The following is a 129792-nucleotide window of genomic DNA, read 5'->3' on the forward strand; positions in this document are numbered from 1 at the left end:
GGGAGAAGGGACAGAAAGGGGGTCTTTGGACCCCGTAGACAGGAAGGTTTGCCTTGTGCTCAGCTGTGGGGAGCCCTAATTAACGCTCCTCTCCCCTCCCGCTGATTCTGCAGAGCCCTGTCACCATCAGGGCATGGGGACATGGGACATGGAGGGGGAGGGGGCACTAGGCCGAGGTAGGACCAACTAGCGGTAACTTTGTGGCTGGCCAGGAACTGGGCCGAGATTTCACTTAACGGACTTGATTTGGGGAAATTAAAAATAAGAAAGAATGGAAAAGAAGGAAAAAGGCATTATCCTGAAAGGCAGCGGGAGAGAAAATGGCTGCCAGGATCTTGAGGACCTCAAGTTTGCTCCCGCTTAGGAAAGGTTGTACCCGAGTCACAAAATGCTCCCCGCTGCCCCGCAGCCCCTTCCGAGAGGCAGCGCCTCTGCCTTTGCTAAAGCAGCCTTGCCTGCAGATAAGTGGGTCCAGGGCTTGCAGGGAGGGGGCCCAAGAACCCGGCTGTGCCGTGGCCGCCCTGGGTCTCGGGTCCACCTCGCCTCTGGAACACAGGCTGTACCTCCGAGCTTTGGGCTTCCTACTCCCACTGCGCATGAGCTGGTATGCCTCAAAGGTATGGAATTCACAGGTGGCTGGGCCCCAAGCCCTAAACTCAGAATCAACATTTATGCCCAAATTGGTATGTTTTTGGAAAAAAAAAAATTGTTTTCTATTTCTTTTCAAATTTCTCTCCTTGCCCGGAATTTAGGGGCTGGTGGCACATTTCTGCCTGCCTCATGTGGACGTAGTATTACTGCTTGTTAACTTGGCAATCTACTTGGCCATGTGTTACTCTCCAGTGACTTCCAGTTTTCGTCCATGAAATCTGCTCTGAGAAATGTTGAGGGTCACATCTCTTAGCTTTCCCAATTCTTTGATTTATTCTGCAGAGAATACTTCAGGATGGAAATATCATGTCACTATGATATGTAAAATTGGTTTGAAACGGGTTTTGTTTCACTTCCTGTGTCCTGTCCAGCAAGTGGGTAATCTTTAGAGAGTCCTGTGCTTGAGCTAAACTTAAATTTTATTGAACACACAAAAAATGTTTTTCTCTATTTCTTGAGCTAACATGCATGTTTCACAGGCTTGATAAAATTGCACAGTATTGCAGATTTTATGTTTGTGGATTCAAGACTTTGGAAATGCTGATCCATACGTGTGACTTTCTAATTGGGGGGATATCATATGTGTTTTAAACATATCGAATGTATAATGCATACATGCTTTTCGTTTTCTTAGATTAATTGTAGATTAAATTCAACCACAAAACAAACCATGCAGAGATTAAAGAAGAATTCTTTATATGCCTGGTTCATGCATCAAAAAAATAAGTAAGTGATAAGATTCAAATTTACTGAATTTTAAGCATAATTCTCAGCCTTGGTTAACAGAATGGGGAATACATGTGTATCTTCTTTCATAATAAATGTAAGCTGTATGCAAATGAAATGAGCAAACTCAAAATTTAAAGACTTTGTTTTATGCCTGTAATTTCCTTACATACCACAGGTTAGGCAGTATGTCAGTAATAGCATGCATGTGCCAGTCGTGGTCCCTTTAAACTTGTCCTTTAGCAGTGGCTGGTTGCCCTAATGGAGGATGTTCTGTCCATGGGTGGTGACCATTTTCCAGGGATGGCCACTACAAGGGCTTCAGTTGTCACATCTCCGTCAACACCTGAAGTGTTGCTAATTACCACAGTGAAGGTCACAAATGCATTTTTATTAGTGAGATTAGTGGTTTACAAATCGGCATGATGGATATTAGAAATACAAAAATATTCAAGATCTGTGAACTGGTGAAAATAAATAATAGTACCTATCTCAAGGAATGTAATGAGGACCAATTGAAGTAGTATTTGTGAAGCATCAGCACAATGCCTGGCCCTTAGTAAAGACCATTTAAATGTTTGTAAGGTGAAAGATCACTTTGTGATATTTCTTTAATTTTGGAAAATTTATCCTTATTTTTTTTCAGCTTTTTCTTTTCCATTTTTTTCTCATTTATTCTCAGATGTCTATAATCCAGATGTTAGATATGATTTTATGCTCCATATCAATTGGCTTTTCTTTTGTATGTTCTCCCTCTATATTCTTTTTTTTTTTAATATAAATTTATTTTTGTCTGTGTTGGGTCTTCGTTGCTGCACGTGGGCTTTCTCTAGTTGTGGCAACCAGGGGCTACTCTTTGTTGCGTTGTGTGGGCTTCTCATTGCGGTGGCTTCTCTTGTTGTGGAGCACAGGCTCTAGGCACGTGGGCTTCAGTAGTTGTGGCACGCGGGCTCAGTAGTTGTGGCTCGTGGGCTCTAGAGTGCAGGCTCAGTAGTTGTGGCACAGAGGCTTAGTTGCTCTGCAGCATGTGGGATATTCCTGGACCAGGGCTTGACCCGTGTCCCCTGCATTGGCAGGCGGATTCTTAACCACTGCGCCACCAGGGAAGCTCTCTCTATTCTTTTCTACTATTTTCTGGGAGAGTTTCTCAATCTCATCTTCCAACTCTAATTTGCTTTTCACATGTACCCAAACTACTCTTTATCCCATGAATGGATTCTTTATTTCAACAATTATACATTTACACTTAAGATTTCCTCTTGGGTTTTTTTCTTATGGTTTATTATTCTCATTTCATGTTACTAACATCTTCTCATGTATCATTAATTGTGCTTCTCATGTGTATTTAAAAATCTTACTACAGTAATCAAAACAGATGGTACTGACACAAAAACAGAAATATAGATCAGTGGAACAGGATAGAAAGCCCAGAGATAAACCCACACACCTATGGTCACCTAATCTATGACAAAGGAGGCAAGGATATACAATGGAACACAGACAGCCTCTTCAATAAGTGGTGCTGGGAAAACTGGACAGCTACATGTAAAAAAATGAAATTAGAATACTCCCTAACACCATACACAAAAAAACCTCAAAATGGATTAGAGACCTAAATGTAAGGCCAGGCACTATAAAACTCTTAGAGGAAAACATAGGAAGAACACACTTTGACATAAATCACAGCAAGATCCTTTTTGACCCACCTTCTAAAGTAATGAGCATAAAAACAAAAATAAACAAATGGGACCTAAGGAAACTTAAAAGCTTTTGCACAGCAAAGAAAACCATAAACAGAACAAAAAGAACCCTCAGAATGGGAGAAAATACTTGCAAATGAAGCAAACAACAAAGGATTAATCTCCAAAATATACAAGCGACTCATGAAGCTCAATATCAAAAACAAACAAACAACCCAATCCAAAAATGGGCAGAAGACCTAAACAGACATTTCTCTAAAGAAGACATACAGATGTTTTGTTCATCTCTGTTTGTTTGTTCTTTAATTCTTCTAGGTCTTTGTTAAACATTTCTTGCATCTTCTCAATCTTTGCCTCCATTCTTTTTCCGAGGTCCTGGATCATCTTCACTATCATTATTCTGAATTCTTTTTCTGGAAGGTTGCCTATCTCCACTTCATTTAGTTGTTTCGCTGGGTTTTATCTTGTTCCTTCATCTGGTACATAGTCCTCTGCCTTTTCATTTTGTCTATCTTTCTGTGAATGTGGTTTTCATCCCCCAGGCTGCAGGACTGTAGTTCTTCTTGCTTCTGCTGTCTGCCTTCTAGTGGATGAGGCTATCTAAGAGGCTTGTGCAAGCTTCCTAATGGGAGGAACTGGTGGTGGGTAGAGCTCAGTAAAACTTTACTCTGCTTGTCTGCTGATGGGTGGGGCTGAGTTCCCTCCCTGTTGATTCTTTGGCCTGAGGTGATCCAGCACTGGAGGCTACAGGCTCTTTGGTGGGGCTAATGGTGGGCTCCAGGAGAGCTCATGCTAAGGAGTACTTCCCAGAACTTCTGCTACCAGTGTCCTTGTCCCCGCAGTGAGCCACAGCCACCCCCTGCCTCTGCAGGAGACCCTCCAACACTAGCAGGTAGGTCTGGTTCAGTCTCCTATGGGGTCACTGCTCCTTCCCATGGGTCCCGATGTGCACACTACTTTGTGTATGCCCTCCAAGAGTGGAGTCTCTGTTTCCCTCAGTCCTGTCGAAGTCCTGCAAACAAATCCCACTAGCCTTCAAAGTCTGATTCTCTAGGAATTCCTCCTCCCATTGCCAGACCCCCAGGTTTGGAAGCCTGACGTGGGGCTCAGAACCTTCACTCCATTGGGTGGACTTCTGTGGTATAAGTGTTCTCCAGTTTGTGAGTCACCCACCCAGCAGTTACGGGATTTAATTTTATTGTGATTGCACCCCTCCTACTGTCTCATTGTGGCTTCTCCTTTGTCTTTGGATGTGGGGTATCATTTTTGGTGAATTCCAGTGTCTTCCTGTGGATGATTGTTCAGCAGTTAGTTGTGATTCCAGTGTTCTCGCAAGAGGGAGTCATTTTGTTTACTTTTGATTCAGTGATTAGTTAGGAATCGACATTTCTCTAAAGAAGACATAGATAGCCAAGAGGCACATGAAAAACTGCTCAACATCACTAATTATTAGAGAAATGCAAATCAAAACCACAGTGAGGTATCACACTGGTCAGAATGGCCATCATCAAAAAATCTACAAACGATAAATGCTGGAGAGGGTGTGGAGAAAAGGGAACACCCTTGCACTGTTGGTGGGAATGTAAATTGATACAGCCACTATGCAGAACAGTATGGAGATTCCTTAAAAAACTAAAAATAGAACTACCATATGACCCAGCAATTCCACTACTGGGCATATACCCAGAGAAAACCATAATTCAAAAAAACACATGCACCCCAATGTTCATTGCAGCACTATTTATAATAGCCAGGATATGGAAGCAACCTAAATGTCCATCAGCAGAGGAATGGATCAAGAAGATGTGGAACATATATGCAGTGGAATATTACTCAGCCATGAAAAGGAATGAAATTGGGTCATTTGTAGAGACATAGATGGACCTAGAGACTGTCATACAGATTGAAGTAAGTCAGAAGGAGAAAAACAAATATTGTACATTAATGCATACATGTGGAATCTGAAAAAATTGGTGTAGACGATCTTATTACAAAGCAGAAATAGAGACACAGACATAGAGAACAAATGTATGGATACCAAGGGGGAAAGCGGGGGTGGGATGAATTGGGAGATTAGATTGACATATATACACTATTGATACTCTGTATAAAGAAGATAACTAACAAGAACCTACTGTATAGCCCTGGGAACTCTACTCAGTGCTCTGTGGTGACCTAAAGGAGAAGGAAATCCAAAAAAGAGGGGCTATATGTATACATATAGCTGATTCACTTTGCTGTACAGTAGAAACTAACACAATATTGTAAAGCAACCATACTCCAATAAAAATTTTTTTTAATTAGAAAAAAAAAATCTTAGTCATTGTGTTGCAATGGTTCTGCTTCAGATGGTATATGATGTTCAGTTTGTTGTATTTTTCAGGAGTCGTACTCCTCAGGTATCTATTTTGACTTGTGAGTTCACATTCCTTGTGCCCATTGGCCCCTCTGTCTGGTAACTTGTATTAGGAAAGAGCTGAAGGTTGGGGACCGTCTCAGCATAATTATTAATAGCGCATTCTTGTCACTTTCAAAAGTATCCTGGCTTGGATGACGTATTATAATGTCACTCTTGTTGAAAGCTAAGATCCAGGGTGTGTTTTCCTCAGTAAGTTTAACGTGAGTGGAGGTGATGAGCCTGGGCACAGAGAGTCTCAGGAACCATGAAACACTGTGACCAGGCAAATCCTCTGATCAGGGTATGTCACCTTTCAGCTCCTGGGCAAGGCAGCATTGGGGGAGGCAGTCACCCTAGGTTGTCACCTGGGGCTTTGGAGGTGGGGCGTGGATGAGTGAAGGCCCAAGGATTGCTCTTCAGCCCTTTCCTGTTTTCATCAGCTAACCTAATTCTACCCTAATTTTATCCTAACTACATCTGGGTAGTTGCTACTGGGTTCTACTGAGGAGACAGTTATTGTCTCCAGGCAACTCAAGGGAAAGGCAAGAACCGAACTTAAAATTTCCCCTCCCACTGAGTCCCTCCAGGCTGCCCTTGGCAGCCCTTTTCCTCAGTCTGTCCACCAGTTAAGGGTGGACTCTTTAGAGTCTTCCAGTTTTGTGTTATTTCTTGGAATCCATACTTCCATTCGTCTTTTATAGTTTTGGGAGGAAGGCTATTTCTCACCTTGGATAGGAACCCAAGATTTCCCAGGGAATTACTCTGAGAATCTTGAAGTGTTTTTGAAATTTAAAATATGTATCAGTTTATATTGTTTTCCTGTACTGATTTTTTGAGGCATAACATTTGATGAAGAAGGCAGGCTGCCTAAAAACCAATAATACTTGTGAAATGGTGAATATTCAGCATGATCTTATGAAGTTGACGGATGCAAAGTGCATTTTTATGTGTCTTATTTTACAGATGAGGAAATTGAGTTGTAGAGAGATTAAATTATCCAAGCCAGTGATCTGGTGGTGGGAAGTCTTGGTTTTAGATAATATAACCAAATATCTTTTTGAAATAAATTCAGAGAAAAATAAAAAGGAATCATTCTAAACATGCTCTACTTCTAGTTCAGAAAAAAAATTTTAAATATTATATAGGCCATCCTTGATCTACCTGCCTGTTTCTTCTCTACTGAGTGATGACCAGTGACTAGTCCTTGGCGTTGGAATATTCGTTGTTCTGGCATTTTCTTTTTTTTTTTTTTTCCTGTAACCCTTCATTAGTTATTCCCTGGATCCACCTCCTCATCCCTATACTCTCGGCTCTCTCATGTTTCCCAAATTGATTCCAGAGTGTGTGCATGGTTGGCAAAATGGGGAAGGAGAAAGGAGGTTTAATAATGAATGCTACACCTCCTTTGCTTCTTTCCCTTGCTTTCCAGTGGATTCACAAACACACGCACAGCCCAGAGGCCGTCTCAGAGAGCCCAGTGCTGTACTCTGAAACTGTTTGTTTCGTTTTTTCCATATTCATGATTTTACTTTTCATGTCTTGAAATTCTATCGGGAAAAAGAAACTAATTGCCTTCCAAACTGTCTGACGTATTTTTTGTATGATTTTTACTCTTTGGCAGAGTTATGGATGCCTCTTTAGGCTCCTCTGACAACGTTGACAAGGGGTGAGTTGACTGATGTGGGTGGTGAAAGGTATTGGGAGCGCTGACTGCAAAGGGAGGTCTCTTTCCATAAGAGACTGGAAGCTTCTATAGGTAACTTTCTTTTGGGGTCTAGATGGAAAAAAGAAGAGGTCATAAGTGGGAGAATCCTTACTCATAGTCTCTTTGTGACCTTTAGTAACTAGTAGCCAAAACTCTTAGGAAACTGTCAGAATGTCTGTGTGTGTCTCTGCTAGCATGGGCCAGGAAAGGAGGAAGGATGGGGCAGAAAAGAGCAGCCCTACTCCATCTCAGCTCTGGCCCTCACCCTCCAGAGCTCTGCTACCATCTAAAGCTGGTGTCCCAACTGTAAACCCACCATCATATTGGAGAGAGCCCCTGCCTCGGGCTTGTTGTTCTTTGAACCAAACTGAGGAACAGCAAAGGAGTACATGGTACAAGAAAAGTAGGGCTGCAGGGGAGGGAAGGGTAATCAGGAAGTTAGAAGGGGCTGGAAGTTTGTAGATCTACAGGCTGAAGTTGAATTTTGAAGTAAATGCAACCTCAGTGCAGTTACACATGAGAGTTAGGTGTAGAAATCAAGAATTGTACTTTTCTGGATTTGTCAGTCTTTTTGGACAGGCCTAAGGTCTTCATTACAACTAATAAAGCCTTATTTCTTGGGAAAATTGAAATACTGACTGCCAAATAAGTAACTTCCACGTAGAGTTTTAGAGTTCAACCAGTTTACAAATTGAAGACTACTTGTAACTAACTAACTCTATGAAGTCATTTGGAGTTTGATCGTGTGTTTTTAATTCCTTAGAAATGACGCACATGAATTGACATCAGGAATCTATGACGGAGCCACCTATGAAAGGTGAGGTATATATTGAGGGGTGGGGGGCCAGGGGAAGTGAAGTGGAGAAATTTAGTCTCGGGATTATCCATGGCAATGCAGAATTTTCTGGACAATGATCTACAATTCTTTCTAAAAACATAGGAATTGCAGTGAGTTGTTATGTTTACTATATTTTTTAGATTCAAGGAATCCTTATTCAGATAAATTCATTATATCACTATTCCATATAGAATATCACTAATGATAAATTTCTGCATACTAGTGAAGTAAAATAGAACAATTCTTGAGGGTCGATGATGGTAATAAAGATGTTAACTTTGGTAATTCATATGAATAAGTCAGTGTGAAGTTTGAAAGGAGGGAACTGTTGGTGGATCTCTTATCATTGGGAAGATAGGGTTTATACTGACGCATGAAGAAAAGGGAAAACTATGGAAAGTAAAGATATAGTGGCACTGAACAGCGCCTTCAATCAACTGGACCTAATTGACATTTATAGAAGAGCTGATTTAACAAGAGCGGAATATATATCCTTCTCAAGCTCACGTGAAACATTCACCGTATAGATCACATTCTGGGACATAAAACACACCTTAGCAAATTTAAAAGAATAGGAATCATACAAAATTTGCTGTCAGACCACAATGGAGTTAAACTAGAAGTCAGTAACAGAAAGGTAGCTTGGAAGTCCCCAAATACTTGAAGGTTAAATGGTGTACTTCTCAATAACACATGGGTCAAAGTAGAAGTCTCAAGAGAAATTTTAAAGTCTTTTGAACTAAATGAAAATGGAAATACAAACTATCAAAATTTGTAGGATGCAGCAAAAGCAGTGCTTAGAGGGAAATTTACAGCCTTGAATGCATATATTAAAGAAAGATCTAAAATCAATAAGCTTCCAGCTTAGGAAACAAAAGGGAAAAAAGACCAATATAAACCTAAAAAAAGCAGAAGAAAAGAGATAATAAAGGAGCCGAAATCAATGAAATTGAAGGCAAGAAAACAATAGAGAAAATCAACAAAGCCAAAAGCTTGTTCTTTGAAAAGATCAATAAAATTGATATCTCTTTGGCCAGGCTAACAGGAACAAGAGACAGAAGACACAAATTGCTAATGTCAGAAATGAAATGGGGGTTATCATGACTGATCATATGGACATTGAAGGGATAATAAAGGAATATTATGAACAACTCCAAGCCCACAAAGTTGATAGCTTACATGAAATGGAGTAATGCTTTAAAAGATACTACCAAAACTCATACAAGGAGGAATAGATCATCTGAATAGACCTGTATCTGTTAAAGAAATGGAATCAATAATTAAACTTTCCAAAACAGACGCTAGGCCTAGATGGTTTCACTGGTCAATGGTCAACGTTCCACCAAACATTTAAGGAAGAAATGATGTCAATTTTCTAAACTGTTCCAGAGAATAAAAGCAGAGAGAACACTTCCTAACTCATTCTCTGAAGTCAGCATTACCATAAACAAGACAAAAACGTTACAAAAAAATAAATAAAAGCACAGAACATGGAGGCAAACATTCCAAACAAAATATTGGCAAATTGAATCCTACAATGTATGTAAAAAATTATTTACCCAGACCAAGTGGGATTTATCTCAGATAGGCAAGGCCAATTCAATATTTGAAAATTGGTCAGTGTAATCCATCACATCCACAGGCTAAAGAAGAAAAATTGATGCAGAAAAAGCATTTGGCAAAATCTAACACTCATTCATGATTTAAAAAAAAACTCTTGGCAAACTAGGAATAGAGGGCAACGTTCTCAACTTGATAAAGAACAGCCATAAAACCCCTACAGCTAGCATCATACTTGATGGTGAGAAACTTGAAGCTTTTCTGCGAAGACCAGGTACAAGGCAAGGATGTCCCCCCAATATCACTCCTTTTCAACATCATACTGTAAATCCTAAGAAGGATTATAGTAATGAGCAATGAGAAGGAAATAAAAGTATGCAGATTGGAATGGAAACAATTAAATGTCTTTGTTCACAGATGACATGATTGTCTATGAAGAAAATCCAAAAGAATCAATAAAAAAAACAAAAACTTCTGGGCCTAATAAGCTTATGTCCTGTAACCTTGTATAATTGCTTAATATACAAAAGCTGATCACTTTCCCATGCACCAATAATGAACAAGAGGAATTTGAAATTAGAAGGACAACACCATTTAAATTAGGACCCCCCAAATAGATTTATACCTAAGTATTTATCCAACAAAATGTACAAGATCTATATGAGGAAAACTAAAAAATTCTTATGAATAAAATTAATGAACTAAATAAATGGCGGAGACTTTGTGTTGATGTGTAGGAAGCCTCAATATTGTAAAGATGTTGATTCTTTCAAATTGTAGATTCAATGCAATCTGAATCAAAATCCCAGAAAGTTATTTTTGGGATATTGGCAAACTGATTCTAAAGTTTATATGGGAAGGCAAAGGACCCAGAATAGCCAACACACTATTGAGGGAGAGTAAAGTCAGAGGACTGACAATACCCAACTTAAGTCTTAGTGTAAAGCTACAGTAATCAAGACATGTGGTGATGGTTAAAGAATAAACAAATAGATCAAAGGAATAGAATAGGGAGCCCAGAAACTGGCCAACACAAATATAGACAACTGGTCTTGATGAAGGAGCAAAGGTACGACAGTAGAGAAAGGATAGTTTTTCAACAAATCATGCTGGAACAACTGGACATCCACATGCAAAAAATAAGCTAGACACAGATCTTACATGCTTCACAAAAATTAAATCATATCACAGACCTAAACATAAAATGCAAATCTCTAAAACTCCTAGAAGGTAACACAGGAGAAAAGCTGGATGACCTTTAGTAATGACTTTTAGATACAACACCAAAATCAAGATTACGAAAGAAAAAAAGTGATAACTTGAACTTCATTTGGATTTAAAACTTCTGCTTTGTGAAAGACCTTGTTAAGAGAATGAGAAGACAAGTCAGCCACAGCCTAGTAGAAATTATTTGCAAAAGACACATCTGATAAAGGACTGCTATCCAAATTAAACAAAGAACTCTTAAAACTCATCAGGAAATGAATTATCCAATTTAAAAAAATGGGCAAAAGATTTGAACAGACACCTCACCAAAGAAAATACACAGGTGGCAAATAAGCATATGAGAAGATGCTCGACATCACATGTCACTCAGGAATTGCAAATTAAAACAAATTTCGTTGCATGCCTCTTAAAATGGTCAAAATCTGGGATACTGACCACACCAAATGATGGTCAGGTTGTGGAGCAACAGGAAATTTCATGCATTGCTGGTGGCAATGCAAAATGGTGTAGCCACTTTGGAAGGCAGTTTGGCAATTTCTTACAAAGCAAAATATAGTCTTGCCATATGATTCAGAAATTATGCGTTGGAAACTTTTGTCTACACAAAAACCTGCACACAAATATTTTAGCAGCTTTACTGATAATTGCCAAAAACTGGAAGCAACCAAGATGTCATAGATGAATAGAAAAACAAACTGATAGCTATATATAATGGAAAATTATTCCACAATTAAAAGAAATGAGCTATCAAGCCATACAGAGAAACAGAGGAACCTTAAATGCATAAGTGCTAAGTGAAAGAAATCAGTCTGAAAAGACTACATACTATGTGATTCCAACTATATGACACTGTGTCAAAGGTAAAACTATAGAGACAGTAAAAATATCAGGAGTCGGGATTGGGGGGGCAGAGGGATGAATAGGCAGAGCACAAGAGATGTTTAGGGCAGTGCAACAATTCAGTATGATGCTGTAATGGTGGATACATGGCATTATGCATTTGGCAAAATCAGTAGACCTGTACAACACAAAGGGTGAACACCAGTTTCAACTATGGACATTAGTTAACAATAACGGATCAATATTGGTTCATCGGTTGTAACAGATGTACCAGACGAATGCAAGATATTAATAATAGGAGAAACTGTTAGGGAGAAGGAGGTATATGGAACTCTCTATTTCCTGCTTAATTTTTCTATAAACCTAAACTTGGGGACTTCCCAGGTGGCGCAGTGGTTAAGAATCTGCCTGCCAACGCAGGGGACATGGGTTCGAGCCCTGGTCAGGGAAGATCCCACATGCCGCGGAGCAACATAGCCCGTGCGCCACAGCTACTGAGCCTGCGCTCTAGAGCCCGCGAGCCACAACTACTGAGCCCACGTGCCACAACTACTGAAGCCTGCGTGCCTAGAGCCTGTGCTCTGCAACAAGGAAGCCACTGCAACGAGAAGCCCACGCAGGACAACGAAGAGTAACCCCTTCTCATCACAACTAGAGAAAGCCCGCGCAGCAATGAAGACCCAACGCAGCCAAAAATAAAATAAAATAAATAAATTTATTAAAAAAAAAAAACAAAAAAAAAAACCTAAACTTGTTCTAAAAAATAAATTATTTAAAAAAATTTACAACCACAAAGGAATATCACCTCATGCCTGTTAGAATGGCATTGTTGGGCTTCCCTAGTGGTGCATTGGTTAAGAATCTGCCTGCCAATGCAGGGGACACAGGTTCAAGCCCTGGTCCAGGAAGATCCCACATGCTGTGGAGCAACTAAGCCCATGCGCCACAACTACTGAGCCTGCGCTCTAGAGCCCGTGAGCCACAACTACTGAGCCCGTGTGCCACAACTACTGAAGCCCACATGCCTAGGGCCCGTGCTCCTCAACAAGAGAAGCCACTGCAATGAGAAGCCCGTGCACCGCAACGAAGAGTAGCCCCCGCTTGCCGCAACTAGCGAAAACCTTCGTGCAGCAACAAAGACCCAATGCAGCCAAAAAAATAAATATAAATAAAATAAATTTAAAAATATGTATGTATAGAATGGCATTGTCAGAAAGATAAAAAATAACAAGTGTTGACAAGGATGTGGAGAAAAGGGAACTGTTGTGCACTGTTGGTAGGAATGTAAATTGTTACAGCCACTATGAAAAACACTATGGAAATTTCTCAAAAAATTAAAAATAGAATTGTCATATGATCCAGCAATTCCACTTCTGGGTATTTATCTGAAGAAAATGAAAACACTAACTTGAAAAGACATTTGCACCCCCCGTGTTCATTGCATTATTTACAGTAGCCAAGACATGGCAACAACGTGTCTGTTGACCAATGAATGGATAAAGAAGTTGTGGTATATATGTATACAATGGAACATATTCAGCCATAAAAAAAAGAATGAAATCTTGCTATTTGCAACAGCATGGGTAGAACTTGTGGACATTTACGCTAAGTGAAATAAGTTAGAGAAAGATAAATATCATATGATCTCACTTGTATGTGGAATCTTAAAAGAAAAAAAGCTCATAAATAAGAGAAAAGATTGGTGGTTTCCAGAAATGGGGGGTGAGGGCTGTGTAGGGGGTGGGTGAAATGGGTGAGGGAAGTCAAAATGTACAAACTTCCAGTTATAAAATAAGTCACCAGGCAGCATGGTGACTATAGTGAATAATACTAATAATACTGTACGAGGGATGGTACCTGCAACTACAGTTGAATTTGAAATAATTGCAAACACAAAAACCAGTTACACCTTGGGATTAGGTTCAGAAGTAAAGAAATGTTTTAAAATCTTGATCCATTAAGGATTCTTTTACAGGCCGAGGAATTTCATTGCCACCATGTAAAGCCGCATTTCTAGGGTAAAATGAAATACTTATTTCCAAATAACCAAATTACACATGAATTTGTAATTTTCAATTCATAATTGAAAATTTGTTTATCTCTCTACAACTTAGCTAATTTGAATGAAAAAAGTAAGTCTATGAAATCACATGATGTTTCTGTACATTTTAATCCTTAAGCTATGAGCAGAATGAATTGATATCTGTAACCAAAAAGGAAGCCATCACTGAAAGGTGAGATTATATACAGATAGATAGATAAGTAAAGATGCACACACAGAGATATTTAATACTAAGTTTCTTGTATGCTTTTTCTAAAATGTTGGCATGTTCTGTATGTAACATTCTTTTTTTGATCTAGTTGGATAAAAGAGAAACAGATCAGAAGAGGGAGACTTACTCCCATCTGAGTGACTGGTAGCCAAAACTCTTAGAAACCTGTCAGATAGCCTGTGTGAGACTCTGCTAGAATGGGCTGTATTAGTTTGCTAGGGCTGCTGTAACAAAATATCGCAAATTGAGTGGTTTAAACAACAAAAATTTGTCTCAATCCTCAAGGCTAGAAGTTGGTATCAGGATGTTGGCAGGGTTGGTTTCTTCTGAGAGCTGTGAGGAAGAATCTCTTCCATGCCTCTCTCCTAGCTTCTGGCGGCTGCTGTCAGTCGCTCCAATCTCTGCCTTCATCTTCACATGGCATTCTTTCCTTTTGTATAAGGACATCAGTCATATTGGATTAGGAACCCACCCTAACCAGTATGACCACATCTTGACTAATTACTTCTGCAACAATGCTACTTTCAATAAGGTCACATTCTGAGTTAAAGGGGATAAGACTTCAACATATGAATTTTGGTGGGACAGTATTCAGCCTACAATGTGGGACAAATGAGGAGAGATTCGTATTTGGAAACAAGGGGAAGGCTAGCAGTGGCCTGGGAATAGATGAGCCCTCAGCAGAAGAGAATGGGGCTAACAGACCCTAGATCTGTCCCACACCCTCCAGAGCTCTGCCACTACGTAAGGGTCCTCAAACCGAAACCCATGATGGCGGTGGAAGTGGATGGAGCCATCACTGCCTCAGGCCTGCAGTTGTTGACCCTGTGTGAGGGGCAGGAAAGGTGACCAGGAGGGGTGAAAATAAGGAAGTGATGGAACTTGAGAGTCAGGAATTTAGATGCAGTAAGAGGGATGCGTACCTACAGACTGAAGTTAAATTGAAATAAATGCCATCACAAAAGGCTGTGCCCATTCGGATTAAAGGAATAGAAAAGAACTTGAGGCATTACTATTTTCACAGGCCTAAGATATCAATTAGTGCCTTGTAAAGTCTCATGTTTAATGAAAATGACATACCAGGTTCAATTTAGTGTTATATACATGAGTTTTTTAAAGATCAAGTTCATAAGTATATAGTAATTGTAGCCATTTAAATGACAAAAATCAAGTCAGTCAATTACATGTGATGTCTGACCATGTACCTCTTAAACTCTTTAACCCATACCTGAATGAATTGATTGATATCAGAAACATGAGGAAGCAACCAGCAAAATATGAGATATAAAAGAATAAAGAGATATATATAATTAATATACATATGCATATACATATTTCTATCAACACAAACACACACATGCTCACACACAGACAGACAACACAAAGAGAGAGAGATTGAAATTTGTGAAATTTACTCTAAGGAGCATTCATGGCAATAAGAGTGTGTTTGACACTGTTTCTAAGTCGAGTCACAGTAGGATCTGTAGGTAACTCTATCTGCTGTGGGTCCAGTTGGAAAAAAGAGGAGCAAGTCATAAAAGGGATGCTTCTTTCTCTAAGTGTGCTACCACTACTTACAGGCCTAAGATAATCATTACCACCTTATATAAGGCCTCATTTCTAGTAAAAATGACATAGCAGGCTCAGTTTTGTGATATATACATGAATTTTTAAAGGTCAACCAGTTCAAAAGTTGTAGAGTAACTGTAGCTATTTGAATGAAAAAAACTAAGTCTAGAATTCCGTGTGGTGTGTGAACCATGTATCTTCTCAATCTTTTAGCACTGCCCTGAATGAATTGACATCAGAAACCTATAAGGATGGCAACAATGAAATGTAAGATATAAATGAATATTAAAGATAAATATGTTTTATATGTACATGTATACACATATATTTATATACTCTTATCAATATGAATACACAAACACATATATAAACATAAATACCATGGAAGAAAAAGAGGTGCAATTTTCAAATTCATTCTTAGGAGTATCCATGACAATACAGTGTCTTTGACATTGTTATTAAATCTTCTCACTGTAACACCTGTTAGTAACTTTCTATCTTTTTTGGGTCTAGTTGGATAAAAGAGGAACAGGTCGTAAGAGGAATCCTTCCTCCGCCTAATAACTACCAGCCAATTCCTGAGTCATGAACTTTTCTGATAGGTCAAAAACATTTATTACAAATGTATATAGAATCATTTCTGGGAAAAATGAGATATCAGATTCCAAATAACTGATTTACATGTGAATTTTCTAAGAGCCAGGCAGTTTATAAGTTCAAGGGTAATTATAGCCAACCTGAACTAAAAAAGTAAAAGTCTAGAAGTCTTGTGGTATCTTATTTTGTCTGTTTTTAATCCTTTAGCACTGCCCCGAGTGAATGGACAGCAGCGTCCTCTGAAGGACTCTCCAAGGCAAAGTGAGCTATGATGAATAAATATGTATGTAATATGTACACACACACATATGTGCATAATATACATATACAGAGAGATTGAGATTTGGATGGTCACCTTTAGGAACAGCCATGGGAATACAGAATTCCCTCGATACTGTTTCTAAAGCCCTCTCATGGTAAGGTTCTATATGTAACATTCTTTGTCTTTTGAACTGAGGTAGAAAAAGGATGAACAGGCCATAAAGGAGGTCTTTTTAATCCTAGCATTTGTCACCTTTGGTTGCTGTGAGTGACACTCTGCTAAGCTGGGTAAGGGAGGAGAGAAACTTTTTTGGAGCAAGGAGGAATTGGCTGTGGGCAGGGAGCAGAGGGGACTTCAGCCAAAGGATGGAGCTCGTAGAACCCAGATCATCCATGACCCTCCAGAGCTTTTCACCATGTGAAGCTGGTACCACAAACCCTCATCACATGGAGGGGCCCTGACTCAGGCCTGCAGTTACTCTACAGTGTCTGAGGGCCAGGAAAGACAACCATGATAGGGTGGGAGTCCGAGGATGATGAAGGGACTTGAGAAGCAGGCAATTATGTGGGGGAAGAGGGATGTATACTTGCAAATTGAAGTTGAACTTGAAATGAATGCCACGCCAGAAGGCTGCTCTATGTTAGGTCAGATTCAGTAGTAAAGAACTGTACTTAACTCGTGAGTCATTAACTTTTTTTTTCTTTTTTTTTAAATTTAATTTAATTAATTTTTTTATACAACAGGTTCCTATTAGTCATCCATTTTATACACATCAGTGTATACATGTCAATCCCAATCGCCCAATTCATCACACCACCACCCACCCCCCCGGCCGCTTTACCCCCTTGGTGTCCATACGTTTGTTCTCTACATCTGTGTCTCTATTTCTGCCCCGCAAACTGGTTCATCTGTACCATTTTTCTAGGTTCCACATATATGCGTTAATATACGATATTTGTTCTTCTCTTTCTGACTTACTTCACTCTGTATGACAGTCTCTAGATCCATCCACATCTCTACAAATGACCCAATTTCGTTCCTTTTTATGGCTGAGTAATATTCCAATTCCATACTCATTGTGGCTGAGTATATCATGCCACAACTTCTTTATCCATTCGTCTGTCAATGGGCATTTAGGTTGCTTCCATGACCTGGCTATTGTAAATAGCACAGCAATGAACATTGGGGTGCATGTGTCTTTTTGAATTATGGTTTTCTCTGGGTATATGCCCAGTAGTGGGATTGCTGGGTCGTATGGTAGTTCTATTTTTAGTTTTTTAAGGAACTTCCATACTGTTCTCCATAGTGGCTCTATCAATTTACATTCCCACCAACAGTGCAAGAGGGTTCCCTTTTCTCCACACCCTCTCCAGCATTTGTTATTTGTAGATTTTCTGATGATGCCCATTCTAACTGGTATGAGGTGGTACCTCATTGTAGTTTTGATTTGCATTTCTCTAATAATTAGTGATGTTGAGCAGCTTTTCATGTGCTTCTTGGCCATCTGTATGTCCTCTTTGGAGAAATGTCTATTTAGGTCTTCTGCCCATTTTTGGATTGGGTTGTTTGTTTTTTTAGTATTGAGCTGCATGAGCTGTTAATATATTTTGGAGATTAATCCTTTTTCCATTGATTCATTTGCAAATATTTTTTCCCATTCTGAGGGTTGTCTTTTCGTCTTGTTTGTAGTTTCCTTTGCTTTGCAAAAGATTTTAAGTTTCGTTAGGTCCCATTTGTTTATTTCTGTTTTTATTTCCATTACTCGAGAAGGTGGATCAAAAAAGGTCTTGCTGTGATTTATGTCAAAGAGTGTTCTTCCTATGTTTTCCTCTGAGAGTTTTATAGTGTCTGGTCTTACATTTAGGTCTTGAATCCATTTGGAGTTTATTTTTGTGTATGGTGTTAGGGAGTGTTCTAATTTCATTCTTTTACATGTCGCTGTCCAGTTTTTCTAGCACCACTCATTGAAGAGACTGTCTTTTCTCCATTGTATATCCTTGCCTCCTTTGTCATAGATTAGTTGACCATAGGTGCGTGGGTTTATCTCTGGGCTGTCTATCCTGTTCCACTGATCTACATTTCTGTTTTTGTACCAGTACCATATTGTCTTGATTACTGTAGCTTTGTAGTATAGTCTGAAGTCAGGGAGTTTGATTCCTCCAGCTCCGTTTTTTTCCCTCAAGACTGCTTTGGCTATTCGGGGACTTTTGTGTCTCCATACAAATTTTAAGATTTTTTTGTTCTAGTTCTGTAAAAAATGCCATTGGTAATTTGATAGGGATTGCATTGAATCTGTAGATTGCTTTGGGTAGTATAGTCATTTTCACAATATTCATTCTTCCAATCCAAGAACATGGTATATCTCTCCATCTGTTGGTATCATCTTTAATTTCTTTCAACATTGTCTTATAGTTTTCTGCATACAGGTCTTTTGTCTCCCTAGGTAGGTTTATTCCTAGGTATTCTATTCTTTTTGTTGCAGTGGTAAATGGGAGTGTTTCCTTAATTTCTCTTTCAGATTTTTCATCATTAGTGTATAGGAATGCAAGAGATTTCTGTGTATTAATTTTGTGTCCTGCCACTTTGCCAAATTCATTGATTAGCTCTAGCAGTTTTCTGGTGGCATCTTTAGAATTCTCTATGTATAGTATCATGTCATCTGCAAACAGTGACAGTTTTACTTCTTCTTTTCCAATTTGGATTCCTTTTATTTCTTTTTCTTCTCTGATGGCCGTGGCTAGGACTTCCAAAACTATGTTGAATTATAGTGGCGAGAGTGGACATCCTTGTCTTGTTCCTGATCTGAGAGGAAATGCTTTCAGTTTTTCACCATTGAGCATGATGTTTGCTGTGGGTTTGTCATATATGACCCTTATTATGTTGAGGTAGGGTCCCTCTATGCCCACTTTCTGGAGAGTTTTTATCATAAATGGGTGTTGAATTTTGTCAAAAGCTTTTTCTGCATCTATTGAGGTGATCATATGGTTTTTATTCTTCAATTTGTTAATATGGTGTATCACATTGATTTGCGTATATTGAAGAATCCTTGCATCGCTGGGATAAATCCCACTTGATCATGGTGTATGATCCTTTTAATGTGTTGTTGGATTCTGTTTGCTAGTATTTTGTTGAGGATTTTTGCGTCTATTCATCAGTGATATTGGTCTGTAATTTTTTTCTTTTGTAGTATCTTTGTTTGGGTTTGCTATCAGCATGATGGTGGCCTCGTAGTATGAGTTTGGGAGTGTTCCTTCCTCTTCAGTTTTTTGGAAGAGTTTGAGAAGGATGGGTGTTAGCTCTTCTCTAAATGTTTGATAGACTTCACCTGTGAAGCCATCTGGTCCTAGACTTTTGTTTGTTGGAATATTTTAAATCACAGTTTCAATTTCATTACTTGTGATTGGTCTGTTCATGTTTCCTGTTTCTTCCTGGTTCAGTCTTGGAAGGTTATACCTTTCTAAGATTTTGTCCATTTCTTCCAGGTTGTCCATTTTATTGGCATAGAGTTGCTTGTAGTAGTCTCTTAGGATGCTTTGTATTTCTGCGGTGTCTATTGTAACTTCTCCTTTTTCATTTCTAATTTTATTGATTTGAGTCCTCTCCCTCTTTTTCTTGATGAGTCTGGCTAATGGTTTATCAATTTTGTTTATCTTCTCAAAGAACCAGTTTTTAGTTTTATTGATCTTTGCTATTGTTTTCTTTGTTTCTATTTCATTTATTTCTGCTCTGATCTTTATGATTTCTTTCCTTCTGCTAACTTTGGGTTTTGTTTGTTCTTCTTTCTCTAGTTCCTTTAGGTGTAAGCTTAGATTGTTTAGTTGAGATTTTTCTTGTTTCTTGAGGTAGGCTTGTATAGCTATAAACTTCCCTCTTAGAACTGCTTTTGCTGCATCCCATAGGTTTTGGATTGTCATGTTTTCATTGTCATTTGTCTCTAGGTATTTTTTTATTTCCTCTTTGATTTCTGCAGTGATCTCTTGGTTATTTAGTAACGAATTGTTTAGCCTCCATGTGTTTGTGCTTTTTATGTTTTTTCCCCATAATTAATTTCTAATCTCATAGCATTGTGGTCAGAAAAGATGCTTGATATGATTTCAATTTTCTTAAATTTACTGAGGCTTGATTTGTGACCCAAGATGTGATCTATCCTGGAGATGTTCCATGTGCACTTGAGAAGAAAGTGTAATCTGCTGTTTTTGGATGGAATGTCCTATAAATATCAATTAAATCTGTCTGGTGTATTGTGTCATTTAAAGCTTGTATTTCCTTGCTAATTTTCTGTTTGGATAATCTGTCCATTGGTGTAAGTGAGGTGTTAAGGTCCCCCACTATTATTGTGTTACTGTCGATTTTCTCTTTTATAGCTGTTAGCAGTTGCCTTATGTATTGAGGTGCTCCTATGTTGGGTGCATATATATTTGTAATTGTTATATCCTCCTCTTGGATTGATCCCTTGATCATTATGTAGTGTCCTTCCTTGTCTCTTGTAACATTCTTTATTTTAAAGTCTATTTTATCTGATATGAGTATTGCTACTCCAGCTTTCTTTTGATTTCCATTTGCATGGAATATCTTTTTCCATCCCCTCACTTTCAGTCTGAATGTGTCCCTAGGTCTGAAGTGGTTCTCTTGTAGATAGCATATATATGGGTCTTGTTTTTGTATCCATTCAGCGAGCCTGTGTCTTTTGGTTGGAGCATTTAATCCATTCACACTTAAGGGAATTATCGATATGTATGTTCCTATTACCATTTTCTTAGTTGTTTTGGATTTGTTTTTGTAGGTCCTTTTCTTCTCTTGTGTTTCCCACTTAGAGAAGTTCCTTTAGCATTTGTTGTAGAGCTGGTTTGCTGGTGCTGAATTTTCTTAGCTTTTGCTTGTCTGTAAAGCTTTGGATTTCTCCATCGAATCTGAATGATATCCTTGCTGGGTAGAGTAATCTTGGTTGTAGTTTCTTCCCTTTCATCACTTTAAGTATATCATGCCACTTCCTTCTGGCTTGTAGAGTTTCTGCTGAGAATCAGCTATTAACCTTATGGGAGTTCCCTTGTATGTTATTTGTCATTTTTCCCTTGCTGCTTTCAATAAATCTTGTTTGTCTTTAATTTTTGCCAATTTGATTACTGTGTGTCTTGGCGTGTTTCTCCTTGGGTTTATCCTGTATGGGACTCTCTGCGCTTCCTGAACTTGGGTGGCTATTTCCTTTCCCATGTTAGGGAAGTTTTCGACTATAATCTCTTCAAATATTTTCTCTGGTCCTTTCTCTCTCTCTTCTCCTTCTGGGACCCCTATAATGCGAATGTTGTTGTGTTTAATGTTGTCCCAGAGGTCTCTTAGGCTGTCTTCATTTCTTTTCATTCTTTTTTCTTTATTCTGTTCCGCAGCAGTGAATTCCACCATTCTGTCTTCCAGGTCACTTATCCATTGTTCTGCCTCAGTTATTCTGCTATTGATTCCTTCTAGTGTAGTTTTCATTTCAGTTATTGTGTTGTTCATCTCTGTTTGTTTCTTGTTTAATTCTTCTAGATCTTTGTTAAACATTTCTTGCATCTTCTCGATCTTTGCCTCCATTCTTTTTCCGAGGTCCTGGATCATCTTCACTATCATTATTCTGAATTCTTTTTCTGGAAGGCTGCCTATCTCCACTTCATTTAGTTGTTTTTCTGGGGTTTTATCTTGTTCCTTCATCTGGTACATAGTCCTCTGCCTTTTCATTTTGTCTATCTTTCTGTGAATGTGGTTTTTGTCCACAGGCTGCAGTATTGTCGTTCTTCTTACTTCTGCTGTCTGCCCTCTGGTGGATGAGGTTATCTAAGAGGCTTGTGCAAGTTTCCTGATGGGAGGGACTGGTGGTAGGTAAAGCTGGCTTTTGCTTTCTGGGCAGAGCTCAGTAAAACTTTAATCCACTTGTCTGCTGATGGGTGGGGCTGGGTTCCCTCCCTGTTGGTTGTTTGGCCTCAGGCGACCCAACACTGGAGCCTGCCGGGGCTCTTTGATGGGGCTAATGGCAGACTCTGGGAGGGCTCACACCAAGGGGTGCTTCCCAGAACTTCTGCTGCCAGTGTCCTTGTCCTCACGGTGACACACAGCCACCCCCTGCCTCTGCAGGAGACCATCCAACACTAGCAGGTAGGTCTGGTTCAGTCTCCTATGGGGTCACTGCTCCTTCCCCTGGGTCCTGATGAGCACACTACTTTGTGTGTGCCCTCCAGGAGTGGAGTCTCTGTTTCCCCCAGTCCTGTCAACGTCCTGCAATCAAATCCCGCTAGCCTTCAAAGTCTGATTCTCTAGGAATTCCTCCTCCCGTTGCCAGACACTCAGTTTGGGAAGCCTGAGGTGGGGCTCAGAACCTTCACTCCAGTGGGAGGACTTCTGCAGTATACGTGTTCTCCAGTTTGTGAGTCACCCACCCAGCAGTTATGGGATTTCATTTTGTTGTGATTGCACCCCTCCTACCGTCTCATTGTGGCTTCTCCTTTGTCTTTGGATGTGGGGTATCATTTTTGGTGAGTTCCAGTGTCTTCCTGTCGATGATTGTTCAGCAGTTAGTTGTTGATTCTGGTGTTCTCACAAGAGGGAGTGAGAGCACGTCCTTCTACTCCACCATCTTGAACCAATCTTGAGTCATTAACTTTTTTGGTGGGTCAAAAATATTCATTACAATGTATGTAGAATCATTTCTAGGAAAAATGAGATATCAGGTTCCAGATAACTGATTTACATGTGAATTTCCTAAGAGCCAACCAGTTTATAAGCTTAAGCGTAATTGTAGCAGGGAATTCTCTGGCGGTCCAGTGGTTAGGACAGCACGCTGTCACTGTTGAGGGCCCAGGTTCAATCCCTGTTCGGGGAACTAAGATCCCACAGGATGTGCAGTGCAGCCAAAAAAAAAAAAAAAAAGAGTAATTATAGCTAATTTGAACTAAAAATGTAAAAGTCTAGAAGTCATGTAGTATCTTACTATGTCTATTTTTAATACCGTAGCACTGCCCTGAGTGAATTGGCAGGAGGATTCTTCATGGCAAAGTAAGATATGATAAATAAATACGTGTATAATATGTACACATGTACAAACATACATACATAACATACATATTCAGAGAGATTGAGATTTGGGATGTTCACCCTTAGGAGCACCCACGGGAATATAGAGTTCCCTTGATACTGTTTCTAACATCCTCTCATGGTAAGATTCTATGTGGAATAGTTTTTGTCTTATGAATTGAGGTAGAAAAAGAGGCACGAGACATAGAGGGAGTCTTCTTACTCCCAGTCTTGACTCTCAGTTACTAGCAGCCAAACTCTCGGGAAACTGTCAGATTGCCTGTGTATGAGACTCTCCTGGAGTGGGTGTGGGGAAGATGAAAGCCGTCTGGAGCAAGGAGAATAATAATAAATTGTATCAGCTACCATGTGAGGCCGATAACCCAAATCCAGCCCCATGTTCACGTCAGATGGAGCTCCTGACTCAGGCCTGTAGTTACTTGACCCTATGTCAGGGGCAGGAAAGACGAGCATGCTTCCTATGGAGCACAGATGTGGTCAGGAAGTTAGATTGGTCAAGAAAGTTGGGTACCTACAACCTGAAGTTGAATTTGAAATAAATTCCACCCCAAAAGGTTGTTACACATTGGATCAGATTCAGTAGTAAAGAACTGTACTTCAATCTTGAGTCATTACCTTTTTGACAAGTGTAAGATATTCATCACAAATACATAAAGCCTCATTTCTGGGGAAAATGACCTACCAGGTTTCAAGCAATCGATTTACATGTCAGTTTTTCAAGGGTCATCTAGTTTATAAGTGAAAGCATTAATTTAAACTAATTTGAACCAGAAAGTTTAACTGAGAAAATTATAGGGTGTCTGACTCTGTGCCTTTTTAATCCTTTAGCACTGCTTTGAGTGAATTGACAACAGGAAGACCTGCTTTGAGTGAATTGACAACAGGAAGACCAACAGGACCCACCACTAATACGTGAGATAGAAATAAAGATAGAGAGATGTCAACAAAAAAATATATATGTATATAAATGCAGAGAGAGAGAGCATGCGAGAGTGAGAGAAACAGAGAGAGGAAAGGGGAGAGAGGTTGATTATATTTGGGAGGCTCATTTTTAGGAGTATTCATGACATAAGTGTCTTTGACATTGTTTCTAAATCTTTTTACTGTAGCCTATGTAAGTATGTTTCTTTCTTTCTTTCTTTTGTATCTAGTTGGATAGAACAGAAACAGGGCATAAGAGGGATGCTTCTAACTCATCTGTTTATCACTCTTAGATGCAGCTGAAACCCTTGGGGAAACTATCCAAATGCTTGTGTATGAGGCGCTACTAAAATGGGCCAAGAAAGGAGAGAAACTTATTTTGCAAGGAGAAAGTTGTACTCCTGAAGGGGTTCAGGAGTCAAGAAATGTCTATAAACTTGATTCATGACTTCCCCCCCCCCCCAAGACTAAGATTTTCATTACAAATGTATAAAGCCTCACTTACAGGGGAAAATGAAATACCAGGTTTTAAATAACTGATTAGAATGTTATTTTTAGGACAACTAGGTTATAAATTGTAGAGCAATTGTAGCTAATGTGCATTTAAAAATAAGTCTAGGGAGATGTGAAGTCTTACCATGTGCATTTATAATCCTTTAGCTATGACCAGAGCCAGGTGGAAAAAGTAACTTGTGTTGAACCCTTCGATGAAAGGTGAGATATAAATATATATAGATAGTGTAAGGGGGGATATTGAGATTTGTGAAATTTATTCTGGGGAGCATCTACCGCAATACAGAGTTTCTCTGACACTTTATCTAAGGGTTTTGTTTGTTTGTTTTTTTGTTTTGCCAGCCTCAATATGTTACTTTCTTTCTTTTTTGGATCTATTTGGGGGGGAAAAAAAGAACAGGTTATAAAAGGGAGTGTTCTTACCCCTAGTCTGTTTGTTACGCTTAGTTAGGAGCAGCCACTATCTGATACTTTCCCTTAGGAAAGTATCAGATTGCCCATGCATGGGCCAAGAGAGGACAGAATCATATTAGGAGTTAGGAGAAGGTCTCAGTGGCTAGAGAGCAGAGGGGAACCCCCAGCAGAAAAAAATGGATCTGATAGACCCTGGATGTGTCCCTCACTTTCCAGAGCTCTGCCACCATGTGAGGCTGGTGCCCCAAACCCAAACCCACCATCACATTGGAGGGAGACCCTGCCTTGTCTTGACCCTGTCTGAAGGGCAGGAAAGACATCTATGATTCGTGAAGGGTTACTAGGTGGTGTAGGGACTTGAGAAGGCAGAAAATTATAGGGCAAGTGAGATGAGTACATACAAACTCAAGCTGAATTTGAAGTAAATTTAATCACAAAATGGTGTTACACTTGGGGATTAGGTTCAGGAGTAAAGAAATGTACATAAATTTGATTACGTTTTCCCACAGGACTAAGATTTTTATTACCAATATATAAAGTTCATTTCTACAGAAAAATTAAATACCAGGTTTTAAATAACTGATTAGAATGTTATTTTTAGGGCAACTAAATTATAAATTGCAGAGTAATTATAGCTAAATTGCATTTAAAAATAAATCTTTAAGACACATGGAGTCTTACTATGTACATTTTAATCCTTTAGCCCTGACTCATGTGAATTGAGAGGCAGAGATGAAAGGTGAGATATAAATATAGAAAGAGGGGAAAAGGGAGGCTATTAAGATTTGTGAAATCCAATTAGTTATGGAGTCCTTGTCTCAGGCAGTTATTTGAAACCTATTCAAGGAGAAAACAAGATATCCATAATATGTGAAAAGTAGGTGGTGCAGGGACCCAGGTTCCAAATAACTAATTGATATAATTTTTTTAGAGTTCAACCAGTTTATAAGTTCTAGAGCAAGTGTATCCAATTTCAGCCAAAAAAAGTGAAGTCATTTCGTGCTATGTACATTTTTAATCCTTCACAATGGCCCAAATAAATTGACATCAAAGGTCTTTGACTACTCTGATATATCTTGCCTTTTAATTATGGTGCCTTCCAAGGCTGCTGATATAATTTACTTGCATCAGTGCTATCTATATATTATTAATCTCTATCTTTATAGAAAGAGTGAGACAGAGAGAGAGAAGCAGACACAGAGACAGAGACATAGGGAGAAACACAGAGAGAGAAAGATTTGCAAAATTCAGTCTTGGAAGTATCCATAGGAATACAGAGTTTTCTAGACAATGATTCTAAATTTTTTTCTGTAAGATTGAGTCATCCAGTGAGCTGAGTCATGGTTCCTTTAGATTTAAGGAATTCTTTTTCTTCAAATAAGTTTTTCCCATCACTCTTCCATGTAGCAAATCTCTAATGATATATTTTTGCATTTGTTGGCGGTTAAAGTATGATGGAACAGCTGTCCAAGATAGATGATGGTGATGAAGACATTGACTTCCTCAATTCACATTAGTAAGTCAGTTTGAAGTTCGGAGGGAGGGAGCTGTTGATGGATTTCTTATCTTTTAGAAGATGGGGCTCATGCTGAGGTGAAAAAAAAGAGCTATGGAAAGATAGCAAAATGTTTGGGAGGGAGGGTATACAATGATTCTATTTGAATTTGCATGTAAGTACCATACTTGAAAAAATATTTCCACATATTCACAAGTAAATGTTCTTCTAGTTTGAAAATATGAAAATATCCTTAGTAGAGACTAATTTTATTACAAAGTTTCTTTCTAAACAGAGGATTGCAGAATGCTGCTTGCTCTTCACTTGTGTTCCTTTCTCATTTTTCTTGGATATGTTCTGATTCCTAGTTTTGTTGATTTTGTCTATGAGCAAATGGGACTGAGAGCAAAAGCAAACATGTTTTGCTGATTAAAGACCTCTTAATGTCCATTGGGATTTTATTAATTTTGACTTGTTTCTGAGTAAACTCACGAGAGTACTTCCTATTGCACTGATCTGAAGGCATTTTTACCTGTACTCAATGACAGGGACACGATACATTCTTAAAATCACACACGTCTGACTCTCCCTCCACCAAACTACTATGTATAAAATAAGCATCAAGGATATATTGTACAGCACAGGGAAATATAGCTATTATTTTGTAATAACTTTAAATAGAATATAGTCTATAAAATTATTGAATCACTATGTTGTACACCCAAAACTAATATAATATTGTAAATCAATTGTACTTCAAAAAAAATCCCACGTGTCTGGACTGCAGAATTATTCATGCAATTTTTCTTCTGCTACTCTCTTGGCCAGTTACTTAACCATTCACCAACTTGAATTAACGTTGGGGAGTGAGTATTGCTAAAGAGGCAATGAACTGGTTACTGTTGTAATCTGTTGGTGTCTAGACAAAAACAACATGAAAAATAAAGGGGCGACTAATGAATACAAATAGTTCTTCAAATTACCCATGAATTTCCATTTTCTGTTTTTTCATCAAGGGCCATCAATGAAGAGTTCACTCTGCTACTTAATTAAATGATATGTCTGCATATTAACTATATATTTTCTGCAATGAGGCTGCCCAGGGCGGGGGCAAAATTTGAATAGACTGAGCAAGGCAAGCATTTCCTTCTTCTTACAAACAAAAAGTGTTAGTTTAGTTTTGTTTTTTAAATTCCAAATGCTTATGGTATAGATTTGGGTGGCATTTCAATAGTCCCTGTGTGAGAGACACTGGTGTTTCAGACCAGGGGATGGTATTAGATTTGGATATTAGATTTGGAGTAAGACCTGGAATCAGTGCTTGGCTTTGGCATCTAATATGCACTGGACACTTGGCAAAATACTAAAATACTTTAAATTTTAGGTCTTTTATCTGTAAACTGGTAATAATGCTATCTACAATATCTATCTACTGGGTGCTGGGTGTAGTATAATAGAAAACTAAAAATAAATGTGGAGTAATATGTACACACATATTATTCAGTGTGATTTTAAAACTAAAGCACCATAAATAAATTTTATACTTAAAACCAAAAATAAAGCAACAAAATTTCACTATTAGGAAAATCAGAAAATACAAACAAGCAATAAATCCTCCCATTAATAGGCATTCCTAATGTTTAATAGATGCCCTTCAAGGTTCTTTAGGCTTATACATTTTTTGTTTATGGATATGGTATCATACATTGTTTTAAAAATAACCTTATTACTTAGTGACATATCATGACTATATTTCCATGCATTTACATTTGCATTTACAACATTATATATTTTTTAATTTCAGATTTTTTATTGTTGCCTGAAGTTCTGCCTATATTTGACTTTATTGATTTTTAAATTTGCAACATTCCTTTTGACAGCTGTATAATATTTCATGGTATAGATGTTTAAATTGTCATTCATTTAAATTGTCAGATATTTCTGGACATTCAAGCTGTGACTTATTACAAAAAATGATGAATAACTTTGAGACCAAACCTCTGTATATTTTATTTCTTTATAATAAAAATTCTCAGAGGTGTAAATTCTGTGTCAAAAGGAAAGTTTGTGAGGCTATTGATTTTGATACTTTCCACACCAAGATGTAGTGTACATTTCTTCCCCTTTCATGCTAGCCATTGCTCATCTTTTCAATGTTAGTAAATATGTTTGTTCTAATGCACATTTGACATTGTTTTTGTTTATACTTTTTTCCATAGAACTTGTATTTCATTGTTTGCAAACTACCTTTGCCCGTTTAAAATTGGGGTGTTTATCACTGCCACTGGATAGAAAAGTTAAATATATCCATTTTATATCATAGATAGGGCAAGTATTTTTTCCCAGGTTGCCTAGCTTTTCACTATATAGAAGCTTATAATCCTCATACAGTTGAGCACATCTGTCCTTTTCTCTATGATTTATGCCTTTAGTGTCAGAAAGTCTTTCTCTACCTAAGATTTTAATATATTCACTAAAATTCATCTATGTTTTGAATATATTTTCTACATTTAAATAAAACATCTGCCCAGGATTTATTTTGTATTAAGGTATAAAATGTAGGAGTCTACTTTTCTCCCAGGTGACTACTTAGTTTTCCCAGCATCAAAGTTGCATCCCCCTCCATTGTCCTTACCCTAATTTAATGATCCTTATTGCATTTATCACCTTATAACTTACTATCTTATTTACTTATTTGTTATATTTATGATCTGCATGAGACAGAATTTAAACATCATGACGGAAGAAAATTTTGTCCATTTTTTTAACTGCTGTATCTCCAGTGCCTCAAACAGTGCCATGGCACATAGTAGGCACTCAGTGAGTTTGGTTGAATGAATGAACCCATTATTGACAACATTTATATCTTGTTCAAAGATTTTAAAATCCATCTCTATTATGTTATGAGTCTTTATACACTGGGTCTTTCCAGAATCTATTTTATTTAATCATTTTTCTAGCCTTTTGATTTCAGCATGCTTTTCACCCATTATGATATAATTTATAGTGAACTAAAACATTTTTTAAAAACATAAGTTCCATCCTTTTCCTCTTCCCCTTTTGTTTTTGTAGTCTCAAATTACCCGTTTTTGTTTAGTGAGTTTGTTACCAAACTATAGACAGCTATAGTTATTTTTCTGCTTTCTTTTTTTCTCTCCCTTTAACCTTTATACTATAATAAAGTATTTAAAAACCTATCTTGGTAAAGAGTGGCAATTTTCTGGTTCTATTTATCACCTTGCTCAAAGTTTTGTGTATTTTTGTCCTTTTGTTTCTGATAGAAGAGTCATTGCAAGAAAATCATTGGAAGAAAACATTCAGTCTCACCATTAAGATTGATATCAGCCATAAGTTTTTTTGTTTGTTTGTTTGGTTTGGGGAGGCGTAAATGCCCCTTGTCAGGTTAAGGAAGTTCCCTTTTTTCCTAGTTCACTGAAAGTTTTTATCATAAATGGAAGTTAAATTTTGTTTAAAAAATTTTTTGCCTCTATTGAGATTATCATATGTTTTATTTTCCTTAGTTTATTGACATGGAGAATTACATTATTTTTAGAATGTTGAACCATCCTTGAATTCCTGGAACAAACACCAAGTGGTCATAAATTTAAAATATATATATACTGCTGGATTCAATTTATTAATGTTTTGTTAAGGATTTTTGTATCTATATTTATGAGGGGTATTGGTAATTTTCTTGTCAGGTAATGTCTTTACTGGTTTTGGTATCAGGGTAATGCTAATCTGCTAAAATGAGTTTGGAAGTAGTCCCTATTCTTCTGTTTTATGGAAGAGTTTGTTTAGATTTATATCTTCCTTGACGAATTAAGTAGAATTCTCCAGTGAAGTCACTTGGGCTTGGACTTTTTTGTTGTTGCTGGAAAGTTTTAAACTACAAGTTCAATTTCTCTACAAGATATATTACCTTTTAAACTATTCAGGTTATCTATTTTTTCTTGAGCACATTTTAGTAGTTTGTGTCTTTCAAACAATATCTCCATTTAATCTACGTTGTCATATGTGGTACCTTTAAAATTTCTGTAGTGATAAAATGCAATTAAATATCTTGTATATTAGTACTCTCCCACTTCACTGGTTTTATTAAATCGTGGTCAGAAAATGTAGTCTGAATAATTTTTATATTTTAGAGTACCATTAAAGTTTTTTTATCTTCTTGTAGGATAAATTTCTTTTAAAATTTCATAGAAATGCTTTAAATAGGTTTTCTCTGCACAATAGAAACTATATATATATATATATATATATATATACAGTTTTTAAATATATATATATATTTAAAAATGGACAGTATTTGACCAGGGACACTCAGATCTTATCCTTGCTACCAACACCCTACTCCAAAGGGTAGTATATCCCTGAGGACCAAGCCGGGCAAAGGACACTCCTAGGTACTTTGGAGGTTTCTCTCTAAGTCCCAGTAGAGAATCCTAATGAGCGAACTTAGGTTGGACTCAGATCTAAAGCCTGACTCTGCTCTCTTCAACCTGAGTTTAATCTAGGAATATAGCCTTGTCTGTTGTGGATAGTTTGGTGGGGGGGACCCAGAGCCCTGGAGTGAGAGTAGGAAAACCAAAGAATCATCCCAGTGCCTTTAGTGCTTTGAGTATGACCACATGCCTCCCTCCACCATCTGTGCAGAGAAATAAGTGTCCAATGGGAAAGATAGGACCTGCCCCCAATGCAGATCCCACCGCTGTTCAATGTGGTCTTAATAGTATCTTATAGAGTCTACCTTCTATCAGTATAAAATAAGTCTTGGTCATAGTTAATATTTTTGCTTTGAATTCAACTTTGGTATTAATATTACAGCTTTTAATGTTTTGAGATTTAACATTTGCATCTGATATCTTTGTCCATCTCTTTATTTTCAAACTATCATTTTAATTTAGTTTTTGTTCTTGTATACAGCATATAATACATTTAGTTTTTAAACTTATCTAAAAGTATTTGTCAGTATTTGATATGAGAATAACGTGTTTGTATTTATTATCCTTTCAGGTATGTTCGGTTTTATTTGCTATCATTTTACTTTGTTTTCTGTATTAAACACTTCCTTGATATTTTTTCTTTAAATTTTTTTAACATTATGCTATTAGTTGATTTGTTTTTATTCAAGTTTTAATAATATGAAAGTTATAAACCTATTTTTAGAAAACATAATTGTACCTTTGTTTCTCCATCAATATCCAGTTTAAAACTGGACTTGTACCTGGGAAGATAGAAATGCAACATGCTTTTACTTCTCTCTTCTGAGAAACCTAAATTAATGTGGAAAAAACCTGCAAATTTAAATCCATACTATTATCGAGAATTCTGTTATTTATCTTTGCTTTTAGAATCATTTGTTTACATTTCCACGCGCTACATTAACAGTGATGATTTGGACTTAGTTCTGAATTTTTATGATTTTATTTCTTGACACCTTTTCTCTGTAAGCCATCTTCCTTATTCTTGCCTTCTTCATTTTTATTCCTTGCTCAGTTGGCTCAAGCACTTCTCTGAGTAATCATTTTTAGGAAGGTTACATGGTCGCACTGGGTGTTGGAGAGTGTACGTCTGTTGCTCCCAAATATGAATAGTACTTTTTCTAAATGTATAATTATTGAGTTACTGTCCTTTCCCAGCAAACTCCACACACATTGTTTGAAGCTGCATTTATATAGCACACTCTTTGTTAAAAAAAATCTCAATTCTATATTTACTTGGGGTAGTTTTGGGAGGCACTGAAAGTGATAGTAGAGCCTAAAGCCACCCCAAGCCATCCCTTTGTGCCCCAGTGATTCTATCGGGCATGGTTCTGTAAGTTCACTTTGTCAAGTAAGTTCTGATTTGTTGTAACATTTCTTTGCTACCCAGAGATCTGATAATCTGTCTGGGATCAGAAAGGGCTTGTATTAAGAGAATGGCAACCTCAGGGGGAGGTTCACCTCTTTTGGCCAATCAGTTCCCCATCCACATCAACCTTTGCTCGCTAAGCCTGGGCAGAGGTAGTGGGTGCAGATGGAGAAGGGAGAAATTAGAGGGGGTGGGGAGATCTTATAGCTCAGCTTAGCCCAACAGTATCCATCTGTGGCCCGTTCCATTTGGCAGTGCCCCAGTTCTATTCGGCATCTATCCTCCCTCTTCTCCAGTCTTGGGCACAGTCTGTGAGCATTGCTTTGGGATCAAATCCCACTTGGGGTGGAATTTGGATCACGTGTTGGAGGCTTCAGCAGGGCCAGAAATTGCTCCTCAATGACTACCTTGTCTCCAGCCATAGGGTAAAATAAGGCACAACTGCTGGCGCTATAAAACCGTCTCCTCCTACTACTAATGGAAGGAGCCCAGCCTCCAGGGTGTATCTCCTTTGAAATGTATCTTACTAACATTCCTCACCCCCAAAGTGCGCTTCCCACTCCAGCTGTGAGTCTCATTAATGTTTAACTGTCTTATTCATGGGGTGACTTGTTTCAAGAAATGAATATTACAAGACAAGAGCTTCCCTGAAGTCCCTTATTCTATTGTTGTAGAACAGGTTTGGCCATAGTTTGATGACTTGCCCAGGACCCCACAGCTCACTCATGGGAGAGCTGGAACACACATCTCTTCTACCATTCCCTTCTGTCTCCACGCTCTGTTGCTTTAGTTGATGACCCCAAGCTTAATCTTACCATTAAGTTGGGATTAGGGCTTTACAGTCAAGGGAAAGGTTAGTGTTTTTTTCACATATATTCTACATAGGAAAGAAAAAAAAAAAAGAGGTGAAATTTTTACAGTTATTAGTAAAAAGCATTTTGTTAGGCAACTTCTGGAGACTTTAAAAATTATGTTTATAAAGGCCTTTGTTGGTTAAATTCATACTATATGTTAGGAAAAATCTGATACACTTGAAAGCTCTGAAGTTTTATTTTTACTTCTTTTTGCAGCAGCAAGATTAAGAGAATTGTGTACTTGATTGTATCATCCTTCACTTTCAGGTATGTGAGACTCTAGAAAAGGAGGTAATTAAGTATGTATTACATTTAATATCAATATTTTTTAATGGCAAAGGATCTGGGAGGGAAAAAAAAGCATTTCCACTGTCAGTATGTCGCTAAATAACCTTTGTGCCCCATTTAATGCAATCTAATTTATCTTGGAATTTTAATTGAAGCTGAACATTAAGAATTGCAAAGAAATGGCATGTACCAAGTCTAATAGCAACATATTAACATGTTTTTTCCTACCTGTAAAAGTAAAAATAATGAAACATGCATTTCAAAATTCTATAGTTATAAGGAAAGTGTTTTAGTAAATACCTTATTCACCTAGAATTACTCCTTAATTCTGGAAACATTTTACTTAGATCTTTCTTCTCTACATGATAGTAAGATTTCATACTATGTTACAGATTCACACAATGTACTTGCTTCCTTTTAAATTGATAATATTTTAATTTGCATTGCAATTGTGGAAAAGTGCTTTAAGATTAATTTATCTTCATAGATTATACAAATAGTATAATCAACTTATAGAGAATGTGTTTAGCATATATAGGAAAAAGGCTTAGGATTTACTTTAGAGTTCAATTATGTATGTATTCACGGAATTAAATTCCTTCTTACGTGCCCAGAACTGTGCCAGAACCATCCATGTAATCTTATATTTGTTGATAATCTCACTGATAAGAAGCTTTACTGGTCAAAGTAGTCTTTTAAGGGCTTATGTTAGTCATGCTTTCACTTGGTTTTTATTACTAAATTCTTTAAAAATATCAAGATTAATGAGGTTTAATTTATTGTGGGAAATTGATAGAAGACCCTTCTAAAATTCTTAAATTTTAAGAAGAGTTTACAAGTGGAAACATGTAATTTTAATGTAGTTTGCCTATTCTGTCTTGGAGTGTTGGTCTGATGTGTCTTAATATAAAACGGCATGATATCATGAAGTGGTTTAGTGGGAAATTTATTTCCCTAACAACTGCTTCTATTGGGTGAAAGCAGGGTAATTTATGTTCAGATTCTAAGAGCAGTTCTTCCTACCACTGAACAGTTTAACCCAAAATAATGACATTTTGATATCAGATCATTGGGCTGAAGTTAGTCTACCTATAGGGGTGAAAACCACTTTATCCTTATTTGGTTTATTTATTTGTTTGTTGTAGAATATTTGGAATTTTGCTGATCTTTGTGGATGTGTCCCTCATCATTACAGACATAGTTGTCTCTGATAGCACGATGTATATTCCTTTGGAATATCGTTCAGTTTCTTTAGCTATTGCTTTATTTTTTTTCATGGATGTTTTTCTTCGAGTATTTATAGAAGGGTAAGTTTGATTAATTTTTTAAAAGCACATAGAACTATTTCGTACTGCTATGAGAAGCATCCCAAGTAATTACCAGGTCAACCCAACTAAATATGCCCCTCTTTATCAAAATAATTCTCCTCGAAGGCATACTCCACAAGAGAAACAACAATCCAAATCCCAATTTCTATCAGATTGAGCTTTAATATTACTATTGCAACTGGCACTCTAGTCTCCAAACCATGTATTCTAGATGGTTCCTTCAACAGGTAAAGCTTAAAGAGTTTGCAAAATGGGGCCAGGCAGCTAATATGTCTACATGCACATTATTAAGAGGAATATGTATGTGAAGTATAAATATTGATATTTTTATTGAGTTCAATGTAAATAAAAGCTGACAGTATATTAAATACTAGATAATAGATCATAAGCAAACCCTACCTCAGTTAAAATAAAAATTTGTGGTACTTCCCTGGTGGTCCAATGGTTAGGACTCCATGCCTCCACTGCAGGGGGCGTGGGTTCGATCCCTGGTCGGGGAACTAAGATCCTGCAAGCTGCACGGCCAAAAAATTTTTTTAAAAATGAGAAATTTAAAAATAAATGAACAAAAACTTGTGTTAAGCTCTATGGGAGAGCTGAATCCCATCAGGGAGGCTTAGTAGTGAGGCAGCAGCTGATTTTCTTGGCTGCAGGCTCCCCGAGAAGGTGGGTGGAGGGAGCTGGAGCCTTGGAGCTGGACTGCTGTGGAGTCAGGGACTAAATTCCGCAGCCTCACTTCATCCAGAGCATTTCGGAACATGCTTGTCTCCTTCCTGGCTGAATCTCTGTCCTCATGCCTCTGAGCTAAGGACAGTTGCCCACTCCCAGGTTAGTCAGAGCCTATAGGGGCTACCCCAGGATTAGAAGAAGCTTTCCCCGGAGCCCCAGTGCCCATGGCTGAAGGAGCTAGTGTTGAGGAGGAGGTGCCGGGGCTGGAAGTTCAGCTTTGCACAGAGGAGGCCACACCAGGTCACTGGGATTCCACTGTGGGTGGAAAACCAGGTGATGAGTTTGCAGGCCAAAGTAGTGGACCCGTCTTGCTGTCACAAGCTCCTTTCATGCACTTCTCACAGCCCGTTTCTCTAGGGCTGTGACATGTTCAGCTTCCATTGTCTGATAGCATGGCTCACCATCCCCTCTCTCTCTCCCACCTGTATGAAGGCAATGCTTGCCTCTTGTTCAATGGTTTGGTTATACCTCTTACTATACTTATGGTTATACTTGCCATATTGATGCTTTTGTCCTATATAAGTATAAAATGAATATGAATATTTTTTTCCTTAATCTAGTCTAGTAAGTGCACTTTAAATCATTCATCAAAGCAGAATTCCTTTTTAAAAAAAATATTTATTTATTTTGGCTGCGCTGGTTCTTAGTTGCGGCATGCAGACTCTTAGTTGCAGCATGCAAGCGGGATGTAGTTCCCCGACCAGGGATCTAACCCGGGCTCCCTACATCGGGAGCGCAGAGTCTTACCCTCTGGACCACCAGGGAAATCCCAAACCAGAAATCTTAAGGGGGATGAGTCAAATAATTTGTGCTCTTAAAATATCCCTATCTCTTCTTTGGGGAAGCATAAACTTATATATTTTTTTGTTTTTTATTACAGGGTACGACCGTATTTTTCTGATATAGTTAACTCCTTAGATGCTGCCATTATTGTGGTGACTCTACTGGTCAATATCGCTTATATTTTCTATGACTTTAAGGTTCTTAAAGATTTCCCCGAGTAAGAAACATATGCTTCCCTTCTCTTAAAGTTTTTCTTTCTTAAAAAATACTTTGTGGCTTTCATTCTGTGTAATCTTTTAAACTCTGAATGTGCTAATTCTGTGCTAAATAAGCTGCTTGAAAATGAAACGTTGAGATAAATTTCCACATATCCGGAAACTAAAGGATGGTGGTGTTTAGGGACCAGTGAAGGGTGTCCACACTGAGTACCTTTAGTTGAATGAAGAAGATGGTGCCCCCAAAGAAGAAACTGGGGACTTGCCTCTTGTCCTAACTTGAACTTCTCTACATTTTGAAATTCCCACTAAATTCCCACTTGCGCTTCAACCACAAATTTCTTACACGTGAAATTCCTGGGTTTTTCCTATAACCAAGAGAGTACTGGTTTGAGTTGATGAAAAATTTGAGTGACTCCAATGATGATTCTCTAAAAAGGAACAAATGGAAGAGAAAACGAGGTGACATGGGTAGAAACACAGAGGTAGAATTTTTGCAGTATAGTTAACGTGATGAAAGCTGAGGCAAAGTTAGTACTGTTAGGGATCAAACAAAAATGTGTATGAGAGACCGATGGCTTTTTTTCTTTCTCCTCCTCTTTCTACTGTGGCAGTGAGAAAAAGAAGAGCAGAAGTGTTCTAGGATGTAGCTGTTGGGTGGCTCACTAGGCTTATTCCTTAGTCAGATAGCTTGCCGCTTCCTGCACTCCAGCTTCTCAGGACTTTCACTCAGGTCCCAACAAAACTTGATGTGATAAGCTTTTGGAGTTTTTGAAAATAACCAAAACCAGTATGGTCTTCAGACAGGCAACCTCAGCATCACCGAAGAGCTTGTCAGAAATACAAGAAGAAAAACACCTCAGGGCCCACTCTAGACCTACTGAATCAGTATGCACACTCAAGCTAGAGAAGCAGTAGCCCAAACCATCAGTTCTTTGCCATCATGTTTCTTCCTGATGGTAGGAGACACACTTGGGAAGTAATTCATCTGCTACCTGCCTGATGTGTGTTCACAGCTCTAGTGAACCCCTGTTACTCACAGGAGTAACAGAGGGGAATAAGAATTCTGTTTTGATGGGAAAAAGATTGAAAAATGCTTGTCTTAAACCACAGAAGTTAAATCCACAAATTCTGAGAGTCTACCATATGACTTTTTCTTTAAACCAGAGTTTCTCAACACCAGCACTACTGATATTTTGGACCAGATAGATTTTTAGTAAGGGAGCTGTCCTGTGCATCGGTTCTGAGTAGCATCCCTGGCCTCTACCCACTAGATGCAAGTAGCAGCCCCTCACCGGCAGTTGTGACAACCAAAAATGTCCCTGGACATTGCCAAATATGCCCGGGGTGGGTGGGGTGGGTGGGAGGCTTGGGCCAGGGGGGCATGTGCAAAATTGCCCCTGGTTAAGAACCACTGCTCTAAACTTAGTCCATACTGACAAAATCCTCTGTTTCTAAAGCAAAAATGAATCTTTTAAATTTATTGTTAGATTGACAATTATTTTACGACCTCTACGACTTATCATTCTGATAAGACTTTTTCATCTGGCTCATCAAAAAAGACATCTTGAAATGCTGACCAGGAGGATGGTAAGTGGGCAAAATATGTTTGATTCAGAAAAAATGTTTGTGTTTCAGGAAATACTGGCAAGGGTTGTAGATATCTATATATTGTTCTTTTTTTATGTTGATTTATGTTTTACAAATGAATGACTGTTTTAAACCCTCAGGTTTCAGGAAACAAACGGCGATACACGAAGGATGGATTTGACTTAGACCTCACTTACGTTACAGGTTTGTGAAGTTTATCTCTTGATTTGCCTATATTAACATCACATTTTTCTTGTGTGTGAGTAAGTAATTATATGCTAATTTTGTTCTTTTCCTGTCTGAGGCATGTTCTTTCAAAGCATTTTTTATCCATGAAGACATATGCCACTATGATATTGTGACATATTTGGAATTTAACCCTGAAAATGGAAAAATCTTAATTTTCATCTCAATTCAGGGCTACTTGCTTATAGTATAGGAAGTTGAATGGATTTTCAGCTGACTCCATTTGTTTGGTTTAGAATTTATTGAGTTCTAGTAGTTATCCTTGGTCCCAAGGATTTCAGAGAGACCTGTTCTCTTCCTAGAACCCTAGAGATGAGGTCATTGCTTTGTTGGTCTCGGGTTTCTGAGTCAGGGGAACACTGGAAAGCATCCTAGGAGTTCCCAACATTGCTGGAGCCCAGATCTCTCATTTTTCTTTGGTGTTTAAATAAGAAATAAATTCCCACCACAGGGGGCCCTCCAGACAAAAGTCAACGCAAATCTGTTGCATAAGGCTGGAACCAGTTGAGACTTGGGAACACTGAATGTAATGGTCAAAATAGTGGATACTTTAATATCCAGTATTGGATATTAAATACTGGATTAGTTAGCTAACTAGGGTTAGTTAGGGTTAGGGTTAGGGTTAGGGTTAGTTTTTTTCCTGTCAGTCTCAATCCTGAAAGTTCTTTTCTATGAAAACAGTCTGATTAGATGTAAGTCGAGTTCTCATATATTGTTTCACATCTATAACATTTGTTAATAGTGACTGTTTTGACTTCCAGAGCGTATTATTGCCATGTCATTCCCATCTTCTGGAAAGCAGTCTTTCTATAGGAATCCCATTAAGGTAAGAGTTTTTATCTAACAATTGCTCACATTTCTCAGTAAACATAGACTCTGGAATTGTACGATAATGTTGGCCCAGAGATGACAGTGTTCTCCTAAAAATTTACTCCTTCAGGTAAAAAATTATCATGGATTGCTGTCAATTAGCTTTCGCTCTGTGATGAATCACCCGCAAACTTAAATGACTTATAACAGCAAACATTTACTTTGCTCGTGATAATGTGGTTTGTGAATTTGAGTTGGGCTTAACTGATCAGGGACACGCTTAACTAATTTCAGCAGAGCTAACTCATGCATCTGTGGGCAGCAACTGGGCATCTGAGGGTTGGCTAGTATAAAATGGCATTGCTGGATGGCTCCAAGTGATGTCTCATTCTGTAACAGCCTAGCTCAGGCTTGTTCACATAAGGCAGTGGCAAGGACCTCACTAGCATCAAGCAAAAGAATGCAGAGGCCCTGGCTTTCAACTAGTATAATGTGGCTTCTACCTCATTCTATTGGACAAGCAAACTACAAACCCAGTTCAGATTCAAGCAGACAACAGATGCCATCTCTGGAAGGCAGGAATTGTGGTGAATTGTGGCTGTTTTTTATGGTCTATCATAGGGAAGAAGATTGACAATTCTTTAACTAAAATGTGTATTCTTAGATTGAGATCCTAAATTACAGTGGATACATACTGCTTTAGGTTCCGTAGATTAAATAAAGTTCAAACATCAAATGATGCTTACTATGAAATGCCAGTTAAAAGTCATTGTTTAAGAAGTTTGCATATGTGTGCGGGTGTGTATATATTAGTGCAATTTACAGTATTTGTTCTATCTCAATAAAACTAATTATGTATGTATATGTGTGTATGTCTATATATAAGTATGTGTATATATAATTATACTTTGAGGCATAAAAATTACTGTAAATTGCGCTAATCTCATGTATATCTTGATAAAATTATATATAGGTATATATACAGCCAACACCCCTATCAAAATATAGAACATTTCTTGCTTTTTTTTCAGTCAATACCCCAACACACTGGAGGTAATTACTATTCTCACTTGTGTCACAACAGATTAGTTCTACTTTTTCTTGAATTTCACATAAATGGAATCAGACTACATCTTCTGTGACCAGCTTTTTATGCTTAAAATGAATACTGTGGGATTTATCCAATATTGTTGGGTGTACAGTAGTTCTTTCTAAATAGTATAAAATAATATTTATTGCTTCTAGAATACTGATTGAAAGCTCAAGCATTCAGTTTACTTACAGAAATTACACAATTATACATTGCTTCACAAAGGCAGCAAACACATTACACTCTAAAAAGTCTACTTTACAGAAAATTAAAAATTCTAAATATCAAAAGGTACATCTGAAGAAACAAGTATAAATTTGGCAGCCAGTAATTTTGACAGGAAGTTGTACAGCTTGCATGACTTTAATCTGTGAATATGACCTTCAGTCATTTAGCTCAAGTTCATCATTAATTTATTAATTTTTCCAGTATAATTGTGTTTCATACCATTGACATTTGCATACTCTAGAATATGTTAGAAAGAAATGTGTAGTATTCACAAATGTTCAGAAAAGCAAGCAAAAGTTCTGTGAATCTGCCCAGTTCTTCTGAGATGGTCTCACATCAGCTTCATAAGCGTATTCAATCCTACAAAATAGTAAGCTAATGTTTGAACACAATTTCCAAGATAAAGCACATTTTCTCACAAATAGTGAAGTCTTTTTCTCAAGCACCACAAAAGTATACAAAAGAATTTTAGTTTGAACAGATGTCTCAGAACGTGTTTAACCTGATATTTCAACAGACTTAAAGTTTCCATGGTTTCACAAGGACCAGATTTTTAATTACTTAGAGGAGAAAGAAACGGCCTTGAAAGATGTGGACTCGATCATTACCAATAGAAAAAGTATCCAATGCATATCTTATAGAAACAGAAAAATGGAACATTTCCCCTCTCAGAATAATGTGTATATAATTATATGTAATATATATTATATATACTATACTATATAGCATATATTAGATAACGTATAGTTGTGCATGTAATTATATAATATATAATACATTTCCCTCTTAAAATAGTGTATATTTAAATAAAATGTATATTATAGTATATATTAAATATATATTAATATATAATGTATAATATATAAAATTAGTATATAGTAAATGTAATATATATCATGTTATATATAACTGCATATAAATTTTATATAGTATAACTATATATTATTCTATTTATAAATATATATTACATATATATCTATCTCTTATAGAAACAGAAAAATATAACATTTCCACCTTAGAATAATACATGTATACTTATATATAATATATATTATACAGAATAATATATAATTACATGTATAAATTATATATTATATGTATATGTCTTATATAACATGAAAATATATTATTCCATTTATAAATATATAAACTCATCTCTTATAGAAACAGAAAAATATAACATTTCCCCCTTTATAATAATATATTATATTTATATATAATATGTTATATATAATTATATAATGTATAAATTATATAACTATATATTACATATCATATAATTATATAACAATAATATATAAGTATGCATATATTATGAATATATTAACATCATAAATATATAATACTATAAGTATATAGATATGTAACTTATATAAATTTATAATTTATATATTATATAATATAATTTATATTTTGTATGAATGGTATGTAAATTACAATTTATATGTCATTTATACAGTGTATAATTCTGTTATATATATTATTTGTTTATAATGTTATATATGTTATTTATTTTATATTATATGATATGTATTATATTACGTATGTTATGTCATATAACATATATAACATATTATAAAATATGTTACACATAAATATACATATATTATTCTAAGGGAGCAAATTTTTAATTTTTCTGTTTCTGTAAAAGATGAACATATATGTAATTTCTATTTATAAATATAAATAACTACCATGAAACCCTTTAATTCATATGGTAAATGTTGAAACTATGACCAAAATATGAAAACTGCCAGAGCTGTTAGAAAAAGACTAGAAGCCTTTTCACATATGTATAATCTAAGCATGATACGCTCCAAAAAAAAAAAAGAATTGTAATTATTACCTTCCAGTTTGAAAACTTTAATTCTAAATTAAAAAAAAAATCTATACACAAACCACTGATTTAACCAGATCCTCCCCCGCCCCTCCAAAAAGTGTTTAGTAAGCAGGACCCAGAAGAGCTGATATTCACAGTTCCTAAAAGAACAAATCTTTCAGGGTTTATCCCATGAAGTACTTTATTTTACAGCCTTCTTCTCGTGCAAAACTAAAGGTCCATTTGATTACACAGAAATTTCATACAGTGTAAAACTAGAGCTGAGTGTGAAATACTGCATGTAAGTATTTCTAAATAGTCTTGTTCCATCAGTTCATCAGTGACTTCTGTGGCTTTATAGTCATTTTCTGTGGAAGATTCTGAGAGAATCTCTCCAGTTCTACTGGAATTGGAGCCTCCTAATTCTTCTGTTTCATGGCAGTTGGAATCCTGCTTGCAGGGCCTCTGTTTTCACTATCTTCAGAATGTAAATCTCTCTCATCCTGAGACAGATGAGATTCCTCTATTTGATTATTTTCCACAGAATTCTCTTCATTTATAGTTAAGGCATCATCAGATTCTTTCTCTTGAATTTTTTTTTTCTGGAATCATTTCTGTTGTTAAAGACACTTTTCCTCTTCATCCTCTTCTCTTTGTCTTTATTCTTAGATGAAGCTGGTTCTTCTGTTTCTTCTGTCATAACTGAAGAAATGTGACTAGAAGTTGTTTGGTCATCTCTGACTTCACCTTCTTTGTCAAACTTGAGTTTTTTAACCTCGTGTCCCTCAGCTCCCAGAGCATATTCATTTGGATGTTTATTTTCTATACGGCTCACTGAGGAACTCCTGATCCAGATGTCAGAGTCACTGTGAATTTTGTCCTCATCATGCTGTAAGTTTGTAAAGACTCTTTGCTCACTGTGCTCTGAGGCAAACCATTCCTTCCTTCCTTCCTTCCTTCCTTCCTTCCTTCCTTCCTTCCTTCCTTCCTTCCTTCCTTCCTTCCTTCCTCCCTCCCTCCCTCCCTCCCTCCCTCCCTCCCTCCCTCCCTCCCTTCCTCCCTCCCTCCCTCCCTTCCTTCCTTCCTCCCTTCTTTTCTTCCTTCCTTCCTTCCTTGTTCTCTCCCTTCCTCCCTCTCTCCCTCCCCCCCCCCCATTCTCTCTCTCTCTTTCTTATTGTATAAGTTGCAGGAGTACAGCATTAAAATTCAACATCTGTATACACTACAAAGTGATCACCAGCACAAGTCTAGCTGCCGTCTATCACCATACAGTTGACCCTCTACCTATTTCAGCCACACCCCAAACCCCTTCCCCTCTGGTAACCAGTAATCTGTTCTCTGTATCTGTGTTTGGTTTTGTTCGCTTTTGTTTGTTCATTTATTTTTTTAGATTTCACATATGAGTGAAATTGTATGGTGTTTGTCTTTCTCTGCCTGACAATTTCACTTAGCATAATACTCTCAAGGTCCATCCATGTTGTTGCAAATGGCAAGACTTCATTCTTTTATGGTTGAGTAGTATTCATTGTGTGTGTGTGTGTGCGTGCATGTGTGTGCACGCGTATTTATCACATCTTTATCTGTTCATTCATCAGTGGACATTTGGGTTGTTTCCATATCTTGGCTGTTGTTAATAATGCTGCAGTGAATATAGGGGTGCATATATCTTTTGGAATTATAGTGTTTTTTTGTGTTCTTTGGCTAAATACCCAGAAGTGGAATAGCTGGGATCATATGGTAGTTCTAGTCTTAATTTTGGGGGTAATCTCCATGCTGTTTTCCATAGTGGCTGCTCCAATTTACAGTCCCACCAACAGTGTTTGAGGGTTCCCTTTTCTCCACATCCTCTCCAACATTTGTTATTTCTTACCTTTTTGATAATAGCCATTCTAATAGGCGTGAAGTGATATCTTACTGTGGTTTTGATGTGCATTTTTCCCTAATGATTAGTGATGCTGAACATCTTGTGTCCATTGGCCATCTGTATATCTTCTTTGGAAAGTTATCTATTCAGGTCCTCTACCCATTTTTTAATTGGGTTGTTTTTTTTGTTTTTAAGTTGTATAGTTCATGTATTTTGGATATTAACCCCTTATTGGATATATAAATTGCAAATATTTTCGCCCATTCACTAGGTTGCCTTTTTGTTTTGATCCTGGTTTTTATCACCATGCAGAAGCTTTTTAGTTTGATGTAGTCCCATTTGTTTACATTGGCTTTTGTTTCCCTTGCCTTTGGAGTCAGATCCACAAAAACATCGCTAAGACCAACGTCAGTGAAATTGCCAGCTATGTTTTCTTCTAGGAATTTTATGTTTTCACATCTTACATTCAAGTCTTTAATCCTTTTTGAGTTAATTTTTGTGTATGGAGTGACATAGTGGTATAGTTTCATTCTTTTGCATGTGGCTGTCCAGTTTTCCCAACACCATATATTAAAGAGACTATCCTTTCTGTATGTTCTTTGCTCCTTTATCATAAATTAATTATCCATATATGTGTGGGTTTTTTTCTGGGCCCTCAATTCTGTTCCATTGATCTATGTGTTTGTTTTTGTGCCCGTACCCTACTGTTCTGATGATTTCAGCTTTGTATCAATAGTATAGTTTAAAATCAGGAAGCATGATAACTCCAGCTTTGTTCTTCTTTCTGAAGGTTGGCTATTCAGGATCTTTTGTGGTTCCATACAAATTTTAGAACAAATTACAATTTTCTTAAAGCTTGTTGACCACCTAACTTCCTTCTCTGGTAGCTTTAAACAATGTGTATTTACAGTAGAGGCTAATCAGAGTAGTCATCACAACGTTTGTGGGCTATTTGAAAACTATCAGTGGGTTAGACATGACTTGGAATGTATGTACCTTTTTATTCCCTGAATCTCCCCTAAAAGGGTGCTAAGTGACGGACCAGTGAATAAAAGGGTGATAATCATTTTAGGTTAGTCCTAGGAAAAGGCTTATGTTGGTGCCATGTGGAATATGTAAGGTATGTGTCCATCTTTTTTAGGAAGTTGTACGGTTCCTGGATACCAAGCATCAAAACCACTACCGAGTCTACAATCTCTGCAGTATGTACATGACTCGATATTTTGCTACTATAGATAGAAAACAGGTCACTCACTGCATGTAAGAAGATGATTCAGTTTTTACATTTCATTTAACCATAGGTATTTGGTGGTGGCGGGAAGTGAGTTTTAAAAAGTCTCCATCTTGTGCTGGCTCTATTTGGTAGGAAAAGAAAGTGCAACAGCACACAGTGCCCTGTGAGGTAGGCAGGAGGCTGGGGGCAGAGCCATTTTAGGAGAGTCAGGTCTAGTGGTAGTAAGTTTTGGAAAATATTTGTTTTTTCCTGCCAGCTTGTGTTTTGAAGACAATTCAACAAATGCACGCTCTAACCCACTAGGAATGAGGTGTGAGGAGAAGACCAGGGCCCTGCATGGGAAAAAACCCCAAAACCCTATAGCAAACAAATTATAGCCCAGCTGACCCTCTTCCTGTATATTAAATGGACATTTTCAGGAGGCAAGTATTTTGGTTGGCCGCATTGGCTTCTGCTCTGTGTAACCTTCCGATAACGTAGAGAGTAGCCTGCTAGAAAAGTACAAGTAAGGCCTATTAAACCAAAATAACTTGGGCTTATGTTACTCAAGATGGACAAAACACTGCTCTACTTTTATGTTTGAGACCCTTACGTTTCTTTTAGAGCAGCAGGAGACAGACAGAAAGCTCCTTTTAAAGGTAGAGGAGGAATTTCTAATAGAAAAGTATAACTTACTTACACCTTGACCGTTTACTGTGTTTATCAGGGTTAGAGATATGACCCGTGCATCATTTATTTCAGGTGAAAGAGCTTATGATGCTAAGTACTTCCATGATAGGGTCTGTCGATACATGATTGACGATCACAATGTCCCCTCTTTGAGGTAAGTTTGATGCCAAGCTGGCTGTCAGAAGAGGGCTAAATACACAGGGCTTGATTTTGGGGGAAGTATTTTCATTCAACTAAAAATCTTTCACTTGGAATCAGTGAGATGGTGGCGTTCTCCAAGGAAGTAAAAGAGTGGATGGCTCAAGACGAGGAAAACGTCGCAGTGATTCACTGTAAGGGGGGCAAAGGTAAAAAACGTTTTTCTTTTTCTTTCTCTTTTTCTAAAGAAATTTGAAAAATATATATATATATATATATATATATTTTTTTTTTTTTTTTAATAAATTTATTTTGTTTATTTATTTTTGGCTGTGCTGGGTCTTCGTTGCTGCGCGCGGGCTTTCTCTAGTTGCGGTGAGCGGGGGCTACTCTTCATTGCAGTGTGCGGGCTTCTCATTGCGGTGGCTTCTCTCGTTGTGGAGCACGGGCTCTAGGCACGCGGGCTTCAGTAGTTGCGGCATGCGGGCTCAGTAGTTGTGGCTCACGGGCTCTAGAGCACAGGCTCAGTAGTTGTGGCGCACGGGCTTAGGTGCTCCGCGGCATGTGGGATCTTCCCGGACCAGGGATCGAACCCGTGTCCCCTGCCTTGGCAGGCGGATTCTCAACCACTGCGCCACCAGGGAAGCCCTGAAAAATATATTAAAGTACACCAACAAGATACATTCTGCTATTAACCAGTATTAATCATTATTAACATTTCTTAATATTAGCTTCAAAACTGGAGGAAGGGAAGGAAAGAGAGAGGAAGGGGGGAGGAAATGAAGAAAGAGTAAAGAAGAGAAGAAAGCAGGAATAGAAGAACTGAGGAAGCTTAAGTGTGTTTTCCGTTGTTTATTGACTATTTGGGTTTCTTCATTTTTGATTTGCCAAAATATGTCAAAATACAAACACTGTTTAACTTTAGAAACCATCAGAGCACTTTTCATTTTATTTAAGGTGGTTCTTAAACTTTGTGAAGACCTTTTAAAGTTAAGAGTGTCAACAGCAATGCCATTTCAAAGACCAAAAATTATACTGGAATTTTATAGTGTAATGATACATAGAGGTTGATTTTGGTGGGGGGAAAATGGGGGTGGTGGGAAAGCCAGTTGTAAATTCAACCAATTTAACTTGAGTCAGATCTTCTCTCATTCAGATTTAGGCTTTTAATAATCATCTAGGCATATTTCACAATTTTTGACAAATAAGGAATTATGGTTTCATTGGGCTGTGAAACAGTTTTTTATGTTAAATTCCAGGAAAACACACTTTAAAACTGCCTTCTGTAATTAAGTAGAATAAAGTTTTAGTCTTATTTGAAAAGTAGTTTCAAGCTCATTAGTTAGTAGGCAAGTTCTATCTTTAGTTCCACAGGTCGAAATATTCTGTATGTATGGCAATTTACAATATTGTGCCTAAATGAAGAATACAGAGGTTGAACCATATGGAATTGCCTTTCTTTGGACCATCTTTTACTTTAAAAAAAGGCCATTTAATATGGCTCAACCAAAATATTATAATCTAAGAGCTGGCTTTAGTTTTCTTTTAATCAGGTTAATTCCCTGCTTAAAGGAAAACCTTCATTTCAAATTTAATTTTTTTTTCTGAGAGCAGACTTACGTTATTCTGTGTTCATGTGTGTTTCATTGATTTTCCTCTAGGATTGTTTAGAAGGCTAGTATTCAGTTGGTCTGTACCAGAGCAGCTCCTTTTTTCAAGTTTTCATTCATCTTGGTTTTGCTTCTTTTTGTTGGTTGATGCCTGCGCATTACCAGTAATATCATGATAGCCCAAATATTTTGTTATTGATTTATAGGACTTCTTTAAATAATCTGGGTGCTAATTTTTTGTTAGCAATTTATATTGCAAATATCTTCTTCCACTGTGTTGTCTTTTAAATTTGATTATGATTTATTTTGTCATATAGAAGTTTTTAATTTTTAATGTAGTGAAGTTTATCAATCTTTTGTGTGTGCGTGGTTCGTGCATTTTGGTCACGTTTAAGAAATCCACCCATACACTGAGGTGGTGAAGATATTCTCCTTATAAAATAGTAAAGTTTCGCTTTTTTTTTTTTTTAAAGATTCTGTGATTTTTTTTTTTTTAAAGATTGATTGATTGATTGATTGATTGCTATGTTGGGTCTTCGTTTCTGTGCTAGGGCTTTCTCTAGTTGCGGCAAGCGGGGGCCACTCTTCATCGCGGTGTGCGGGCCTCCCACTATCGCGGCCTCTCTTGTTGCGGAGCACAGGCTCCAGACGCGCAGGCTCAGTAGTTGTGGCTCACGGGCCCAGCTGCTCTGCGGCATGTGGGATCCTCCCAGACCAGGGCGCGAACCCGTGTCCCCTGCACTAGCAGGCAGATTCTCAACCACTGCGCCACCAGGGAAGCCCAAAAGTTTCGCTTTTTACATTTAGGTCTTTAATCTAATTGGAATTTGGGGAGGGAGATTTTTTTTGCATATGGATAGACAATTGTCCTAAAACCATCTATGACATGCTCATGTAGTCCCCATCAACTTGTAGTCCCTTCTCAGTCATACACCAAGTTTCCATACCTATTTGGGACTGTCTGTGAATTTTCTATACCACACTATTGTAATTTTTATAGCTTTATAATACATCTTGATAAAGACAGAAATCTCTTGACTCTTCTTACATTTAATTTTAGAATTATTTTATCAAGTTCTACAAGAAAATATATTTGGGATTTTTATTGGAACTGCATTGAATCTATAGATTAATTAAGAAGCATTGAGAACTTTGCAATATTGAACTGTACATGAATAGTTTTCTATTTATTTGAATCATCTGATCTTTCAATAATATTTTATACTTCTCTTCATGATGGTCTTGTATATCTTTTGTTAAATTCATCCCAAGACATATTGCTACTGCAAAAGGAAGCTTTTTTCTATTACATTTGGATTGGTTCCAATTTTTACTATTATAATGCTGCTATGAAATACATTTTTCTTGTTGCACATGTGCCCACATTTCTGTTGAGTGTAGACCTTGGACTAAAATTGTTTTGTCTTAGGATAATGAATCTCAAGCTTTAATAGATGATGTCATCTGTTTTCCAAAACAGTTAATTTACACTCCACTGGCATTGCATGAAAGTTCCAAGTGTTCCATGTCCTTACCAACACTTGGATTTCTCAGTCATTTTATTTTTAGCTATTGGGTGGGTGTGTAGTTGTATCTCATTATGGCTTTCATTTGCATTTCTATGGTTACTAATAAGATTGAGAACGTTTTCATAGGTTTATTATGATATCCTTGGATATTCTTTTTTTGTGAAGTATCCGTTTAATTTCCTTGTCTATTTTTATCCTGGATTGTTTGTTTTTTTCCAATTGACTTGTAGGAATTCATTATATATTCTCAATTTTAACCCTGTTGTTTGTTATATGTATTATACAGTATTACAAGATACCTTTTCTGCTCTGTGATTTGCCATTTCTCTCTGAGTATCTTTTGGTTAACAGCACTTCTTTTCTAACATAGTCAGTGTACATTGTTCTTTCTCTTCTTAAGGTTAGTGTTCTGTGTCCTAATTAAGAAATTTTTCCCTGAGTTTAAAAAGACATAGTCCTATATTATCTTATATAAGTTTTATTTCGTTTGGAATTGATTTATGTGTGTGGTGTGAGGAAGGGATCAAGTTTTATCATTTTCCATATGGCTGTCTAATTGTTTCAGCACACTGATTTCATTTCCTTGCTGTTCTGCAGGACATGGGTCTGTTTCTGAACTTTCTAATCTGTTCATTGCTTTTTCATCTATCTGTGTGCTAGTAGCACAACTCTCTTACTTGCCTTAGCTTTCTAGTAAGTCCTGATTTCCTTTCAAGGGAGTCCACTCATCTTGTTCTTCACAATTGTTTGGGTTTTTTAGGCCATCTACATTTCCGTATACATTTTGGAATCAGCTAGTCAAGTTACACACACACACACACACACACACACACACACACACAGAGCATACAGCCCTGATGGAACTTTGGAATTTCATTGAAGCTGTAGATAGAGGGGAATTGAAATCTTTACAATACTGAGTTTTCCAATCCATGAATGGAAATATCCACTCATGTAGTTAAGTCTTCTTCAGTCTCTCTTTATAATGCCTTTTCATTTTCTGCATAGAAAGCTTGTATATGTGTGGTTAGATTTATTCCTAGATATTTGATATTTTGATACTATTATAAATTATATCCCTTGGAAATTTTTATGTCCTAAATGTATTTTTGTTGATGCTCTAAATGCAGTTGATTTTACTAACCTTGAAATCTGCAAACTTAACTAAATTCTTTCATCAATTCTATTAACTTGTCTGTAAATTCTTTTGGATTTTATGGCACATGATTATATCGTATGAAATAATGAACTAAATTTTTCCTTTTCAATCCTTTTTTTCCCTAGCACTGGCTAGAACCTTTGGTACAGTGTTGAATTATACATGATGATCGCAGGAATCCTTGTTCTCCTGCTCTCAAAGGAAAAGCTTTCAGCATTTCATCAATTACTTTAGGGTGTGTGTGTGTGTGTGTGTGTGTGTGTGTGTGTGTGTTAGATATTCTTTATCAGATTAAGACATTCCTTTAATTTGCTAAGAGTTTTTATAATGAATGAATGTTGAATTTTATCGGAAGCTTTTTCTGTGTCTTTAAAATAATATGATTTCTTACCTTTATTCTATTAATCTGGTTGATTACATTGATTATAAAGTAGTAAACTAACCTTGAATTCCTGGAATAAACACAATTTTGTTGTGCTGTATTATTTTTTAATAAATTGCTGGATTCTGTTTGCTAATATTTTCTTAAGGATTTTTGTATCTATGCCATGAGTAAGAGTGGCTATAGTTTTCAAATTTTGGCTTCATAAACCAAAATTAAGTTGTATTTTTTTTTTTAAAGTCTCTGGATGAGTTTGTATAAGTTGACATTTTTTTTCCTTACATGTAAGGTAGTTTTAGGGGTTAGCCTATAGATTTACTTGGACTTTTCTAGTCTGCAAATAATGAGAGTTTGTTTCTTCTGTTTTTATCCCTATACATTTTGTTTCTTTTTCTTATCTTACAATACTGGCTAAGCCATGTAGTAAATAGAAGCAGTGAATAGTGGACATTTTGTTTAGTTCCTGGCTTTAAGAGGAATGTTATCATCATTTCATCATTAATATGATATACCTGGTAGGTATTTTGGTAGATTCCTTTCGTCATAGTTAAAAACTTAAAAGCTTTGTCCAGGGGCTTCCCTGGTGGCGCAGTGGTTGAGAATCTGCCTGCCAATGCAGGGGACGCGGGTTCGAGCCCTGGTCCGGGAAGATCCCACATGCCACGGAGCAACTCGGCCCGTGAGCCACAATTACTGAGCCTGCGCGTCTGGAGCCTGTGCTCGGCAATGAGAGGCCGCGATAGTGAGAGGCCCGCGCACCGCGATGAAGAGTGGCCCCCACACCGCGATGAAGAGTGGCCCCCGCTTGCCACAACTAGAGAAAGCCCTCGCACAGAAACGAAGACCCAACACAGCCATACATACATACATACATACATACATAAAAAGAATGTAAGCAGACAAGAATCTCATTAAAAATATTAAAAAAAAAAAAAAAGTTACTTAAACAACTCTTCAATCCCCACTGCCTTAATTACAAAAGGGCTCAGTGATGGATTTGATTCTGATTTTAAAAAAAAAAAAAAAAAAAAAAAAAAACCTTTGTCCAATAGCAAAAGTTTAGTGAATGAATATAGGTTTATGTTTTAAGTTAAAATACTGAAGACAAGTGTAAATCATTTTAATGATTCCTTGCATACCTGACTTGACTGGATGAGAGGGCATCTCTTTGTCTGTGGTTGTGCTTATCCACAGCCACCAGGACATGAATCTGCAAGTTTTTTTTCAAATGGGAATATATAAGGGCTGTAAAGACTCAGAGATGTCCTCCAGAATTGAAATGTTAACCATCCATGCTAGAGAGCTAGAGAGCTAGATTGTTAATGGTCAGTAGCCTCTGATAAGCTTTTACTTACCAGAGCACAGGGCGGTACAAAGTCCTCTTCGGAAGTACTTGGCTTAGAATATTGTTTTTCAAACTATGGGTTGCAAAATAAATTTAGTGGTTCATTTTTTCAAAAGGATAGAATAGAAAATAGAGTGCATCTTAAGGTAAAAGGATAAGTTTGGAATTACATAAAATAAGTTCAGCATATACTGGCTAAGACAAAAGCTACAGATCATTGTAGAAAGAATAGATGCAATGTACTTTTTAACTCACATTTTGTATGGCAGGACAAAAATATAAATTGGAAAAAAAAACATGAGACTTTGAGGATAAAATGACATGAAATCAAGGATTTGCTTTAACATGCTGGTGGGGGGGCTGGGGCGCGTGTAGAGAGGGGGAGGGAAAGAAGGATGAGGGAAGAGAAAGAAGAAACAAGTATAACAATATGATAATTATCGAATCCTGGGAACAGGTATATGGGGGCTCATTATTCTGTTCTTTCTACTTTAATATATGTCTTGTAACACACAAAAACTCTAACTAAAATGGAAGGAATAATAGGTATGGCAAATGCTAGGTGGTGTTTTGGGTTCTGTCCACATTTTATCTTTTATAGTTTCTTTTATTTACATTAGTAGGAAAACAGGGTGTGTAATTAGCTCTTAATTGGTAGGTATCTCTTTAGCTTTAGAGTCCTAGAGCAGAGCTCATTGCCTCTGCCTGTTACTGCAGTCTCCAGGGGTCATGATTCAAGAACAACATACACATGCACATTCATGCACACAATTAGCACAGAACTCCAGGTAGAACCTCAGAGCCAGTAGTGTAAGGGCTTTGTCTATCTCTGAATTGAAATATTTTGAACCAGCACTTTCAGAGTGGAAGAAAATCAATCCAAAATGAACTCTAAATACTTCTGAGAGTAGTTTTATACCAAGTATTGCCATGAGCAATGGTTCATGAACTAACTTCTTTTCTAGGAAGAACTGGAACTATGATCTGTGCCTACCTTCTTGCCAGTGAAATATTTGCAACCGCAGAGGTATGAAAGATGCTCCTACCAACGCTGTCTTAGGCTGATTCAATTTGCTAGCTCTGAAACCCCACTGGCGGGATGTTAACATGATTCCTGAGTCATGGTACTTAATGGAGTTGTGATTGGAGAGGTGATTATTAGAAAGCCTGGTTTGGATACTTTCTCATTTAACTGGCACTAGTTAGTTAGTAACTGACCTCAGGGCCTCTTCCTTTGGGCCGGGATGAGGGTGAGGTCAGTGAGACGCTCACCTTGGACACGAAATTTAAGGGAATGCCAAAAATCTCAGTAATTAAGATAAATAATCTTCTAGTGCAGCATTTAAAAAATCTAAGTTAATGCCAAAAAATCCATCGTGGATACAATATGAATATTTTAAATAAAGACAGGACACAATAGAGTCCAGATTAATGTGAAATAAGTAAGGTCAAGTTGTGAAAGTGCAAAAAAACCTCAGCAATACAGAAGCTTGACTTGCCTCCCCCAGACCCAGAACTGCTCTGACATAATCCCACCAGCTCCAGGCCTTCCTCCTTTCTCACGAGAATAAGAAGAAGATGGGTTAGGGAAATTTTCTAAAGGACCTTGAACATCCTTGCAAGTGCTAGGTAGGTAAAAGGCATCGTTTTCCAACTCAGAACAAAGTCTCTCCTGGACGTTGTCTTTGCACATCTGTGGGGCCTGTGCCCTCTAGAAATTTCTGAGAAGACAGGATGGGCTGTTGCTATGTCTAAAGCAGGGTTCCCACTCTTTTCCTGCCATGATCTTGATGAAAAGTCACCTCTTACAGGGCACGCTTCCAGCAGCTCTGCTTCTCTCTCAGCCTGCAGCCCAGATAAGAGAAGCTGGGGGTTATGATCTGGGCCCAGCACCCTGATTCCACTGTCGTCTTTATTTCAAATTTGAGACACACAGGTTAGGAAGATGGATGCTCTAGGACAGTGTTTTTCACACTATGCATCACAGTTTATCAGTGAGTTGTGAAATCAACTTATTGGGTTGTCACTCGCATTTTTTAAATAAAATGGAATCGATTAGAATAGGAAATATCAAAAGGTAAGTATTGTTTGTGAAACTTTTGTTTCAGTTCTGTGTGTGTGTGAGAGAGAGAGTGCATGTGTATGTGTGTGTGTGTATCTCCCAGGTTTATGAATGTGGATTGTAGCTTTAAAAATAAAAAGTTTGAGGGACTTCTCTGGAGGTCCAGTGGTTAGGACTCCACGCTTTCACTGCCGAGGGTTGAGTCCCTGGTCAGGGAACTAAGATCCCATAAGCCGCGTGGCGTGGCCAAAATAAGTAAATAAATAAATACAAAGTTTGAAAGCTGTTGGTCTGGAGCCCTAGACAGAGCCAGAGGCCGGTGCTCAGGCCTGCGCTGTCTCTGACTGGCTGCATGCATCTCCATGGCAGGTCACTTGGTTTTCTTTTGGTCCTCATCTTCTCCGTTTTTAAAATAGAAAAATAGGAAGAAGGACCAGATTATCTCTAAAGTCTTCCAGCTCTAAAATTGCCTGTCTTTTTGAATCTTTGAGTGAGAGTAGGCCTGGATGTGGCTTTGTTAATTCTGGTATTTCGGGTATAGCCTCTGCCCAAAGACTGCTGACTTAAGGAAATCATGTGCCCTTAGAAACTTCAGAATGCCTTATACAGGAAAGGGACGTGCAGATGACCCATGATTGGACTCTTCCCTTTTTTATAGGACAGCCTTTATTATTTTGGAGAACGACGAACAGATAAATCCACCAGCAGTAAATTTCAGGGAATAGAAACTCCTTCTCAGGTAAGTGTTCTTTCTTTAAAAGGGGTCACTGTGGGTAATTAGGTTAAGATTGGCATCTACTACCTGGTTTCATTTTAGACTCTCCTCCTTGGGTGATTCCTTAGGTCATCTTCTCCTTGGGTGATCTTCTCCTTGGGTGCCCCGTGACAGGCCTTGACCCCTTCCAGAGGCCAGGAGCCCTGACTCAGGTGTTGCTTGGCTTTGCAAGCACTGAGTTCTCCCCAGAGCACCCTGCTTTCCATTTTAATTGGTTATTGTTTACAGAGTTCAGGAGTTGATTCCCTTCCCAAGGTAGGAAGGTCCAATTCCTAAGGTTTCAGACCCCTGAAGCTTATCTGAAGTCACTAGCCTTTTATTTCCATGTAAAGAGGAACTGAGTCTTTCACAAACTCCTATTAGGGCAATTCAGCCCTTGTAGAACATTGTGTGTGTGTGCACGCATGGGCACGCACATGTGCACATGTGTAAGGGAGAGAGACAGTGACAGAAAAAGAGACAGAGTCGGTGGGAGGGGGGCTGCACTTCAAAAGAGAAAGGAAAGGGAACAGTAACATTTTTCAAAAACCTATTTTATACTAGACACTATTATACTTTTACATATATTGTCTCATTTAATACTCAGACAACCCATGTGACCCATATGTTATTACCTTATATTTTTTTCCTTTTAAAACGTTTTATCATGGACTTTTTCATAAAAAGTCAAGACAGTCATATAGTAAATTCCCTTATATTCATCACACTGCTTCAGCAATCATTTTGTCACGTGGCCAACCATTCATTCCCTCCCCACTCTACACACACACACACACACACACACACACGCTTCACTCTCACACTAAACTTGGATTATTTTGAAGGAAATCCCAGACATCAGATCGTCTTATCCCCTAAGCGTTTTAGTATGACATCTAACATAAAGACTCTAAAAAAAAACCAAAAACCTTAAAACCATTGACATATCTAACAATATTATACCTTAATAGTATCAAATGTCTAGTCCTCATTTAAATTTCCATAATTATCTTAAAATCTTTTTAAAACTTAGCTTGTTTCAATCAGGATCCAAACAAGGGCACACATTTCATTTGGCTGCTATGTCTCCTTGTCTCTTTTAGTTTATAGGTTTCCCACCTCTCTTTTTTTTTTTCCTTGTAAATTGTTTATTGCAGAAACCAGGACGTTTATCCTATAGAGTTTACAACGTTCTAGACTTTGTTGAATCCTGCTAAGGGTTTTGCATTCATTATCTAATATAATATTCTCAATAACTCAATGAGTGGGCACCATTATGATTCCCATTTTATAGACTGGGAAATCGAGGTTCAGGGAAACTAACTTTTTGAAGTAAGAACTCAAATCCAGATCTTTCAGACTCCAAAGCCTATTATTTCCCATCCTGTGTACAGCTGCTCATCTGGATTGCCTTTTCTATACGGCCCCTCAAACCCAAGTGAGAGATGGTTGGGAATTCTTAAGTAGATGTGGATGTGGCCATGAAGGAGAGTTTTCTTTGAGTGAAGTGATGAAAACTGATACCCTTGGCCTAGTTAGCAGAACACTGTAACTGCTGGCTCTAGACATTTCATTTGGGATCAAAGAGCTCAGCCTTATCCATTCATACTTTTCTGCCAAACTCAAGCAACACAAGAAAAAAAAAAAAAGATAGCCATAGGCTATAAGTAATACATCAACTTATTGAAGCCCAGCTCGAATCATGCCATTTCACGCTCAAAATCCATAATGGCTTCTGACTGCCAATGGCAACACATATGTTTTAACCTGGCACTCCCAATCTAGATTTGATTTTTCCAACCTCTTCTTCCACTGTGTGCATTCACACGCTTTAACGCGTTTGGACCGTTTGCCGTTTCCCAGCCTGCTTATACTTTACACCCACGTGCTCACGAGGGCCCCTTGTCCTGGAGTCCCTTTGCCCTCCCAGCCTGAAGTAGTCTCCTGCTTTTTCAGGAGTTCTTATAGCCCTTTGTGTTCCTTTTAGGGACTAAGTTGCCTTACATTATTTTCCAGCTATTCGAAGTCGTTTCTTCTCTACCCTTTTTGCAGGCCCATGCCTTGCCCATCTTTCCACCCTGGCAGCCCAAAGTGCCTCATATAGTATCTCCTTTGTCTGTAGTGAGTGCTTACTAAATATATGTTGGTTTTATTAACTTCTGCTACATGCGCCTGTTGTTTTGGGCTGTAGGGGAAAGAAGACTGAGAGCAAAAGCAGCTACAGGGCCGTGGTAGGTTACAAGCCTTCAGTGGAAGGTCAAGAATCTGGTGGCAGGAGCCAAGGGGACGTTAGATGTAGCTCCTTCAGGCACATCTTCCCTTCCCCATTTCCTCTGCAGTTACGTGCAGTGTCTCTAACTTACTCCAGGACTGGCACACCCTAGGCTGCAGCTGAGTCTCCTCTGATTCACTGGGCTAGCAGTGCAGGGACCCGGCCTCAGGCTTGAGGGCTGTGTTGGCGAGGCCCCAGGACAGAGTTCCCTGTGTGTGCGGCAGTAATTCTCAGACACCATCCCCTCCTGACCCTGCAGTGTGGCCATTCAATGCACTGCATACATTTCATCCACCCCTGAGTTAAGAGCTTGACTGGTCCTTTCCAATGCAGAGGATGGTGGTTAATTTTATTAACACTTCCCAACGGGTGGGGAAGAGTCTATGAACTTTTCAGTCCGGTTGATTCTGTACCAGAACTCTTCTTAACTTCTAGAAGAAAGGAGAGCCCTCGTGAACGGCTTGCCACAGGAGATGGGACTAGGCTAAGAGAATCCCCAGGCTTCCTTGCAGAAATGGAGCTGGGGAAATGGGAAGTGGAGAGATGCTCACTGGCTGGGACTAGAGAAGAATGTGAATGTGCTGCTGGCCTATGGAGCTCTCCCCCTGAGCTTTTACATCTTCCCTTCTCTCATGCCAAGGAGGCTACTCCTCCCCAAAGCACAGACCTTCCTTTAACTCAGCCACAATGAAGCTTCTACCCCAGACCGACCTCTCCCACATTTGCAGTTAATGGCATCTTGCTGTGATGTTGTCCTAGCTGTTCTGTTGGCTCTGGTTAGTTGCTCTCTCTGCCCCAGCAGCCTCTAAGCAACACCTGGCTCCTTTCCTGTTCCTTCCCTGTTGCTCTTCATTCAATATTTTTTTCTAAGGTAGATATTTAGTCATGAGGCAACAAATGCCTAGTTACATAATGGCACCCAATCAATGTTTCCTTCATCAATTGTTTTCCTTAAAAAAATCAGGACTTTTTTACCTCCACTTAAATCGAGACTTCTGTTGTTTTGCAGAACAGATTTGTTGAATATTTTGCAATGGTGAAAAATACCTACAACTTGACTCTTCCTCCAATGAAAAAACTCACGATTAAAAATATCGTTATTTATTCAATTCACGGTAAGTGCTTTATGTATAATTGGAGAATTGGCAGGAGGGGCAATGTTCTTACTATTCGGGAGGGTTTTCTCATGGTTATATACAGAGACGGTCCCAATGCATAGCCGTCTTTTTGTGTAGCCTCAGGTATAAACCCCTCCCCCTGGAATTGCCCATCAGCCCAGCGCTGCTGTGGCCACATTACCGCTGCTTAGGTGTCCTCTCCTTTCCTTTCCCATCACCAATTTGGGGGGCTCCATCCCCCCTTCCCTTTCTCCTGTCGTCATTGCTGCTCTGGCCTCAGCCCAGGGTGTCCTTTTCAGAGTAGAACCTCTGAGATTAAAGGGAGGAAGGTCCCATGAGACCTGGAGACCACTTCTTTCTCACGCCCATCTCTGGTTCAGGGTTTCTCTTGGGAGCTGCATCCCTGTATCATTTTCTCTCCTACTCCTCTCAGAAACCTTTTTCTTTTTTCTTATCTCCTGGTCTCTCCCTTTCCCCGCCCTCCTCCCCCATAGCCCCCTCTCCCCCATAGCCCCCTCTCCCCCAGCAACTCCATCAGGATGTCTTAAATACCCGAACAGCAAATGAATTTTGTTGCCACAAATTCTTTTTGCAAATGACTGCTGAGAACTGCTTTGGGCCAGGCCCCCTGCTCGTGTTTCTTTGCCCTTCAGGAGCCCCTGAGTGTAAGCAGAGGAGAGGAAGGTACACAGATGAAGAGCTGACCACAGTGTTGGACAGCTTCCTAGGGGAACAGCACTTGGGTCTTCCCTGCCTGAACCTACAGATCACAAAAAAGGGGTGGGAGAAACCTGGCCTCTGGGGGGGCTCTCTCAGCCCCCTGGCTGTTACCAGTTCTTACCAAGAGTAAAAGTCCTTATAAACTTCAAAAGAGCTGACGATGCCTGCTTCAGGAGTGTAAGGAGAGAGAGGGGACCTGCTATCGCCCCGAGAGGCAGAGATATTGGTCAGATCGTCCACCTCTGGAACTTGAAAGAAAAGGAAGGAGGGGAGAGGAATGGGCCTCAAGGCCCTGTCTTTATTTCTCTGTCGCCCGCCTAGCTTCCCTGTACAGCTCACCCTCAGGGAGGTGGAAACAGGGACCCCTCAGTGTGGAGGGGATGGGGCCTCACTCACTGCCAGAGGTGCAGCACGAGGCGGTGCTGAGTGCTGGGCCTCTCCCGGGCCCGGCTGCGGGGCGAGGGCGCTGGCGTCCACCCCGACAGCCCATTGTTTTTAACCCTCTGGGGAGTCACACAAAATAAGATCTAAACATGTATTTTTTAACGCTTCATCCAATTATTCAGAAATAAGAGCACCCTTTAGAATATATGTAAACACTGCAGAGTCAAAAAAAAATTACAATTGTTAGTTAAAATATAAAATGCTTTCTCCAAATTATTTACATATTTCTCCCTTCTTCTCCACACGCCCGCATGGCCGCCACTTCTCGGCAGGGGTGAGGAATTGTGAAAGTTACCATGAGCAGATTGCATGGGTTTCTGGCTTCTGGAAACGAACTTCAGCCCAGCAGCATGGTTTCTGTGGGAGATTTTGGTCTAGATTTCCAAACAAGCGTTGTGCAGGCAGACCCTGGAAACACAGCCCGTTCCAGCAGGAGGCTGCCTGTGTGTATAAAGGAGCAACTGTTTGTGAGGAGGCTTTGTGGGCTGCAGAGTTCTCTGTGAGGTCCATTCTCACTGTGATGTGTGTGTGTCACGTATGAGGGACGGGGCTGGAGTGGAGCCTCGCTCAGAACGCCACCTGCCTTCAGACGGCCCCAGGGCAGAGCCAGGCTTGTCCGGCAGCTGGTGGGTGGGAAGGGACAGCAGTGCCTTGCTCCCCATCCTTTCCTGCAGAAAGTGTGGTGTGAGAGGCAACCCAGGTGGCTGCTGGAGCAGTGTCTTCCTCTAGGAAACTGAAACTCAGCTCTAAAACCAAGTTGGTGGTGTGAGAGCCTGTTTCGTACCTGAGTGTATCCTCTCCCTCAGGGTCCTCTTGGTTAACAGTGGGAATCCAGGCATCCCTCGTTTTATTGCTCTTGGCTTTACTACGCTTCACAGATGTTGCACTTGTTCAAAAAATTAAAGGTTTGTGACAATTCTGAGTTGTCAGATGATGGTGAGCAATTTTTTTTTTTTTAGCAATGTGGCAATCAAGTTTTTTTATTTAATGGTTTGTGTTAGAATTTTATGTATCTATTTATTGGCTGCATTGGGTTTTCGTTGCTGCTCGCAGGCTTTCTCTAGTTGCTACTCTTTGTTGCTGTGCGCGGGCTTCTCATTGCAGTGGCTTCTCTTGCTGCGGAGCACGGGCTCTAGGTGTGCAGGCTCAGTAGTTGTGGCGGATGGGCTTAGTTGCTCCGTGGCATGTGGGATCTTCCTGGGCCAGGGGTCAAACTCGTGTCCCCTGCATTGGCAGGTGGATTCTTAACCACTGCGCCACCAGGGAAGTCCCGATCAAGTATTTTTTAATGAAGGTATGTACATTGTTTTTTTTAGACATAATGCTATTGCACACTAAATAGACTACAGTATAGTGTAAACATAACTTTTTATGTGCACTGGGAAACCAAAAAAGTTCGTGTGACTCACTTTATTGCGATATTTGCTGTATTGCAGTGGCATGGAACTGAACCCACAGTATCTCCGAGGTAACCCTATAACAGTATCTATACAAACCTCTGTATTAAACTATTCCAAACAGGCAAATAGGCATTCAGTCTGAGGGAGTTTTGATGCATTTCTCTAACATGAACGATGAGAATAGGAATAGTTTCTCAAACTTCTAAGCTTAAAAATGGTTTTAATAAGTTCTAGCATTTCATATATTGTCCCAGTCTGATATCATATCCTAAGACTGTGACTTCTCTCTTCATATTTTGAATTTTACTTAATCTCTGTGGAGATATTGTTTAGTTAAAACTGTAAAGTGCAGATGTAGAGAACAGAGGAACTAACACAAATTTATAAGTACTGCAGGTGAAAACTGGTGGAGAGTTTTATGGGTTTGGTTTCCTCGTCTCAGGCTAACGTAAAATAGAGGATTTTAAAAGTCTAATTTGAGATCCCTCATAAAGGCTTCCAGACAGAAAGTTGTGCCCTTTGCAGCTGTTCTTACGGTGTGGGCCTCGGCTGGCAGAGCCAACTTACGAAGGCCTGCCTGGTACGCTAAAATTCTTGCTGCACCCACGTAAATAAGCAGGCCAAACCCAATGACAGCAGCCTTCTTTTGGAATAAGAATTATCCCCTTTGAGGGAGATCAAGGTGGTGGAGTAGGAGGGCGCTGAGCTTACCTCCCCCACGAACACATCAAAAATACAACTACTTGTGGAGCTACCTGGAGGCTGGCAGAAAGGCCCTTCTACGGCCAAGGCTGTAAAGAAAAATCCACATGGAGGCTGGTAGGAAGGGAGGAGAAGTGATCTGGTCGAGACCTGCACCCTTGGTGGGGGACCCAGACGTGGAGGGGGGTGTCATGGGCTTGGGGAGCCTCCCTGGGGAGCAAGGGGTTTGAGCCACACATTTGGCACTCCAGCCCTGGGGTCTGACACCAGGAGGATGAGTCCCCTTAGCTGCTTTGAAAGCCAGTGGGGCTCATGGGAGGCTGTAAAACACTGAGACCTCACTCAGAGAGTGGTTGCTTATACCCCCGTCCTGGCAGACGCTGCAGCCTGAGAACTCGGACCAGGGAGAAAGCAGCCTTGGCCGGTGCTCGGTCACTGCCCACATGGAGCAGGAGTGAAACTACGCCAGGGCAGGGACTGACATTGCCAGCAGGAAAGAAAGCAGCTCGGTAGTGAGGCACCAACCCCTCCGGCCCTGACCCAGCCTGACCACCACCAAGGGTGCACAGTGGGGAAAATGTAAAACCAGCACAGAAGTGCAGCCCCAAACCCTTGAGCCCCTGCTGCATCCCAAACCAAGGTGGAGACTGCCGTCTTTCTCACACACACGGTCGCACCTGGCTCTGGCTCTAGCCCCTCCATCTCCAGCCCCGCTTCCCACCAAGGTGGTGGCTGCCACCGCACCCCAGGGGCAGATGGGACCTGTGCTCACTTCTCCCACCAAAGCCACTGAACATACGCAGAGCGCATAGTCCTACACAAGGGCACGCCTTCAAGACTGGGATGGGTGACTGATTCACTTAATTTCACAGAGACAGAGGAAGGTAAACAAAATGAGAAGACAAAGGAGTATGTTTCAAATGAAAGAACAGCAACGAAAAAAAAAACCCCTAAAGAATAATCTTCCTTTGAGATTATGATCACAACAGACTGTCAGGAAAAAGTGTGATGGATTCTGAAATGGGCAGTATCTTCTCTAGGCCCACCTCCAGGGTTACCTTCACCTCTCATGGTCTTTAAGCTATTTTACAACTCTAAGCTGTAGAAAACTGATAATAATGCAAATAATTTTTGTACATAAAAATGCAAATTAGCTGTGTCTAGCAGAATGCAACTGATTATTGACCTGTTTTGTATTTATTTGTAAATTCATTTCATCATTCCTTATCTGCCCATAAATGCGCAGTACTTTGAAACAGCTGTAGCATTTTACTGGTTCCTTAGTAATAAGTTAAAATTTTTGACGTGTTAAAAAATGCATGTACGGGACGGTGCTATGGCATGCAACAATTTCTGTAAAACAAAAGGAGAATATATTTGTTCATGTGTATATACATATATAAAACCTCTGGGAGAATATATATTCATATTTGACTATACATGCATAAAGAACTAGAAACTAGTAATAGGGGTTATCTGTTTGGGGCTGGAGAACTAAACAGGTGGGAGATAGGGAAAATGGAGACTTTTCACTTCATGCCTTTTATACCTTTTATTTATTTTTTTTAAAAGATTTTTTATTTTATTTATTTATTTATTTATTTTATGGCTGTGTTGGGTCTTCATTTCTGTGCGAGGGCTTTCTCTAGTTGCGGCAAGTGGGGGCCACTCTTCATCGTGGTGCGCGGGCCTCTCACTATCGTGGCCTCTCTTGTTGCGGAGCACAGGCTCCAGACGCGCAGGCTCAGTAATTGTGGCTCACGGGCCTAGTTGCTCCGCGGCATGTGGGATCTTCCCAGACCAGGGCTCGAACCCGTGTCCCCTGCACTGGCAGGCAGATTCTCAACCACTGCGCCACCAGGGAAGCCCCCTTTTATTTTTAAATCATGCAAATATACTTAAATTATTTTTAAAAATTTTAAATTGTGTGGGAATTAATTTAAGCTCATAAAGCAATGCCCTTTTCCTGTCATGTGATAAGTGTTCGACTTCGTTTAGCTCTACATTTCACTGACTTCTGGTTGACATCAGTAGAAAGAAGTTCTGCAGGTGGATGGGACAGAGGGAACTGAGGCAAAGAAACCATGATTCCTCACGACAAATTAATTGTGTTAGAACAAAATTAAATGAACACAAAACAAACTTAATATAACAATTAAGAATGATGGATATATGACTTTATTAGAATATTTGTTTTAGTTCTGTACCTTTAGTTCTGTGCATATTTAAGTGAAATATGCAGGGTGGAAAGGAAAGCCGGAAAAATTAATTGGAGGCTTGAGAAACCAGCCCTTTGATGAAATGCTTAAGTAAGTGGGTCAATTAAATTGAAAAAAAAGGGGGGGAAAGAAACCATTTGTCTGTAAATATATGCTGAACATAGCAGGAACGTTTGGATACAGCTATCCTATATTTTCCATAAACTGGATTTAAACTAGGGCAAGAGGAATTTAGACTATTTATTATTAAGAAACATCACAATTAGAAGTCTGAAGAAAGCAACACATCAACAAGAAAGGTTGCACGTCCCCTTCCCTAATTTTTTTTTTTCTATGAAGGTGAAGCGATGAGATTCTAAATCTTAGAAGCTGAACCATGTCTTTTTTTTTTTTTTCTCCAGCCTTATAAATTCTGCTTTAGGGGACAGAACTGAACTTGAAGCCTTGTCTTTCAAAAACAAAATCCATGCAAGAGCCAAATGATTCAATATTGACACATTGTTAGCTGGGATAATTTTTTCTCTTTTTAATCCGTATTGTTAATTGGTGAGACATTTTGATCTTTGCTCTAACCAGCCTAACTTTTTAATTTCATTCAGGTGTTGGAAAAGGCAATGGAAATGATCTAAAAGTACAAATAATAATGCAACGAAAGCCCGTCTTTTTCTGTTCTGCTTCCAAAAACTGTGGGGTAAGAGAAAGCATGGAAACTGAAAATTCTAGTGTTTGTTTTAAATCTCAGTGTCAAATCAGCATGTTGCCCTCCCCACACCATCACTCACCACGGGGAGAGGCTGTGTTGCTTTCTGGTTGCCATCCAACTTGGTGTCCCTGGGTTTGGATTTGAGTCAAGAGTTAAATTTATTGTTCAAAGTAGTTTTCAGGGGAAATAGTTTTCCAGAATAAATTTTCAGTTCAGAGTGGTGCTTTGCCTTTCACTTTTCCACAAATGCCAAGCATGTTCCCAGGAATCTATCAGAGTTTTAAATTCATGTATCTGGTCACTTTTAGCCATATTCTCTTCTTCTTGGTCATTTTTATTATATGGCACTGATTCTGAAATTATAATGTGCATGAAAATCACCTAGAGACTGATAAAGATGCAGATTCCTAAGTTATACCCCCAAAGTGTGATTCAGGAAATCTGGAAAGGGGCCCAGGAATCTCTAGACTTAGCAATGTCTCAAGTGATTCTAACTCAGATATCCTGTGGGACTGCACTGTGAAAAACAATGCAGTGGTGTATGGATTGGGGAGGAATCTCTTTGGGACCAAACAGTCAGTTTTCTTAAATGCTGAAGAAATGGTTAACACTACAAACCTTTCCTGGAGCAACAGGAAAGCTTCCTTCATGGGTGTAAGAAATACAAACTTTTAAGATTCTTTCTCAGGCTTTGGTCTCTAGTTCTCCTATTACCTCTCCTCTTCCTTCTTTTTACTCCCCTGACCCCCCAGGAGGGGGCACTCCCCCCAGGCCTCATCCCTGGCTTTCTGTTCTTATCTCCACACATACTCTATTCTTAGTTCTGCACATCCATTCCCCTACTTTAAACTATAATATCTTCTTTCATTCACTTGACACATATTTATGAGCCCCATACACGTGGTAGACACAGGAGCTGCAATGTGGGCATTCTTTTTACCCCAGCAATTCAAAGACAGTTGTCAATCCAAATTTATCCAATGAACTTTTCATCTGCTTCTGCAAATGGCACCGGCATTCTCTTACTCAGGCTTTCAAATTTGGTATCATCTTTGATTCTCTCTTTGCCCGTGGCCCCCTAAATCCAGTTAGTCACCAGTTCCTGCTAATGATACCACTGGAATCTCTCTTCACTCGCTCCCTTCCTGTCTGTTCCCATTGCCACTACCTGGTCCAGGACCTCATTTGCTCACGCCTAGACTTCTACAATGGTCTCCTTACCTTTTCTTTCTCCTTATACAGGGCAGTATACAGGGTCCTGCAATATGCATCCTGAAATACTGCTCTCATTGTAAAAAGCTGTAGCTAGAGCAGAAGACACACTGTGTACCCACGGTCAAAGCTAGTTAATATCTTTGGCTCAATATTCTTTTTTTTTCTGGCTGTGAGGCATGCGGGATCTTAGTTTCCCAACCAGGGATTGAACCCGTGCCCCCTGCAGTGGAAGTGTGGAGTCTTAACCACTGGACTGCCAGGGAAGTCCTTTTGGCTCAGTATTCTTATCTGTAAAATAAAGGTTACATCTCAAGTGTTGTGAGGATTGAATTAGATAATATATATGAAGTTGCTTTGTGAGTTATACATCACTAAATAAATGTTAGATGTGATAATTACCAGGCCAACTTTATCACCTAGGAAATCCTCCACTATAATCTTCAACAACTTCATTCTTATTTTCCTGGGTCTTGAATTCTCAAGATATAGCCCTATCATACCTGAGCTTATTCGCATTAGTAACATGGCCTGCTGTCTCCATGCTAGGTAGACTGGGTCCCCTGTGGCCCTTGGAACACAACACTCTAATTTCTGCTTCCTGTTTTTGCTGGTCTTTCCCCTCCTCCAGCCCTGCCCTGCCAGTCCCCTGTCTGAACTGGATTCTCTTTACAGAGCTCCTCTTTTTTAAAAATTGAAGTATAATTGACATACAATATTATATTAGTTTCAGGTGTACAACATAGTGATTTGACATTTATATACATTATGAGATGATCACCGTAAGTTTAGTTACCATCTGTCACCATTTAAAGTTATTACAACATTATTGACTATATTCCCTAGTCTGTATATTACATCCCCATGACTTTATTTATTTTATAACTGGAAGTTTGTGCCTCTTAATCCCCTTCACCTATTTCACCCATCCTCCTATCCCCTGTCAACCACTAGTTTGTTCTTTGTATCTATGAGTCTGCTTCTGTTTTGTTATGTTCATTTGTTTTTTAGATTCTACATGTAAGTGAAATCATGCAGTATTTGTCTTTCCTTGACTTAATTCACTTAGCATAATACCTTCTAAGTCCACCCATGTTGTCACAAATGAAAGATTTCATTCTTGTTATGGATAATATTCATATATACATACATGTGCATATATATACCTCACATTTTCTTTATTGATGGACTTAGGTTGCTTCCATATCTTGGCTATTGTAAATAATGCTACAGTGAACATAGGGGTGCATATATCTTTTCGAATTAGTGTTGTTGTTGTTTTTTTTTTTTTTGGATAAATACCCAGAAGTGGAATTGTTCAATCATGTGGTAGTTCTATTTTTAATTTTTTGGGGAACCTCCATACTGTTTTCCACAGTGGCTGCACCAATTTACATTCCCACCAACAGTGAAAGAGGGTTTCTTTTTTTCCACACCTTCACCAACGTTATTTTTTGTCCTTTTGATAATAGTTATTCTGACCGGTATGAGGTGATGTTCTGGTTTTGAATTGCATTTCCCTGATGATTAGTAATGTTGAGCATTTTTTCATGTGCCTGTTGGCCGTCTGTATGTCGTCTTTAGAAAAATGTCTGTTCTAGGTCCTCTGCCCATTTTTCAATTGGATTGTTTCTTTTTTTGATGTTTCTTTTTTAAGTTGTATGAGTTATTTTTATATTCTGGATATTAACGTCTGTTGGATACATAATTTACAAGTATCTTCTCCCATTCAATAGATTATCTTTCCATTTTATTGCAGGGTTCCTTCACTGTGCAAACGCATTTTAGTTTGATGTAGTCCCACTTGTTTATTTTTGCTTTGGTTGTCCTTGCCTGAGGAGATGGATCCATAAAGGTATCGTTAAGATCAAAGTCAAAGAGCTGACTGCCTATGCTTTCTTCTAGAAGTTTTATGGTTTCAGGTCTTACATTCAAATTTTTAATCCATTTTAACTTTATTGTCATATATGGTATAAGGTAGTGGTCCAGATTCATTCTTTTGCATGTAACTGTCCAGTTTTTCCAACACTGCTTATTGAAGAGACTGTCTTTTCCACTTTGTATATTTTTGTTTTCTCTGTTGTAGATTAACTGACCGTAAGTGTGTGGATTTATTTCTGGCCTCTCTATTCTGTTCCATTGATCTATGTATCTGTTTTTGTTCCAGTAACATACTGTTTTGAATACTATAACTCTGTGATATAGTTTGATGTCAGAAAAACTGATACCTCCAGTTTTGTTCTTTTAAAGATTACTTTGGCTATTTGGGGTCTTTTGTGGTTCCACACAAATTTTAGGATTCTAGTTCTGTGAAAAATGCTATTGGTATTTTGATAGGGATTACATTGAATTTGTATATTGCTTTGGGTACTAGCATGGACATTTTAACAATATGAATTCTTCCAATCTATGAGCACAGTATACCTTTCCATTTAATTGTGTCACATTTACGTCTTTCATCGATGTCTTATAGTTTTCAGAGTGCAGGTCTTTCACTTCCTTGGTTAAACTTATTCCTAAGTATTTTATTCTTTTTGATGCAATTTTTAAAAAATATTTATTTATTTATTTGGCTGTGTTGGGTCTTCGTTTCTGTGCGAGGGCTTTCTCTAGTTGCAGTGAGCAGGGGCCGCTCTTCATCGCGGTGCACGGCCTTTCACTGTCGCAGCCTCTCTTGTTGCGGGGCACAGGCTCCAGATGCGCAGGCTCAGTAGTTGTGGCTCACGGGCTTAGTTGCTCCGCGGCATGTGGGATCTTCCCCTTCCCAGGGCTTGAACCTGTGTCCCCTGCATTAGCAGGCAGATTCTCAACCACTGCGCCACCCGGGAAGCCCTTGGTGCAATTTTAAATGGGAGTTTCTTAATTTATATTTCTGATAGTTCATTATTAGTGTATTGAAATGCAACAGATTTCTATACATTAATTTTGTATCCTGCAACTTCACTGAATTCATTTATTTGAATAGTTTTTTGGTGGAGTCTTTAGCCTTTCCTATATGTAGTACCATGCCATCAGCAAATAGTGACAGTTTTACTTCTTCCTTTCCAATTTAGATGTGTTTTATTTCTTTTTACTGTCTAATTGCTGGGGCTAGGACTTCTAATACTTGGTTGAATAAAAGCAGCAAGAGTAGGCATCCTTGTCTTGTTCCTGATCTTAAGGAAAAGCTTTCAACTTTTCAAAACTGAGTATGATATTAGCTGTGGGCTTATTACATATGGTCTTTTTATCTTGTTGAGGTACGTTCCCTCTATACCCAGTTTGCTGGGAGTTTTTTTTTTTTTTAATTATAAATGGGTGTTAAATTTTGTCAAATGCTTTTTCTGCATCTATGGAGATGATCATGATTTTTATCCTTTGTTAACATGGTGTATCACATTAATTTCACTTGCAGATGTTGAACCATCTTTGCATTCCCAAAATAAATTCCACTTGGTGTGGTGTATGATTCTTTTAACGTATTGTTGAATTTGGTTTGTTAATGTTTCACTGAAGATTTTTGCATCTATGTTCATCCAGGATATTGGCCTGTAATTTTCTTTTTTTGCAGTGTCTTTGTCTGGTTTTGGTATCAAGGTAATGCTGGCCTCATGGAATGAGTCTGGAATATTTTGATGAAGGATAGGTATTTACTCTTCTTTAAATGTTTGGTAGAATTCACCTGTGAACCTGTCTGGTCCTGGACTTTTGTTTATTGGGAGTTTTTTGATTACTGATTCAATGTCATTATTAGAAATCTACCTATTTGGATTTTCTATTTCTTCCTGATTGTTTTGGAAGATTGTGTGTTTCTAGGAGTTTATCTGTTTCTCCTAGGTTTTCCAATTTGTTGCTGTAGTTTCATATGATCCTTTGTATTTCTATGGTATCAGTTGTAACTTCTCTTTCATTTCTGATTTTATTTATTTGGGCCCTCTCCCTTTTTTTTCTTGATGAGTCTGGATAAAGGTTTGTCAGTTTTGTTTATCTTTTTAAAGAACCAGTTCTTAGTTTAATTGATCTTTTCTATTTTTTAAAAATCTCTATTTCTGTTCTGATCTTCACGATTTTTTCCATTCTACTAACTTTGGACTTTGTTCTTTTTCTACTTCCTTTAGGGCTAAGGTTGGATTGAGATTTTACTTGTTCCTTGAGTTTGGTCTGTATTGCTATGAACTTGCTTTTTAGAACTCCTTTTGCTGTGTCCCAGAGATTTTGGAATGTTGTGTTTCCATTTTTATTTGTCTTAAGGTATTTTTAAAGTTTTCTCTTTGATTTCTTCAGTGACCCATTGGATTGTTTAGTCTCCATGTGTTTGTGCGTGTTTGTTTTCTAGTTTTCTTCTTATAGTCAATTTCAAGTTTGGTACTGTTGTGGTCAGAAAAGATGCTTGGTATGATTTTAATCTTAACTTTATTTAGACTTGTTTTGTGGCCTAACATGTGATCTATGCTGAAGAGTGTTCCATGTACACTTAAAAAGAATGTATATTCTGCTGTTTGGGGGTAGAATTTTTTTATATATCTATTAAGTTCATTTGGTCTAACGTGTCATTTAAAGCCAGTTTCCTTATTGATTTTCTGCATGGATGATCTGTTCATCGCTGTAAGTGGGGTGTTAAAGTCCATACTATTATTGTATTACTGTCAATTTCTCTTTTATGTCTTTTAATATTAGCTTTACCTATTTAGGTATGCCTATGTTGAGTGCATAAATATCTACAAGTGTTATATACTCTTATTGGATTGAACTCTTTATCATTATGTAATGCTTTTTTTTTTTTTTTTGGTCTCTTGTTACAGCCTTTTTTTTTTTTTTAATACATTTATTTTATTTATTTATTTTTGGCTGCATTGGGTCTTCATTGCTGTGCATGGCTTTTCTCTAGTTGCAGCGAGTGGGGGCTACTCTTTGTTGCGGTGCACGGGCTTCTCATTGTGGTGGCTTCTCTTGTTGCAGAGCACAGGCTCTAGGCACGTGGGCTTCAGTAGTTGTGGCACGTGGGATCAGTAGTTGTGGCTTGCAGGCTCAGTAGTTGTGGCTTGTGGGCTCTAGAGCGCAGGATCAGTAGTTGTGCATGGGCTTAGCTGCTCCATGGCATGTGCGATCTTCCCAGACCAGGGCTCGAACCCGTGTCCCCTGCATTGGCAGGCAGATTCTTAACCACTGTGCCACCAGGGAACTCCCACAGCCTTTGTTTTTAAAAATTGGTTTTATTTTGGGGGATTTTTAAAATTGAATTATAGTTGATGGACAATATTATATAAGTTACAGATGTACAACATAGTGATTCACAATTTTTAAAGGTTATACTTCATTCACAGTTATTATAAAATATTGGCTATATTTCCTGCATTATACAATATATCCTTGTAGCTTATTTATTTTATACATAATTTGTACCTCTTAGTCCCCTACCCCTATCTTGCCCTCCCCCCTTCCATCTCCCCACTGGCAACCACTTGTTTGTTTTATATCTGTGAGTCTGTTTCTTTTGTTATATTCCCTAGTTTGTTTTATTTTTTATATTCCACATATAAAGGATATCATACAGTATTTGTCTTACTCTGACTTATTTCACTTAGCATAATACCCTCAAAGTCCATCCATGTTGTTGCAAATAGCAAATTGTTCTTTTTAATGGCTGAGTAGTATTCCACTGTGTGATATATATGTGTGTGTATATATATATATATATATAATATATGTTTATATATCACACAGTGGAATACTACTCATGCCACATCTTCTTTATCCATTCATCTGTTGATGGACATTTAGGTTGCTTCCATATCTTGGCAATGGTAAATAATGCTGCTGTAAACATTGGAGTGCATGTATCTTTTTGAATTAGTGGGGTTTTTTTCTGTATACATACCCAGGAGTGGATTGCTTGGTCACATGATAGTTCTATTTTTTGGTTTTTTGAGAAGCCTCCATACTGTTTGCCACAGTCACTGCACCAATTTACTTTCCCACCAACAGTGTATGAAGGGTCCCTTTTCTCCACATCCTTGCCAACATTGGTTGTCTTTTTTTTTTTTTTAATCTTTATTGGAGTATAATTGCTTCACAATACTGTTAGTTTCTGTTGCACAACAAAGCAAATCAGCCATATGCATACACGTCCCCATATCCCCTCCCTCTTGAGCCTCCCTCCCATCCTCCCTATCCCACCCCTCTAGGTCATTGCAAAGTACCGAGCCGATCTCCCTGTGCTATGCTGCTCCTTCCCACCAGCCAACTATTTTACATTCACTAGTGTATATATGTCGATGCTACTCTCACTTCACCCCAGCTTTGCCCTCCCACCCCATGTTCTCAAGTCCATTTTCTATGTCTACCTCTTTATTCCTGCCCTGCAACTAGGTTCATCAGTACCATTATATATATATTTTTTAGATATATATGTGTTAGCATACGGTATTTGTTTTTCTCTTTCTGACTTACTTCACTCTGTATGACAGACTCTAGGTCCATCCACCTCACTACAAATAACTCAGTTTGGTTTCTGTTTATGACTAATATTCCATTGTATATATGTGCCACATCTTCTTTATCCATTCACCTGTCAATGGACATTTAGGTTGGTTCCATGTCCTGGCTATTGTAAATAGTGCTGCAATGAACATTGTGGTACATGTCTTTTTTTTTTTTTTTTTGGCTGCGTTGGGTCTTTGTTGGTGCACATGGGCTTTCTCTAGTTGCAGTGAGCAGGGGCTACTCTTCGTTGCGGTGCATGGGCTCTCTTTGCAGTGGCTTCTCTTGTTGCAGAGCACGGGCTCTAGGCGCCTGAGCTTCAGGAGTTGTGGCTCGTGGGCTCTGGAGCGCAGGCTCAGTAATTGTGGCGCACAAACTTAGTTGCTCCACAGCATGTGGGATCTTCCCGGACCAGGGCTCGAACCCATGTCCCCTCCATTGGCAGGCGGATTCTTAACCACTGCACCACCAGGGAAGCCCCATGTCTCTTTTTGAATTATGGTTTTCTCAGGGTATATGCCCAGTAGTGGGATTGCTGGGTCATATGGTAGTTCTATTTTTAGTTTTTTAAGGAACCTCCATACTGTTCTCCATAGTGGCTGTATCAATTTACATTCCCACCAACAGTGCAGGAGGGTTCCCTTTTCACCAAACCCTTTCCAGCATTTATTGTTTCTAGATTTTTTGACATTGGCCATTCTGACTGGCATGAGGTGATACCTCATTGTAGTTTTGATTTGCATCTCTCTAATGATTAGTGATGTTGAGCATCTTTTCATATGCCTCTTGGCCATCTGTATGTCTTTCTTGTGAAATGTCTATTTAGGTCATCCGCCCATTTTTTAACTGCATTGTTTGTTTTTTTGATATTCAGCTCCTTGAGCTGTTTGTATATTTTGGAGATTAATCCTTTGTCCATTGTTTCATTTGCAAATATTTTCTCCCATTCTGAGGCTTGTCTTTTCACCGTTTATGGTTTCCTTTGCTGTGCAAAAGCTTTTAAGTTTAAGTCCCATTTGTTTATTTTTGTTTTTATTTCTGTTACTCTAAGAGGTGGATCAAAAAAGATCTTACTGTGGTTTATGTCAAAGAGTGTTTTTCCTATGTGTTCCTCTAAGAGTTTATAGTGTCTGGTCTTACATTTAAGTCTTTAATCCATTTGGAGTTTATTTTTGTGTATGGTGTTAGGGAGTGTTCTAATTTCATTCTTTTATATGTAGCTGTGCAGTTTTCCCAGCACCACTTATTGAAGAGGCTTGTCTTCTTTTTGATGATAGCCATTCTGACAGGTTTGAGGTGATATCTCATTGTGGTTTTAATTTGCATTTACCTGATGATTAACAATGTTGAGCATCTTTTCACGTGCCTGTTGGCCATCTGCACATACTCTCTGGAAAACTCTCTATTCAGGTCTTCTGCCCATTTTATAATTGCCTTTTTTTTTTTTTTAAATGTTGAGTTGTAGGAGCTGCTTATATATTTTGGATATTAACCCCTTATCAGTCATGTCATTTACAAATATTTTTCCCCATTCAGTAGGTTGTCTCTTCATTTTGTCAATGGTTTCCATTGCTATGCAAAAGCTTATATGCTTAATTAGGTCCCATTTATTTATTTTTGCTTTTGTTTCCTTTGATTTAGGAGACAGATCCAAAGAATTATTGCTATAATTTACATCAAAGAGTGTTCTGCCTATGTTTTCCTCTAGGAGTTTTATAGTATCCAGTCTTACATTTAGGTCTTTAATCCATTTTGAGTTTTGTACATGGTGTTAGAGAATGTTCTTTTACATGTAGCTGTCCTACAGCCTTTGTTTTAAAGTCTATTTTGTATAACATAAGTATTGCTACCCCCAATTTTTGTTTCTATTTGCATGGAATATTTTTTTGTATCCCTTCAATTCAGTCTGTGTGTATCTTTAGATCTGAAGTGAATCTCTTGTAGGCAGCATATAGATGGGTCATGTTTTTTTTTTAATCCATCAGTCACCCTATGTCTTTTGATTGAAGAATTTACATTTAAAGTGATAATTGATAGGTTGTACTAAATACCATTTTGTTAATTATTTTCTGGTTGTTTTTGCAGTTCTTTTATGTTCCTTCTTCTCTTGCTCTCTCCTTTGGAATTTGATGACTTTCTTTAGCATTATGTTTGAATTCCTTTTTCTAATTTTTCTCAATATTAGGTTTTTGGTTTGTGGTTAATTTGAGGTTCATGTATAGCAGCCTATGTGTATAGCAGTCTATTTTAAGTTGATGACTTAAGTTCAAATCATTCTAAAAACACTACATTTTTACTCCCCCCACTCCATGTTTTATCTTTTTGATACATTTTACATCTTTTGATTTTGTATAACTACTAATTATTGTATAGTTGATTTTACAACTTTTGTCTTTAAACCTTATAACCTTTGTAAGTGGTTGATCCACTGCCTTTACTATACATTTGCTTTTACCAGGGAGATTTTTCCTTTTACATATTTTCTGATTTTTAGTAATGGCCTTTTCTTTTTTTGCTTAAAGAAGTCCTTTTAACATTTCTTGTACGACTGGTTCAGTGGTGAACTCCTGTAGATTCTGCTTGTCAGGGAAACTTTATTGCTCTTTAAATTCTGAACAATAACCTTGCCAGATAGAGTATTCTTGGTTATACGTTTTTCCCTCTCAGTACTTTGAATATATTGTGCCACTCGCTTATGGCCTGTAAAGTTTCTGCTGAAAAATCAGCTGATAGTCTTATGGGGGTTCCCTTGTACATAACTAGTTGTTTTTCCGTTCTTTTGCACCTCATATGCTCTTGATTCCATCTACTGTATAGTTCCTTTCAGTTATTGTATTCTTCAGCTCTGATTGGTTCTTTTTTATATCTCTTTGTTGAAGTTCTCACTGTGTTCATTCTTCTTCCAAGTTTGGTGAGTATCTTTATGGGTATTACTTTGAACACTCTATCAGGTTGATTACTTATGTCCATTTTGTTGGTTCTTCTCCTGAACTTTTGTCTTGTTCTTTCATTTGGAGCATATTCCTGTCTCATTTGTTTCTGTGTATTAGGTAGATTAGCTACATCTTCTGGTTTTGAAGAAGGGGCCTTATGTAGAAGGTTTCCTGTAGGGCCTGGAAGAGCAATCCCTGCTAGTCACCAGAGCCAGGGATGTTTTCTATGTGGGCTGCATGTGCCCCTCCTGTTGTACGGTGCCACAGTTGCTGCAGTCACACTAGTGGAAGGGGCTGGCCCCCAAGCCAGCTGCCTGTGTGGCCTGGCCACAGCTGCTGCACATTCACTGGTGGGCAAGGCTGGCCCCAGTGTGGCTGGCTGTGGGGCCCAACCACAACAGTTGCAGGTACAGTTGTGAGTGGGGTTGGCCCCCAGGGTGGGAGCTTCTTTGGGCTTCCACCCTGGGAGGAGGGAGACTATAACCAGCCAAGGACCCCCACTGGATATGGCAGGGTGGCAGCTGCTTTGCAGGGGTGCCAGCTGGGAGGAGCTGCTTTGGGCTGGGCAGGGCAGGTCTGCAGGGGAATGCTGGGGTTGGGGTGAGCAGTGTTAGCAAGGTAGATGGCAAATGTTTTGAAATGGCACCTGCCAGCGCTGGGCCAGCCTAGGTAGAGGGAGAATTTTTTAAATGATGCCCGCCAGCACTTTGTTCCCCAGAGGCAGCTTCTTCCCCCCTTTGGCACTCACCCTAAAGTTAGTTAATGAATGTACTTCACATATGGCCTGGGCACTTTGCAAAGTGCTGCCTCTGTCCTGGGACTCAAAGCGAGTGAATTTGTGCGTGTGCCCTTTAAGAGCAGAGTCTTGGTTTCCTACAGCTCTCCTGCTCTCCTGGATACAAGCTCTGCTGGTTTTCAAAACCAGATGTTGTTATGGGGGCTCATCTTCCTGGTGCAGGTCCCCAGGGCTGGGGTGCCTGATGTGGGGCTCGAACCCCTCTCTCCTTAGGGAGAACCTCCATGTTTGTGAGGTCCCCTCCCATTTGTGCGTAGCCGTGTTGGGGGTATGGGTCCTGATGAGACCACATCTCTGCCCTCCTACCTGTCTCAATGTGTTTTTTTCTTTATATCCTTAGTTGCAGGAGAGCTGTTCTGCTAGTCTTCAGGTCATTCTCAGAGAGAGTTGTTGCACACGTAGTTGTAGTTTTGGAGTGTCCGTGGGAGCATCTTCCTACTCCACCATCTTGATCCCGCCTCAGTGCTCCTCTTCATTTATACAAATCCTTCCAGGCCCATCTCAGTTTCTACCTCCTCGGTGACACTTTCTCATTCTATGCCTCCTGTTAGCCTCCCTGAAGCACACAACGGCACCCTTAGTCTTCATCATACAGCTTAACACGTAGTTCTATGCTATTCTGCTATTGTTCCTGATGTGTTTTACTCCCTGAAGCATCAACGGAGTCTTCACTTCCTTTTGTATTTTTCACAGGGCCTAGCATAGACCTTTCTCACTGTGGGTGTCATTATCATACAAGGGTGTATCAGTAACAAATAATCAGTATAGCTTCAAAGTCGTTCATTGCAGAAACTTGGCCTACCTTTGGTCACTCCATCCAGCAGTCTGCTACAGACAAGGCCTGTGATCCCATCAGCAAACACATTTTTGATAAAATGTGAGCAACTAGGCATTGCTTTTTCTTTTTTTTAAAAAAATTTATTTTTATTTATATTTGGCTGTGTTGGGTCTTCGTTTCTGTGAGAGGGCTTTCTCTAGTTGCGGCAACTGGGGGCCACTCTTCATCGCGGTGTGTGGGCCTCTCACTATCGCGGCCTCTCTTGTTGCGGAGCACAGGCTCCAGACGCGCAGACTCAGTAGTTGTGGCTCACGGGCCTAGCTGCTCCGCGGCATGTGGGATCTTCCCAGACCAGGGCTCGAACCCGTGTCCCCTGCATTAGCAGGCAGATTCTCAACCACTGCGCCACCAGGGAAGCCCTTAGGCATTGCTTTTTAAATATGCATACTAGCTTTAAAATTGAGCTTCTTATGTATTCCCAACATATGAAAATTAGGTGACATGCATTCAACACTAATGTTTACTTGGTTAAGTCTACTAGAAAATTGAATACTTTGCTTTTCAAGTGTTCCACCATAACCCTCAACCACGATGGCCTGTTAAAAATGTTAACAACAGTATTGCAACTTTATAGAAATAAATATTAACATTTATACATGTAGTCATTGGGCTATGAGACCAAGAGTACTTGATTAAATATAAGAAGCCTCAATAAGTGAACACGAACTTCACTGTTGTCTCATTATCAGTTAGGTTTATAATTCTGAATTCCATGTGTTCATCCACAGATAGTTCATGATGCTGAAACAGACAGAGTAATAATTAATCTATCCAACTGTCCACCTCTGTATGATGAGGTGAAAGTGAAATTTCTCTCTTCTTCGGTGAGTAATCAAGAAACAATCTATGCTGCTAATCTTGTCTAGTCTTCTGAATGATTCTGGTTTGGGATTTCCTTTGCTACAATTCCCTACAAGGGAGATGACAGGAGATGTCAACCCCTAGTCAGGGATGGGGAGACAAAACAAGTCAGATTTCTATATCAAATTTATTTTAAAAAAAGAAAATATGTAATGTTTTAAAATGTTAAAAAAAAATGTTAAAAAAAAAAAACCCAAGGTATAAACTACATAGCAGTGATCATATTTTTAGTTTGTATCTTTAAAACACATTGCTCCCCATAACTTATAAAATATGTTAAAGTGAGGGAGATTTTGCTTTCCTCTCAATTGATGTATAATTCATTTAAAATAGTATATTTAATCCAATATTTATGAAAAATAAGAATATCTGCCATTGTCATTACAGTATAATTTATGGTGACCAGTTATCAAATGTATGTCTGATTATTCTGTATATAGCAAATTTCTAAGCCCCAGTAGTTTCATTTTCCTATTAAATCATCAACCAGAACTGCCAACACGTAACTGTGTTTGCTCAATTTAAAGCTTATTTCCTGTGCCCGCCTGCATCCCCTGCTTGCTCCCTGTTGGCTGAGAATTTACTAAGTTTGAAATGGTACATGTGTTGAAGCAAGTGGCCGGGATAGCTCCCCTTGAATAACGGAGCCAGTCTGAATTCTCTTAATCAGTGGTCTCTAAGCAGAAGCACTGGTGTAGGGGCACTAGCCAAGGGGATGTTGGTGATATCTGGCCTTTGTGATTGTCAAGGGTCATGAGATGAAAGCACTTTCAGAAATCTTAGGAATTTCTATCATCATCAATCGTGGTTAATTATCCAATGTAGCTGCTCCTTGTAGGAACAGATGATATATTGGGGCAGAAATAGACATAGGTCCTTAGTAGATTCTGTTTAGCACTATCCAAACCAGATTAAAAGACCCGTGTCTAAATTTATAAATATCTATCATAGAGAAAATACATTTCCTTGAAAATTTTGCTAGAAATGGCAAGAGAAAGGAACAGCAATCTCTCAAAGTCTCTGTCGTGGTGTCTTGAGTATAATGTTGACAGTAAGTGCTGCATATTCAATAGCTACAGTTATTTGATGAACGTACAGATGAATAAGGAAGGAATTTTAATCCCTTTGGAAAGATTATTTTTCACAGTAAAATGGATACTAAGAACTAATTTTTTTTTTTTAACCATGTCTTTTTAGGATCTTCCTAAATACTATGATGACTGTCCATTTTTCTTTTGGTTCCATACATCTTTTATACAAAATAACAGGTATGGCTATGGTATAATCCAGTAGAAACAGCTTAGTCTCGAATGTCTATGTAAGAGGTAATGACAAGTCTTTTGCTAATTGCCATAAGCCCAGTTTATGGAAACCAAAAAATCCTTGAGTCACCGTTCTTCATTGCCTTCCTTATTGTGATCTGGTTATTTTTAAAATATGGCTATTTTTTTTTAACATCTTTATTGGAGTATAATTGTTTTACAATGTTGTGTTAGTTTCTGCTGTATAACAAAGTGAATCAGCTATATGTATACATATATCCCCATACCCCCTCCCTCTTGCGTCTCCCTCCCACCATCCCTATCCCACCCCACCGAGCTGATCTCCCTGTGCTATGTGGCTGCTTCCCAGTAGCTAGCTATTTTACATCTGGTAGTATATACAAGTCCATGCCACTCTCTCACTTCTTCCCAGCTTACCCTTCCCCCTCCCTGTGTCCTCAAGTCCATTCTCTATGTCTGTGTCTTTATTCCTGCCCTGTCCCTAAGTTCATCAGAACCTTTTTTTTTTTTTAGATTCCATACACATGTGTTAGCATACAGTATTTGTTTTTCTGACTTACTTCACTCTGTATGACAGACTCTAGGTCCATCCACCTCACTACAAATAACTCAATTTCATTTCTTTTTATGGCTGAGTAATATTCCATTGTATATATGTGCCACATCTTTTTTTTTAATACATCTTTATTGGAGTATAATTGCTTCACAATGCTGTGTTAGTTTCTGTTGTACAACAAAGTGAATCAGCCATATGCATATACATATGTCCCCACATTCCCTCCCTCTTGAGCCTCCCTCCCACCCTCCCTATCCCACCCCTCTAGGTGGTCACAAAGCACTGAGCTGATCTCCCTGTGCTATGTGCCTGCTTCCCACTAGCTATCTATTTTACGTTTGGTAGTGTATATATATGTCCATGCCACTCTCTCAACTTTGTCACAGCTTACCCTTCCCCCTCCCCATATCCTCAAGTCCGTTCTCTAGTAGGTCTGTGTCTTTATTCCCATCTTGCCCCTAGGTTCTTCATGACTTTTTTTTTTCTTAGATTCCATATATATGTGTTAGCATATTGTATTTGTTTTTCTCTTTCTGACTTACTTCACTCTGTATGACAGACTCTAGGTCCATCCACCTCACTACAAATAACTCAATTTCGTTTCTTTTTATGGCTGAGTAATATTCCATTGTATATATGTGCCACATCTTCTTTATCCATTCATCTGTTGATGGACACTTAGGTTGGTTCCATGTCCTGGCTATTGTAAATAGAGCTGCAATGAACATTGTGGTACATGACTCTTTTTGAATTATGGTTTTCTCTGGGTATATGCCCAGTAGTGGGATTGCTGGGTCATATGGTAGTTCTATTTTTAGTTTTTTAAGGAACCTCCATACTGTTCTCCATAGTGGCTGTATCAATTTACATTCCCACCAACAGTGCAAGAGGGTTCCCTTTTCTCCACACCCTCTCCAGCATTTATTGTTTGTAGATTTTTTGATGATGGCCATTCTGACTGGTGTGAGGTGATACCTCATTGTAGTTTTGATTTGCATTTCTCTAATGATTAGTGATGCTGAGCATTCTTTCATGTGTTTGTTGGCAATCTGTATATCTTCTTTGGAGAAATGTCTTTTTAGGTCTTCTGCCCATTTTTGGATTGGGTTGTTTTTTTGATATTGAGCTTCATTTTTCATATTGAGCTTGTATATTTTGGAGATTAATCCTTTGCCAGTTGCTTTGTTTGCAAATATTTTCTCCCATTCTGAGGGTTGTCTTTTCATCTTGTTTATGGTTTCCTTTGCTGTGCAAAAGCTTTTAAGTTTCATTAGTTTCCATTTGTTTATTTTTGTTTTTATTTCCCTTACTCTAAGAGGTGGGTCAAAAAGGATCTTGCTGTGATGTATGTCATAGAGTGTTCTGCCTATGTTTTCCTCTAAGAGTTTTATAGTGTCTGGCCTTACATTTAGGTCTTTATCCATTTTGAGTTTATTTTTGTGTATGGTGTTAGGAAGTGTTCTAATTTCATTCTTTTACATGTAGCTGTCCAGTTTTCCCAGCACCACTTATTGAAGAGTCTGTCTTTTCTCCATTGTATATTCTTGCCTCCTTTATCAAAGGTAAGGTGACCATATGTGCATGGGTTTATCTCTGGGCTTTCTATCCTGTTCCATTGATCTATATTTCTGTTTTTGTGCCAGTACCATACTGTCTTGATTACTGTAGCTTTGTAGTATAGTCTGAAGTCAGGGAGCCTGATTCCTCCAGTTCTGTTTTTCTTTCTCAAGATTGCTTTGGCTATTCGGGGTCTTTTGTGTTTCCATACAAATTGTGAAATTTTTTGTTCTAGTTTTGTGAAAAATGCCATTGGTAGTTTGATAATTGCATTGAATCTGTAGATTGCTTTGGGTAGTATACTCATTTTCACAATGTTGATTCTTCCAATCCAAAAACATGATATTTCTCTCCATCTATTTGTATCCTCTTTAATTTCTTTCATCAGTGTCTTATATTTTTCTGCATACAGGTCTTTTGTCTCCTTAGGTAGGTTTATCCCTAGATATTTTATTCTTTTTGTTGCAGTGGTGAATGGGAGTGTTTCCTTAATTTCTCTTTCAGATTAGTGTATAGGAATCAAGACATTGCTGTGCATTAATTTTGTATCCTGCTACTTTACCAAATCCATTGATTAGCTCTAGTAGTTTTCTGGTAGCATCTTTAGGATTCTCAATGTATAGTATCATGTCATCTGCAAATAGTGACAGTTTTACTTCTTTTCCGATTTGGATTCCTTTTCTTCTCTGATTGTAAAAATATGGCTATTCTTGAGACCCACTGTTGCATTATCCTCAAGGTCCATGCCATAGGACTGCGTTATAAAACATACTATAAGCAGATTTTGAGTGTGGCAACAAATCCCTCCCATGAAAATTTAATATGAGTTTGTTCAGTACCTTGAATATGGCAGGTCCTCAGTATGTGTTGATTTACTGATGACTGACCTCACCAAATTCTATGCCACAGGAAGGTGTCATCCAGGGAGGCTCCAGCTAGTTTAAAAGCTAGTTGACACACTTACATCTAGGGCGGAAGTTATAAGACACAGTAAGTATCAGTGAAGACAGCTTTTAAAAAATCATTAATAGTCTCCCATTTAAAACTGATTTTCTTATAACTAAATTGGATAATCTATTTTTAAAAAGTAATTGATTTGAAGAGTATTCCAAAGAACCTCTATCATATCTGAAACTCATTCCTAAATCTAGAAGTTCTCCACGTCTTCTATTCTGTGGTGCTGAAAATTTGAGATTGGTATCACCATACCATTCAATACAAAAGGAAAGATAATATTCAAAAAAATCATACAGAAGAGTTTTGAAAAAGTGGTTATGATTGTATGTGGCATGAATTGACAGTTCCCATGACACACAATCCTAGCCTTTTCTTCAAATGTAGACTGCATCTAATCCCACCTCAAGTCCACTACGGTGATAGTAAATAAAAACCTGGCCTAAACACCTACAACGCACACACATTTAGTGGATATTGATAGAGTGAACTTTGGATTTGATGGAACATTTTTACCAGTTTTTTCCCCTGGATGTATACAGACAGAAAACTTCGACTTATAACATGAGCAAAGTCCCTCAAATAGACATCTAGGTGGAACTTCATTTGGTACTACTTCTCAAAAGTGGTTCTTGCTAAAGGGCAGTTTTTTCCTTTAAAACACCATGTTCATATTAGAGAAGCAACAAGCTAGATCACTTTTCTCCTCACTTTTATAGTTTCTGAAGATTTAACGTGTGAATTTCCATACTCCTTGGTAAAGCTGTTTTTATTATGAGGCTTAATTTACCCAAAATGCCAACTTCATCATTTAAAAGACACTTGTTATTACTGGGTTTTAATACACATCTAGTCTGATTTATCACATATAGAAATTTATTTTATTAAATGCAGATGTTAATTCCATAAAAGGCAACATTAAAAGGATCAGTGACACGTTGTTACTGAAGGTCATGATGTTTTTGTGTCTTAAGAGAGAAAGTGGGAGAGCTGGTCTTTGAAAGCTAATTAGATGCAGAGGAGGGGTCGAGACTGATGGTGGCCAGCAAGGCTTTTTTTTTTTAAAGCTCTAACAAGGGTGTCCTACAGCATGGCTTTTCTGTTAGCCCTACAATAAAATGTAATTTTTTTTTTTTTCTGTTCTAGGCTTTATCTTTCAAGAAGTGAATTGGATAATCCCCACAAACCAAAAGCATGGAAAATTTACCGTCCAGAGTTTGCAGTCGAGGTATATTTTGATGACGTTAAGTTGTAGCTGGTATCTGATTAAGTGTAGCTCCCCTTCTAGGCTAGAATCATGTTCTTTCCAATCCTTGCTACCTATTTATATCTTTTAAACCTATTTCCTTGCTGATATATTTACATATATATACATATGTTCTTGAGAACTGTATTAAATACATACAAGGGAGAATGCCAATGGCAATAGTTTTTTTTGAAAGAATATATGTCACAGTTTTCATTTGTATTGAGATCAATTTGAAACAGTACACGGGAACATTAGTTATCACTTAAGAACTCAGAAATAAGACTTTCCTATCAAAATAACATACTTAAAAATTGTGATTGTCCCCCAATACTGTGGGTTTATTTTATTTACTTATGTATTTTTGGACAAGTATTCATTCCCTGCTTTGTTTTACATTTGTAATTTCAGATTTGTTAGAAAAGTTATTTCTAATTCCTTCTTCTACTTGATTTACAAACTATTAACAAGCATGAGAATGGCAGCAAAGATCGTTTTAAAACCCATCACCCCTGCTCACAACCAGCTTCACCTAAGCTTGGGGAACTCTGAAGTAAGGTCAAGTTTTCATTATAGACACTGGTTAGTCCTGTGTCCACAGGGAATCATTTTCTCTTTGGTACCAGGTGCTACTTTATTCTAAGTACTTTCACTGCCACTATCTTAAGGCCATAATTGTCTTTGAAAACAGTTCTACGTTGGCTTTACTATTTGAGTGATTGATTTTCCTTTTATTGGCAAGGCTCTCAACAATCTAGCCCAAGCTGAATTGATCAGGAAATGAAAAGTAGCAAATGATGAGAACCAGCGCCTCTGCTAAAACACAGACTACTCGTTCCTGAAAAACCTTGCACTTTGCAAAAAGCACACGATAAAAAAATAGGGTTTGGGGGGTTGGGACAGACCATTCCAACTAAGCAGTGTTGTAACAGCGCACTAACCACTGGCCACTTGGGTTGGCAGCCCCAGGAGGTCTGGAGGTTGCCACAGTCAGTATTTTTTAAGGGAAACTAGAGCAACAGTTTATAGAGAAGGGTTGGTGGGTGCCGACCTAGCAGGGACGGGAGGAGAGCCCCGAGCCGCCAGCATGGTGGTGTGGAAGGCCACGCAGGTGCTCTCTCCCCCTCAAAAGAGCCCCCCAAAAGCCCAGCTGCAAAGGTTATTCTACTCCCCTTAATCTGACTCCCCTTAGAGGAAGAGCTCTTGGAAGACCCAGCCTTTCAAACTCCTTCCATGTTATGACTACATTATTCCCTGTAATTTGGGTTACAGAAACATACTGTGGCAGCCCAGGTTATTTCCTTTAAAATTCCTGCAGCTATAATCCATGGAGGGCAGATCAGCGGGCAGTCCTAGGTGAATGGGAAAAAAAGTGAGGAGTAAGAAAGATCTACCTTTAACACTGGCAAAAGTTGGGAAACCCCAGTTTTTCAGAATCTTGCTTTTTGAAATAAAGGAAATTACAGTTGGGGGTTTCTCTTCCCTAGCCCTCCAAAATGGATGAACATTTCTGGCAATTATGAGCTGTCACACTCTTCTGCTTTTGCTCGTGAAGAGAACTTGTTCAGGGCCTCCAGCGGGGCTGCTTTCCTAGAACCCAGTGCAAATAATTCGTTAAACAACTTGAGAAACTTAGATCATAATCTATCAGAACGATATTGGTATTCTTGATACTGACCTGGAACAGGACTATCCAAAACTTGATAGCAAGAAGTTTATTTTAAAAAATAGAATGGCATCCTGCCAAATCAGTCACATCACATACACAGCCTGGTGGAGGGAGAGTAATTCTAGTGGGCCACGTTTCGTAACTGCAGTGTATATAGAATATGTATTTATATCAGTAGTTGTTATTTTACATCAGGAATCTTGCTGACAAAAAAAAATAATGCTCATTGCAATAAAACCATCACCTTGAAATATCACCATACATAACTCAAACATTCATGACAGTTGGTTCTTAGCACGTAAAGTACTTAAACAAATCATATAGTCAACTATTAGGCAAATAATTTAATGATAGAACACGAGAATTTCTTTAAACACAGTATTTCAAGTTACTCTGTTTTTCTCTGGAGTACAGATCTGAAATGGTACAAATTGTACCCAAATACTGAACCATGAATTAAGCAAATAGAATGAAACGTAAAAAAACCCAACTCTGTCTTAAGTTTCCATTCATTACTCCCACTCACTCTTACTTGCCTCAGACAGTTTCTGTTGAAGATACTCAGTTAAATCTTTACAGGACAACACGTGAGAAGACCTACTGCCAACAGGGCTTAGACAACAGGGGCCCGGTGGGCTCTGGAGCAAGTCACTTCCTGGGGGAAGCCAGTCCCATTTGCTATTTTTGCTTCAATCCAGGCCTGTTCAGAAGAAGCACCACTCAGTAGCTACTGACCATCGAAGTACGGACAAAAGTAAGGTAGAAAAATTGCTTTTCAAGAAAAGGCAAACGGAAGACCAGGCATAGCTCTGGAGCCCATCGGGCACAATACCAGGCATCCCCCCTCCGCTAAACGTCTGCCAGCAGCTGGCTTTCCAGACCCTCTCTGGCTTCTGGCTGGAGTCACCACCGAGGCTGCAGGGAGAACAAAAACTTGTGGAAACTGGAGGTCTCCCACAACGCTTCCGTCCTGCCGACAGGGGCGGACATACCAGTGTGGATCATTATTAACACATCAGCCGCAGGGGCGGATTAACCACTCTTTATTAGAGGCCTGGGTGGTCTCGGAGCAGCACAGAATGAGGAGGCTTACTTCACTGGTGACGACAAGGGCTCCCGTAAACCAGACGGCCAGAGAACAGCTGCCCACCCAAAGTCTATGGGAATCAGAGGAACTGGGGTTTATTAGTGCATACATACGACATAGTTTAATAAAATTACCTTTGCTTCATTGATTTATTAAGTCACACCCCAGAGACCACATCACTGAAATTCACGACAGCCAGTACCCCTTATTAAAGGCTCCAGCATGGCAAGGAGTGAGGGATCCCGAGACAAACTTCAGCCTGGGTCAGCCCTGACACCACTCACGGGGCACACAAGCACGACACTCTGGTTCCCTCTGAAAGGAGACCGCTTTGCCCACAAGCACCACCACTCTGGCCCCAGACGGGGAGCCAGGGCCGCTCTTGGCTTTGGCACTCTACTCCCTGGAAGGGCTTCCGACTGGCAGAGGCAAGGAGGGCGTGGTCCAAAGTCGATCAGCAGCCCATAGGTGGTCCGACAGACTTCTCTGGAATCCCGCCCAGGCCAGGACGCAGAGGCAGAGGCTCAGGGCAGCTGTCAGCCAGTCTTCACAAAGCACCACAGGCCCCTCCCCTCAGCCCCTTCCTTGAGCTCAAGCCCAGCAGAGAGGAGCTCCTTGGGAGAGGAGGAGGGGCTGGCACAGGGGCTGGCCGTGCTGCTTCCCAAAGGCTCTAGGCCACACCCAACAATATGTCCGAGCGTGGAATGTGATCCCACCTGGAAGAAGATGGATGGCACTGTTTCCACAGAGGAGCATCTTGGGAAAATCCAGGATGCTTACTCTGAAACTTAAGAACACGGAAGCCACACCAGTATGCAGGTATATTCTCCTCTTTAGAATCGAGATGGACGTCTTAGTTTTCAAGCACCACAGGAAAACTTTTTAAAAACTTTAACCACTTATTATAGTGTACGTGCTAAGCAGATTTTAAAAGAGACCCACATCTAGAATGGATTAAGCATTTATAACCATCCTCATGAAACATGGTTACCTCTGGTTTTTTCTAGTGAGATCTGAGATGAAACATGGAACTAACCTGTGCTTCACTCACGACACAGAACCATCTAAACCGCATGTACACATACAGGTTTATGCAAAAGCCCTTGATATAGCTCTACTTAGCCTTTCAGATTAGGTACCTAGGGCCAGCAGCCCACCCTGTATGTCCCACCAAGGACAAGAGCAGCAACTTTTCGATTTCAATACAATTATGGGCAGAAATTATATAGTATAAAAGAGAAGCTCTTCTATAAAGTTTAAGGTATAAGGTAGAAAAATGGAAGACAAAAAAAATTCCCACAAAATCAAACAATTCCACATTGGTCTTGTAGTCTTTGAAACCCTGAGAACCGCAGTCCTCAAACACCTTCGCTCGGGTCAAGGCTCGCCAGAGCGCTTCAGTGTGCTTCCAACTGGCTCATCATTGACCTCCGGCTGTACTCATAGGCCAGAAAGAGTGCCCCGTTGGCGGGGAACGCGCGAATCATGGTAGGTTTCAGCCCAGAATATAAGGCCGTTATTCCTAGAAAACAAAAGGGTGACCAAAGACTGAGCTCCCCCCTCCTTGGAAATATCCCACGAACCCACACAGCACAGATATTTTTACAGTTACAAATCCAGACAGTAGCGCTAAAAACCAGCAGTGATGGAACAGGTTTCCCTGGGCTACCGGAACTAGACAGACTAGTAGAAACAAGGGCAAGGGCAGGTCTCCCGGCAAAGCTGGCGAGGCTCAGGGAACAGTCACCAATCCCGTGCCTGTTAACTCCTGGTAAATGGATCAGGCAGAGCAGGGGGCCTCACACGGGCAGACAGAAGGCAACCACAGAGCCACAGACAGCAGCAACGTTGCAGCTTCACCTGGCGGGTGAGGACCACGAGGCACTGGGCCAGAAGACAGAGCACTGACATTGACATCGAAGACCTGTTTCTAGTATTAGCACTGCCCAAGGCAGTTCTGAAGATCCAGGCAGATAAGGGAGGTGTAAGTACTTTGTAAAACTATAAAGTGTAATGCAAATTTAAAAGGGGTTACTATTAGTAATATACAAGATGTCTGTGCTCTATTTGGGGTTAAATCAGTTTCTGCATACTGTTACTGTGCTCGCTTTCTCTCAAAATCAAGACAGAAAAGTGCACATCCAAGTTTTAAGACGTATAGTGATGCTGGAAGGACAAGCCTTTACTCACTAGTGGAATAAAAGTGGCTTTATACAAACACTACTTTAAAAGTCTTTATCCACCTGTATAACTAAAAACTGATAGCAAATCACCTTCAGAAATTGCTTAGTGCCTTTCTCACTGCAGAAGTCTTATCATTAAGGATGTACATTCTTTTAAATGCCTTAGTGATATGCTGTTAGAGCTCATCTCCTGATGATATTGTTTAAAACAAGTGGTGCAGGACTTCCCCAGTGGTCCAGTGGTTAAGACTCCATGCTTCCACTGCAGGGGGAATGGGTTGGATCCCTAGTTGGGGAAGTTTCACACGCCGCAGAGTGCAGCCAAAAAAAAAAAAAGTGGTGCTAACTCTGAAACATTTGTCCTCTTAGACAAAACACACACTTTAAAAATTCCCACCAGGCTATTTAGAAACAAAATCCTGGCCCAAAGGTTAGGAATCAGAGATTTAAACATTCTTGAGGGGACTTCCCTGGTGGTGCAGTGGTTAACAATTTGCCTGCCAATGCAGGGGACCCGGGTTCGATCCCTGGTCCAGGAAGATCCCACATGCCGCGGAGCAACTAAGCCCGTGCACCACAACTACTGAGCCTGCACTCTAGAGCCCGCAAGCCACAACTACTGAAACCCATGTGCCTAGAGCCCGTGCTCCGCAACAAGAGAAGCCACCGCCATGAGACGCCCGCGCACCGCAACGAAGAGTAGCCCCTGCTCACCGCAAATAGAGAAAGCCCACGCGCAGCAACAAAGACTCAACACAGCAAAAAATAAAATAAATAAATAAATAAATAAACATTCTTGAGAATAATGAAGTAAGCTAAAGAAAGGGGTCTGGAAACAAATCCACAAATGTGAATTACATACCCTGTTAGAAAAGTGAGGCAGTGGAAGAGAGCGATTACCCATCTGATCAACCTCGACGAGACTAGCAGCCAAATGACCACTCTCTATATGTACCTCCTCTGTTTCAGCAATTGGCAGACTCACCTTCATTTTTCACGATGCTTATAAAAGTTCCAATAAATCCTGCCTGTTTTCCAGACATGGAGAGAACTTGAATTCTGGATTTGATACAATCCACTGGGTAAACAGCAAGCCAGAGGCAGATTCCACCAAATCCACCACTTAACATCAAAGGGACAGGGCCTAGGAGAAGAAAATGAGCAAACAGTATTTTGTCTCAAGAACAGCTGATGGGATATTTCCAGAGGTCAATGTAGTAGTGGCTGCAGGTAGGTGCAAATACAAACACTAAAGCTGCGGAACACAGTTCCCTGGGGCAACTGCCAAAATGTCTAATAGCACAGGTTCTGTGTGGTAGCCTGGGGCTGTCCCTCATGACTCCAGGACAAGAGACAGCCCTAGTGAGGGTCAGATTTAGGCTGGTCTCTGTGGCCCTCCTGCCCCGTCCTCCAGAGGCCTGACCCCCCAAGAACCAGCAGGCCCCCGGCACCATGGCAACGCCCTACCATGAGGAGTGAGAACAGAGGCCACTGAAACACAGGCTGCATCTTTTTCAACTTTCTCTTAAGTATTTTAATATATTAATGTCCACAGCCCTGATTCTTCCTTTGCCATGAAAAAGCAAAGTTATTAAACATAATAGTTAAGCCTGGGAGCTTGACTATCCCCAGAATAGGTCCAAAACACTGAAGGGAGGTATTTAAGAAAAAAGTAATCACTCATGTGAGCCAAACATTGATACAGTTGTGTCAAGCAGTTAATTAGGATAAACTAGAAAGAAGTACACTTCTCACTGCTCTCAAAACACTATCAAGATTTATTACTAAGTTTAAGCTTATTGCAAGATGATTTATAGGTGATTTCCCCATTTGTTGGTGATATACTACAGGGAAAATAATGTCTGTATTCTCCCCTAAAATGGACCCAGAGCAAATGAACAAATGTTATTCCAGTAAAAAAGTTTGGGTGGGGGAACCTTCAAAATGGCAGAGGAGTAAGACGTGGAGATCACCTTCCTCCCCACAAATACATCAGAAATACATCTAGGAACAACTACATGTAGGAACAACTCCTACAGAACACCTACTGAATGCTGGCAGATGACCTCAGACTTCCCAAAAGGCAAGAAACTCCCTACGTACCTGGGTAGGGCAAAAGAAAAAAGAAAAAACAGAGACAAAAGAATAGGGACGGGACCTGAACCTCTGGGAGGGAGCTGTGAAGGAGGAAAGGTTTCCACACACTAGGAAGCCCCTTCGCGGGCGGAGACTGTGGGGGGCGGAGGGGAAGCTTCAGAGCCACGGAGGAGAGCGCAGCAACAGGGGTGCAGAGGGCAAAGTGGAGAGATTCCCGCACAGAGGATCGGTGCCGACCAGCACTCACCAGCCCGAGAGGCTTGTCTGCTCACCCGCCAGGGCGGGCGGGGGCTGGGAGCTGAGGCTCGGGCTTGGGTCGGATCCCAGGGAGAGGACTGGGGTTGGTGGCGTGAACACAGCCTGAAGGGGGCTAGTGCGCCACAGCCAGCCGGGAGGGAGTCCAGGAAAAAGTCTGGAACTGCCTAAGAGTCAGGAGACCATTGTTTCGTGGTGCGCGAGGAGAGGGGATCCCTTCCCTGTCTGCCCACAGAAGGCAGAGCACCGCCTAAACAAGCTCCAGAGACAGGCACGAGCCATGGCTATCAGCTCAAACACCAGAGATGGGCATGAAACGCTAACGCTGCTGTTGCAGCCACAAGGAGTCCTGTGTGCAAGCACAGGTCACTATCCACACCCCCCAAGGAGCCTGTGCAGCCCGCCACTGCCAGGGTCCTGTGATCCAGGGACAAGTTCCCCGGAAGAACACACAGCACACCTCAGGCTGTTGCAACGTCACACTGGCCTCTGCCGCCACAGGCTCGCCCCGCATTCCAATTATAACTACCGTACCCCTCCCTCCCCCCGGCATGAGTGAGCCAGAGCCCCCTAATCAACCCCTGCTTTAAACCTGTCCTGTCTGGGCGGGAACAGAAGCTTGAGGGCGACCTACACGCAGAGGCGGGGCCAAAACCAAAGCTGAACCCCAGGAGCTGTGCGAACAAAGAAGAGAAAGGGAAGTTCCTCCATGCACCCTCAGGAGCAGCGGATTAAATCTCCACAATCAACTTGATGTACCCTGCATCTGTGGAATACCTGGGTAGACAACGAATCAACCCAAATTGAGGAGGTGGACTTCGGGAGCAACTGTGGACTTGGGGTTTGCTGTCTGACACTGACTTGTTTCTGATTTTTATGTTTATCTTAGTATAGTTTTTAGTGCTTGTTATCATTGGTGGATTTGTTTATTGGTTTGGTTGCTCTCTTTTTATTACTTTTTAATTTTTTTATTTTAACTATTTTATTTTATTTATTTCTTATTTATTTATTTTTCTTTCTTTTTTTTCCTCTCTTTTCTTCTGAACCATGTGGCTGACAGGGTCTTGGTGCTCTGGCCGGGTGTCAGGCCTTAGCCTCTGAGGTGTGGGAGAGCCGAGTTCAGAACACTGGTCCACCAGAGACCTTCCGGCCCCACGTAATACTGATCAGCAAGAGCTCTCCCAGAGACCTCCATCTCAACGCTAAGACCTAGCTCCACCCAACAGCCAGCAAGATCCAGTGCTGGACGCCCAATGCCAAACAACTGGCAAGACAGGAACACTACCCCACCCATTAGCAGAGAGGCTGCCTAAAATCATAATAAGGTCACAGACACCACAAAACACACCATCTGACTCGGCCCTGCCCACCAGAAAGACAAGATCCAGCCCCACCCATCAGAACACAGGCACCAATCCCCTCCATCAGGAAGCCTACACAAGCCACTGAACCAACCTTACCCACTTGGGGCAGACACCAAAAACAACGGGAACTACGAACCTACAGCCTGCAAAAAGGACACCCCGAACACAGTAAGTTAAATGAAATGAGAAGACAAAGAAATATGCAGCAGATGAAGGAGCAAGGTAAAAAACCACCAGACCAAACAAATGAAGAGGAAATAAGACAGTCTACCTGAAAAAGAATTCAGAGTAATGATAGTAAAGATGATCCAAAATCTTGGAAACAGAATGGAGAAAATACAAGAAATGCTTAACAAGGACCTAGAAGAACTAAAAAGCAAACAAACAATGATGAACAACACAATAAATGAAAAGAAAAATTCTCTAGAAGGAATCAACAGCAGAATAACTGAGGCAGAACAACAGCTAAGTGACCTGGAAGATAAAATAGTGGAAATAGCTACTGCAGAGCAGAATAAAGAAAAAAGAATGAAAAGAATTGAGCACAGGCTGAGAGACCTCTGGGACAACATTAAACACACGAACATTCGAATATAGGGGTCCCAGAAGAAGAGAAAAAGGGTCTGAGAAAATATTTGAAGAGATTATAGTTGAAAACTTCCTAACATGGGAAAGGAAATAGTCAATCAAGTCCAGGAAGCACAAAGAGTCCCATACAGGATAAATCCAAGGAGAAACACTCCTAGACACATATTAATCAAACTATCAAAAATTAATTACAAAGAAAAAATATTAAAAGCAGCAATGGAAAAGCAACAAATAACATACAAGGGAATCCCCATAAGGTTAACAGCTGATCTTTTAGCAGAAACTCTGCAAGCCAGAAGGGAGTGGCAGGACATGTTTAAAGTGATGAAAGGGAAACACTTACAACCAAGATTACTCTACCCAGCAAGGATCTCATTCAGATTCAACAGAGAAATTAAAACCTTTACAGACAAGCAAAAGCTGAGAGAGTTCAGCACCACCAAACCAGCTCTACAACAAATGCTAAAGGAACTTCTCTAGGCAGGAAACACAAGAGAAGGAAAAATCCTACAAAAACAAACCCAAAACAATTAAGAAAATGGTAATAGGAACATACATATCAATAATTACCTTAAATGTAAATGGATTAAATGCTCCCACCAAAAGACACAGACCAGCTGAATGGATACAAAAACAAGACCCATATATATGCTGTCTACAAGAGACCCACTTCAGACCTACGGACACATAAAGACTGGAAGTGAGAGGATGGAAAAAGATATTCCATGCAAATGGAAATCAAAAGAAAGCTGGAGTAGCAATTCTCATATCAGACAAAATAGACTTTAAAATAAAGACTATTACAAGAGACAAAGAAGGACACTACATAATGATCAAGGGATCGATCCAAGAAGAAGATGTAACAATTGTAAATATTTATGCACCCAACATTAGGAGCACCTCAATACATAAGGCAAATACTAACAGCCATAAAAGGGGAAATCAACAGTAACACAATCATAGTAGGGGACTTTAACACCCCACTTTCACCAATGGACAGATCATCCAAAATGAAAATAAGGAAACACAAGCTTTAAATGATACATTAAACAAGACGGACTTAATTGATATTTATAAGACATTCCATCCAAAAACAACAGAATACACATTCTTCTCAAGTGCTCATGGAACATTCTTCAGGATAGATCATATCTTGGGTCACAAATCAAGCCTTGGTAAATTTAAGAAAGTTGAAATTGTATCAAGTATCTTTTCTGACCACAACACTATGAGACTAGATATCAATTACAGGAAAAGATCTGTAAAAAATACAAACACATGGAGGCTAAACAATACACTACTTAATAACCAAGTGATCACTGAAGAAATCAAAGAGGAAATCAAAAAATACCTAGAAACAAATGACAATGGAGACACGACGACCCAAAACCTATGGGATGCAGCAAAAGCAGTTCTAAGAGGGAATTTTACAGCAATACAATCCTACCTTAAGAAACAGGAAACATCTCAAATAAACAACCTAACCTTGCACCTAAAGCAATTAGAGAAAGAAGAACAAAAAAACCCCAAAGTTAGCAGAAGGAAAGAAATCATAAAGATCAGATCAGAAATAAATGAAAAAGAAATGAAGAAAACGATAGCAAAGATCAATAAAACTAAAAGCTGGTTCTCTGAGAAGATAAACAAAATTGATAATCCATTAGCCAGACTCATCAAGAAAAAAAGGGAGAGGACTCAAGTCAACAGAGTTAGAAATGAAAAAGGAGAAGTAACAACTGACACTGCAGAAATACATAGGATCATGAGAGATTACTACAAGCAACTATATGCCAATAAAATGGACAACGTGGAAGAAATGGACAAATTCTTAGAAAAGCACAACCTTCTGAGACTGAACCAGGAAGAAACAGAAAATATAAACAGACCAATCACAAGCACTGAACTTCAAACTGTGATTACAAATCTTCCAACAAACAAAGCCCAGGACCAGATGGCTTCACAGGTGAATTCTATCAAATATTTAGAGAGGAGCTAACACCTATCCTTCTGAAACTCTTCCAAAATATAGCAGAGGGAGGAACACTCCCAAACTCATTCTACGAGGCCACAATCACCCTGATACCAAAACCAGACAAAGATGTCACAAAAAAGAAAACTACAGACCAGTATCACTGATGAACATAGATGCAAAAATCCTCAACAAAATACTAGCAAACAGAATCCAACAGCACATTAAAAGGATCATACACCATGATCAAGTGGGGTTTATCCCAGGAATGCAAGGATTCTTCAATATATGCAAATCAATCAATGTGATACACCATATTGACAAACTGAAGGATAAAAACCATATGATAATCTCAACAGATGCAGAAAAAGCTTTTGACAAAATTCAACACCCATTTATGATAAAAACTCTCCAGAAAGTAGGCATAGAGGGAACTTACCTCAACATAATAAAGGTCATATATGACAAACCCACAGCCAACATCATTCTCAGTGGTGAAAAACTGAACCCATTTCCTCTAAGATCAGGAACAAGACAAGGTTGCCCACTCTCACCACTATTATTCAACATAGTTTTGGAAGTGTTAGCCACAGCAATCAGAGAAGAAAAAGAAATAAAAGGAATCCAAATCGGAAAAGAAGAAGTAAAGCGGTCACTGTTTGCAGATGACATGATACTATACATAGAGAATCCTAAAGATGCTACCAGAAAACTACTAGAGCTAATCAATGAATTTGGTAAAGTAGCAGGATACAAAATTAATGCACAGAAATCTCTTGCATTTCTATACACTAATGACGAAAAATCTGAAAGTGAAATTAAGAAAACACTCCCGTTTACCATTGCAACAAAAAGAATAAAATATCTAGGAATAAACCTACCTAAGGAGACAAAAGACCTGTATGCAGAAAATTATAAGACACTGATGAAAGAAATTAAAGATGATACAAATAGATGGAGAGATATACCATGTTCTTGGATTGGAAGAATCAACATTGTGAAAATGACTCTACTACCCAAAGAAATCTACAGATTCAATGCAATCCCTATCAAACTACCACTGGCATTTTTCACAGAACTAGAACAAAAAATTTCACAATTTGTATGGAAACACAAAAGACCCCGAATAGCCAAAGCAATCTTGAGAACGAAAAATGGAGCTGGAGGAATCAGGCTCCCTGACTTCAGACTATATTACAAAGCTACAGTAATCAAGACAGTTTGGTACTGGCACAAGAACAGAAATATAGATCAATGGAACAGGATAGAAAGCCCAGAGATAAACCCACGCACATATGGTCACCTTATCTTTGATAAAGGAGGCAAGCATATACAGTGGAGAAAAGACAGCCTCTTCAATAAGTGGTGCTGGGAAAATTGGACAGATACATGTAAAAGTATGAAATTAGAACACTCCCTGACACCATACACAAAAATAAACTCAAAATGGATTAAAGACCTAATTGTAAGGCCAGACACTATCAAACTCTTAGAGGAAAACATAGGCAGAACACTCTATGACATAAATCACAGCAAGATCCTTTTTGACCCAGCTCCTAGAGAAATGGAAATAAAAACAAAAATAAACAAATGGGACCTAATGAAACTTAAAAGCTTTTGCACAGCAAAGGAAACCATAAACAAGACCAAAAGACAACCCTCAGAATGGGAGAAAATATTTGCAAATGAAGCAACTGACAAAGGATTAATCTCTAAGATTTACAAGCAGCTCATGCAGCTCAATAACAAAAAAACGAACAACCCAATCCAAAAATGGGCAGAAGACCTAAATAGACATTTCTCCAAAGAAGATATACACATTGCCAACAGACACATGAAAGAATGCTCAACATCATTAATCATTAGAGAAATGCAAATCAAAACTACAATGAGATATCATCTCACACGGGTCAGATTGGCCATCATCAGAAAATCTAGAAACAATAAATGCTGGAGAGGGTGTGGAGGAAAGGGAACACTCTTGCACTGTTGGTGGGAATGTAAATTGATACAGCCACTATGGAGAACAGTATGGAGGTTCCTTAAAAAACTAAAAATAGAACTACCATATGACCCAGCAATCCCACTACTGGGCATATACCCTGAGAAAACCATAATTCAGAAAGAGTCATGTACCACAATGTTCATTGCAGCTCTATTTACAATAGCCAGGACATGGAAGCATCCTAAGTATCCATCAACAGATGAATGGATAAAGAAGATGTGGCACATATATACAATGGAATATTACTCAGCCATAAAAAGAAATGAAATGGAGGTGTTTGTAATGAGGTGGATGGAGTTAGAGTCTGTCATACAGAGTGAAGTAAGTCAGAAAGAGAAAAACAAATACAGTATGCTAACACATATATATGGAATCTAAGGAAAAAAAAAAAAAAGGCCATGAAGAACCTAGTGGCAAGACGGGAATAAAGACACAGACCTACTAGAGAATGGACTTGAGGATATGGGGAGGGGGAAGGGTGAGATGTGACAGGGTGAGAGAGTGTCATGGACATATATACACTACCAAATGTACAATAGATAGCTAGTGGGAAGCAGCCGCATAGCACAGGGAGATCAGCTCGGTGCTTTGTGACCACCTAGAGGGGTGGGATGGGGAGGGTGGGAGGGAGGGAGATGCAAGAGGGAAGAGATATGGGAACATATGTATATGTATAACTGATTCACTTTGTTATAAAGCAGAAACTAACACACCATTGTAAAGCAATTATACTTCAATAAAGATGTTTAAAAAAAAAAAAAAATCCACCTTCTGTCCCTGCCAACACACTTACCTAGTTCATCTTTTGATCTCCCCGATGCAAAAAACGATCGGCTCAGCTCATAGCCACCGAAGAAGAAGAAGTAGCCCGGTACTTCTCGAAGTAAAGTGCTCGAGAGTCCATGGTAGAAGCCCAAGGGGCCGTCCTTCCTAAGGATACTCTTCACGACAGACCAAACTGTGCTGGGGGGACACATGGGGTGACAGTTAAGAACAGCGTTCACACCCAACTAGCAGACCTGATGGAGCTCTAACAAGGAAGTAGCTCATTTTATAAACAGAGGAACCAGAATTCCAGCAATAAAAGGTTTTTGTGGGAAGGAAATATCTCCGAGAAAGACAGGTATACAATTATTTTGTAACAAGTTTTATCACTTGAACTAGTCTGTGTAAAGATATTTTATTACAACGAAGGCATACATTTCTAGAAATCATTATCAAAGATCTAAAAGAGCCAATACCCATTTTTTCAATAGTGGGTAAGTGAAATTACAATGAGATTGTCCAAACTCAGGGAGAATAAAATGGCAGTGTACGTGCCCAGTCCCTTACCTCCCTTGATTCCTATCTCCTCAGCCTTTCTTTTGAGCTTGTGTGTTTTGAGGGAATTGGTTCAGGTGTTTAGGGTTTGTTTTGTTTTGCATTCACCCAGGGAAGTGAGCAACAAGCCTTAAACGTTACTTAAAGGGAAGACAAAAGAAATTGTAAGGGCTGAGCTATAGCTCCTGTAAGGCTCTAGATGCACCCAGTATTTAGTTCTTAGCGAGGTAGGTGTGTAAGAATTTTTACGTGAAGCAGATCAGAGCCTGCAGAAGCCAGAACAGGGGCACCTTCTGGGCAGGCTCCTCTTCCTGGTGGTGCAGGGGGGCAGGCCATCCCTGGAACAGCACCACAAACCACACCTGTCAGCTTAGCGAGCCCTGCACTCCTCACTCTGTTCTCAGCCGGTGACCTGGCTTGGATCAGGGAAGGATCAGGCCCCCAGGTAACAAAGGCCACCTGCTTTTATTGATGATCTTCCTTCCCAGGCATTACCCACTAGCCAGGCCCTGCCTGCAGTGCCCCCTCCTTCTATCAATACAATGAAGAAGTAACAAAGTCACCCCACTCAACACAATTCGCCTGTTTCCAAGCCAGGTCTTAACCCCAAGCTACCAAATCCCAGGCTTGGGCACTGCTATACCTAAAATACAGTCAGCCAATATTTACTTTTGTACAGGGTGTCCGTCTACCTAAGTCCTTTGGATCTAACAATTACTTTCTTTAAAGATACTTTAAACGACTTTTAAGGGACACAAGGGCAACTTTCTGGGTGCTGTTAAAGATCTATTTCTTTATCTAGGTACCAGTTTACAAAGGCATGCTCATTTTGTGACTACTTGTGGAACTGCACACCTAGGATTTCCTGTGATTTCTGGGTGTGTTCCTGTTATTGTGTGTACATTGTATTTCAATAAAAAAGCATTAAAGACTTAAAGTTTTGAACTTCTAGGCTATGAATAATAGATTCGAATTGGTTGTAATGAATCTCACAGGTGCAGGAAATAGGGCGCTATTATGAACCCCATTCTCACTGGATGGAAAGTGATGACTCTAAAAATGGTCAGTTTACCTAATGGTTTTTCCCAGGAGATTTACTGGCTTTGAGTTAACTTCAGCAACAACCACGAGCAACCCTTTAGTTTAGATAAATAAGCAAGTTTTGAGATTAACAAGGATAATAAACTGATTTTCAATTCAAATATATAATAAATCATATTGTATATGATACATACATTCACAGGGTAACTAGAATCTGTTTTCAAGACAGAGTTGGAGAGTGATTCGATCACTGAAGACTTGCTATGCTTATGAGGGTTTGCATGAGTGTTTCCAGAATCTGGCTTGTTTGTAGGTACACTTGAAGGATTCGGGGGGAGGTAAAGGAAGTCACTGCTAGGATCTCGGATGATCAGCCTGAGCACCCGTGTGAAACTGGGGAGTGAGCAAATATTCAGCCCAGAATCCAAATTGGCAGTTAGGAAAGCTCAGCGCTCAGTTCCAAAGCCGCTGCTACGTGCCTCCCGGGATAGTTGGGGGTCATGCCTTATGCGCTCCACAGGCCAAAAGGGGTGTAAGCCCCTGCTTCTCCACTTTGGGGATATTAAATACTTGCCTGCAACATTCTGTGGGGTGGATGGTGATTCCAGCCACCACAGACAGTGTGTTCAGAAAATTATCCTCAGAGTGGAGGTGGAGAGGGTTGTTTGGACTAGATAAACTGTTTCTCTGCCACTTAATTTTAGTACAACGTAAAATTTAAAAATACTGGATACACCAAGGCGACAAGACCCCACGTTTGTGCCCGAGCAGCACTTACTTCTGGCTTTTGGCTATCTTTCCCGACGTCTCCATTTCATACATGGTCTGCAGCCGGCACTTCACGAGCTCGGTGGGGCAGAGGACCAGAGCAGCAAAGGCAGAGGCAAAGGAACCAGCAGCTGCATTCTGCAGGTCACTGGAAGGACACAAGCACAGGAGGCCGGTTACCCACCCATGATTCATGCGCTCGGTCTCAGCATGCCGAAACACTGGTGGTAAAGGAGAGCAAGCTTGAGGGGAGAGGAAGACTTCCTCAGTGCCCACCACCAGGCACCTGCTGCTTCCTCTGAGGAGCCCACGACCCTGTGAGAGTGACAGCAGTACTCCAATTTTCATATGGGGAAAACGATGCATAGAGATGCCACGAACTGTGCTCAGAGTCACACAGCTGCTAAGCGGCAACGCTAGGCTTCAAACCCAGGTCTGCCTGACTGCAAGCCCGTGCTCCTTTTATTAGGCATAGCTCTGTGGGCTGGACGTTTGTGTCCCCCGCCCCCAGATTCCTATGTTGAAGCCATAACCCCCAATGTGATGGTATTTGGAGGAAAGCCTTTGGGAGGTAGTCAGGTTTAGATGAGGTCATGAGGGTGAAATCCTCTTGATGAGATTAGTCTCCCTGTAAGAAGAGACCAGAGAGCTGGCTGGCACTCTCTCCACCATGTGAGAACACAGCCAGGTGGCCCTGTGCAAACCAGGAAGAGGGCCCTCACCAGACACCGAATCAGCCGGCATCTTGTTCTTGGACTTTCCAGCCTCCAGAGCTGTGAGAAACAAATTTTTGTTGTTTAAACCACCCAGCCTGGGGTATTTTGTTCTAGCAGAGCCAGAACTAAGACAGAAAGTGACACAGAAAAACCAAACCAAACCAAACCAAACCAAACAATGTGGGAGAAAAAATTCCCTATGGTCCCACCACCCCAACACACACACTATTAATACTTCAGTGTGTTTGCCACTGAGCTTTAAATAAAAACAGGTTCTGAGGCCATCCCTACGTGCCTCTGGATTCAGCCCAGAGCAACCACAAGTGTAATGTAACTGCTACAGATGAAAACCCAGGATACATTTTTAACCAAAATGTTGCTCATTGAAAAAAGATTTCCCAGTTCAGCTGATGACCTCATGGACCTCAGCTGCACAGAGGGCACGAGGTGGGCGAGTGGTGCTGCCAGTGTGAGTCAGCAAGCTCGATGGCTGTAGGGCAAGTGGCAAAGCTGGAAATATAAATGGAAAATGAATGCACATAAGTACAAAAATGCAAGAATTCACTTCATCTCACATGGGTTTAGTACCACCAGCCTCAGTCACCAGCAGGGGAGTGAAACTGGAAAGAATATGGGGGAAAGTACAAGAAACAAATTGCCAGGAAGACTCCTGAGAGTTCATGGGGGTCAGCAAAGGAGATCCTCTCCAAACCCTGGGAGGATGTTCTATCACGAGAGCACCGCTGGCACCTATGGGGACAATCTTTAGTTGCACAGAAAGGACTGAGCTGCTCACAGCAACAACTGGCTGTGACACTCACCTGTTAACTGCCAGCATCCGGCTGTCGCTGGACGACCAGGACAACTCACAAACCTCCAAAAGCCCCCAACGGTAACCCCCTAGGCAGCCTGCCCAGGTAGCGAGGTCCCCTCACGATTTCTCTTCCATCTGTGAGCAGAAGCCTAACAGACCTACCACATTCAACTGTCCTAAAGTTACAATAAACTACCCCACTTACATCAATGGACAGATCATCCAGACAGAAAATCAATAAGGAAACACAGGCCTTAAATGACACATTAGACCAGATGGACTGAATTGGTATTTGTAGAACATTCCATCAGAAAGCAGCAGAATACACATTCTTCTCAAGTGCACATGGAACATTCTCCAGGATAGATCACATGCTAGGCCACAGAGCAAGCCTTGGTAAATTTAAGAAAACTGAAATAATATCAAGCATCTTTTCCAACCACAACACTATGAGATTGGAAATCAATCACAGGAAAAAAACCGTAAAAAACACAAACACGTGGAGGCTAAACAGTGTTACTAAACAACCAATGGATCACTGAAGAAATCAAAGAGGAAATTAAAAAATACCTAGACACAAATGACAACAGAAACACTACAATCCAAAACCTATGGGATGCAGCAAAAGCAGTTCTAAGAGGGAAGTTTATAGCAATACAATCTTACCTCAGGAAACAAAAAGAAAAATCTCAAATAAACAACCTAACCTTACACCTAAAGCAATTAGAGAAGGAAGAACAAAATAAACCCAAAGTTAGCAGAAGGAAAGTAATCATAAAGATCAGATCAGAAATAAATGAAAAAGAAATGAAGGAAACACTAGCAAGGATCAATAAAACTAAAAGCTTTTTTTTAAGTAGATAAACAAAATTCATAAACCTTTAGCCAGATTCATCAAGAAAAAAAAGGGAGAGCTAAAATCAATAAAACTAGAAATGAAAAAAGTTATAACCGACACCACAGAAATACAAAGGATCCTAAGAGACTACTACAAGCAACTATATGACAATAAAATGGACAACCTAGAAGAAATGGACAAATTCTTAGAAAGGTACAACCTTCTAAGACTGAACCAGGAAGAAATAGAAAATATGAACAGACCAATCACAACTAATGAAATTGAAACTGTGATTAAAAAACTCCCAACAAACAAAAGTCCAGGACCAGATGGCTTCACAGGCGAATTCTATCAAACATTTAGAGAAGAGTTAATGTCTATCCTTCTGAAACTATTCCAAAAAATTTCAGAGGAAGGAACACTCCCAAACTCATTCTATGAGGCCACCATCACCCTGATACCAAAACCAGACAAAGATATAACAAAAAAGGAAAATTACAGGCCAATATCACTGATGAACACAGACGCAAAAATCCTCAACAAAATACTAGCAAACGGAATCCAACAATACATTAAAAGGGTCGTACACCATGATCAAGTGGGATTTATCCTAGGGATGCAAGGATTCTTCAATATCCACAGATCAATCAGTGTGATAGACCACATTAACAAACTGAAGAATAAAAACGATATGATCATCAATAGATTCAGGAAAAGCTTTTGACAAAATTCAACACCCATTTATGATAAAAACTCTCCAGAAAGTGGGCACAGAGGGAACTTAGCTCAACATAATAAAGGCCATATAGGACAAACCCACAGTTAACATCATTCTCAACAGTGAAAAGCTGAAAGCATTTCCTCTAAGGTGAGGAATGAGACAAGGATGTCCACTCTGGCCACTTTTATTCAACATAGTTTTGGAAGTCCTAGCCATGGCAATCAAAGAAGAAAAAGAAATAAAAGGAATTGAAATTGGAATAGAAGTAAAACCACCGCTGTCTGCAGATGGCATGATACTATACATAGAAAATTCTGAACATGCTACCAGAAAACTACTAGAACTCATCAATGAATTCGGTAAAGTTGCAGGATACAAAATTACTACTCAGAAATCTCTTGCATTCCTATATACTAACAACGAAAGATCAAAAAGAGAAATTAAGGAAACAATCCCATTTACCATCACATCAAAAAGAATAAAATACCTAGGAATAAACTTACCTGAGTAGGCAGAAAACCTGTACTCTGAAAACTATAAGACACTGATGAAAGAAATCAAAGATGACATAAACAGGGGAATTCCCCAGCAGTCCAGTGTTTAGGACTCCATGCTTTCACTGTGGAGGGCCTGGGTTCAATACCTTGTTGGGGAACTAAGATCCCACAAGCCGTGTGGCACGGTCACCAAAAAAAAAAAAAAAAAAAAAAAAAAACCATGCTCTTGGATTGGAAGAACCAATATTGTCAAAATGACATACTACCCAAGGCAATCTACAGATTCAATGCAGTCCCTATCAAACTACCAATGGCATTTTTCACAGAACTGGAACAAAAAATTTTTTCATTTGTCTGGAAACACAAAAGACCTCAAATAGCCAAAGCAATCCTGAGAAAGAAAAATGGAGCAGGAGGAATCAGCCTCCCTGACTTCAGACTATACTACAAAGCTACAGTAAGCAAAACAGTATGGTACTGGCACAAAAACAGAAATATAGATCAATGGAACAGGATAGAAAGCCCAGAAATAAACCCACACACCTATGCTCCGTTAATCCATGACAAAGGAGGCAAGAATAAACAATGGAGAAAAGAAAGGCTCTTCAATAAGTGGTGCTGGGAAAAGTGGACAACTACATGTGAAAGAATGAAATTAGAACATTCTCTAACACCATACACAAAAATAAACTCAAAATGGATTAAAGACCTAAATGTAAGGCCGAATACCATAAAACTCTTAGAGGGGACTTCCGCGGTGGTCCAGTGGTAAAAAATCCACCTTACAATGCAGGAGACGTGGGTTTGACCCCTGGTCAGGGAACTAAGATCCCACATGCCATGGGGCAGCTAAGCCCGCACGCCACAACTACTGAGCTTGTGTGCCTCAACTAGAACCTGTGTGCCACAAACTACAGAGCCCACATGCTCTGGAGCCTGCGTGCCACAACTAGAGAAGAGAAAACCTGCACACCACAACTAGAGAGAAGCCTGCGCACCACCAGGTAGAGCCCTTACACTGCAACGAGAGATCCCACGTGCCGCAACTAAGACCCAACACAGCCAAAAATAAAATAAATAATAAATAAATCTTTAAAAAATAATAAAACTCTTAGATGAAAACATAGGCAGAACACTCTGACATAAATCACAGCAATATCTTTTTGGATCTATTCCTGGAGTAATGAAAATAAAAACAAAAATAAACAGATGGGACCTAATTAAACTTAAAAGCTCTTGCACAGCAAAGGAAACCATAAACAAAACAAAAAGACAACCTACAAATGGGAGAAAATATTTGTAAATGAAGTGACTGACAAGGATTAATCTCCAAAATATACAAACACCTCATGCAGCTCTATATCAAAAAAACGACCCAATAAAAAAATGGACAGAAGATCTAGACATTTCTCCAAAGAATACATACAGATGGCCAAAAAGCACATGAAAAGATGCTTAACATCACTAATTACTAAAGAAATGCAAATCAAAACTAAAATGAGGTATCACCTCACACCAGCCATAATGGCCATCACCAAAAAGCTTACAAACAATAAATGCTGGAGAGGGTGTGGAGAAAAGGGAACCCTCCTACACTGTCGGTGGGAATGTAAATTGATACAGCCACTATGGAGAACAGTATGGAGGTTCCTTAAAAAACTAAAAACAGAACTACCATATGATCCAGCAATCCCACTCCTGGGCATATATCCAGAGAAAACCAAGTCAGAAAGATACATGCACCCCGATGTCCACAGCAGTACTATTTACAAAAGCCAAGACATGGAAGCAACCTAAATATCCATCGACAGAGGAATGGATAAAGAAGATGTGGTACATATATACAATGGAATATTACTCAGCCATAAAAAAAGAATGAAATCATGCCATTTGCAGCAACACAGAGGGACCTAGAGATTATCATACTAAGTGAAGTAAGTCAGACGAAGACAAATATCATATGATATCACTTATATGTGGAATCTTAAAAAAAATGATAAAATGAACTTATTTACAAAACAGAAACAGACTCACAGACTTTGAGAACAAACTTATAGTTTCCAAAGGGGAAACATGGTGAGGGGGGGATAAATCAGGAGTTTGGGATTAACATATATAACATATATATAATATAGATAATCAACAAGGATGTACTGAATAGCACAGGGAACTCTACTCAATATTCTTTAATAACCTATATGGGAAAAGAATCTGAAAAAGAATGGATATATGTATAACTGAATCACTTAGCTGTACACCTGAAACACAACATTGTAAATCAACTATATTCCAATATAAAATAAAAAATTTTTAAATGTGTTTAAAAAAAGTGTTTTGAAACCATAAAAAAGTTGCAATGAACTAATAGTTATAGAAACTGAGGTCAAATATTACTACAGGCAAACCTTGTTTTATTGCACTTCGCTTTATTACTTTGAAGATACTGCATTTAAAAATTTTTTTTTTCTTTTTATTTTTTTTAACACCTTTATTGGAGTATAATTGCTTTACAATGGTGTGTTAGTTTCTGCTTTATAACAAAGTTGAAGGTTTGTGGCAACCCTGAGTTGTCAGAGGATGGTTAGCATTTTTTAGCAATGAAGTATTTTTAAATTAAGGTAGGTACATTCTTTTTGAGACATAACACTATTGCACAGACTACAGTATAGTGTGAACATAGCTTTATATGCACTGGGAAACCAAAAAATTTGCAAGATGGTCCGGAACCGAACCTCAAATATTTGACGTGTGCCTGCATAAAGCCAAGGGCTGCCTACCATCCCGGTCCCGATTTCCTATCCCTGGTGGTCTGGCCTTGGTGCCTGAGGTGGATGTGAAGTGGGTGCCCAGGGCTGAGCCGGCCTGTTACACACCCGGGTCTCAGAAGAGCTGGCTTGGAGCAGGCTTTCTTTCAGGAGGAAGACACTGCCTGCAGTGTGGCCTTCCTTTCGATTTTAAAGAATGATACCTCAGACAGTCACCAGGAGAGCCAGCTCCACAACTGTACCGGCACACAGCTTTCTAGGGGTGGGAAGTGCCCAACGCCATCCCCTCCATCCTTCCCCCTTCACTCCTACTTAAATTGTTTGTCAAAACCAAAGCTTAAAGGGTTTGTCTCTTGGCCAGTCTGCAGATCCATACTTGGCCTCCCTCCGGGACTCTCTGTCAACCTGCTGACAGGCCGTAGTCAATCAGGGTCATTGACCAGGGTTTGCCAATCTTGCTGGAACAAAGGTGGCATCGATAAATGCAGACGGCTGTTTCATCCAAGAGGCAGTAACGCCTGAACGAACCCCAAGCATGCTGATTCAGGGCAACACAGGGCCGAGTCAGATCTGCAGTGGACTTTGGCTTTCTAATAAATACTTTCACCTACCAGTGCATGAGATGAGGGACATGGGCCCCAGGCTGTGCCTACAGTAGAAACGTTTAGAACTGGATCTCAAATGGCAGTTGGCGTAGGATGGGATTTTGTAAGATTCAACTGTTTTGTCACCCACTCAACAAACGTGTTCCTAAACACTCCTGCTGTGTCAGACCCCATCCAGCCAAAGGTGAAAAGAGAGCACTACTCAGGGCGTGTTCAAACCGAGAATATTTACTGTATCACTGCAGAAATTCATAACAGGTGATCACAAGCAGTTCTTTCCTTTCCCTGCTTCTGTGTAATTATTAATCTTTTCTCTAGACCTGACCCCTACAAAGTACTCCAGAGCCCCGCCTGTGGTCTTGTGGGAAGAATGCTGGATTGGGGGTGCAGAAGACACGGGCTGGAGTCCGGCTCTGTCACTTATTAACCCAGTGATCTTCAGTGCATCAGTATCTGTACCAGAGTTTCCCCATCTGTAAAACGGATACCATCACCTGCCTGGATCCTCGCGCAGGACCATGGTGAGGGCTAAGAAAGCATGACATGCATGTCAGAGCTTCGTAAGCTCTCAGGCAGCATTTGCTCACTGGTAATGAGCCACCACTGTTCTGCAGGATGAAAAAGCTGCAGCCCCCCTCCTGTCCCCCAAGTTCAAAAAAGACGAGGGTGCTGGGTTAGGCCGAGTGAAAGAGGAAGCTTTCTTCACTGCAGGACCTGCTCCAGAATCTCCTGTGGTTGCTCCATTTCCCTGTCCTTCTCCAAGGATGCTGAAGGAGACCTAAACTCCAGGTCTCCTCAGCTAGAAAGTCTCTCGCTCCAGTGGAAACAGCTACAGTCACTGCAGTGTCCTTCCTGTCTCTACCACGGGACACCACATTCTCCTGGTTATCTTCTGCTTATTTCTTTACATCCTCTTTTTCCTGACCCCTCCCTGCTGGAGGGTCCTAGGATCTGTGCTCAGTCCTATAAACACTGTCTCCCCTGGGGGATTTCATCCAGTCCCAAGCCTTTAAAAAAACAAGTTCCATCTATCAAGATGGGATGCCTGCTATAAACGGGCACATCTCCAGGCACCCCAAAGAAGACTTCTGTACAAAAGGAACCTACTTTAGCCATGTGGGACCTGTATTTGCAATAGGGTCTTGAATTCCCACCAAAACAACAGGCAAGACTGCCCTCTGCAACCACGAAGCTGATAACAATTTTAAATGATTTAAAATAAATCAATGGGGACTTCCCTGATGGCACAGTGGTTAAGAATCCATCCGCCAATGCAGGGGACACGGGTTCGAGCCCTGGTTGGGGAAGATCCCACATGCCAAGGAGCAACTAAGCCCATGTGCCACAACTACTGAACCTGTACACTAGAGCCCGCGAGCCACAACTACTGAGCCCGCGTGCTACAACTACTGAAGCCCACGTGCCTAGAGCCTGTGCTCCGCAACAAGAGAAGCCACCACAATGAGAAGCCTGCGCACCGCAACGAAGAGTAGCCCCCGCTCGACTCAACTAGAGAAAGCCCGCGCACAGCAACGAAGACCCAACGCAGCCAAAAATAAATAAATATTTTTTTTTAAAAAAGAGTGAAAACTTATAAAATAAATCAATGTTCAAAGGAGCAAAGGCTAAACATCCCAGTGGTTTCCGAATTCCTTTTAGTCTCGGTATAATAAATACCCAAGGGATGACCAAGTACACACCCAAGTCTGATGTTTGGGGCAGACTCGACCAATGAAACAGTAGGTTCACCTGCATCTTCTCAGATGCTCTGACCCTTCCTAAAATTCCAAGTTCTTCCTCAAACCTATTTGGCTCTTCCAATATTCTGCATTCTGCTGATGACGTGGAACCCAAAACTCGGGTCACAAGTTGCATCTATGGTTTAAGTTCTCCACTTCTGCCCAGAGAAGTGGCACCAACAGCAGCATTTGAAAAGCATCTTCCCCAAATATCATATGATATCACTTATATGTGGAATTTAATTTTTTAAAATGGCACAAGTGAACTTATTTACAAAACAGACTCACAGATCTCGAAATCAAATTTCGGGTTACCAAAGGGGAAACATGCGGGGAGGAGATAAATTAGGAGATTGGGATGAACATAAACACACTACTATAAATAAAATAGATAACCAACAAGGGCCTACTGTATAGCACAGGGAACTCTACTCAATATTCTGTAATAACCTCTGTGGGAAAAGAATCTGAAAAATAATGGATATATATATATAACTGATTCACTTTGCTGTACACCTGAAACTAACACAACATTGTAAATCAACTATACTCCAATTAAAAAAAGAAAAATAATAATAAAAAAGAAAAATAATTTTTAAAAAAGAAAGAAAAGCATCTTCCCGAAGAATGGAAGGAGGGCTTCCCTGGTGGTGCAGTGGTTGAGAATCTGCCTACTAATGCAGGGAACACGGGTTGGAGCCCTGGTCTGGGAAGATCCCACATGCTGCGGAGCAACTAGGCCCGTGAGCCACAACTATTGAGCCTGTGCATCTGAAGCCTGTGCTCCGCGACAAGAGAGGCCGCGATAGTGAGAGGCCCGCGCACCGCGATGAAGAGTGGCCCCCACTTGCCGCAACTAGAGAAAGCCCTCGCACAGAAACGAAGACCCAACACAACCAAAAATAAATTTAAAAAAAGGAAACAGCCACCACCAAGGGCTTGTCGGCTTAGCCTCTGTGGTGTATTTAAAAAAAAAAAAAAAAAAAAAGAATGGAAGGAACGTGAGGGTGGTTGTTTCTACGCAGTGGATTATGGGCAACTCTCCTTTTGCGTAACACATGTGCGTTTTCCCAGTTTTCTATGATGGTAATATATGACTTCTTAATCAAAGAAAGTAGTTATTGTAAAAAAGGAAATGTTCTTCTCCATAAGGTCTCATAAAAATCTTGACTACACAAATGTTGTTTTTCAAACAAAGAGTCTCAGTGACCTCAACTCACCTCAGCTTCGCCTGCTTTTCCAATCCAACCACTTTCCGTACCACCTGCTGGCAGAATCCGTAGCACATGAAGAGCACGGAGTTCTCGGCGATGTTGGCAATCAGCGCTGGGCTGGTCCCCTTGTAGAAGCCCCGGAAGCCCACCTGGGAGTAGGTCTTCAGGCAGCAGTCGGTGAGGCCCCTGTACAGGTCGGGGAACGTCTGCATCTTCACTTTCATGGTGTCGAAGGGCTGCCCGGTGAGTACACATGCTGTGCCCCCTGCAACCAGGACAAGGGTCCTTGTCCAGCACCAGTCTACAGCCATGTGGTAGAGTGCAGCCTCGAGGACCCATGGAGATGAGGGACAGGCAGCCCACCGCAGGGCTTACCTCTGGGTCACTTCATTTTGACCTCCTCCCCCCCATACCTTCTAGCTCAGTCCAATAAAACTTCTAGGGGGTCCTTCATGTGTCTGGCACCCCGCTCCAGCCCTGAAGGAGCTCACACTCGGTAGAGGAGAGGACGTGTGTTTGACAGTCAAAGCCACCGGATGTGAAGGTGTGACGTGTGTTCAGGAGCATCGGTCAGAGGGACCTGGGCTCAAAGCCTGACTCTGCTGTGAAATCCTGGCTAAGCGATGTGACCTCCGAGCCTCGATTCCCTATCGGGTTAGCGTGAGAATTAGGATAAGGCTCTAACATACTGGCTGCTACGCAACAAGTGGTTAATTTACAGCGGTTAACTGTGTTTGTGTGTGCGTCCACATAAAAGGAAGGGGAAGGGAAGAGTCTGGTGTTAATCACTCTTTTGCCTGATGCCCAGTGGTCCTAATGACTATCACGGAAATAACAGAGGAATAGGCCACAGATAAAGAAAACAAAGAGTCTAATTAGTCCCTGAAGAGCTAAATGTTTGACCCTATGGGAAAACCTCTTATTTGGACTCTACCAATTAATGATTTGTATTCAGACAGGAAATGGATTGAAACTTACCTCTGCTTAGCATAAATCATATATTTATATGCTTTTATACAGTAAAAGTATTGAATTGCATTCAATTACTTCAATAAAAATTCTGAATGTAAGGAAAAGAATGAACTATAAACCCTGTAATATCTCCAGACCCTTAACTGGGTCAGCATTTGGGGAACTGTCTGTCCCTGGTGAATGCTTCTACCTCCCCTTGGACCTGAGACGTCCCCTGCTTGTGTCAGGAAACACAGCCATTGGATGAGGTTATTAAAACCTCAGCAAAATTGAAGAGAAGGCTTACATAAAATATTTCAGAAATGCAATTTCATAACTAAGACATAATACACAGTTACTCCAATGAAGTTGTGGAAAGTAGAGATGGAGGGAGGGCTGTTAAGAATAACTCCCAATTAATTATTGGTAGATGGACATTTCCAAAGAGTCTGAAAACTGATCTCTTAAGCAAGCATAAGTGTGATCTCCATGATCCTATCACCACTGTCCCTTTCTTCTAGGACAGCAATGACACATTTCTGCTTTGTTTTGCCACACTATCCCCAGTTCTGAATTAGTGGAATATAATTTAATAAGATGTTACCATAATTAGAGTTATTCTCTCCCAGGTACTGATGGGCTAGAATAAAGTAAGATCCTACTTATGTCAAAAATAATCATTCCAAAAGAAGAGGTGAATGTCAGAATTTTTAAAGTAGGTTCATAATTTTGACAACCTAGATGCATTTTAGTTCTATCACAACAGATCCTACAGTCTATCTTTGATAGACTGACTGAAGGATATAAAATTCCAAAAGCTGAGCATCCCTCATGGGGTGAGACGCCCTTCTATTGCAGAGACACAAACTGAGCCCAGGCATTCACGGGAGGGTAAGAGGATGCCAATGGCAGGCAAGTGGGTCCACTGTTGCCAAAGTCAGCATCCTCTGCAGTATGGCACTGGGGGAGCGGGGAGTGATGGAGGGGTCGGGGATGGTGCACAGGGCCTGGGGGGCTTGATTCCACGGCAGGGTGAGGGGCTGACCCAAAGGCACTCAGCACCTAAGAGGCCATGGGGCGGAATCCGGGCAGCCCTTAGTTCCCCTGCTCCTTGTGGTCTCTGACCTGGGAGCGCCCTTGCCTGAAGGTCTTATCAGTGTCTGCAGACTTCCTCATGAGCCTACTTTGGCCGATTTCTGGTTCACGGCAAAATACTTCGATCTTCCCTGAACCCATGATTTCCTTTTTACAATTAAGACGACGACAGGGGACTTCCCTGGTGGCGAAGTGATTAAGACTCCACGCTCCCAACGCAGGGAGCCGGGGTTCGATCCCTGGTCCGGGAACTAGATCCCACATACATGCTGCAACTAAGAGTTTGCATGCCACAACTAAGGAGCCCGTGAGCCGCAACTAAGACCCGATGCAACCAAATAAATATTAAAAAAAAAAAAAAAGACGACAACAGGATGAGAGAAGGCGGCTCTGACTGCTCTTGATCTGTTGACCCAGGAGGTCCCACCAGATAAAAGGACAATGGGCAACCCACTCCCCTGGCCTCTTCACTCCAAGGAGCGGTGACCCAGTATAAGAATCGGTGAGGGAGGCAAGGGCAAGCCAGGGTCTTCATCTGGGAAGTACGGGCATTCCTGTGCTCCTCCAGCCCTAGAATCATCCAGGAATCTGGAGAGCCAAGTAACCACCCAGGCACTTCCAAGTCTGTCACTTGCCTCAGGCTGAATAAAGGTGACCTTTCTAAAGAGTGGCCTGCGGTGGCAGGTGCTGCCCAGAGCTCACCGGTGCCTGGTGGGGCCGGAGTCTGCCCCAGCACTCGCCCCGCCCACCACTCCCCGGCCAATCCTGGGGCCTCTCCTTTCAGGGATTTAAGACACAGTCAAAAGTCAGCCTGATTTTCCAAAGACATTCCTAAGGGGATCCTTTCTCTCCCCCAGCAGTAGTAAGGCCAGCAACTGGGATTTCCCTGGAGAGACGGCACAGTGTTATGTTTGCACCCTAAGGCCTCTGAAGACTGCCGGGCTTGGAGCGGAATCCTGCATATCCCAGCCACATGGCAATGCACGAGTGGCTTCAGCTCTGAGCTGTGATGTTTTCCCGCTGTCACCCGGGGACACTCCCACGCCGTACCCTGACTCACAGCTCTAATACAGCGGGAACTACTCTACCTTCTGCTGTGTTTGCAACACAGTATTACACTTCTATTAAGTGGATTCATTCCAGGGTTAAAGCATGTCACTTCTGGAGCTACAAAGGCAATGTCTTCACCACGAGCTCACTTGCAGAAGGTATTTGAGGAACAAAGGACGGGTTTTCTCTGGGATTACCTGCGGCCCCCGCCGTGAGGTCAATGGCAGCTTGGATGGCAGGATTGGATTTCATGTTTGCCCACTCCTCTGCTGGGCTCCGTGAAGGGCAACTCTCAGGAGCTTATGATGGGCACCGCATATCCCTAGGAGGAGGCAAGAGTTCACCATCAGTCGGGCCTCTGCAGCCCCGCTTTCTCTAGGCCTGCTGCCTAGCTACTGGACTTGAACTTCAGGGAACCGGGAAACTGGCTCTACATTGCTCCAAAGGAGGGGGCTCGAGTTGTCAGAGCAGCTCAGAGATCAGCCTCCCCTTCTCCCTGCCCACCACCTCCCCATAAAAAGCACACAGATCAAAAACCTTGCTCACGTATCACTGCTACAGCCACAGGAAAGGGCACTTCAACCAACCTTTCTGAAACCCTCAAGAAACGAATGCCAAATAAGCAAGCCAACCGGACATCCCAGGCCCCATCAAACCAGTTTTTCAGAGGCCAAAGTTCAATCATCAATCCACTGGGCTCTGTTCCAAATTCAGACAGTGGCCTGAGACCCTAAGAGAAGGTCACAAAACAGTAGCTCTGGAAAGGAATGGGTTAGGAGCTCTGCCAAGTGACACACGCCTGGGTCTGAATGCCTGCTCTGCCACCGGTATGGTGGCCCTTTGGGCCCCTGAAGCTGGAGGTCCCCGTCTATACAAGGTGAATAATAAAACTACGATCATTATAATACGAGGGCAATCACAAATAGCCACATCGGACAAATACGATGATGAACTGTGAACACGCACCAGGAGTTCTTAGAACAACTACAAAGCACAGCACCAAACATTACTATCATCATAGGCCTCCCAGAGCTTCTCAACCATAAACGTGCACACGAATCACCTGGGGACCTTGTTAAAAGGCCGATTCTGATGCGATTGGCTTCAAGTGAGACCAGAAATGCTGCCTGCCTGACGTGTTCCCAGGTGAAGTTGATAATGCCTGGCTAGTAACCATATTTTGAGAAGCAACACCTGGGTCCACTGTGCCCCAAATTTGCTTGATAAGAATCACCTGGGACACTTGTTAAACATTCCAATAACCAGGCTGCTCTCCTGGAAATGTTGATTCAGTAGGTTTGAGCTGGATCCTCAAAGTTTGGGAAAACCAGAGTCTACTCCTCTACCTTTAGACAAAAATCAACCATTGGCAAGGCATGGACTTAATAAACATTGACTAGAAAAGGAGAGGTGCTTCATTAACATAGAATATTAAAATAACCAATACAGAAACCAATTCTGTGTGATTTTCAAACTATGTCACTGACTTACACGCCTGAATAACAAGGAATGCTTTTTATCCATCACACTGAAGACCTGTGTGATCCCAGTCAGGACACCTCTCAGAGGAGGGGGTGGGCGGGCTGGATGACCAATGAATACCAACATCTTCCTAATCATCAGCAGCGGACAATAATTTTAGCCACCAAGAAGTTTTTTAACCACTTGAAGCATGTTGTCAATGACTAGACACCAAGAATCTTTACAAAAAATGTTAAAACCAGCAACAACAAAAGAACACTACTTAATAAAGCAACTAAATTAGACATACAATTAGATGTACAAAACACTGACTTTATGTTACTGATAGGCCTGGAGAGGCAGTACCAATTACTAAGGTTGATAAGACGGTGACCATCCAGTATCTAGAGAAGGATATCAGGGTCCTAACCCAATCTCTTCCTTTTCCAGATGGAAAACTGAGTCCAGAGGAAGACAAGGACTTGTCCAAGGTCATACAACAAGTCCGTGGCAGAGACAGGATTCAACTCAAGTCTTGCCTTTTGGGTCTGTTCCTATCAACCAGAGTATTCCCACCTGGTCAAAAAGAGAAAACAAAACACCCAACCCTGCATTTTAGAGGAAAATGGAGGCAAGTGGGGAAAGGAGTCACAGGGCACATCCAATGCAGCTCATTCCCTTGGGGGTGGACATTTCTTTCTTAGAAGGAAAGAGGCACAGCAGATGGTACCGTGTCATCAATGCGAATTCAACCCTTTTAGGCAAGTCAAACTTAAACACATCAACTTCTACAAATAACTACTTGTAGAATTATTAGAACAGTTAACAGTCCTAACAGATTAACTAACAGATTAACTCAGAAGAGGCATCTGTTTCAAATTACGCGTAGCTTTGGCTTGAAGAAGGCATGGGGCGTGGTGGCAGCCAGACTGATCAACTTGAGTTAATTAAACTGATTCGTGAGCCTTCGGTACCAACTGGAATAGAAAAACGGAGTCCTTTCAGCGTCCCTTTACCCTTCCTTCAAACTACACCGGAGTCTGACTCCAGAAGAAACAAACAGCGCCGACCCATGTATCTTTTTCATTTCTTGGGGAAATTAACTTCTCGTGTGGGAGAATCCGAGGAGGCCGCATTCCCCACTAGGTAACACGAATTGCTCCGGGAAGATTCCAGCTTCAAGGCCGAAGCTGGCGCCCGCCATCCGAGCGCCCAGAGCTGGTGGGGCCCACGGGCGCTGGGATGCAAACAAGTCTCGCCGCTCAGCAGCCGGCTCGGGAGCTCCTGCTCCAGGGCTCGGGATCCCGATCAGCACAAGGGGCAGCTTAGGGAGACGACTTCCAACTTTGTTGTCTTCCCGGCTCTAAACGTTCGCTGGCTCTGCCACAACAACCTGCGAGGGTCTCCCATTCATAAGCGCCTCCGCCCTCCCTGCCCGGCGCGGAGCCGGCGTGACACGACGACCGGGCAAATGAGTGCAACCTTTCCCGGGAGGCGACCACTGCGCGCAGGAGACGGGTGGCCCAGAGTCTCCGGGGAACCCCAGGCAGAGCGCGGGAAGGCGGCGCCCGCGGGTCCCCGGGCACGTGTGCGGCGCGGCGGGCCCGGGACCCCATATTTTCCTCCCCGCCTCCCGGGAGGGTCACGCCGCCCGGGCGCGGAGGCCGGCCGGCCCGCCCGCTCCCGCTCCCTCCTCCCAGCCGGTTCCCTGCAGCCCACGAGCGCCCGGCTGGGCTGCGCTCACCGCCGCGCCGACTGGCCACGTCCTACTCGCGCTCCGTCGCCCGCTCTGGACTCTGGCTCGGCGGCGGGGGCGGCCGCTTAACACCCACGTCGGCTACCGGCCGGCCCTCCGCCCCGCCTCCCGCGCCGGACTGCCGCCGGCGGGCGGCCCCGCGGGCTCAGGAGTGCCCCTTGCGGCCGGGCCGGGCTGCGCTGGGCCGGGGCCGGGGCCGGGGCCGGGGCCGGGACCGGGGCCGGGGCCGGGGCCGGGGCCGGGGCCGGGGCCGGGGCGCCTCCCGCCCGCCCGCCGGGGAAGCGGAAGTCGGCGCGGTGCGGCGGCGCGCTCGGGCCGGGGGGCGCGCCGGGAGCGGGAGGGGCCGGCGGGGCGGGGGGGAGGGCTGGGAACCGCGGCCTCCATGTCGCTTTCCTGCCGCTCGGTTCCCGGAGGCCCTCGGTGAGCTCGTCTCTAGTTCGACCTCAGGGCGGGGGCGGGGGCGGGGGGTGTCCGGAGTGAGGACGAGGGACTGAAGTCTTCAGGCTGGTTAGCTTTGCTGGGGCTCGGGGCTCAAGGCCTTCATTTTATATTATAATTGAGTGCGAAAGTACTGGAAAGGTAGTGATGAAAAATAAATTTGCTTATTGCTGGTAAAAACAAAACCCCAAACATTTCCCATTCCGCCCTCCGCGAGGACATCCATCTCCACCGATGACATTTCGGAAAGCACACCCACCAATGAAAACTGTAACTCTAAATGTCCTTTTAGTTTCCAATGAATTATAGGCTAGCTCTATGGCTCTCTGGCATTTTATTAGAAAGCACAATTCGAAGGGTCTGTTGTGCACCGGGAGTAAAGGAATTTTCTCTAGTGCCCCAGGCAAAGACCCACACAGCTGGAAGGGTCCTGGTCGATTACTGACAGCTGCTCGATGTTAACAGTCACGGCCTTCGGAGTGCTTTGGTTCAAACCTCATGGATTTATTTCCCTTTTCTACACCGTGTTTTCTTCCTTAAACCGTGCTATCGTTTTCTTTTACAATTTTCTGCCCTGTTTGGATGTGGTGTTAGACTACTGCCAATGTAACTTAAGTGATTTTGGGTGAGGGCCAGTGACAAATATTTGAGGTGACTCGTGTTAGTCCTTAAACACGGGTGCCGAGCTGAATGGACCTTGGGGGAGGGGGGGACAGGGGGAGGTGCTGTGAAGGTTCAGAGCTCCTGATAAACAAGGGCCCTCCTCAACCCAGCACAAGACTGTCTTCTGCTGCGCTTTAGAACTCAGGCTTCCGGAACATAATTTAATTACAGAAGCAAGCCAGGGCGTTTGAGTGACTTGCCCAAAGTGACATGTAACATAACAAGTGGGAAGCAGATCAGGACAGAACCTACGGTATAACGTCCTATAGGACTAGGACTTTCAGTATCACCTGGCCCAGTGGCTTCTGCAAACCAGAAAGATGAGGCCCAGAGGAGCTAATTAGGCCAGGCTTAAATCTCCTATTACAGATTAGAAAGAGCACTGGACTTGGAGCCAGGCCACTTGTGTTAAAATCTCTGTGAACTTTAGTGAGTCATTTAACCCTTTTAAACCCCAGCCGTCACATAACAGCATCTTGGCCTCCTCTGCAGCCCCCTGCTGTGGGAGCCTTCGGGGGCAATCCAGCATGGGGGCAGGGGAGAGCGCTGCTACTCCAGATCTGGGTCTCCCTGAGTCATCAGCCCCCCCCCCCCATACTTTGTCCTTTCTGGCTTTAGCACCTTCCTCTCCTACCCTCACAAGGGCTGTCCCAAACTCTCATCACTCTCCCCAAGCCTTTTACATTTCTTCTCTCCCTCACCTCCCCTTAGCAACCCTCAGCCTCAGTTCTGTAAACTAAGAAGCAATCAGGAAGCTTCTGTGCAACTCTTTAACCCCTAATCTGCAAAGTTGCCTTTTTGCACAAACTTTCTTCTCTGCCTGCTCTTGCTTGCTGTACCCCCATGGCTGGCAATGATGCTGGTGAAGAAACTGAGGCTTAAAGAGGTCAAGTGACTTGCCCGATGTGCTGGTTAATGATACTAAAAGGAGAAATAATTTCACTACTTGAAGCTTTTGGGCCCTGATACCATGTGGGTGTGTTTTAACAAAGTGTTAATTGGAGTGGCAGATAATTCGAAAACATAAATTACTAAGGGGAGAGCTGGGACTCAATCAAGTTCATGTTGTTAACTGCTACACTGTACATTAATACCTCCCAGAAGGCTTCCTCTTAAAAGCAAGAGGATTGCAGGAACCAGAAGTTCTTTCTCCTGGAATAGATCTCCCTCCATAATATTTTATAAAATAACCTCAACTGCTTAAAATCCCTCACAGCAGTGGCCCTATCTGCTATCTTTGCTTTAGGAATAGAGAAATATGTAGATGTAGAAAAGCTTAACATCTCACAGGAGCTCAGAGAATGGATTGGAAAACCACCTGGTTGGCATTAAATCATGAAAGTGTCCATGCAATCTTTGTCCTAAGGGTAATTCCCCAGCAACCCAATGGCCTCTTGAGAACAGTTTTAGAGTCATGCATCACTACTCTCTATAGAGGTTAGTCAACCCAATGGTATTTCAGATCCAGGTTCAAAACAGCAAATAAGTCAATGCACTGACCTCTTTGCTCCAGGCATCTGTTTGCTGAACTTGGGATTGCACAATCCAGGAACATCAGTGAGGCTGGCTCTGGGATGAGAGGGCAGGTATGACGCAGGTCAGAGGTGAGGGGACAGACAGAGTGGAAAAGGGACCTTTTGCTCTTTCAACAGAATTTCACAATGTGCAGGTTAATGATACTAAAAGGAGAAATAATTTCACCACTTGAAGGCTTTGGGCCCTGATACCACGTGGGTGTGTTTTAACAAAGTGTTAATTGGAGTTGCAAATAATTCAAAAATATAAATTATCTCTGATTCAAGGGTACTTTTAGTTAATGAGAAAGAAGAAAAAAATGCTTTGATTACACAATTTCAACTCCCATTGAATATTCTTGGCTGCTGATGTAACTTATTGAAAACTCCCTCAAATTGTTTTGGAATCAGGTAGAGTTTGTATTTGAAATAAACATGGGTTTGGACTTCTGTCTTTCAATGTGGAATAAGGGGGTAATTCGTGTCGCATGAAAGAGTTGTTAGGGCCATGTTTTAAAGGGGGACAATTTCTTTTATTTGTCTTTTCCTTGTCAGCTTTTTAATGGTACAAGCAAAAATAAGAAAAAGAAAGTCAGCAGAGGTGCATGTTTTATGAGCCTTAAGTTTGAATCTGTAAAATATGTGTTAAAAATAAAAGATAATTTATAACAGCAGAGAATTAGGAGAGATGCCCATAAATGGTTAAACTTTAATGGGTTATCAATATGAGGAAATACTATGCCATAATTTAAAAAATCATATTCTCGTATCATATGTTTTAGTACATATTTGGCTGCAAGTAATAGAATGTCCAACTGTCAGTATATTTATTTTGAATATAAAAATATATCTAGAAGTAGGAAGTTCCAGGGTTGATTAATTTAATGCTCAAAAGTATCTGGGTCCCCTTCTCTGTGATTCTCTTCGCTTTTCCTCATGACCACAAAATGGCTGCCACAGCTCTACCAATCACATTCTCACATGCGACATCCAAAGGCAGGAAGCATTCTCCCATAGTAACTTTTTATCAGAGAAAAATATTTTCCTAGAAGCCCTCTGTCAAACTTCTCCTTATATTTCATTGGCCCAGAACTGGGTCTCATGCTCCCCCAAACGTAAACATTGGGAAGAGAATGAAGTTAACATGATTGGTTTAGAACAGGGGTCAGCAAACTTCTTCTGAAAAGGACCAGCTAGTAAATATTTTAGGTTTTGCAGGGCATACAATCTCTTGCCTCTATTCAACTCTGCTGTTGTAAAGCAACAGCCATAGACGCTGCCAACAGATAAGTGTGGTTGTGTTCTAATAAAACTTTATGAGCACTGAAATTTGAATTTCATATACATTTTACCTGTCACAAAATATTATTCTTCTTTTAACTTCTTTCAACCATTTAAAACTGTAAAAATCAAAAACAGAAACAAACAATAAAAACCATTTTGTATGGTTCATGGCCATACAAAAATAAGTGGCAGTCCAGATTTGGCTACCAGGACATGATTTGTCAACCTCTGGTTTATCCTCTTGGGAATAAGGAGAGACCCACCTTCCCGGAGACATCACCACTGCAGACCTTAAAAAAATAAAATAAAATAAAGCAGGGTTCTATTAGGCAATCAAGAAGGTCCCCTACCATATATTTAGGATATGGAAGAATGCTCAGGATATAAATTTTAGAAAGCAGATTACATGTCAATATGGACTGGATGATCCCAACTAATTCTGCCTGTTGAAATCCCTGCTGTTCACCAAGACCTATATTAGACATGGCTCCTCAAATGCCTTTCCTGGTCCCTGGTCCTCCTAAACAAATTAGATCACTGCTTCCTATCAAACTTTCCTAACAAATTTTTATTTAGCACCGATCATGTGCTAGGCTCTTTGTCAACCCAAACTGAGTGCTGGAAATACAGAATGCAAGAGACAATGGCTAGCCTTAAAGAGACCTCAGTCCAAGCAGAGGAGGAAGAAACAAATAATTATAATTCAGGGAGGGCATGCAGCAAGAGGGGTACGAGTAGTGTAGCATCTCGGAGAAGGGCATGAATAAAAGATGGAAAAGAGGGTTTCAGGGGAGGCCCCTAGGAGACCCCCATATGAGGGTGGGTTCTGAAAGACAAAGTGGCCCTTTTTTAAGAGGAGGAAAGTCTGTTGATGTACCACCCAGGGCTCTTAGCTGCAATCAACAGAAGCTAACTCTGGCTGATGGAGCACAAAAGCAGCTGGTTAAAAGGATGCTGGGTGACTCTCACCACCCCTGAGTGGGGAGATGGTACTTCCTGAAGAACTTGAACAAGTCCTCAAACCCACTGCAGAGCTGGTCATCCGTGGAACCCATGCTGCAGCTCCTTCCGAGCTCTAGATGTTATAGTTTGTACCACTGTCCCATTTGTGCCAGGGCCTCAGCTTTGTAGCTACTGCTCTTCCAAAGCTGGGCACCTTCGTTCCCAGCTCTGCCTAGTAAGTCAGTGCCACGCCATGTTCACTGCCTTGTGTTTCTCATTCCAGATTGATGTCTCCTGTAGATGCAGGTGATGGTTGGAGCCTGGGTCACGTGCCTGGACCCTGATCTGTAAAGGGGGGGCTGGGAGTGTGGGGTTTCTGGCTTCTGTCTTGGAGAGGCAGGACTCACTTGTTAGGAAATTCCCTGACTGTAGGTAGGGTTTTCAGACAATTTTAAGCAGCCAGAAAACATGACACATGCCCACTCCAGATGGGCCAAGCATTCCTGTCTGGGGAAAGGGCACGTCTGAAGGCACAGAGGTATGAAGCAGGACAGCATGTTTGGGGAACTATAGCAGTTTGGCTCTGCTGGAGTATAAAGCAGGGAGTGCTGGCAGGTGGGGCTCAGAGGTGGGAGGAGCCGCCTGCTGAGTTCTCAGGGCCGCTGTTCTCTAATCTACTCAGTGTCCCCAGCTAAGGCACAGAAGCTGTGATTTACACCTTGCCTGGCCCAGGGCTTTGGCCATGGTGGGTTTTAGTCACTATCTGTTGATATGAATCATTATAATAAATCTGTTGGATTGTATCATTGTTGTAAAATTTACCAGTATGAAAGTTGCTGGTGTATACAGTTCTTTCTCTTGTGTGTGTGTGTGCTTGTGTAGACATGTGTCTTTCCCCACAACTGGGCCTATCTCCAACGGATACTTTTCTAAAGGCTAATTTGCTTTCAGTACTAGAAGTATTCAATTACTAACTTTTAGAGCCACGTCCATATTCTTTGATGATGCCTTCATTTGAATGTAAGATCAAAACCATTTTTAAAAAGTCATAAAATATGGCTTGAGAAATAGAATGAACAATAATCCATCTCATAGTAAAATAAATGGAAAACATTATCAAACTTGCAAATCGTTTACACTTACCAAATTACTAATCCAAAGTAAGCAGTGCAAGCATTTTATATTTTTTTTAAACAAAATAACTGTAAAGGCCATTTCTTTTTGCCTTTATTTTTTCTATTTCGATTATTAAAATCTGCAAAATCTACTTATCATTGGTTCTATTATCTTCAAAATACAAACATATCAAAAGTATCTGATGAATAAATTTTCTCCTGTAGGTTCCCCTTGTCCTTTCTCATCTTCACATCTACAGCAATCAGGTATATGCCTTCAAGTTTTCCGAGGCAACAAGCATTAAATTCAGCTTGAACTATCAAAGAAGTGCTGCCATCAGCTCGGGGACTTAATATATAGTATCTTCACAGTCAGATCTGGGGGAACAGTTCCTAGTTTGGTCACTATTAACCAGAGCAGGCCAGGTGACACAAATGATGGCAGAACAGTTGCTTTGTACCCATCATGCTATGCATCAAGCCCACAGTTCTTAAATCTTTCTTCTTCTCTCACGTATTGGGTGGGCCAAAAGTTTCCTTCGTTTTTTTCCGTAAGATGACTCTAGTAGCACTTAGATGTCTTTAACTTCATTCAAAACAATTTTGTTAGATTGTATGTGACAGCTGTCATATCAGTGTGTATTTAAAAAAAGACATCAAAATTGGTGAATTTTCATGTAGCCATTTTAATATTGGACATGAAAAGGAAAAAAGCCACATTTTCGGCATATTATGCTTTATTATTTCAAGAAAGGTGAAAACGCAACTGAAACCCACAAAAAGATTTACGTAGTGTACGGAGAAGTTGCTGTGACTGATCGAATGTGTCAAAAGTGGTTTACAAAGTTTCATGCTGGAGATTTGTCGCTGGACGATGCTCCATGGTTGGGTAGACCAATTGCAGTTGATAGCGATCAAATTGAAACAATAATTGAGAACAATCAACATTATACCACACAGGAGATAGTTGACATACTCAAAATATCCAAATCAAGCGTTGAAAATCATTTGCATCACCTTGGTTATGTGAATCACTTTGATGTTTGGGTTCCAATAAGTTCAGCGAAAAAAACCTTCTTAACCATATTTCTGCATGCGATTCTCTACTCAAACGTAAGGAAAATGTTCCATTTTTAAAACAAATTGTGACGGGCGATGAAAAGTGGATACTGTACAACAATGTGGAATGGAAGAGATCGTGGGGCAAGCGAAATGAACTACCACCAACCACACCAAAGGCTGGTTTTCATCCAAAGAAGGTGATGCTGTGTACATGGTGGGATTGGAAGGGAGTTCTCTATTATGAGTTTCTTCCAGAAAACCAAATGATTAATTCCAACAAGTACTGCTCCCTATTAGACCAATTGAGAGCAGCACTTGACAAAAAGCATCCGGAATTAGTCAACAGAAAACGCGTGATCTTCCATCAGGATAACGCAAGAACGCATGTTTCTTTGATGACCAGGCAAAAACTGCTACAGCTTGGCTGGCTGGGAAGTCGTGATTCATCCACCGTATTCACCAGACGCTGCACCTTCAGATTTCCATTTGTTTCAGCCTTTACAAAATTCTCTTAATGGAAAAATTACAATTCCCTGGAAGACTGTAAAAGGCACCTGGAACAGTTCTTTGCTCCAAAAGGTAAAATGTTTTTGGAAGATGGAATTATGAAGTTGCCTGAAGAATGGCAGAAGGTAGTGGAACAAAAGGGTGAATACGTTGTTCAATAAAGTTCTTGGTGAAAATGAAAAATGTGTCTTTTTACGTAAAAAACCCGAAGGCACTTTTTTTTGGCCCACCCAGTATTTTGTTCACTGTGGTCAGTGGGAGATTTGAAGTTTGTCTCTGTTCTCTTGTGGAGAATCCCCTTCTATGAGCCAAACAAAACAACCAAAGAAGGAAAGCTGTATATTGTACGCCCAGAAGGTTGTGTATATTGATTATTTATTTATTTATTTTCATATATCCACTCTTTTTTATTTCTTTATTTTTTATTTTAAAAAAATATATATTTATTTATTTGGCTGTGCCGGGTCTTAGTTGCAGCACGCGGGGATCTTCGTTGCCTCATGCGGGATCTTTAGTTGTGGGGTGTGGGATCTAGTTCCCTGACCAGGAATCAAACCTGGGCCCCCTGCATTGGGAGCGCAGAGTCTTAACCACTGACCACCAGGGAAGTCCCTATCTACTCTTTTTTAGATTTCCTTCCCATTTAGGTCACCAGAGATCATTGAGTAGAGTTCCCTGTGCTACACAGCAGGTTCTCATGAGTTATCTATTTTATACATAGTGGTGCATATATGTCAATCCCAATCTCCCAATTCATCCCAACTCCCCCCCTTGATCATTTAATACAGGGTTAAAAATTACACGTGTGATTTAACACCAAAAATATGACGGGGTGCCGGGTAGGATTTTTCTTGTCCAAACTGATGCTAAGATTCAATGCTTAGGGGAAGGGCATTCTACAGAGAGCCACCACAAGTGACTAATAACGCCTCCTTGTAGGGTTAACCCCGAGGTGTCAGACCTGCTGCTTCCTCATCCATCAGCCCGACCCTCCTTGCCCAAGCTCCGCCATCCCAGCCTCCTCTTCCATCACTAGTAGAGGAATTGATTAAGTGGGTGAGGTGAGAGGTTAGTCATGAATCACAGGCCACCTGGGGGAGAGGGGGCAGGGAGGGTGCAGGGATTGTGTCGAGAAGCCTATTCCTTCCTCCCCTTCACAAAATCATTTGGGTCACCAGGACATTGAAAGGAATCCACTTAGCTCTCTCGCCAGCTGGCCACTAGTGCACTTACTGTCCAAGCAGAGCTGAGCATGGTGAGGGGGTCTTGGAAGAGCTTGTCTTGGGACAGCTGGTGTACAGGGGTCTCATGAACAAGAGGACTGGTGTCTGTTTCTCACAGAGAGATTCTGAAGGTGCGGAGGCTTGGCCAGGGGAGGAGACGCAGGGCTGCCCAGGGAGCCAAAGGAGGTGGTACCCCACCAGAAGAGGGCATTTGGGGGTGCGTTAACAGCAGCAGCAGGAAGCATGGCTGCCCTTCTCTGAGGAGGTGCTTCACCATGGAGAGGGCTGCGGTGACCCTGCACACCATCCCTTAGGAAGCATCCCTTTGCTTCATATACTAACTATATGTCTAAATAGTTAAATTTAAATAAAATCACAAATGAATTAGAATTAAGAACACCAACAACAAAAAAGGCAAGCCTGCCATTTCTATCCCCTTCCTGCCCCATCCTTGAGGAGCTTGAGAGGAAGGGGAGGAGGAGAGAAATTGGAGGTGAAATTGGATTGGACTGAATTATCATAACCAAAGGATCCAAAAGTTCTGAGATTAACCTGACCACCCTATTTTACTTTTTAAAATTTTTATTTATTTATTATTTATTTTTGGCTGCGTTGGGTCTTTGTTGGTGTGCGCGGGCTTTCTCTAGTTGCGGTGAGCGGGGTCTACTCTTCATTGCGGTGTGCGGGCTTCTCATTGCGGTGGCTTCTCTTGTTGTGCAGCACGGGCTCTAGGTGCGTGGGCTTTCGTAGTTGTGGCACACGGGCTCAGTAGTTATGGCTCATGGGCTCTAGAGCGCAGGCTCAGTAGTTGTGGCACATGGGCTTGGTTGCTCTGCAGCATGTGGGATCTTCCCGGACCAGGGCTTGAACCCGTGTCCCCTGCATTGGCAGGCGGGTTCTTAACCACTGTGCCACCAGGGAAGCCCTGACCACCCTATCTTAAAATGCAACCCAGGCCCTCCTTCCTCTGCTGCACATTTCATTTTCTGCAGCACATTATGTGCTATATATTTTACTTATTTATTATGTTTTATTTACTGTGTTTCTCTTCCTCTCTCACCTCAACCTTCATCCCCAAAATGTAAACTCCTCAAGAGCAAGGATCTTTGTTTCTAACTGATGTTTCCCTAGCATCTAGAATTATACTGTCCATTTTGGTAGCCCCTCGTTACATGTGACTACTTAATTTAACTTAATTACAATGAAGTAAAATTTAAAACTCAGTGCTTCAGTTGTACTAGCCACATGGAGGTGCTCAAGAGCCACCTGTGGCTAGTGGCTACCATATTGGTCAGGACAGATATAGGCTATTTCATCACCACCAAAATCTTATTGAACATTGCTGACCTGGAACAATAGCTGGCATGTTGTAGAGCTCAATACGTATTTGTAGAACAAATGATTGAATGGCTGAGTTGTTTTAAGACAAGATAGGCCAGTGGTTAAGAGAAGAGTATCTAGAGGCAAATTGCTCTACTATTAGTAGTTGTGTAAACTTGAGTAAATTAAGTCAGTGCACCCATCATTAGGCAATTAGCTATTTATGAACATTTTAAAAGTGCTTTTAGGGAATTCCCTGGCGCTCCAGTGGTTAGGACTTCGTGCTTCCACTGCAGGGGGCACAGGTTCAATCCCTGCGGGAACTAAGATCCCACCAGCCGTGTGGTGCAGCCAAAAAAAAAAAAAAATGTGCTTTTAGAAAATTGATTATTCTTTGCAAACACAGACAGATATAACCACGGAAAGGATACACAAATAAAGGGATACATCCATTCTTTGGAAGGCCCAGTATATTTGAGGCAACGTGGCCTAGAGATTAGCACAGGCTCTGGAGTCAGAGGCCTGAGGGGGAAATCCCAGTATCTCTTCTTCCACTGGGGTGAGAATAAAGAGAAAGATTCAGTTCTACCAACTGTTGCGTTAAGTACCACGCCGCCCATGCCTGTGCCTCTCAGCCCGCCATTTTTACACTCCATGTGGTCTCACCAATGAAGACTTCCACGTGCCACATTCTAACCCTCTCTTCCTCATAGGATCCTTTCCTCACTGTGTGTAAAATACTAAAGCATGGCATTCAACTAATCCCCAAATAAAAATCCATTATTCAAAGCATTATTCAACACCTCTCTTCCAAGCTTTGTGCTAAGCTCTGGAAATCTGGAGATGAAAAGCAAAGCTTCATCTCCCAAGTAGCTTCTACTGCGGGGAGGGAAGACAGTTTACTGAGAATTATAGAGGCATGTCAAAGGTGCTGGGGAGCAACAGAGAAAGGGCACATAACCCAGCCCAGGAAACCAGGAAGGGCATCTGGAGAAAGTGATAGCTGAGTTTTGAAGTATTAGTAGGAGTTATGAGTAGGAGTTTCAAAGGAGGGAACAAACCATACAATTGCAAGGAGGAGAAAGCAGCACGGAAAAGTCTGGGCGCCTTGATGCTTCAGTGCAGAGTAGGAGGTGAGGGGAACAGGAGCAGGGCTGCTCTGTAAGGGTCCCACGTGCCCAGCTAAGAGTGTTGAGTTTATTCAGAGGGTGGGAGAGGGAGCCATTGAGTAAAGTAGGCATTCTTCATGTGAATGTGGATGTGTGGAGAGGTAGCACACAGAGGAGGTTGAAAGCATGGACTCTGGAATTGGAGTGTCCTGTCCTCCCATTTGATGGCTTTGTGATGGTGGGCAACTTCTTTAAGCCTCAAATTCCTCATCTTAAAGATGGGAGAATGGGGCTTCCCTAGTGGCACAGTGGTTAAGAACCTGCCTGCCAATACAGGGGATACAGGTTCGAGCCCTGGTCCAGGAAGATCCCACATGCTGCAGAGCAACTAAGCCCATGCGCCACAACTACTGAGCTAGCGTGCCACAACTACTGAAGCCCGCGCACCTAGAGCCCGTGCTCCGCAACAAGAGAAGCCACCACAATGAGAAGCCAGTGCACCGCAACGAAGAGTAGCCCCCGCTCTCCGCAACTAGAGAAAGCCCGCGTGCAGCAACGAAGACCCAACGCAGCCTAAATAAATATATAAAATTAAAAAAAAACAAACCCGGGGAGAATGGTGCTACCTGTGTCATGGAATTTTGTGAAGATGAGATAATACATGTAAAGCACTTAGTACAGTGACTGACACATAGTAAGTGGTCCATAAATGCTAACTATTGTTATCAATCACTGGAATAATTGATAATTAAGTTTCTTGTTTGCCTCATTTTTATAGTAAATGAATTAATTTTATCACAATGATAGGAATTTAACATGTTGTTTTTTGTACCCTAATAAAAAATAGAAACGTTTGCTTATTCATTCAACAAATAGTGATTGACCATAAACAGTGTACCAGGCACTGTTCTAGGCTCTGGGGATAAAGCAGTGAACAAGGCTGACCAAGGTCCCTGCTTCCATATCCTAGTCGGGGAGGCTAATGTAAATAAGTAAAAAACAGGATTGACAAGATCTGTAAACTCTACGAGGCAGGGAGCTGGTCTGTTTGTACTCTGATGTATCTCGAGTGCATGAGATAGCGCCCCCTGCAGGCATTCAATGAATGTGTTGAGTGAATGAAAAATCATTTCAGGTAATGATGAGTGCTAGGGCCACGTGATGGAGCCGGCAGGTTGGCTTCACTAGATGTGAAAGTGACTGACAAAGGGACTGGCGAGCTAAGTCAAGAAGATGTGAAGGAGCCAATCATGGAACAATCTTTGAGAAGAATATTCCAGACACAAGAGTATTTCATGCCAAAGCTAACAGTCCTGAAACAAGGCTCTACAGAGAACAGGAAGAAGGCCTAAGTTACTGGGGTGCAGTGAGCAAGGGGTACAGAGAGGTAGGGAAGGAGGTCGGAGGAGTAGGCTAGGGCTGGTCATTTACCACATTTATGCCTATTTCCTTGCCCTGCACAGAGCCCACCTGGTAAGATTTTCTCTTCCTTACTTCACAGTGTCTGTGGAATAGATTGCTTCTTCTGTTGGCTGCTCTCACTCTTGTGTAATAGAAATATCTTTTGATTGGCACTTTATCTGCTCAGTGTTTCTGGCTGTGTTGGGTTTATTTTGTGAGATTTGATGTAGTGATAAAGTGAAATCTTGCCCTCTGAGGGAAAAAATTCTAAGTGCAAGGGGGAGACTTCAAGATTTTAAATTGGTGGAAAAAATGGCCTAAATTAAGTTATTAAGGATCACTTTGCTGGTTGGGTAGAGAAGAAATTGTAGGAGTGTGAGAATGAGGGGAAGGGGACCAGGCAGGTGACTAGTGAAGCAGTCAAGGCCCAAGACAATGAGGGCCTGGACTTGGGGTCTAGATGGTGGGAAGAGGGATGATGGGACCCCCAGCACAGGCTCTGATCACTGTAGTCTTTTGGTGGAAGTGTGCGCATGTGCGTGCACACAGACACACCACACACACACACACACGGTGTACATGTTTTATGTAACATGAGATTATTCTCGCCACCAGAGGGCACCTGAACGTTACAAATGTCTCCAAGGGTCAGAGCACATTAACTCAGGCAGAGAAGCAGTTTCCCTGAGGGCACAAGTTGAGAGGGCCAGGAAAGCAAAGAGAAAACAATCTCAGCTGAAGCTACAGCCTTTGCTTATTGGAACTTGAAACGTCTTCTTTTAAAAATTATATTTTCTTGCGATAGCTCGCATAATAAGCCAGTAATTTGGGCTTTCATACATTACTGTTAGTTAGTTAAATGATACAGCCAGTCCTCCCAGTGGATGGATGGGAGAGAGGGAGTCTGACAGACAGGAGCTGGGAAGGGAAGGCTCTTTGCAGAGGAGCCTTTGGCCAGGGTGCCAGGCCCGGCTGAGGCCCAAAACAGGGCGGCTCGGAGAAGCCCGAGGGCAGCAGAGAGGAGGGCGCCTGGAGAGGAT

The 129792-nt window shown here is 40.6% G+C and overlaps 2 protein-coding genes and 1 pseudogene across 2 annotated transcripts; 1 reads left to right on the top strand and 2 right to left on the bottom strand.

The window, feature by feature from the left end:
• The first annotated feature begins 26710 nt into the window (after nt 1-26710).
• On the top strand, nt 26711-83615 carry LOC133076672 (phosphatidylinositol 3,4,5-trisphosphate 3-phosphatase TPTE2-like). Its single transcript, XM_061171255.1, has 17 exons — nt 26711-26775; nt 33678-33728; nt 34895-35056; nt 36687-36806; nt 38295-38394; nt 38535-38598; nt 39402-39466; nt 45593-45653; nt 46427-46508; nt 46613-46701; nt 53483-53544; nt 55238-55318; nt 58615-58720; nt 64808-64899; nt 77878-77973; nt 79208-79278; nt 83507-83615. Exons 1-17 carry the CDS (start codon nt 26711-26713, stop codon nt 83613-83615), a joined length of 1476 nt encoding a protein of 491 aa, XP_061027238.1.
• LOC133076650 (serine/threonine-protein phosphatase 4 regulatory subunit 2-like) lies at nt 42819-43520 on the bottom strand (annotated as a pseudogene).
• A 1691-nt stretch (nt 83616-85306) lies between the features above and the next one.
• On the bottom strand, nt 85307-116325 carry SLC25A15 (solute carrier family 25 member 15). Its single transcript, XM_061171256.1, has 7 exons — nt 116163-116325; nt 113155-113279; nt 109868-110126; nt 99963-100100; nt 97617-97786; nt 89531-89689; nt 85307-87884 (listed from the first exon to the last, which is right to left on the bottom strand). The coding sequence occupies exons 2-7, from the start codon at nt 113207-113209 to the stop codon at nt 87760-87762; spliced, it is 906 nt and encodes a 301-aa protein (XP_061027239.1). The 5' UTR covers nt 113210-113279; nt 116163-116325; the 3' UTR covers nt 85307-87759.
• Nucleotides 116326-129792: the final 13467 nt, after the last annotated feature.

Source organism: Eubalaena glacialis, chromosome 16 (genome assembly GCF_028564815.1).
Source record: "Eubalaena glacialis isolate mEubGla1 chromosome 16, mEubGla1.1.hap2.+ XY, whole genome shotgun sequence".
In the NCBI taxonomy this organism is placed as follows: Eukaryota; Metazoa; Chordata; class Mammalia; order Artiodactyla; family Balaenidae; genus Eubalaena; species Eubalaena glacialis.

Bases quoted from the DNA above. Each gene is read 5' to 3' on its own strand.
- LOC133076672 (XM_061171255.1), top strand. From the start codon at position 26,711: ATGATGGAACAGCTGTCCAAGATAGATGATGGTGATGAAGACATTGAC. The intron at 38,395-38,534 runs GTAAGTGGGCAA...TTAAACCCTCAG, and splicing joins AAATGCTGACCAGGAGGATG to GTTTCAGGAAACAAACGGCG. The intron at 46,509-46,612 runs GTAAGTTTGATG...ACTTGGAATCAG, and splicing joins CACAATGTCCCCTCTTTGAG to TGAGATGGTGGCGTTCTCCA.
- SLC25A15 (XM_061171256.1), bottom strand. From the start codon at position 113,209: ATGAAATCCAATCCTGCCATCCAAGCTGCCATTGACCTCACGGCGGGG. The intron at 97,787-99,962 runs GTAAGTGCTGCT...GTGTCCCCCCAG, and splicing joins AAGATAGCCAAAAGCCAGAA to CACAGTTTGGTCTGTCGTGA. The intron at 87,885-89,530 runs GTGAGTCTGCCA...TTTGTTTTCTAG, and splicing joins AAGCATCGTGAAAAATGAAG to GAATAACGGCCTTATATTCT.